Source organism: Balaenoptera musculus, chromosome 1 (genome assembly GCF_009873245.2).
Source record: "Balaenoptera musculus isolate JJ_BM4_2016_0621 chromosome 1, mBalMus1.pri.v3, whole genome shotgun sequence".
Classification (NCBI taxonomy): Eukaryota; Metazoa; Chordata; class Mammalia; order Artiodactyla; family Balaenopteridae; genus Balaenoptera; species Balaenoptera musculus.
In genome coordinates this window covers 19,250,229-19,394,407 of record NC_045785.1, presented here as the reverse complement: position 1 = coordinate 19,394,407, position 144,179 = coordinate 19,250,229, and the positions used below count along the sequence as shown (strand labels likewise).

Here is a 144,179-nt window from a genome sequence, read left to right as displayed (position 1 = left end):
GCCTGCGGGCTGCATTGCCCAGCCTCTCCTGCCAGCCGGTTTCCAGTTGGGTGCTGCCCTGTCAAGGCACTGGGGGACCTGGAGGAGGGGGGCGTGAAGAGAGAAGCTGGACTATTCCTCCCCCGTTCAAGTCTGCCCCAGGTGGGGTCACTGGCAGCAGCTGCTTTTCCTCTGTGCTCCACCCAGCAAGGTTCCAGCTGGCACCAGGTAGCCCAGGGTCCTGGGTTCTGCCCACCCCACCGCCTCCCCTGGTCCCTCCACCCCTGGGTGGTGGCAGTTTCCCACAGTGGATGATCTCTGGTTTGACTCATCACCCCTCTGACCTCTCGGCTCTCCTATACACCTGGGTAACCAACTCCCTGTTTTGAGTCCCTCTATCTGAAATACCCAGAGCGTGTCTGTTACTTGATTGGGTCTGAAAGGACCCAAGTCCTTCCTGAAGCCACATGAAGAGCCTCGTCCTGACAAGTCATGGATAGAGGCTGATCCGGGAGGTCCTCTGTAAGCCTGCGACTCTCACCCAGGAGTCCATAGCCCCCTGCCCATCCCAGTGCCCACTTCCCTCTGACGGGGCATTGAACAGGCTGGCTCCACCCAGAGAGGTCCTAGAGCAGAAACTGAACCACCTCCAAACCATCAGAAAAGTCCAGTAGCCTTTCATTGTCGCCAGAGCAGAGAGAGTCCTTTCGGACAGCAGGGAAGAACTGCAGGGCGCTGGAGAAGAGTGCTTGCCACGTTTCGTGGACTGACATCCGGTGCAAGCCAAGAAAGGCTGCCAGTGCCCTCTGGCCAGCATCCTCTTTTGAGGTAGAGGAAACAGGCTCAGAGAGGGGAAGTGACTCTCTAAGAGCCCAGGCCTCCTGACTCCTGGCCCAGGACTCTTACCCCTCCTGCGTCGTCCTGTTCCCAGCCACCTCCCAGGAATCAGGGTCTCAGGTCTGCTGGCACCCTGATTGTGACCGGCGATGCTGTGGTCTGGCCAGTCCACCCTTGGGAAGGTTTCCTACGCCAGCCTAAGCGTATCAGTGCAGTGGGGTCACTGAAGCCTTGTTTAAAAGTGGAAAGCTAAAGATAAGCTAAGTGACATCAGTAGGAGGTCGGTCACAGAGCATGGCACGCCCACACCCTTAGCCCCCCCCGGGGTAGTCGTTAGACCAAATGCAGTATGACCTGCCCTCCCCTGTATGTTTGGGGGTTCAGAGCACTCATAGCAGGGGTCAGTGTGGGGGATGGGACTGAAGATTACTCATTTTTCACAGTAAACCTTTTATGCTGTTTACGTGGCTGCCTCAGGCACAGCATTGTTCTAAGAACAGTTAATAAAGTTGTTTTTCATATTTCGTTTAAAAAATAAAAAAGAGTGAGGTTGCGCTCTATGTGCCGACATGGAAACCTGTCCCTGATAAATGAATGATCACTATGTGTAGTGCTACCTTTGGGAGGAAAAAAGATTTTCCATGTGGAAAGAAAAATGCCTTGAAGGAGACTCACCAATCTGCTGACAGAGGTTAAGATCTGGGGAGAGAGAGAACAATGAAAAAGGGCTTTGCTTTTTACTCTATACACTTTGGAATTGCTTCGCATTTTTACAGTGAGCTTGTTTCATTTTTGTCATTTAAAGATGAGAGGAAGGACTTTCCTGGTGGCACAGTGGTTAAGAATCCGCCTGCCAATGCAGGGGACACGGGTTCGAGCCCTGGTCCGGGAAGATCCCACATGCCGCGGAGCAACTAAGCCTGTGCACCACAACTACCGAGGCTGCGCTCTAGAGCCCGCGAGCCACAACTGCTGAACCCACGTGCCACAATTACCGAAGCCCGCGCGCCTAGAGCCCGTGGTCCGCAACAAGAGAAGCCACTGCAATGAGAAGCCCGCGTACCACAACGAAGAGTAGCCCCCGCTCGCCGCAACTAGAGAAAGCTCACGCAGCAACGAAGACCCAACGCGGCCAAAAATAAATAAATTAATAAAAAGTAAAAAAATAAAGATGAGAGGAAGAAAACGTGTTTCCAGTTAAAAATGACGGTGGTTTGCCAGGGTCTCCTCTGGTCTCTGGGCTCAAGGCTGGCTCAGCCTGACCCTCCTCGGGCTAAGACCTCCACGCCTTAGACAGCTGCGCCTGTGCTTTTAGGACACCCAGAGAAAGAAAAGGATGAGAGCGAGAGAGAGCTGGCAAAGGTCATGATGTCAGGTAAGCCCACCCCATATGAGGAGGATGCTGGAGGCCCCTGTATTTCTCTGCATTCTGCAGCCAGAGTCTTGTGCTCAGCCCTGCATGGAAGAAGGATCTGGACAAACGAGAAGGGTGGGAGGTGGGAGATAAGAAGAGTGGGGGGCCTGGAGCATCCTGATGGAGAATGGCTGGGGGGACCAGAGAGTAGACCCAGATAACTGTAGCTCGTATGTGGATTAGACGTGCGATGCGCTCCACGTGGTCCCGAGAGAAAGGACTGGAACCCCTGGGAGGAGACCCCCCCGGATACAGAGCTGGGCTCCACGTCAGGAAGAACCGCCAACAGACCTGCCTAAGGTGGAATACACTACCTGGAGGGGTGGGGAGTGAGCGTCCTGTCATCAGAGGAGATCAAGCTGAGGTTGACACTGCCCAGCAGGACACCACAGAAGTGATCAATTACAGGATGGAGGGGTGGATTCTTCGACCTTCCTTCCACCCTGAGAGCCCGGGATCCTGTGACTGGAGGACCCAGGGCCGGGACAGCACCCTTTGCTGCTTCCTCACTTTGGCCCAAGTGCCAAGCAGCGGGCTGTGCAAACACTAGTGCCTCCAGCCTCACAGCAAAGCTGCGGGTAGAATGCTACCGCTCTCCTGTCTTCCAGACGAGGAAACGGCTCAGGGAGCCAGAGTGACACTGGCAGACTCCACCCCCGCAGGGCAGTGGATGGCACTAACCGCCTTCCTGAGATGTCCCACGGGCACCCCTAAGCAAACCAATTGCCCTGGGGAGAAAATGACATTTCTGGAAAGATCCATCTTGCTAAGGATCATGATCAGTGGCTGGGCATTAGACGTCTGGGGCTTTTTGAGGATGTGGGACTCCAGTGACCAGTCCAAACCCCTGCCTCTGCCCAGGGCACCTGGAAACCTGCCTTGGAGATGTGTTCCAGAGCCTCCCTGGGCACCCCCCAGACCCCCTCTGGACCGCCTTGGGCTCCGCTCTCTGGGCTCCCCTCTGGGCCTGTGCACATCTCCCCGCATCTGGGGGCATCAGGCTCCTCTTGTGCCTTGATCCCCCCCTGCTTTGCTCCCAGGCCCCATTTCTGACATTTAATCCTGCCTGGCCTCTCATCTTCCCACCGGAGCCTCTCCAGGGGACCAGGGGCTCTGGGCAGGGGTCTCCTCCTCCCGCCTCCCCAGTGGCCCTGCCCAGGTCTCATGTTTTCTCCCCTGTCTGAGTGGGGAAGCCTCTCTCGGCTTCAAGGAAAGGACACATGTCCTCAGACACGTGCCCGCCTCCTGAGATGTGTACACAGACCCCACCCGACGGGCCCCTGGCTGGGCGGGGGTGGGGGGTAGGAGTCACGTGCACAGCCCAGGGAAAGCCACCTACTGTCTTCAGGAGTCCTTCCGACTCCTTCCCTGCTCTCGCCGCCCTGGCCTTCCTCACCCCTCAGCCACGCCAGCGCTTCCCTTCCTCGGGGCTGTCCCTCTGCCCAGGGCACTTCCCCTAAAGAGCGTGACACACTGACCTCCCACGTCTTGGCCGCTGTCAGATGTCACCTCCCCAGAGAGGCCTTCACCAGCCACCCGCGCAGGGCCCAGCCTCTGAGGCGGCTCCATCCCACCAGCACCAGCCCTCCGCCCCCCTCCGCGTCACCACCCATGAATCCTCTCACTGGTTTCCCGGTTGATTGTCTGGCTCCAGCCCTGTGGGCCACCTTGGGGGACCAGGACCTCGTCTGTCATGAGAAGGGCCTGCCTGGCATGAAAGCAGGTGCATTATAAATGCTCTTTTCGGGAATGAATAAGCAGCACTTTACAGTTTACACGGTGTTGTCATGTCCACAATACGCTCAATCCACAAGAGCCTGGCAGGTAGGTGGTTTCTCACCCCCTTTCGAAGATGAGCAAACTGAGGCCCCAAGAGGTGAAGGGACTTGCCTGAGGTCACAAAGCCAGGAAGGGGCAGAGCTTGGACACAAGCATGTCCTTCTGATGCCAAAACCCTTGCTCTTCAACACGATGTCATAAATTCTGTCCCTGGTAACACGTTCTTCGGGCTGTTTCTCCCCCTGTGTGAGGAGGCCGCTCTGAATCCTGTCCTACCGAGCCAGTTGCCCAGTGGCTGTTGTGATCAATATCTATAAGGGACTAATAATCTCCCACAGGGGTCAGCTGTGCTTGGGGTCAGAATCGGCCTCAGCCTTTCCTGGCTGTGTGAGCCTGGGCCAGTCACCCACTCCTCTGGGCTTCATTTTCCTCATCTGTAAAATGGGCATCTTAATGATCCTCACAGCCTGCTATAGAGCCAGAGTTCAATAAGTGGAGACTATTATTGTTATTTATTCATATACAAATATATTAAAATATTTTCAATACAAAAGTAGAACCTCAGTACATTTCTGTTACAAAAATATTAAAACATTGCAAATAAAGCTAAAGAGTTCCTAGCAACCGCTGTTGGTTTGGTGAGAAATTTCCAGGCATTTTTCTCCTCATCTGGAGAGATGAGGGGGGGGCGGGCAGTTGAAATAATGAACATCACCATCCTGCGTGACTCAGCCTGAACTTGATTTTCCCATCAGCACTTCGTCTCAGAGATGTCCTCATGCTTCATCTTTCATGGAGTGTTTCCCTCCTGCCTTCTACCTTGAACTTCACAGGCCTGTGATGGGAGCTGGGCAGGCAATATCCCCATCTTGCAGATGGAAAAACTGAAGTTCCAAAAAGTAAATGACAATTGCCCCAGGTCACACAGGAGGAAGGAGTGGGGCCACATCTCAAAGCAGGAAGGCTGAACAGGTGCCTCCTGAGATGAACCACCCAGGCGGGGACAGACTGCTCAGCACATCTTCATTCACTCATTCATTCACTCACTCATTCATTCATTCAGCCTTTACCAAGGGCCTGTCACAAGCCAGGCCTCCCGCTGGGGTAAGGATTCCAACAGGGACCTCGAGCAATTTCCACTCCAAATGATGGATGAGAAATCCATAGCCGCTCCAGAGGCAGTGCAGGCGAGTCAGACAAGAAGAGGCGAGGACCTTCGTGTCTGTGCCGTTTACAGCCTTAAAGACAAACACACATTTCTTTCGTTACTTAAAAAGAAAAAAAAAAAAGCAAGCACAAAGTGGGCGGAAGTCATGACAGAGGTTCAGCAGGTAAAGCCGGGTGAGAAACGGGTGACTGGAGGACTCCGCGAGGCGCCCCAAAGCGCCGGGCTCCCGGCAAAGCCTTAGGTGCTGAGCAGGTAAAGCCGGGAAGCGTGGAGCTGTCAGCGGGAGCTCAGGCCCCATTAAAAAGGCCCCCAGACCCGAAGGTCATTTCCTCCTGTGCAGTAGATGTGTTTATTTTATGGATCTGGCCAAACGCAGGGGAGAAACCGGCCTGAGAGAGAGGGAGGGGGGAAAAGAAAACATCGTGTTTTACAAGCGGCATTAAATCCCCTCACACGATGAAGCACGCAGCCGCTAACAAGGACGACTCCGGAAAGTCTAGGGGACGGAGGAGTCGGGGGAGATGCAGGGAGTCGGGGGAGATGCAGGAAATCGGATCACGGTGAATACAAATGCACATGTGCCACACACACACACACACATATCCGCTCCGAGAAAAAAGGGGTTGGGGAGAAAACACACCTGCAAGGTTAGAACTCTGGAACCATCCCAGCAGAGTCCCTTTGTTAGAACCCTCCAGGGTCATGGTCACCTGCGTGGAGCACAGGGTCTCACTTTATTGTCCTGCTGCCCCTCCCATAGGGCGTAGGTGTTGGGCCTGGCCGAAGACACATCTCTCCTTCTCACTCACACACTCATTTACACACACACCACTTTCATTTCTTTTCCTCTTAGGGGAAACATCTTGACCAACCATCAAAACCATCAAAAGGTCCTCCATAAGGGTGGGAGTGGGGCAAAATTGCCAACGCACCCCCCCTCCCCCCCACCCCAGGCTGCAGGAAGAGACAGTTTTTCCCCACGTGGGGTTGGGTGAATGCCCGATGAGGCATGGAAGCACTTAGCACAGGGCTACGTACAGTCTTGGTAAATGGGAGGTATTATTTTTCATGTCATGTTATTATCATTAGCAGGGACCTTGGGAGAGCCTGTGCCGGGGGTCGGGAGCGAGGGGGAGAGAAGAAGAGGACCAAGGAAGCTGGAGCAGCAGTGGTCAGGGAGGGACTGCCGAGCAGCGACCCGCCAGAGAACAGGCCTGTCCCGAGGGCCCGAGCTAGGATCTGCAGTAGGATTAGGGAGCTGGTGTGAGGCCAGAGTCACTGAAGGTCGCCCAGACTGGCAGTCAGAAAGGAAAACTGGATGTGGATGAGAGCAGGGACAAACCGGGTCCCCTGAGGATGGGGTCTGAGCATCTACCACTGAGTGTGGGAGGGGGGAGGGGGGAATATGGGCTCTGTCACCAGGAGGAGGGACCAGGGGTGGCCTGGAAAGATGCCTGGTGTCCACTCAGTTGTACATAGAAGCTTTGCCTCAAACTGTGTGACCCTGGGCTCACCCCTGACCGCTCCGAGCCTCAGTTTCCTCTCTGGGAATCTCAGGATCCCGCCTCCTCACAGATTTATGGCTCAGTCTGACGCTGCCCGCTGGCCCCACCAAGAGTGTTCCCTGCAACCCCCGCCTCGCCCTGAGCCTCCGTAGCTCACGCAACAGCCAGGAAATTCTACTAATTGCCTCTCCCTCCAAAACAAACCAGAAGGAGTCACGATCCAAGTGTACTTTTGGTCTGCTGCTGGTCTTCTTGAAGCCCTGCCTGATTTCTTTGAGGCCCAGTTATACCAAACGCTACTTTATCTGACAATTGAGAAAGAAAACTGGGTTCTGCTGTTTGTTGTGGACAGCAGGGAATCCGGCAAGTCGTAGACTGGTGAGCGCAGAATTGAAATTATTCAAGGCCACACCCCAGCCCTCCTAAGCACATACCCAAACTGTGGAGGCCCTGTAGTGAATTCGTCAAAGTTAACAACGGGTTCTGCCAGGAGGGAGTGCCTGTCAGAACCCGCAGCCCCAGGAGCCAGCTTCTGGGCAGGTGGGTGCTAAATTGTCCATCGTCTGAAGGACGGCCTGGGGGTGGCACCAGCGCCGGAGACCTCAGCACCGGCCCCGCCTCCATGCTCTCCTGCTCCTTTAGGAGGTGTGAGCTCGAGGCTTCAGGAAGCCCTCCCATCAGCCCCCACAGCCCCACCAGGGCTCCCCAGGCCCCGGCTGTGGTCATGGCCAGGGTTAGGGAAGCCAGCAACATCACCCTGTTTCTGGGGGATCCCAGGGCAAGTCATGTTCCCCAGTCCATTGCTATCGACCAGGGTTCTTGGCCTCCTTAATCAATAGAAACTGATCAGAGGCCAGACAAGAAATTCGGGCAAGGCTTTATTGGCGCCTCTGCTGCAGCAGGGGGGAGAGAGAACAAACAACAGGTTCCCTTGGTTGCTGGCTCCCCGACGGGAGGGGGGGGGCAAGCTTGTTCCTTATATGGGGTGAGAGTAGGGGTCTGGCCAGAGGGGTAGCTTAGGGGGTTTGCCCACCCGTTTAGTGGTGGTGTGTGCAGGGGGCATCAGTAGTAGTACCCTGCGTTTGCTCCTGACCCCCTGCTTTTTGCTCCAGGCTCTTCAAAAGTTGCAGTTGGGTTTTTTGGTCTCTTTGTATGTTTTGTCCAGAATTTGCCCCAACTGCGCATGCACGCAGTTATTTTTAGTCCCATGCAGTTTCTTTGTATTCTGTTGCTGGAGGAGAGGTGCGTTCAGGTGCAGGCACTGAAGCAAAGGGTTCCAGGTTCCAGCTTGTCTCACCATCAGGGGCTGCTTAGCTGGCAGGGTCGCCAGGACAGCTGGGTGCCTTTGTGGGTCACACCCAACCTTGCCTCCTTCCTGCCAATCCTGCCCCATGTCTGATGCGCCAGGGAGGGGGAGTGACACGACTGGGGCCCGTTGTGGCTGCAGTCACAGAATTCCCAGTGCCTCCTGATGTTCTTTGCACCTCCAAGTGGCGGGACTTCTGCCTTGGGGACTTACAGGTCAGCAAACAGCCATCAGCAGTGGCCAAGAGAGGGCTGGGGCCCTGGAGTTCCAGATGCTCTTGCCACCCAGTGCTTCCTAACGGCTGTGGGGTGAGTGACACATCAGGAACCAGGATCCCCCAGGGTGGCTGGGGGGACTCATTTGAAATCTGACTGCTCAGACCCCACTGCAGATCTACTAAACGAAACCCCTGATGCCCTGGCCCTGAATGGGGCTCCTGGGCCCGCTGACAATGCCCTGTGGGGCACAGTTCTTAAGGTACAGTCCCAAGAGCCAACAGACTCAGGGCAGAGCCCTGATTCAGCCCCTTATGAGCAGTGCAGCCTTGAGCAAATAACTGAACCTCTCTGAGCCTGTGTTCTCATCCCTAAAGTGAGGGTGCTACTGGCACCAATCTCACCTGGTCGTGAATAAAACACAAGAGAATTCAAGACAGCGCTCAGGGCAGGGCTCAGCACAGAGTGACGCTCACTGAACGCCACTGCTGTCATTGCTATTGCTGGGTGACAGGGAGCCCACTGTTAACCACTACCTTGCTCGCTTTCAGGCTGGAATCTCTCTCTGCCCTGCCTTGCTGACCAAACTGCCCCTCCCGGTCAGGGCTGCCACATGTGGTTGCCTAGTCTGTGCACTGCACAAAGTGCTGTCATTGGCATTGGGGCTGAAATCCAACCTGACTCCACTAAGCCAGGCGCACTGGCATGTGAGCTGTGCCCACAAGGGGTGCGTTTTCTAATCTGCCCAGAAGTACCCCACGGGCAGTGAGGAGTTTTACGGAGCCCTGGCCACTGCCCGTCAACGGACCAGGATCAGCGTTTGTCAAGGACTGTCATCCAGCCCCAGCTCACTGGAGCCTGGTTTGTAAAACTATGTATATATATATGGAGGACAACTTGGGAAATTTGAAAATCCATTTATTATCAGGTGATATTAGGAAATACTTGTTAATTTTCGTAAGTGTTGGGCCTAAGAAATTATTGAGTTATTTAGGAGAGATGTGTCATGAAGTTTACAACTTACTTTGAAATGTTCTAGCCAAAATATAGGACTAGAGATAGAGAGAGAGATATCATATAAATGGGTAAAACATACGTGGCCAAATGTCAACAGCCATTACATCTAATGGTACGTATATACCTATACGTTGGACTAGTCTTGCATCTTTTCATTGAAATTTTTTATAATAAAAATATTTAATAAAAATAATTTTTAAAAAGGCAATGGTGAGAAAGGGGCTTCAGGGTCATCTGAGTCCCCATTGTCCTGTCTCCAAGGTGCACTGCTATCTTCACCTCCAGGAGGGACCCTCCTGGGCAGACCCCCGCTTCCTTCAGGGCTATCTAGGGGGTCCTCCCAGGGTGACACGGTAGAGCCACTCAGAACCCTCACCATCTCTGACTCGACCCTCCCAGGGTAGCGACAATACTCCTTGCTGTATTTGCATAATCAAAAAAAAATGGAAATAACCTAACTGTCCCTCACGGGGAGTTGGAGGTATACATTTAACAGTCATATATCTGCACCTTGTGACAAGAAAGTATGTCCATGATATTCTGAGTGAAAAAGCAAGTTGCAGAACAATATGTATGGTATCATGCTTTTAAGAGAAAACACTCCCTATATATGCTCATCATGTATTTCTAGAGAAAGATCTGGAAGATGGCCCACTGAACTATTCTCAGTGGTTACTTCTGGAGTGTGAGAATAGGTGACAGAGGAGAAACTCACTTTTCATGTCAATCACATTTACATTTTTGGAAACTGCTTACAATTCTGCATAGCCCACATCTCAGAGCACTTACTACCTTCTGGACAGTATAATAATACCACTACCCACATAGCACTTACCATGTGCCAAGGATGTCATGCAGCTTAACTCATTTAATCCACATACAATTTAATCCACACATTATTATCTTCATCTTTCCCAGTTTAGAGATGACTGAGGCACAGAGCTTTAAGGAACTTGCCTAAGGTCACACAGCCAGTTAGTGGCAGAGCTGGGATTTGACCCTGCACAGTCCCTTTTCACCGGTGGTGCCGTAACAACTCTATTATATCTGCACAGAGGCCTGTACACGTATTGTTTCATTTCCTCCTCACGAAGCTCTCAGAGGGGCTCCTTGCCCGACTCGAGACTCCCAAGGAGCCTGATCCAAGATGGCCCAGGTACTACCACGATCTGAAGCTGGGGGAGGCTCATTCTCTCCTAAGAAGGAGAAGGTGAGGGCATCAGAGAAATAAAGAAGACATGCGTGTGTACAGGCTACATAGACATCTCTGGGGCCGCACAGTGTTAATCCTGCAAATCGAGGCCCAGATGCTCATTTGACAGATGAGGAAACTGAGGTCCAGAGACAGGAAATGCCCAAGCCTGGATGAGTTTGGTCAGGGCCTTGAGGGGAAAGGGGAAGAACGAAGGCAGTCCTTCCCGCTGCAGGGTTCCTGGTCTTGCTCTGTAGACAGTGAGGACAAGTCTTGAAGTCCTATCTGCTTCCCACATGCAGCAAAAGGTGCGGTCGCCTGGGGACCCCATCACAGCTGGGACCCGACGGCTCCAGCACGCACCCCATCCGAGGCATCACTGGGGCATGGACAGAGGTGTCCACTGGCCCAGAGCCACACCTTAGAATTCTGAAAATAAGAAGTGGCCCAGAGATAGCCTCATCCACCAGAGGGCAGACAGCAGAAACAAGAAGAACTACAATCCTGCAGTCTGTGGAACAAAAACCACATTCACAGAAAGATAGACAACATGAACAGGCAGAGGTCTATGTACCAGATGAAGGAACAAGATAAAACCCCAGAAAAACAACTAAATGAAGTGGAGATAGGCAACCTTCCAGAAAAAGAATTCAGAATAATGATAGTGAAGATGATCCAGGACCTCGGAAAAAGAATGGAGGCAAAGATCAAAAAGATGCAAGAAATGTTTAACAAAGACCTAGAAGAATTAAAGAACAAACAAACAGAGATGACCAATACAATAACTGAAATGAAAACTACACTAGAAGGAATCAATAGCAGAATAACTGAGGCAGAAGAACAGATAAGTGACCTGGAAGACAGAATGGTGGAATTCACTGCTATGGAACAGAATAAAGAAAAAAGAATGAAAAGAAATGAAGACAGCCTAAGAGACGTCTGGGACAACATTAAACGCAACAACATTCGCATTATAAGGGTCCCAGAAGGAGAAGAGAGAGAGAAAGGACCCGAGAAAATATTGGAAGAGATTATAGTTGAAAACTTCCCTAACATGGGAAAGGAAATAGCCACCCAAGTCCAGGAAGCGCAGAGAGTCCCATACAGGATAAACCCAAGGAGAAACACGCTGAGACACATAGTAATCAAATTGGCAAAAATTAAAGACAAAGAAAAATTATTGAAAGCAGCAAGGGAAAAACGACAAATAACATACAAGGGAACTCCCATAAGGTTAACAGCTGATTTCTCAGCAGAAACTCTACAAGCCAGAAGGGAGTGGCATGATATACTTAAAGTGATGAAAGGGAAGAACTTACAACCAAGATTACTCTACCCGGCAAGGATCTCATTCAGATTCGATGGAGAAATCAAAAGCTTTACAGACAAGCAAAAACTAAGAGAACTCAGCACCACCAAACCAGCTCTACAACAAATGCTAAAGGAACTTCTCTAAGTGGGAAACACAAGAGAAGAAAAGGACCTACAAAAACAAACCCAAAACAATTAAGAAAATGGTCATAGGAACATACATATCGATAATTACCTTAAAGGTGAATGGATTAAATGCTCCAACCAAAAGACACAGGCTGGCTGAATGGATACAAAAACAAGATCCATATATATGCTGTCTACAAGAGACCCATTTCAGACCTAGGGACACATACAGACTGAAAGTGAGGGGATGGAAAAAGATATTCCATGCAAATGGAAATCAAAAGAAAGCTGGAGTAGCTATACTCATATCAGATAAAATAGACTTTAAAATAAAGAATGTTACAAGAGACAAGGAAGGACACTACATAATGATCAAGGGATCAATCCAAGAAGAAGATATAACAATTATAAATATATATGCACCCAACATCGGAGCACCTCAATACATAAGGCAACTGCTACCAGCTATAAAAGAGGAAATCGACAGTAACACAATAATAGTGGGGGACTTTAACACCTCCCTTACACCAATGGACAGATCATCCAAACAGAAAATTAATAAGGAAACAGAAGCTTTAAATGACACAATAGACCAGATAGATTTAATTGATATTTACAGAACATTCCATCCAAAAACAGCAGATTACACTTTCTTCTCAAGTGCGCACAGAACATTCTCCAGGATAGATCACATCTTGGGTCACAAATCAAGCCTCAGTAAATTTAAGAAAATTGAAATCATATCAAGCATCCTTTCTGACCACAACGCTATGAGATTAGAAATCAATTACAGGGAAAAAACCATAAAAAACACAAACAAATGGAGGCTAAACAATACGTTACTAAATAAGCAAGAGATCACTGAAGAAATCAAAGAGGAAATCAAATAATACCTAGAGACAAATGACAGTGAAACCATGATGATCCAAAACCTATGGGATGCAGCAAAAGCAGTTCTAAGAGGGAAGTTTAGAGCTATACAAGCCTACCTCAAGAAACAAGAAAAATCTCAAATAAACAATCTAACCCTACACCTAAAGGAAGTAGAGAAAGAAGAACAAACAAAACCCAACGTTAGTAGAAGGAAAGAAATCATAAAGATCAGACCAGAAATAAATGAAATAGAAACAAAGAAAACAATAACAAAGATCAATAAAACTAAAAGCTGGTTCTTTGAGAAGATAAACAAAAATGATAAACCATTAGCCAGACTCATCAAGAAAAAGAGGGAGAGGACTCAAATCAATAAAATTAGAAATGAAAAAGGAGAAGTTACAACAGGCACCGCAGAAATACAAAGCATCCTAAGAGACTACTACAAGTAACTCTATGCCAATAAAATGGACAACCTGGAAGAAATGGACAAATTCTTAGAAAGATATAACCTTCCAAGACTGAACCAGGAAGAAATAGAAAATATGAACAGACCAATCACAAGTAATGAAATTGAAACTGTGATTAAAAATCTTCCAACAAACAAAAGCCCAGGACCAGATGGCTCCACAGGTGAATTCTATCAAACATTTAGTGAAGAACTAACACCCATCCTTCTCAAACTCTTCAAAAAATTGCAGAGGAAGGAACACTCCCAAACTCATTCTATGAGGCCACCAACGCCCTGATGCCAAAACCAGACAAAGATACTACAAAAAAAGAAAATTACAGACCAATATCACTGATGAATATAGGTGCAAAAATCCTCAACAAAATACTAGCAAACAGAATCCAACAACACATTAAAAGGATCATACACCATGATCAAGTGGGATTTATCCCAGGGATGCAAGGATTCTTCATTATACGCAAATCAATCAATGTAATACACCATATTAACAAATAGAAGAATAAAAACTGGGGCTTCCCTGGTGGTGCAGTGGTTGAGAGTCTGCCTGCCAATGCAGGGGACATGGGTTCGAGCCCTGGTCTGGGAAGATCCCACATGCCGCAGAGCAACTAGGCCCGTGAGCCACAATTACTGAGCCTGCGTGTCTGAGGCGTGTGCTCTGCAACAAGAGAGGCCGCAATAGTGAGAGGCCCGCACACCGCAATGAAGAGTGGCCCCAGCTCGCTGCAACTGGAGAAAGCCCTCGCACAGAAACGAAGACCCAACACAGCCAAAAATAAATTAATTAATTAATTAATTTTTAAAAAAAAGAATAAAAACCATATGATCATCTCAATAGAAGCAGAAAAAGCTTTTGACAAAATTCAACACCCATTTATGATTTTAAAAACTCTCCAAAAAGTGGGCATAGAGGGAACCTAACTCAATATAATAAAGGTCGTATACGACCAACCCAGAGCAAACATCATTCTCAATGGTGAAAAACTGAAAGCATTTCCTCTAAGATCAGGAACAAGACAAGGATGTCCACTCTCGCCACTATTATTCAACATAGTTTTGGAAGTCCTAGCCACGGCAATCAGAGAAGAAAAAGAAATAAAAGGAATACAAATAGGAAAAGAAGAAGAAAAAGTGTCACTGTTTGCAGATGACATGATACTATACATAATGAATCCTAAAGATGCCACCAGAAAACTACTAGAGCTAATCAATGAATTTGGTAAAGTTGCAGGATACAAAATTAATGCACGGAAATCTCTTGCATTCCTACACACAAATGATGAAATATCTGAAAGAGAAATTAAGGAAACACTCCCATTTACCATTGCAACTAAAAGAATAAAATACCTAGGAATAAACCTACCTAGGGAGACAAAAGACCTGTATGCAGAAAACTATAAGACACTGATGAAAGAAATTAAAGATGATACAAATAGATGGAGAGATATACCATGTTCTTGGATTGGAAGAATCAACATTGTGAAAATAACTATACTACCCACAGCAATCTACAGATTCAATGCAATCCCTATCAAATTACCAATGGCATTTTTTACAGAACTAGAACAAAAAATCTTAAAATGTGTATGGAGACACAAAAGACCCCGAATAGCCAAAACAGTCTTGAGGGAAAAAAACAGAGCTGGAGGAATCAGACTCCCTAACTTCAGACTCTACTACAAAGCTACAGTAATCAAGACAATATGGTACTGGCACAAAAACAGAAATATAGATCAATGGAACAGGATAGAAAGCCCAGAGATAAACCCACACACCTATGGTCAACTAATCTATGACAAAGGAGGCAAGGCTATACAATGGAGAAAAGACAGTCTCTTCAATAAGTGGTGCTGGGAAAACTGGACAGCTACATGTAAAAGAATGAAATTAGAACACTCCCTAACACCATACACAAAAATAAACTCAAAATGGATTAGAGACCTAAATGTAAGACTGGACACTATAAAACTCTTAGAGGAAAACATAGGAAGAACACTCTTTGACATAAATCACAGCAAGATCTTTTTTGATCCACCTCCTAGAGTAATGGAAATAAAAACAAAAATAAACAAATGGGACCCAGTGAAACTTCAAAGCTTTTGCAAAGCAAAGGAAACTACAAACAAGACAAAAAGACAACCCTCAGAATGGGAGAAAATATTTGCAAACGAATCAACGGACAAAGGATTAATCTCCAAAATATATAAACAGCTCATGCAACTCAATATTAAAAAAACAAACAACCCAATCAAAAAATGGGCAGAAGACCTAAATAGACATTTCTCCAAAGAAGACATACAGATGGCCAAGAAGCACATGAAAAGCTGCTCAACATCACTAATTATTAGAGAAATGCAAATCAAAACTACAATGAGGTATCACCTCACACCAGTTAGAATGGGCATCATCAGAAAATCTACAAACAACAAATGCTGGAGAGGGTGTGGAGAAAAGGGAACCCTCTTGCACTGTTGGTGGGAATGTAAATTGATACAGCCACTATGGAGAACAGTATGGAGTTTCCTTAAAAAACTAAAAGTAGAATTACCACACGACCCAGCAATCCCACTACTCGGCATATACTCAGAGAAAACCATAATTCAAAAAGACACATGCACCCCAATGTTCATTGCAGCACTATTTACAACAGCCAGGTCATAGAAGCAACCTCAATGTCCACTGACAGATGAATGGATAAAGAAGATGTGGTACATATATACAATGGAATATTACTCAGCCATAAAAAGGAACAAAATTGGCTCATTTGTAGAGATGTGGATGGATCTAGAGACTATCATACAGAGTGAAGTAAGTCAGAAAGAGAAAAACAAATATTGTATATTAACGCATATATGTGGAACCTAGAAAAATGGTACAGATGAACTGGTTTGCAGGGCAGAAATTGAGACACAGATGTAGAGAACGAACGTATGGACACCAAGGGGGGAAAGCGGCAGGGGGTGGTGGTGGTGGTGTGATGAATTGGGAGATTGGGATTGACATATATACACGAATATGTATAAAATGGATAACTAATAAGAACCTGCTGTATAAAAAAAATAAAATAGGGCTTCCCTGGTGGCGCAGTGGTTGGGAATCCACCTGCCAATGCAGGGGACATGGGTTCGTGCCCCGGTACTGGAAGATCCCACATGCCGCGGAGCGGCTAGGCCCGTGAGCCACAACTACTGAGCCTGCACGTCTGGAGCCTGTGCTCCGCAAAGGGAGAGGCCGCGACAGTGAGAGGCCCACGCACCGCGATGAAGAGTGGCCCCAGCTCGCCGCAGCTGGAGAAAGCCCTTGCACAGAAACGAAGACCCAACACAGCCAAAAATAAATAAAATAAATAAATAAATTTTTAAAAATAAATAAATAAATTTTAAAAAATAAAATAAAATAATTGGCATTGGAAAAAAATGTTATAATAAAAATGCATAATAAATTAATGCCAAAATTAGCTTACTCCACCTGTAATACAGGCTAACTTAGTGCTATGTATTTCCATGTTGGCACTTTTATCTTTATATATTAATTTCAAAAAGTGGCTTTATATACTTGAAATAGTCACTTTCTAGTATTATTACTATTATTTAGACAAGAATGAAGATTCTTGCCTTCCTAAAATAAGGCCGGTAGAAAAATTTTGTGAAAAAAAAATAAATTAAATTTTAAAAAAAAAAGTGGCCCAACATCCCTGAGGACACACCCAGATGTTAGTGGCAGATCTGGGGCGTGAAATTGCAGGTAATTTTTATTTCCTTCTTTGTACTTTCCCACAGTTTCCAAGTTTTTATTCGATGAACACACATCACTGTTATAATTAGAAAAGAATTACTATTCTTCTTTTTTTCCCTCCAGGAGAAACTAAGGACATATCACACGAAGTATTTCAGCCAGTGAGGGTAAAACGTGTGATCCTCGTTAAACCAAGAAGAGGAAATAGGAGCAGGAGAGAGGGGGTGACCCATATTTGTTGGGTGCCTAGTATGTTGCAAGCACGGTGCTAGGAACATCTCCTCCATGATCTCTTCAATCCTCACACCGACCCTGGGAGTTTGGTGACATGATCCCCATTTTACAGATGGGGACGCTGAGAGTGAAAGCAACTTGCTCTTTCCACTCACCATGCTGCCTCTCCACGAGGTAGCAGAAAATGCAATTTCAAAACCAGGGGGCTTCTTAGAAAAGAGTCACCAGTTCTTCACGATACAGCTGCCCCTCCAGGCATCACAGTATTGTATCCCAGAACAGTGACTGGTGTCTATTGTTTGCCATTTTCTTGATGACAGAGTGTCTTTTTATGTTCCATGTACAATGTTTTGTCTGGTGGTGTTAATGCCTAATGTAGATAAAGCTGCAGTGGACTCCGTCTACCATTTGGTTGCCGGTAGCACTGAAAATAGGTACAATCATTTTGGAAGCTATAAGTGACAGTAGAGCAAGAGTCATAAACAGGTTGAGATCTTTTGACTCAGGAATTCCATTCCCAGGGATGTATTTCTAAGAACTACTTCAGCAGAAAAAATAGAAAGCGAGTGACATGCATAAATATGTTCGTGTCAATATTAACTACAACAGCAAATAACTTATAATACAACAATGTGATGGGAGATGCTATAAAAAGTGACCTTTTACAATGGATAGTTTATCCGTGTGTAGTAGTCAGCTTCCAAAGAGCCCTTCATGATCCTCACTTCCTGGTAGTCATGCCTTGGTGAAGTTCCCCTCTCAATGCTAAATAGAGCTGACTTGGTAACCTGTAGGGTCGGGTGGAAGTGATCATGTATGACTTCCAAGGAGATGTCCTAGAAGATGTTGCAGCTTCTGCCTTGGTCTCTTGATCATCACTCTGGGGGAAGGCAGCCACCATGTCATAAAGAAACCCAAGCCCCGGAGAGGCACTGAGGCCTCTGGCCAACAGCCATGCAAGTGCACCATCTTGGGAACGGATGTCCAGCCCTGGTCAAGGCTTCAGATGACTGCAGCCCTACCCAATGTCTCAAGGGCAACCTCATGACAGATCCTGAGCCTGTACTGCCCAGCTAAGCTGCTCCTGATATTCTTAACCCATAGAAACTATGAGAGATAATAAATGTCATTGTTTTAAGTCACTAGGTTTTGGAGTAATTTGTTCCAAAGCAATAGACAATCAACGTCCCACACAATGGAATACCATGCAGCAGTGGAAGTGAAAAGTGAATGAACTACTGCTACACACACAATATGGGTGAATTTCACAAACATGATGTTAAGCAAAAGAAGCCAGATACCAAAGAGGATATTCTCTGTGATTTTATTAGCACAGAGATCCAAAACACTCAAAGTTAATCTATGATATCCGAATAGAGTTCTCTTTGGGAGGCAACTGGCGATGGGGACCAGTCTGGAGGGGGCCTCCAGGTGCTGATAATGTTCTACTTCTCGATCTGGGAGCTGTATAGTTTAGATCATGGGTGTGTTTTGTTTGCAAAACTTCATCAAGCTGTACATTTATGATTTGTGCTCTAGTCTGTATGCACACTATATTTCAATACGAAATGTCTTAAATGATCATTTTATGGGCACTGTTTGAAATCTAGACACCTATGATCGGGTTCTGGTCCACAAAAAGGGCAGAACCTCAGGAGAGCCTGTACAATGATTTGCAGCCCTGTAAAATGCATACACACGGAAGGCAGGATGGGAAAAAAACAAAATGTTTGTGTTGGGAGGCAGGGATTCTGGGTAACTTAAACATCTTTTAAGTATTTCATTTAGGAATGGGTTATACTGTCTTGATGAAGAGAATGGATAAAGGGCCAAGAGGTATAATACATTTTCACAGGGTGTCTAACCAGAAACTAAAACACGGTCTTCTAAGGAGTAAGCTTTTTATTTACCAAAAATTCGGCCACCCAGAATAACTCCTTCCCAGAAATTTTACAAATTGTTCAAGTGCAGTTTCTCTAGCAGAATCGGGTTATTGAAACTGCCGTTTTCTTTAAGCAGAAGAGTGGAGGCCTGCTCTCAAGGTTCGTGGTCCAGCCGGGCTGAGAGGGAAGCCACGCCAAGCAGAGAGGGCATGTCAGCGACGTGGTGGGCAAACAGAGCAGTAGGTATTAACTTGCTGGGAAGTAAGGAAATTTGTGGGCCTGGAGGAGCCCTCTCAATGCTGATAGTAACAGTATCAGAGCAGAAACTTCACCCTCAAATCCCCAAACAGCTACAGATTCAGAAGACAGTGGAGAAAATTCTCAGGTTTCACTGAGCTATAAACTTTGGATTTCCCATAACAGCTTTCCAGAATAGGTTCCACATTGTTCTCGGTAGAAATCACACATTCCAATATTCAGGTAGCATCTTGAAGACACAGACTCTGTTTGGCAAACTACTCCCATATGCCGTCTCCAAAACAGTCAGTGGATCCCCAAAACAAAAACAGTCAGTGGATCAAAACAGTCAGTGGATCCCCCACCTGTAACCCCAAGCCCAGCCTTAAAAGGTGTCCCTGATCTGGCCTCCAGTGACAAAGACGACCCATGCACCCAAGACTGTGTCACCTCTGGCCACCTGGCCAAGGGCCCACTGTATCCATCACCTGGGAACTCCCTTCACCAACTGATCTTTACATGGGGAAGGGCTTTCTAAGCTTCAAAGCCGTGGAAGAAACCACAAAGGAAATGCTTGATAGTCCCACACTACATTAAAACAAAAAATTCCGGTGTGATTAAAAAATTCAAGCAAAATTAAAAGACAAACAACTGGGGGAAAATGTTTGCAGCAAATACCACAGACAGATGGTTAGAACACTTACTTTATAAAGAACCAACATAAATCAATTAAAAAAAACACACATACAAAGATGCTCACAGATAAAAGGGCAAAGGACGTAATAAAAAACAAATATAAGTGGCCAATAAACATTTGGGGGGAAAAAAGAACGCTCAATCTCTCTAAAGGTCAAAGAAATGAAAATAGAAATAAGATTAAGTTATCAAAGACACTGCTCCCTGCTAGCTGAAGCACAGAGGGATGGCATTCATGCACAGGCGCTGGGGGCGTGTAAATTCATGAGATATTTCTGGCAAGCCACTTAGTGATTATCAAAAGCCTGGAAAATGTTCCTACCTTTGGTTCACTTTTTTTTTTACCATTTCTTTAGAAACTTTTCAGCAAATAATTTGGTGATATTTATCAATCTTCTTAAGATGTTTGTACTTTTGACTCACATTTCTGATTATTTTCTCCAAAACCTAAAAGTTGAAATTCGGCCGAAGATGTATGTACGTAAAGAGATGTTTTCTGCAATGTGAACGTGTAATAATGAAAAGCTGGAAAGAACCTAAATGCCCTACAGTCCAGGAGCTGTTGAGTCAATTACCGTGTGTCCATATGACTGAAAGCATTGGGTAAAGAGCCATGTAATATTCAAGGGTTCCAGATGACGTGGGGAAATGCTTATGATGTAATAGGTTTGCAATGGGAAGCAAGCTCTAAACTTCCTAAAGAAAAAAATTTTAGCCAATAGACTGGAAAATACGCCACCTCTGGGTGGTGAATTTGGGGGAAATTTGTATATGTGCTTCTTTACCCTTTTCTGTACTTTCCAAAATTTCTACAATGTGCAGAATTACTTTGATAATCACTTAAGCAGTTAAAAACCTGTAAGAAAAAATTATTCTTGATACACTCTCGATTTTCCTAGTGAAAAGCAATTGTTCCCTTTATGAATCGGCATAAGGTAGGCTCAATAAACATTCGTGAGTGAATGAATGAATAGTGCTTTTAAGTCTCTTGTGAATTGTTTCTCACCTTCTGCTTTTATTGCCTGGTTATTTATGTTTATGTCTTTCTCCCTTATGATGCTGGAAGTTCCCAGAAGGCAGAAATCACGTGTCTCCATTCATTCACATCTAGCCAGTGCCTTACATCCAGGAGGAACTCAAAGTGTTATTTTTTAATGAATGTAGCATCTCATAAGTTAAGTGTGTTTTAACATGAGATAAAGATTCTGGATGCCAAAGACTATGTTAAACCCATGTCTTATGAAGTAAGGAAACTCACTGAAAGCCATGGACAAGGGGATCAAGAAGGGGTTCTAGTGGCAACTCTGCCCCTACCTGGTAGCCATCATGTGTTTATGACAAATCCGCTGTCTAGTCCTGAGAGCACTGTCCTAGGAGTCCCCATGCTGCAATTAACTACCTATGGGGTCTTGGGCAAGTCACTCATCCTTAGTTCATTCAGTGATGAACCAAAGGTGCTGGAGTATTTCTAGCACTGCTGTCACTATGATTTCTAAAAAGCATCTGATAATGAAAGTTGGTTTGGAATAGCAAGGTGAAAGGTATCTTTAGAACATGGCAAAATTCTTCTTAAAAAGAAACCAATAACCTCTATTGATAATCAAGTCAATAATGTGCACCCAAGAGCTGGGCGCCACTTCATTTACATTTTGTCTTTATCTTCGATTTTTAAAATAATTAAATAAGGCAACCTTAAGGTTCTGGTAAGGTCCATGGGATTCCTGGAGCATCTGTAGAGATGAGGAACAATTCCTCTACAGTAAACGATTTCAGAGAATGAGATCACATCACTGAAGTGCCAGTGAAGGCAGGGAATGGAGAGGGCCCTGGGCTTTTCTTCTCCTGCCCCTTCCTCGTTGGGGAGACCTCCGTTCATCCACAGCAGGGTGGTTTCGCTGGCTTACAGTGACCTCTGCAGACAGCAGGGAGTTGCTGCACGTCTGTCTCTGAGCCAAGGAGGTGGAGAGCCCCTTCTGCTCTCCCTGGCTTCCCAGAGTCCCCCCTCACCAAGCAGGACCATCCCTATTACACAGAAATGGAGCGCCGGTCCCTGCGCTTGGTACGTGGTATTAGAGCCCTTAGCTCTGCTTGCCTCGTCCCCACTTCCCTGTGCGCTTGGGAGGCTGGAGCTGGGCATGGTGCAGCCTTCCTACTAGACAAGTCTGCTTGGGGAGCTCCGGGCTGCTTCCACCGCCGGGCCAAGAAATCAGCCTTCCTGAGTCCCCAACTTGAGCCCCTCCCAGCACAGGAGAGGGGACAGCACGGAATCCAGCGCCCTGATGGTTAAGCTCTGGAGCCAGACGGCCTCCATCCATTCCTGGCTGCGTGAGCTTGGGCAAATTACTGAACCTGTGGATGCTTAAAGTTCCTTATCTTTAAAATGGGGTTAATAATCATCTCTACCCCAAGAGACTATTGACAAGATTAAAAGACTTGAAACAGTTATATATTTTTAAAACATATTTATACCTATATGTATATAAACTCAGCACGATAACTGGCGCATAGTGTTTAAGGGAAATCATTTATTCTTACTTGATTGAGGAAATCGGAGAACGAGGGAACACTGGAAAAAACGGAAGTATATTCATTTCTTATAAGAAATGGGATCAGAAACGAGTCACTGGCTTTCCCTTTTTTTTCCCCCAAAGACAGCTCGCCTCCCTTGAGGCCACTCCTCCCTCCAGGGCCGTCTGCAGAAGGGACCCCCCTCCTAGCTGTCACGTTCAGCTCTCGGCGCAGGGCCCCTCTCGGGGAGGCGTGCGGGCGTGTCTCTTCCGCAGGCGGCAGGGCTCTCGCCGGTGGCGGTCAGCTGGGCGCCGCGCGGGGCGCCTTCGGGAGCTGGACCCGCGGCCCCGCACCTGGCGCGGTAGCGGCACGCGGCCGGCTGTGGCGCGGGCGAGGCGGGGAGGAGCCCCGGGACTCACCGCGGCAGCACCTCTTCCCCCCTCGTGCCAACTGCCACCAGACCTGTTAGTTTTGCTTCGGAGGCGCTTTCTCCAGCCGCCCCCCGGGGCGGCGAGAGCCGAGCGCGTGCACAAGTGCGAAAGGGCTGCGAGAAACGGGCGCGCGCGGCCCCGGCCGGTTGGGAGGGAAGCCAGAGCTCCCGGCGACCTGACCTCAAAGCAGAGTCCCGCCCCCGAAAAAGGTGCGAGGGGGGCCGGCCCGGCCTCCGGCGGGCTGCAGGCGCCGGGGTGTAGATTAGCGGCTTCGGGGGGAGCGTCCGTTCACCACAGGAAGGAGGGAAGAGGCCGGAGGTGCCTTCACAGCGCGGCAGCCCTGACAGATCTGATAAAGAGGAAGGAAGCCCTCGAAGCGGCTGAAACGAGCTGCCGGCTCCCCAAACGGACGAGGTCCTGCAGCTGTCACAGCCCTGCTTGCAGCCGCGGGGCAGAAAGGAGGGGAGCCTGCGCCCCCTGCCGGTCGTTTTAGAACGACCATCTCGGGCAAGGAAAGCCGGCAGGGCTTGGGGAAGCGGGCGCGGCCACTGCCTCCTGGGCAGGAGGTGGTAAAGCCCTTGGGATGGTAAGTCCCCAGGGGAATGCGGGGCTTGTCGGCCTGGATCCTCTACCTTCGCAAGACACCTGCCCCACAGAAGAAACACAAGAATAGGTTTGCTCCAGCTGGACTCTGCTTACCTGGCAACCCAAGTTCACCCTAATGAGAAAAGTATCAATAAAAGCACTTCTCAAGATTGCAGAGCACGATCTGTACAGTGCTACATTTCTTGGGCTCTAATTTTGCTGTCACTCACTAGCTGTGTGACCTTGAGCAAGTTTCTTAACCTCCCTGTGCCTCAGTTTCCTCATCTATAAAGTGGGAATCATAGTCTAGATCTCACAGGATTGTTAGGAAGACGGAGTTAATATATGTAAAGTGCTTAGAATAGTTCCTGGCTTACCGAACATATGTCTGTTAAATTAAAATGTTTAAATTTCACTGTAGGGTGTAGGCTTGTTGCACTTGCTGTAACTGGTTCCTTATTCTGGGGATTTTCTTGCTGTCTTTCAATCAAACTGATTTCTAGTTCAATTCCACTACAATCAGAGAACATACTTTGTATGATGTCACTCCTTTGAAATTTGTCGAGGCTTGCTTTATGGGCCAGCGAATGGACTACTTTGCTAAAAGCTCCATGTGCACTTGAAAAGAATGTGCATTCTACAGTTATTGGATGTAGTGTTACAATGTCAATTAAGTCAAATTACTTAATTGAGTTATTCCTTACTGTGTGTGTGGGGGGGTGGGGGGGTGTGGTTTATTTCCTGCTCATTCTGTCAGTGAGAGCTATGTTAAAACTCTCCAGTTATGATGGTGTATTTGTCTCTTCCTCCTTTCAGCGTCATTAACTTTTGCTGTATGTATCCAAGGCTGTGTTATCAGATGCATATAAATTTAGGACTGTTGTATCTTCCTAATGAATAAAACTTTCATCATTATAAAAGTACATTATACATGGCTGTATTATAAAATGTCCTTTGTCTCTAGTAATACTTCTTGCCTCAAAGCCTGCATTTTATGATTAATAGTTACATCTGCTCTCTTGTGTTTGCAGTGTCAATGAATTAAATCCTTTAATTTCAACCTTTCTGTGTCCTTATAAAGTTTGTTTCTTGTGAATGTCACATATTGGGTTTTGATTATTTTAAATAGTTTCATACTCCCTTTTAACTGGATTGTTTAGCACACTTATATTGAATATAATTAATGGTGTAGGGTTTATAGCTAACCTTTTGTTGTTTTTCCAAGTTGTCCTGTCCTTTGTTCCTTTAGTCGTTTTGTCCTTTCGTTTTTTTTAATTAATTAATTTATTTATTTATTTATTTTTGGCTGCATTGGGTCTTCATTGCTGCGTGCGGGCTTTCTCTAGTTGCAGCGAGCGGAGGCTACTCTTCGTTTCTGTGCACGGTCTTCTCATTGCGGTGGCTTCTCTTGTTGCAGAGCACGAGCTCTAGGCACGTGGGCTTCAGTAGTTGTGGCTCGCAGGCTCTAGAGTGCAGGCTCAGTAGTTGTGGCGCACGGGCTTAGTTGCTCCGCGGCATGTGGGATCTTCCCAGACCAGGGCTCGAACCCATACCCCCTGCATTGGCAGGTGGATTCTTAACCACTGCGCCACCAGGGAAGTCCCTGTCCTTTCTTCTGGATTCATTCTTTTGTTTTGTTTTTAATTCCATTTTCCCCTTGAATCTTAGATTTTTAAGTTATTCTCATAATTATCTTAATAATACCTAAGTTTCCCTAGAGATTACAGTATTTATCTACAATTTATTACAGTTTTCTTAAATTAGTACTTTTACCGCTTGCCAAATAATGAAAGGATCATACAAGTACATACACTTAAACCTTTCTTCCACCCTTCCATGGTGTTATATATGTATAATATATAGCCACTGTTATGTATTCCACATTATATAATTTTTAACAGTATATGTCTTCAAGACATTACTGCTGCTTAAGTAGTCAATACTCTTTCGTATTTGCCTATATATTTACCCTTTCCATTGCTCTTCATTCTTCCTTCTGGTTCTATACTACCATCTGGGGTCATTTTCCTTTGGGCTGAAGAACTTCCTTAAGTATTTTTGTAGCAGAGGTCTGCTGGTGCTTAATTCTTTCAGCTTTTGTCTGTCTGAAAATGCCTTTATTTTGCCTTCCCTTTAGAGAATATTTTCACTAAGTTGGCAGATCTTTTTCAGCGCTTTAAAGATTCTGGCTTCCAAAGTTTCTGCTGAAAAGTCAGCCAACGCTCCTTCAAAGGTTACATGATATTTCTCTCTGGCCATCTTTAGAATTTTCTGTCTTTGGTTTCCAGCAGTTTGACTATGATATTCTTAGGTGTGGGTTTTTTTTGTTTGGTTTGGTTTGGTTTTATTCCATAATGAGTTTGCTGAGATTTATGAATCTGTGGGTTGATGTTTGTCGACGGTTTTGGAAAATTCTCAGCCATTATTTCATGAAATATTGCTTCTGCCCCATTCCCTTTTATGTCTGGGACCTCAGTTACATGCTTCTTATGCTCTTTTGTTTGTTTTGTTTGTGCATTCTTCTTACTCTCTGCTTGAATTTTTTCTATTGGCCTATCTTCAAGCACTAATCCTGTCTTCTGCTGTGTGCGCTCTGCTGTTAAACCCACACGATGAATTCTTAATTTCAGATTTAAGCTTTTATTTCTTTTTTTTTCCAAACAGCTTTACTGAGGTATAATTTACAAACTGTAGAATTCACCCATTTTAGATGAACAAAATTAAATGATTTTTAGCAAATTTATAAATTTGAGCAGCCATTAGCACAATTTTTTTTTCCTGTTTCCTCTTTAAGAATATATTTTGGATGACATTTAAATTGAACTTTGATTCAAATACAAGGGAAATCGACATCACTAACTTTGCCAATCAACCTGTGTATACACTGATTATCCAAAAGTTTTAAGCAGGTAGAATTGCCCCGGTTGTAATTTTTTTAAATTGAGGTATAATTTATATACCGCAAAGTTTACCCTTTTAAAGTATACAATTCAGTGGGTTTTAGTATATTCACAAAGTTGTGCAATCATCACTATTGGCTAATTCCAGAACATTTTCATCACTCCAAAAAGAAACCTGTACTCACTAGCAGTCACTCCCCATTCTCTCCTCCTCCAGCTCTTGGCAACCACTAATCTACTGTCTGTCGCTATAGATTTGTCTATGCTGGCCATTTCATATAAGTGGAACCATAAAATATGTAGCCTTCTGTGTCTGGCTTCACTGAGCATAATGTTTTCAAGGTTCATGTTGTAGCTTGTATCAGTACTTTTTTAATGGCCATTATATCGGTATGTTTATCCAGTCACTGGGTGATGGACATTTAGGTTGTTTCCATTTTTGGCTACTATGAAGAATGATGCCATGAACATCTATGTACAATGATGTAGTTTTCAACTCTCCTGGTTATAAACCTAGGAGTGGAATTGCTGGATCATAGGGAAGCTCTATGCTTAACTTTTTGAGGAACTGCCAAACTGCTTTCCAAAGTGGCTGCATAATTTTACATTCCCGCTAGCAATGTATGAGAGTTCTAATTTCTCCACATCACTGCACTTATAATTCTGTCTTAATTATAGCCATCCTAGAGGGTGTTTTTTGTGGTTTTTGATTTACACTTCCCTAATGACTAATAATGTTAAGCTTCTATGTATTTATTGGTCATCTGTATATCTTATTTGGAAACATGTATATTTAAATCCTTGCTCATTTTTTAATTAGGTTGTCTTTTTATTACTGAGTTGTAAGAATTCTTTATGTTCTGGATACTAGAACCTTATCTACAATCCATATTTAAAACAGACCGCTCATGTCCATTTGTGGTCAATTCCCTCTCCCACCCCCAGTGACTGGCAACCACTAAGCTGCAGCTGCTTTCTGTGTGTTTCAGGTAAGCCTTCCCCCTAATGAAATTTTGTCTCCTAAGTATTGTGTCATCGTGGGAGATTTCACTCTGCCTCTTGGAGGCCCTGGGCTTAGCTTCTAGCATGGCATGTAGAGCTCTGGAATTCAGCAAATGTCCTGTGAGAAAACCAGTCACATATTTAAGATGTCTCCAGTTTCCAGTATGCCCTATCACCAAGAGCCTTATGATTTTCTTTTACCCAATAGAGCCCTCTCCATGGGCCAAACCCAATCCTCACTTCCAGGCCCAGAATCAGGAAATGCCCCCAAAGGAAAAAATGGCCAGACCATCAGTTCACCTCAGAAAGGCTTCCTCCTCTGAAATCCAATTCATTTAGTCCTTATTGCTTCCACAGTTTTCTGATGTTTAAAAATAGTATTTTGGTGTTTTAAACCAGTTTTTTCTGGTAGTTGCAGCAGAGGTGTTGTGTTTGTGTGACTTACTATATCCTACCCAGCAATCACTATAAGCTTTTAAGACTTTATATCTTGTCAGGCAAGTTTCCTTTCTTTCCCTCCCCCTTCCAGATATATGTTGGCTATTTGGGGGCCACACTTCTTCCATATGAATGTTTTAAATCCATTTATCTGTGTTCCCAAAAAATCCTCTTGGGATTTTGTTGGGAAAATATACTGCATTTATAAATTACTTAAGACAGAATTGAAATTCTTATACTTTTACATTCTCCATCCATGAACATGGTACACCTATCCACTGAGCAGGTTTCTACTAGGTCCTTTGATAATATTTTGTACTTTTCTCCATAAAGGAATTGCACATTCTTTATTAGATTTGATCCTAAATATTTAGAGGTTATCTTTTAAAGCACTTCTAATTTTTTAGAATAGGTAATATATTTATGGTACAAATTTCTAAAAGCTCAAAAAAGTATACACTGACAATTTCCCATCCATTTTTCTCAGTCACCCAGTTTTCTTCCAGAAGAAACCAATGTTACTAGTTTATTTTTAATGTAGTTAATATTAGTATATAGTAATTATATTGATTTTTGTTCCTCAATCTTGTATCTAGTAAGCATCTGAATTTTATTATTATTATTATTTTGGCTGCCCTGGGTCTTCGTTGCTGCGTGCAGGCTTTCTCTAGTTGCGGAAAGCAAGGGCTACTCTTCGTTGTGGTGCACGGGCTTCTCACTGCAGTGGCTTCTCTTGTTGCAGAGCACGGGCTCTAGCCACACAGGCTTCATTAGTTGCAGCAAACAGGCCCTAGAGCACACGGGCTTCGGTAGTTGTGGCTTGTGGGCTCTAGAGCACAGGCTCAGTAGTCGTGGCGCACAGGCTTAGCTGCTCTGCAGCATGTGGGATCTTCCCGGATCAGGGATCAAACCCATGTCCCCTGCATTGGCAGGCGGATTCTTAACCACTGTGTCACTAGGGAAGTCCCTGAATTTTATTATTTCTAATAGTAGGTTATTTTGAATTTCTTTTTTATATGCATCATTTGCAAAGAAGTCATTTGGTCTATTCTTTTCCATTCCTTATTCTTTTTACTGATTTTACTGCATTGGTGTAGGATTCCTCTAATAAAGCAGCTATGGAAAATAGCTGAATAATAGCTGTGATAGAAGGCAATTCTGTTTTATTTCTGACTTTAATGAGAGGGTTTCTGTTTCATATTTATATATGAAATTTGCTGTAGGTTCTTGGCAGATGTCTTTACTGGGTTAAAAAAAGTTAATCTCTGGTCCTATTTCACTAAGAATGGATAGCATGAAAGTTTTTATAAATTATTTTATGCACCTATTGAGATGATCATATGGGTTTTCTCCTTTAATCTACTAAATGTGCTGAATCGCCAGTCATGAAAAAAAGTAGTCTCAAGTAAAACACTTTTACCCCAAATTGTTATTTATTTTCATGAGGGGGTAAAAAAGAACCTTTTATGATAGTGAAAATATACTTTATTTTTTAATACAATAGCTGCCAGCAATATACTGGTTCCAGAGAGAGAAAAGAAAATATAAGCATTCTATAATAAGCTTTCATTTTCCTTTTCAACTAATTTAAAGAAAATACTCGAATTCCATTCAACATTATGATTTGGGGGAGTTGAAATTTTTTTCCATGATAAAAATATAATTTTGACAGCCTCAGCCTTAGTAATTTGTAAAGGATGGAATAAAAAAGACCATATAGTATAACAATAATGAATGCTTCCCTCTCTTTGAATCAAATACTGATTATAACCAGTGTACGAAATTGGTTAATCAATAAACTTGATGAAATTGTGTATCAAAATGTTCATGAAAAAATACATTTCTATTTCTTCTCGTTTTTACCATGTAGATATTTTCTAAATGGATATTTTAAATGCACAGAAATAAAAGCTATCTACATGCAACTCTGGAGAGATTCAAAACAACAGAAGTAAATATGCCTAAATTCTAAAGTCAATCAACTGAGTGTAAGAATAAATGTCAGAAACCTCTTCATTGTATACAGATTGCTCAAGGGTTTAAAGATAGTTGTATTAAAAAATAATAATAATAAAGGTACTTGTATAAACCAAAGTTACCAAGAAATAAAATCTTACATGAATTTTATCACTAAAGTCAACAATCCTAGTAAAAGAAAATAACAGAACTGTATAGAAAATCTGCACCTACATTTTTTAAAAAGGGAAGTTACATCAGCTGAAATAGTAGACAGCTTTCCAAATGTTGAACACAAAAATTTCTCAGAATCCCTTGGAAATTAGTAAGATCTTCCATTCAGACTCTAATCTCCTTGTTTAAATGGAACAAAAGGGGTTTAAATGAAGGGGGAAATGATTCAGTAGTGGTAGAAATAATAACAGATGATTTCTACTGTGTCAACCCATATACTACATGAACTGCCATGAAAACTTTCATGTCCCAAATCTCCCAAGACATGAAGCTATGATCTTTCCACAAATGTAAGATGGGGTAAAAAGCATATTCTAGGATCATCTTTCTTACTAGCTTTTGTCCATCTGCCAATCTCAACCTCATCTAACTTCCCTGATAAAGTAATAAGATCTGTCTTTCAACAGAAAAATAATTCTGCCTTCATCAAAATTATAACAGATAGACCCTGCCTTCCTTGGACATCCAGAGAGACAGCCAAGTACAATCATGGGATAAATTTTTAAAAAGGAGAAGAAGAAGAAGAAGAGAATAAATATCCAAAGTGGAAAACACTTCACAACTGAGTTTCAGAATGTGTTTTTTCATCCGTTTGGAGGACTGTAGCTCTTTGCTCATTAGCCTTCTACTCTGCACCACTTAGTCCACTGTTCACTTGAAATAGACACCCCCACTTCTCTTGAATCTTTTCCATGCTTTAAGCTATGAGGCAAGATTCAATATCACCTGATGCCAAGTTACCACTATTGTAAAAGTAAGTGAAAAGTGAAGATGGCTGTCTGTGTATTGGTGCAGAGGTGACATATTCACCCACGGAAGCTACTGCTATAGAATTTCTCAATATATAACCTGATAATGCTTCTTCCTGGAACAAGATAAATCATCATCCAACATTTTATTACAAAAAGGTGGGTACCCAAACTTTTGATCAGCAATAAGGAGTTCTAAGAAAGGTAAAGCAAAGAAATCTCCCTGAGCCAAATGGATACAATATGGAGTTTTTCTTATCTTTCTATACCAAGCTAATCACTGATAAGTTTAAAAAATGCAGAATGCTTATTAAAAAATCAAGCTGCTTCCATAGAGCCAGTGCTTACTAAATGTTAGCATATCATAGGAAGAAAACACTGCCATTTTAAAGCAATATACTTAAAATTTCCAAAAGCAGCCTATGAGAAATAGCATTTCTTAAACAAGTTAGGTATAAAAATTACCAAAACATTATTATAGTCACAATCACAGTCTTTGGAGTATTACATAGAAAGTCTTTTTTTTTTTAATGAATAAATACATAGCAAACTTTTGTTTTATTTTCACCAAGTTCATCCTCCCTTGTTACAACACAAATAATTCCTGGTTTAGGACTTCAATTTAAGAAACAAACAAACATGAAGACTGCTATTCCTCAATGTGGCTGTAGGAAAATTTAATTGAAGGAAGTGCAATGATTGAGATTAGGCAAAACTGCAGTCAATATGTAGTCACCATGACAACTATAATTTAGTCCAAAAGAAGTGAACCATCCTCTACCCAAAGTCTAACAATAAATGGGTAATCTATGTGTTTTATCTTGTTTTTAATATAGGATGGATAATGCATTCTTTAGATTATCCACATTAAATGTGCTTTAGAAACAAAATTCTACTTGATATTTTGACAAACCCACACTACATTCCTTAGGTTAATTTTTACATTACTAATCATTGTACTGCTAGAGCTAAATCAACTAAATATCAGTTTACGTAGTGTTGCTCAAACGATCTACAAACAGCAAGGCCGATGCTTACCTAAAAAAGGAGCATTTTTAAAATAAAGGAAGAAAGTAATAATGTTCCAAATGAATGGCACTGGGCAAAATATATATAACCAGTAACATATTTAGACAGAGAGTATCAGGTGCCCATTGGTTTCTCTCATATGCATAAAAGGCTTGAAGAAGATCTTGCAAGTATTGTTCCTCCCTCTAGACTTTTAGCTTCTACATAGTGTCAGATATTATAATTGATATGAAGGATAAATGCGTTTAGGAAAAAGTAAAAATCCACATACAAAGTAAAATAGCAAAATCTGTAGTGACTTTCTGTAGAAGGCTCTCTCCTCTGGTGGTAACATCCTTTAGTACATATCCAGGATAGACTAAATTGAAACAGAATATTTTGATACAGTAGCAATCCTTTCATATACTCTTACTAAATATTATAAAATTCCAAAAATACATAAATATTCCTTGTACCGTGCATTATGCACCAGTTTGGGCCTGATGAGGTTGTGATTACTATTTTAACAGTTAAACAGTGCACCTCAAAAGTTCTGCCATCTATACACAGTGAATGGAGACAGTGGTGAGGGCTCTAGAGAGATGGCAAACTGCCTTTAAAGTGAAAAGTTTTTATGGAGTGTCTCCAAATTAGAGAGGAGGATACAGGGTAGGGGAGGTAGGCAGGGTAAAAGAATTTTAAAATAATACTGCTTAGGAGTATATATTTAAAGATAGCTACTATACCTTGTCTATCCTTTATCCTAATCTGGAATAACTGCATGTTTGTGCAAAATAAAGTTTCTACTTTATAGGAAGAGGAGCAGTCTGTTAGGAAAAGCATGTTCTTAGTCAGGGGAAGATGTGAAGACATCTCTCTCATAAGTGCTACTTTATTTGGTAAGTCTTTTGGCTACATCACTATATGCTATTTCAACCTCCTTATCACTGGGGCAGGTATTGGTGAACTCATCCCTACTATATGCGTTAGTTAAGTATCTCCAGATGCCGGTCATTCCTTTTGGAATATCAAAGTTGCGATATTTTTTGGCCACCACCTGAAATACAAAGAGATCAAAAGTTAACATTTATATGCCATGTCTTATAAACCAGACATATATCTGATTTCAGGGCAAATTCTGTGAATCTCTGAAAACTGCTTCTACCTAAAGTCTGTCACCTTCATTCTAACTAGACTTTTAAATAATGATAAGGACTGCACACTACACCAGAGATCCAGAAGTGTGATGGTCATTGCAAATGCCTGCCTCAACTCTGGATGAGTTGGCCACCCAGAGAAACAGTCAAGTATAATCACTGGATAAATACTTTAAACACACACACACTAGTTTAGATCTCTGTTTTTCTTCATCTTGATCTTTACTGCACAACCATCCTATATAGCATAGTGTTTCACACAATAAATGCTCAATAAATATTTTCTGCCTTGAAAAGAAAAAGCCAGGTGATCAGAGAACAAAGTTTGATGCTATAAGTCAGTGTAGCCACCACTTCAAAGTTATCTGTTACATCTTTGAATTTTTATGCAGTCACAGAAAAAAAAAATCCTATTTCTCATATGCCTTGATTTTAAGACATAATTTTCCATTTAATCAACCCTAGGGTGTTTCAACTATTGCCTGAACAACATTAAGTTACACTATTTGGGGGGTGCTAAATAGTGTGTGTCAGAAGATCAGCAAAGTTTTACACAGAGGAAGTGCTGTCTTAGTAAACAGATACTAGGTGTAATAGTGCCCCACATCCTGCAGGCCTACCTTGACAATGTGCAGTTTGGGCAGCAGGTTGCAATCAGCTAGTGTCATTTCATTGCCATCCAGAAATTTACGTGTGGAAAACTTAATGTCCTCCATACTATTCTCATCAATTTCATCAGGGAGGGGAGAATTCAGATATTCATCCAGTTTCTGCAGTGTTTTCAAGAGACCCCTCTCCAAGGCTGAAAGAAAGATGGAAATACTCTAAGGAAAACCACCCAAGCCCCAAGTAGAAGCATTACTCCTTCAGTCAATAACTATTTGTCAAATGTTTCTCTGACACTGGAGAACAAAACAGACAAGGTTCCTGCTCTCATGGAGCTTATTTACTTGGGGGAGAGAGATAAGAAAAACAAATTTATAGATAAAATTATAGATAAATATAAAAACAAGCATGATAACTTCAGATAGTGGTATCTATAAAAATATGTTAATAACTAAATGCCCCATATACAAACACATCATGGCCCAACACAGTTGATATTTAAACTGGGGAAAAAAATGGGTGAGAAAATGCAAACCTATTATTTCAAATCTAGGAAAGAAAATCTTGCCAAGACAGATTCTTGCCCTCAATTTTAAGTCCCGTTCCCGTAAAAATATTTGGATTTATATCCATGAACTGTATTAAGAAACTCCAATCCAAGCACTCCAAGCAGAGAAGCCTGAAGTTTTTGCACTGCCTTAATATACATAAGAAGCCAAAAATAGCACTATCTTATAATAACATGAAAAAGAGGTCAGATTAGAAAGTTCAATTTACAATCTGAATTGGAGGCCTCATTAGCAAAATAGATGAAGATACTATATGTTATAATTCAGAGAGAAGTGGGATGCAGCCACCCTGTATATCTAGAAAGTCAAGGTTAGTGACCCTTAGCAAAGAGGGGATGGGAACATCATTGGAAAGGAATATGAAATAACAAAAGACAGATCCTCCCTTATCCCTTTTTGTCTTTTATCCTCTCAACTCACCTTCACCTCCCACTCCCAGAATAGATGAGTTCACACTGATGAGTACAGTACTTGGCCATAAAAGAAAGTTAAAATCATGAGGTGACACTCCATATTAGTTATGTTTGATAAAGTTGGATCCATCACAGAAAAAGGCAAAGTTTTACATGTTGTATATTAGATATTTCACCAGCAACATAAATGTCCTAACCCTATACCTCTTCTTCCAAACTGCTCCCACTGACTCATCCCTTGATCCCTTCAAAGTAGTCCAGACAATAGATGGTAGTCTTAGCTAGGTAGGAGCTGTAGGCATTACAAGGATTTTAGAAGTACTTAGGAGATAAAAACCTACCGAGCTTGGAAACCAAACTGAATATGGAAAAAGGGGGATAGAAGTATTCAACAAAATACAAATGGAGGCCCTACTACACGCCAAGTTTTGTTCCAAGCATCGTTAAATTCACTACTGAATAAAACATAAAAGGTTCCTACTCTCAGTTTATATTTTGGGGAATGAAAGTAGTATAGAGAAGCTGATCAACAAAAGATTCCCAGGGTGAATGCTGGTACCATTGCTGAGACATGTACCTTCCTAGAGGAGAAGCAGATTCAGGGAATGTGGAGATGAGTTCAGTATATGCTGACTTTGAGATGTCTGTAAGACATCTGAGCAGCGATGTCCACAGACAGTTGAGTTCTAGTCTGGAACAGACTAGGCTGGGGCAATATATTTGTAAGTCCTGAAAGCACAAATGAACGCTGAAGCCATGGAAATGAAGGAGAAGCAGAGGGCCTAGGACAGAACCCTAAGGAACATCACTGATGGTGTTGTGTGAGGCAGATAATACATTTTTGTCATTATTCGGCATTTCATTATATGATTATAGAATAAATATATATCCATTCTACTGTTAATGACATTTGTGTTGTTTACAGTTGGGGATTATGACTAACGGTGTAACAAACATTCTTGTGCAAATCTCTTGGTGTGCATCTATTCATATTCCGATCAAAAATGGAATTGTGGATGAGATATCTCATACCTGTTAGAATGGTCATAATCAAAAAGACAAGAAATAACAAGTGTCGGCGAGGATGTGGAGAAAAGGGAACCCTTAGGCACTGTTGATGGGAGTGTAAATTGGTGCAGCCACTGTGGAGAACAGTATGGAGGTTCCTCAAAAAATTAAAAACAGAACTACCATGTAATCCAGCAATATCAATTCTGGGTATGTATCCAATATGGAAACAACCTAAGTGCCCACTGACAAATGAATGGATAAAGAAAATGTGGTGTATATATATACACACACACACACACACACACATACATCACATGCATACAATGGAATATTATTAAGCTACAAAAAAGAATGAAATCTTACCATATGCAACAACACAGATGAAACTTGAGGGCATTATGCTAAGTAAAGTAAGTCAAACAGAGAAAGACAAATACTATATGATCTCACTTATATGTAGACTCTTAAAAGACAGACAAACAAACAAGCTCATAGATATAGAGAACAGATTTGTGGTTGCCACAGGCAGGGGGTGGGCAAAATGGATGGAGTGAAAATGATGTAATGTATAGCATGGCGACTACAGTTAATAATACTGTACTGCATATTTGAAAGTTGCTAAGAGTTGTAAATCTTAAAAGTTCTCATCACAAGGAAAAGAATTTGTATCTACATGTGGTGATTGATGCTAACTAGATTTATTGTGGTCATCATTTCACATAGTATACAAATATCAAACCATGTAGTACATCTGAAACTAATATAATATATGTCAATGATACCTCAATAAAAATTTTTTTTTCAATTTTTTAAAATGGAGATGTAGGTTATAGGGTATGTGTGTGTTCAGGTTTAGTAGAAACTGTGATCAGTTTTCCAAGTTCGGCACAGCAAGCAGCAGTGTATGGATGTTCCAGTTACTTCACATCTTCAACAACATTTGGTATTGTTGGTCTCTTTAATTTTAACCATTCTTGGGTATGACAAATTCGGTTTAACGTATTTTCATATTTATGGACTCTTTGGATATCCTCTTTTTGTAAAGTGCTGTTTGCTCATTTTTCTCTTGGACTGTCTGTTGTACTGACTTGCAGTCTTTATATATGCAGATGCAAATCCTTTCTGGTTATATGTATTATGCATACCTTCTCCCTTTTCACTTGCTTAATGGTGACTTTTGATGAACTTAAGTTACTAAACCTAATGTAGTCCAATTTATTTTTTTCTTTTATGATCAGTACTTTGTGTTCAGCTTAAGAAACCTTACCTACTCCCAAATTATGAAGCTATTCTCCATTATCTTCTAGAAGATATATTATTTACCATTCATATTTATATCTACAATCCACTTAGAATTGATTGTGTATGGTGTGAGATAGGGATATTTTCTTGACTCTATATTCTGTTCCACTGTTCTATTTGCCTACCCTTCTGTTAATACTACACTGTTTTAACTATTGTACCTTTATAACAAGTCTTGATATCAGGTAGTGGAAGTTTTCAAACACATCTTTCTTCAAGATCATCTTGGCTATTCTTGGCTCCTTACACTTCCCTAATAAACTGTACAATTAGCATGTTAATCTACACACACACACACACACACACACACACACACACGTGCTGTTGGACTTTTGAATAATCTATAGATTCAACACAACCCCAACTTGCAAACTGGCATCTTTATAATTTTGAGTCTCCCAATCTATGAATATCATTTCTTGTAAAATTTTTTTATTTTATGAAATTGAAAGAAATTTCAATTTCTTTTGTTTTCTATGTAGAGGCCTTGCCCATTTTTGTTAAATTTATTCCTAAATATTTGACATTTTTTATTGTATAAATATTTTTATCACATTTTCTATTGTTTCTTGCTAACATGCACAAATACAATTGATTTTTATAATAGCCTCATATGCAACCACCCTGCTAATTCACTTTTTTTTATTCTTATGGTTTATCAGTAGATTATTTTAGATTTTCTACATGTACAATTATATTAAGAATATGACAAATTTATCCCTTCTTTTATAAGTCTCATACCTTTCATTACTTTTTCTTGCCTATTATACTGGCCAAGACCTCCAGTACAATGCTAAATAGAAGTGGTGACAGTAAGCATCCTTCTTCAATTCTCAATTTCAAGAGGAAATCTTTCACTACTCCCCTATTATGATGCTTGCTGTAACTTTTCTGCAGATTTTCTGTCAGATTAAGGAAATTCCTTGCTATATCTTTTTTGCAAATTTTTAAAAAATAAACATCTTAATCATAAGTATTAAATTTTATCAAGTACTTTTTCTGCATCAATTGAAATGATCACATAACTTTTCTTTTATTCTATTATTGTAATAATTCAAATAGATTTTTGAATGTCCAAACAATCTTCCATTCCTGAATTAAACTCAACTTGGTTATGTGCATTATCTTTTTTCATATTGCTGGATTTGGCATATTTTGTTTTAGGCTTTTACATCTATGTTTGAGAGAGACTGGCCTGAAAGTTATTTTCTTTTGATGTTTTTGTGTGGTTTGACCTCAAAAAGCAAGTTGGAAAGTATTTCCTCTTTTCTGTTTCCTGGAAGAGTATATGCAAGACTGATGTTACATCTTTCCCAAATGCTTAGAAGAGTCCATCATTGAAGCCATCTTTGTGAAATGGTTTTTAATTATAGATATAAGATGATTCACATCTTGAATCCGTTCTCGCAACAATTTTCTTACACTGTACTTTCTGTAAATTTATGCAATAGTGTTTTCAAATTTATAAGCATAGGGCTTCCCTGGTGGCACAGGGGTTAAGAATCCGCCTGCCAATGCAGGGGACATGGGTTCGATCCCTGGTCCGGGAAGATCCCACATGCTGCGGAGCAACTAAGCCTGTGCGCCACAACTACTGAACCTGTGTTCTAGAGCCCACAAGCCGCAACTACTGAGCCCGCATGCCTAGAGCCCGTGCTCTGCAACAAGAGAAGCCACTGCAATGAGAAGTCCGCACACTGCAATGAAGACTGACCCCCGCTCACTGCAACTAAAGAAAGCCCACGCGCAGCAACAAAGACCCAACGCAGCCAAATATAAAAATAAATTAAATAATTTTTTTAAAAAATTTATAAACATTGTCATAATATCCAAAAATCATTTAAATGCAAGATCTGTAGTAATCCCTTTATTCCTAATATTGGTTATTGCTGCCTTCTCTCACTTTTCTTAATTTTTCTTGTCAAGGATTTTATCAATTTTCTTATTAGACTTTTCAAAGAACTAACCTTTAGCTTTCCAAATCCTGTCACATTTGTTTTCTATTTCATAAAATTCTACTCTTTTAGTATCTCATTCCTTCTACCTTCTTGATTTGCTGATCTAACTAAACTCCTGAGGTGGATACTTTAAGGTTACCAATTTTTAGCTCTTCTTTTTTGTCATTCATTCATTATTTGGCTGCACCAGGTCTTAGTTGCAGCATGCAGGATCTTTAGTTGCGGCACACAGAATCCTTTAGCTGCGGCATGCGGGATCTAGTTCCCTGACCAGGAATTGAACCCAGGCCCCCTGCATTGGGAGCACAGAGTCTTAACCACTGGACCGCCAGGGAAGTCCCTTCTTTTTTCTAATATATGCATTTAGAGCTATAAATTTTCCTCTGAACACAGCTTTAGTGGTGGTAGCATATAAATTTAGACATGCTATATTTTCATCATGTTATTCTTCAACCCATGGGTTATTGAGAAATGCACTGCTTAATTTTCAAACATGTAGAAATTTTCTAGCTGTACTTTTGTTACTGATATCTAGCTTTTCTTTGTGGTCAGGGAAAATATTCTATACGATTTCAATTTCCATTTTTTAGAAAATTTTTCAGATTTGCTTTATGGCTCAGCTTTACAGTCAATTTTGTGTTCCATGTGCATTTGAAAAACAAGGGTATATTCTGCAGTTGTGGGGCACAGTGAGATTAAATTTATATATCAATGAGATTAAATTTGTTCATTGTATTATTCAATTCTTCTGTATTCTCACTGAATTTTTCTTTTTGGCAGATTCTAACAGTTACTAAGGGAGTAAGCTAAAATCTCCCACCGAGATTGTGGATTAGTTTATTTCTCTTTTAGCTCTGTCAATCTGGTTTATATATTTTGAGGGTAGTTATTTGGTTACACAAATTTAGAATTATTTTATTTTCCTGGTAGGTTAATCTTTTTAAATCAGTCTGAAACATGTTTCATTATCTCTTGCAATACTTCTTTCCTCAAAGTCTACTGTGTGCAATGTCAGCATAGTTTTGCCAACTTTCTTTTGGTTAGTATTTACACCATTTTACATTCAACTTTCCTGGGTCAGTCAGCCTATAGGTCTGTCTATTTATCTATTGGTGTCTATTTCAAATGTAGGAGGGAGGGAGGGAGAAAGAGAGAATTCCTTCTTGTACATAAGCAACACATTTTTAATGCAGTTAGCAAACTCTGTGTTCTACTTGGAGTATTTGAATCATTTACATTTAACGTAATGACTACAAACTGGTTTAGAACTGCCATCATACGTTTGTTTTCTATTTGCCCTCCTGCTCTGTGTTCTCTTCTTCTTTCTTGCCTTCTTTTGGATTAAGTTTTTTTAAAATTATTATTCATTTCCCCCTCTACCTGTGTATCATGCATTCTTTTTTTTTATAGTTTTTGAATTTTATTTATTTTTTTATACAGCAGGTTCTTATTAGTCATCAATTTTATACACATCAGTGCATACATGTCAATCCCAATCGCCCAATTCATCACACCACCATCCCCAGCCCCCGTGGCTTTCCCCCCTTGGTGTCCATACGTTTGTTCTCTACATCTGTGTCTCAATTTCTGCCCTGCAAACCGGTTGATCTGTACCATTTTTCTAGGTTCCACATATATGCGTTAATATATATTTGTTTTTCTCTTTCTTACTTCAATCTGTATGACAGTCTCTAGATCTATCCATGTCTCAAATGACCCAATTTCGTTCCTTTTTATGGCTGAGTAATATTCCATTTTATATATGTACCACATCTTCTTTATCCATTCATCTGTCGATGGGCATTTAGGTTGCTTCCATGACCTGGCTATTGTAAATAGTGCTGCAATGAACATTGGGGTGCATGTGTCTTTTTGAATTGTGGTTTTCTCTGGGTATATGCCCAGTAGTGGGATTGCTGGATCATAGTATCACACATTCTTTTGCTAGACTTTGTTTCCTTGACTTAACTAAAGCTTAATTATAACTTTTACCACTTCCAGGATAATGCAAGGACCTTAGAACACTCTAACTGTATTTAATTTCCCTCCTGTCTCACACACTACTATTATTTTGTGTATTAATTTGACTTTTTTTTTTTTGGACTGCGTTGGGTCTTCATTGCTGTGCATGGACTTTGTCTAGGCACGCGGGCTTCAGTAGTTGCAGCACGCGAGCCCTACACGGGCTCAGTACTTGTGGCTTGTGGGCTCTAGAGTGCAGGCTCAGTAGTTGTGGTGCACGGGCTTAGTTGCTCTGCGGCATGTGATATCTTCCCAGAGCAGGGATTGAACCCATGCCCCCTGCACTGGCAGGTAGATTCTTAACCACTGCACCACCAGGGAAGTCCCTTGACATATATTTTAAATCCCAGAAGACACTACTGTTCTATACAGACAGTATTCATTTATATTTTATAATATATTTATACTACTCTTTGCTTTCCCTTCCTTCCTGCATCTCTGGGTGTTCATCTGAAATCATTTTCCTTCTGCCTGAAAAACTACTTTTAGTATTTTGTTTAGTGTGAGTCTGCTGAGATGAATGTTCAGTTTTTGTTTATTTGAAAATGTCTACTTTGCTTTTACCATTTAAAATTCATAAATAAAAAACTAATATATTAATCATTACATTCTTATAGTATTTTTCAGTTGAAAAACTTGGTGAACATATGTTAAGAGAACTGATTCTCAGAGCAGCCATGGGACATAGGATGGGTAGATATTATCCTATCTTATAGATACTGAAATAAAGAGACTTTGCCTTTTCTCAAAATCAAAGAAAGGAGATCTGACATCTTGGAATTTGACTTGTTATGACTACCTGAAATTATAAATTGAACTGTGAATTTTAGAGGCTCACAGAAGAGGCAGTAATAAAAAGCTGACTGGTCAGCAAGTATATGGATCCAGGGCTGTAAACATAAATGTCACATCCTGAGGCAAAAATAAAATATTTGGATGTGTTTGCTTTCACTTTTGGAGGGTATGTCACGGCTTACAGAATTCTAATTCGTTTTCTTTTAACTCTTTGAAGATCTCATAACACTGTCTTCTGGATTCCACTGTTTCTGTTAAGAATCAGTGCTCAGTCTTATTGCTTTTACCTTGAAGAGCTTTCTCTCTGTCACTTTTAAGATTCTATCTCTGGTATTCAGCAATTTGACTATGATGTATACAGGTATAGTTTTATTTGTCCTGCTTGGGTTTTGTAATGCTTGACTCCATGGCTTGTTATCTCTCATCAGTTTGGAAAATTCTTGGCAATTATCTAACCATAGCTTCAACTCCATTTTTTCCTCTTATTCTGGGATTCCAGTTATACACATGTTAAACTTTTTTTATTGTGCCCCACATGTCTTACACTCTTTTCTGTGGTTTGTTTTTTTGTTGGTTTTGTCTTTTTATCTCTCTGTGCTTCCATTAGCTATTTCCTTCTGCCGTATCTTCATGTTCACTAACACTTTCTCATCATTGTCTACTCTGTTAAATTCATCTATTGAGTTCATAATTTCAGATATTACATTTTTAAATTCTAGAACTTCCATTTGATTCTTTTTTACAATGTCCAGTTCTTTGCTGCAATTTTCACCTTGTTCTTTTACTTTTGAATATATATAAGTTATTTTAAAGTATCTGATAACTGAATACCTTGTAGTTTTTAAATGGTTTCATAAAATGTATTAGTTGTATTCAGTCCTTGATATGGGTACTTTCTATTACTATTAGATTTTTAAAGCTGGTAAATTTTTAAACTCAGGGCTGGTTTATATTAAAATGATAGTCTACTAAATCATGAACTTCTTTCTTCATATTCTTGTTAAAATTAATGCATCATTCTTGCTCCCCAACTGTACTATATGTTCTTTGAAGGTAAAGTCTGTGTCTTACACTTCTTCTTCGGCATATCCCCTTAAATTCACGGCACTTTACCTCAGCATATGGTGGACATTTGGTCTATGTCTGGACAAGACCGAGAAAGGCCAATAGTTAAGTATAAGAGTTTTGAGTTTCATAAATGTATGAAGGAAGTTCAAAAGGCAATTAGGTGAAAATGTAGAATAGACACTTTTAAAGTCAGATGATTGAAGATATTTATACTTGACTTTTATATCTTCGTGGGAAGCTGAGAATAAGGTAGGTACTACATATTGCTATAGAGCACGTAGCCATTTAAAAAATGTAAAAAAGAACTGGTAATATTTTTTACCTAGGTAAATATCAAACAAATTGGAATGTGTTATGTCAAGTGATAGACAACAAGATTAAGATCAAAGAACTACCTGTTTTATTAATAGAAAGTCACTCTAGCCATAGCCAGGATCAAGCTAGTTTATTTCTTAGAGAAAATAGTTAAGAAACAGGCCAATAGAACCCAGTAAAATAAAGTTGAGGAGTTAGGGGAGCTTAACTGCAACTGGGGAAGTGACAGGGAATCAAGCCATTTAAAGATAAAAGATCAAAAATACAAAGGCAATAAATATAACCTTTTATTACTTACATACAAGCTGTTAATAATGCACGCAGTCAGCTGAAATGTAAAGTTTATAAATTAACAAGAAAATGCAATGTGAAAAACAGCTACATTAGTAAGGAGTCCAGGGCATGATGGAAAATTTTCATGGTTGCACTTAAAAAGAAAAAAAGGAGATAGTAGAATCTCAGGACTGTAAAAGAACAAACTTTTAAAGATTCAATATGCTTCCTGTCAAAAGCAGTGAATACAGAATAAATACATATTAGATATAAGGACTTGTTCTTTGATCAGATTACAATCAACAGGATCATGACCTATAAGGAAGATAATACTGAATTCAAACACTGAAATAATGTCTCAAACGGCACTTGAGTGGTATAACAAGTGCAAGCAAGTTTATGATCTCTGATCTACTCTAAATTAATCCTTTTCCTGAATTAACTCTCAAAAGTATCCAATAGAGAAATAAAATATCCTAAATTTCCAAGGTTTATAACATACAACGCTTATGATCCTACCTGTAAGGCATGGACTAAAATTCAGAAGCTAGCAGAACATTACAATTACTGCTCTATAATTTTGGAAGTAGCAAAGTACCTGCAATGAAGTTGAACTGCTGTACTCGACCAGTGTTAGTGATTTTTCATAGTTAAGAATGTCAGAGTAAAGGGTATATTAATGAAAACAAAGAATGCTGAATTAGTTTGATACAATTTTTATGTATCAAACTAATGAATGGACAACAAAACAAAGAAAAACGAGGTAAAAAGACAATAAAGTTTTAAAGACAAACCATCACAAAGGAATGTGAAATTGGTTAAGATAAAGAAAATGTCAAGATTAACCACTAGAAGGCAGTAGCAGTCCATCAAAAAGTAGCTCCTGACTAGGCCCGTGAGCCACAACTACTGAGCCTGCACGTCTGGAGCCCGTGCTCCGCAACAAGAGAGGCCGCTACAGTGAGAGGCCCGCGCACTGTGATGAAGAGTGGCCCTCACTTGCCACAACTAGAGAAAGCCCTCGCACAGAAACGAAGACCCAACACAGCCAAAAAAAAAAAAAAATTAATTAAAAAAAAAAATGTAGCTCTTTTTTTTTTTTTAAGCTCCTTGTCTTTTGTAATTAAAAAGTAGCACTATTATTCTCTAATACCCCTACTATAGTAATGCCATATCTCTAAGGAGGTATTTCAAAAGTTCTCAAAAAAATTACTAAGTACCACAGAGGCCATACAATCAGTTTTTAAATTAATTGTGAAAATCAAAATATTAACACATACTCTCTCTCTCATACACAGACACACACAAACACACCAGGGTCAGAAGTGTGGGGAAATGAATACTTTCACATTAGTGGGAATATAAACTATTATAGACTTTGGAGAACAAAACCTTTTGACCTATTTGAAATCTAGCACAAGGACATTCACTGGCAGCACAGTTTGTCATAATAAAAAACTTGAGGCAATCTAAATGTCTATCAGTAAGGAAATAGTTAACTAAAAATCCATATTATGGAATATTAAGCAGCATTTCTAAAAAATGAGGTAGATCTACATTTTGATATGGAAGTATTTCTACCATATAATACATGATAAAGATAACTGCAGAATGTATACATATATATATAAATACACATTTAAGTACAATGTGTGCATAGAAAAAAAGAAGGATACATACTAACTGCTGGGGAAGAGTTTATATGATGTGACTAAGAAGGGGCACTGAAATTTTATTAATTTCTGTACTATTTTAACTTCTTCAATAAGCATGCGTTATTCTACTACTTGTATAATTTGAATGAGTAAGGGCAAGGCAAAAAGCATTAAATGTAACAAGACAGTTACTGTTGTAGAAAAACAATATAATTTACAGTGAAGAAAAGAATTATGAGCACTTACATGGACAAAACTACTGCTAGTTTTTAAAGCTACTGCTAGTTTTAATAAAAGGGTAATCTTACACAAGCAATTTTTAAATGCCAGGTAACACATCAGTGGAAAACAGGGAGAGGTAATAAGTATGTAAACATGATTAAATACCCAATGCAGTTTCATTGCTACAATGATAAACAACCATCCTCTGATTCCACACACTTTTCCAGAGGGAGAGAGAGAGAGAGAAAGAGAGAGAGGGATGGAGAGAGGGAGGCAAGTAGGGAGGGAGAATAAATCTTGAATAAAAGGGAACTAATCAGAATCTAAAGATTCCTTGCCTCCATTTAAAAATGGGAATTGGGACATTATGAAATATGCCTCGGAGGCTATAATGGTAGATTTCATCACTGCTAAATTCACTGATCTCTTAAGAATATTATAAACATCAACAGACTAATAAATTATCTATTAGTTACATTTGGGAGCTTAATAAATAATATAAATGAATGAAATCACAGAACTGAAAAACACTTAGGAGATCTGGGACAGGTCATAATGAACCCATCCCATAAAAGGAATTACCCATTAATTTCTCTTTTAATGTTTCAAAAAAAACACAAACTGTTACTCCCAATCACCTTGGACATGTTACCAAAAGAATTATATGTTTTATCTATCTATCTATCTATCTATCTATGTTTCCTTTTATTTATTTTATTCTTTAAATCATATTTGCTTACTTTGTACCCCAATATAAGCATTGGCCCTTCTCTTTCACTTTCACTAGCCCAATTGCTGTAGCATCTAGGCATCTAATCCCTTACTTAGAATTAGCTCTTAAAAGGTCTTAAAATTGTCCAAACACATTGGATTTTGTAAAACATTTAATAGGTTTTTAAAACTAATCAAGGGCTTGCCTACTCTGATTTACCATGTAAAATGACAAATCCATCTACATGTAAGTTGTTTATTGTTTCGGGGAATTAGAAGGTGGATGACTAAGACTTATTTAAGGCATTTAATTGCACGAAACAGACAGATAAGAGACCTGCAACAAATATACATAAGGGAGACCCGTTAAGCTCCAAAGTGATTTGGAATACTGTTTTCTAAAGTCTCATGGCAGTGACAGGCCACTGTGGGGGGAAGTTGCTTGGTAACTGGAATTCTTATTTACCAATAGGTAATTTAATGTAAAAAGCCTTCTAAGTTCTGCACTGTGTAATCCATTATGTTGTTTGTTCTTATTGGTTACAGCATTCTAAGAACAGTAAGTGTAGGTGGCTACTTAAGACAGTAACAAATTGATAGGAAAAAATAGAATACAAAGTTATACTTAAATGAGTCACTTTCTCCCCTATTCTCTACCCCCATCCCATCCCTCAAAGCAATTGGTTTTTTTTTTTTTTTAAGCAAACACATTTTATTTCCCTCTCCTCCCCACCAAGTGTCAAAATAAATTCAACCACCCTCTAGTTTCCAAAAGCCACACAGAGAAATAAAAACATTATGACTTTAACTAAGAGAGTTCAAAGAACTATGCAGCAAGAGCATCTGGGTGTAAAAAGAACAGTCACCTGCAGGAAGGAGGGTAGAACAGAAAAGATACTGTCTGTGGATAGGAGGGGCTCCAGTATAACTGTTTACCGAGTATATAAAATTCTCAGACAGAAACAGTAGTCAGAAAAAAAAGCCAATTACTAAGGAAAATTGCTCCCAAACTAAGGCAGCTACTGAAACACATTTAATAAGGCAGGCCTGAGCACTAACGTTTTCCCTTTTTTCCCTTCACTATAGAAAAAATAAAAGCCTGAATAGCTTGGAAATCTACCCACTGAAATAACATAAGGAAATCAGCAAATGTTTCAATTTTTTAAAATATGTTTATTCTTGCTTAACCAGCACTGATATTTTTTCCCCTTTGGTATTCTTGCTCATTTGCTGCCATAAACTCTACCCAAAGAAACCCACCCAAGCTACCAAAGAGTCTAAAATTATGATGGATTATAGTGTCTTCAGGAGTTGGCTCTTTGGTTATTATTGTTACTTTTAATTAAACACTAATGCTCTCTCTATATAGTTTTCCCCAGGAAGAACAATGCTTAACACCCCAAAGAGAAGAAAAGGGGAAATGACTGAATGGTGTCGTTAAGACAAGGTTCATTAAATGGGACCTCTTTCTAAGAGGCTTCCCTTTACTATATGTAAGTTTGGTAAATGAAATAATAAGAGAGTGTCTTTTAATAAATAAAAGAAGGAAGTTGCATCTGTACTACCGAAACAATTCTCACCATGAAAATATGACTTGAAACTAAAATCTTAATTTTAGGATACGGAGAAATTTGGAAGGCTGGTGAGTCCAAATCTCTCTTAGAGCAACTCCAAAAACTGCTCTTAAGGGTAATTAGCACAAAAATCCACCCAGGCTGACTTCAGGTTGCTGGTACGGATAATAAACAAAGATTTGGGAACAGTTTAAGTTATGCTGTATCCATTTATTCCAACAACCACAACCACCCAGTCCACTGTTTCTGAGGCACCGCAGTTTTCTGTATAGCTCCCTTCGTGGTAACTTCTCAGAAGAATATGAGAACAAATTTATTCAATAAACATTTTATCACACATCTACTTTATGCTAGGCACGGTCCCACTAGCAAGAAACAGAGAAAAAAGCAATTTAAGGACTTACCCTGCTTTATCCTCAAATCTCTGATCAACTCTGAAAGCCAGTTTTTGATACTTATGGGAATGTCTGGCCTCCAAAGTAATCATTTATAATCACTGTCATAATAGGGGTTTTTGGTCTTTGTTCCTGTTTTTGTTTTGTTTTGGGGTATTTTTGCGGGGCGGGGAGGAATGGTTCTACAGTGTTAATTCAATCATTTGGTTTTTTTACCTTCATTAGCCTCTGGCCTTGAATTCTTGATATATGCAGAGAATTTGGCAAAGATGTCCATTCCAGCGGTATTTGATTCTGGGTGTTTTGGTGAAAGCTTTAAGTACCTAAATGAAAAATGTAATAACGGATTATAGATCCTCCAAAGATACATTAGCATAAATTCTCTCAATCAAACCATTGTGCTAGCAGTTACTAGACATCTTTTAACAGTTATTACTCTAAGAAATGCTATCATCTGTTTTCCATGATATTTTTAAGATGTGTTTTTTCCTTAGGAAACAAAGTTCTACACAGTGTTTTTGTTCACATATTAATATTCTTGGCAACTAAAGCTCATCCACACTCCACCTCCATTTTATAAATTAGAATGCTGGGGAAACAGTCTACTTGTTCAGAGACTTGTGCCAAGCCCATGGGCGTCTTAGAAAGAGAACTCTAGAGCAGAGCTGTCCAAGAGAACGTTCTGTGATGATGGAAATATTATATATTTGAATTGTCCAAGATGGTAGCCATTAGTGACTTGTGGTTATCTGAATACGAATTTAAATTAATCATAATACAGTTAAAATTCATTTCCTCAGTTACACTAGCCACATTTCAACTGTAGAGCTTTCTCAAATAGGAATGCCAAACAGACAGATCTTTGGTATGCCACACACTGAGCCAGCCATGGACAGCAGTACCACAGAACCCTGACAGTAGGAAAAGAGTCTAAGCTGTGCAAGCTTAGGTTAAGGACAAAAACAGCAGGAGGCCGATCATTCACTTTCCTACACTCAGGATTTTCCAAAACCTCCCATATATTAAATATTGTAAGGGTGACAATGAACAACAGAAAAATAAGACATCAGGAATTTTGCTAACAAGTGCTCTGTTGTGTTGTTACAAAGTCTTTCTACTCTGAGAAAAGACATTCACGACACAACAGCTTTAAAAAAAAAAAACACACAAATGTGTATTTCTTATACTTAAATTTTCAAACACACATACCCAATGTTTATTTCTTTCTCAAATTGGAAAATACACGTGAAAAAGCCCAATTCTTTACTTCTCCCTTCAGCAGAGCTTGTATCAGCTCCAAGGAGTCAGGACTAGAGAAGTTCAGACTCTGAGCACCATTTTAGGGAAGACTGATCAGCTTAAAAGCCCTGCAAAACGGGCTAGGGGCCGGTAAGACTATGGAAAAAATCTTACATTGAACTAGTTTAGATTTATTCATATATTTTAAGATGCTGTCTTACTACTTTTCTTTAAATTAAAAATGAAAGTGAGGTATTTTTAGAAAAAAATTTGTTCAGTTGTAAGCTGTAGTTTCAGGTTAGTTTTTATATTCATATCTTTTACGTTTACCATTTTAAATTCAAGAAAAGATATATCTTCTAAATTAGACATAGTACTACATTGGTAAGGAGAATATAAAATATCTATTGAATACCAACATGCTCAAGTTATTTTTCTGTTTAATATCTATTTTTAAGCTTAAAGAGTTCTTCTTAATTAGAAATGAAACTAATTATATAATGAGCTTATCAGTGAATGATTATAGTAAATAAATTTCACCTGTGTGTGAAAATTATACACCTGTGTGTGTATATTATATATATGTGTATGTGTGTATATATATAATATGTATTTTTTTTCCTGCTAACTATAGAAAACTTTACCTTCTCTTTTTTTTTTCCCCTGCCTGAGCTGAAACAGTTAATTCCAGCTTCAACATTCCTGGATTTCCCTTGACTATGAAAACAACCAGCCTCTAATTTAAATGTTTCCACCGCTTATAATACAGTACCTTCATTGACTCATTCCAAACAAAAAATAGTGCAAGGAACAAAATATATTGAAGTGCCTCTTCAATATATCTATGACTTCCTCTAGCCAAGTCCAAATTTACTCTTCTTTTCCCCAACCAATATTTAGTAGTACCAACTTTTTCTAATGAAGTAAACTTCATAATTCTCATAATAACTTATAGACAGGTAGGCTTGAATTACAGATTATTTATATATTCATTATTCATGCATATATTCATTTATTCTAATTATTAAGTATCTACTATGTGTCAGGAATTGTACTAAGTACTGGGGTTGTAATGATCAACACATAAAAGCATGCTTACTAGAGATCTGTTTTAATGAACAGGTAAAAATTAAAAGACCTGCAATCAGCATATATCCTTTATTCATATGGAAATAGATGCTATTACAATTCTTAAGAAAAACAGTGTTCTCTAAAGCAGGTTAAACATGTCCTATTCTTCTCCTCCAAGACAATTAAATTTGTACTATTAATTTAATGCATACAATACTATAGTTACAAGAGACCACTCACCTCAATCTCTCATTTTGCCTAAAAGGAAATTATATTCCAGAAAGCTTACATACTTGGCCCCAAAATCACTGGACTAGCTAAAAGTATTGTCAAACTGAAACTCACATCTCCTGTCCCCAGGTCCAGTGTTGTTTTGTTTTTGTTTTATTAAAGATCAAGTCCTAAAAGATAAATCAAATGCTAAACTGGTAGGTCCAAAATCAGCTGTCAACTTTTTTTTGCATTCCCCCCGAACACTGGATTTTAATAATTCATTATTAGTTTTAGCAAACTGCTTGATAAAGCAATACTTTTCAGTTATTATGAGCATTCACTTAAACATTTAACAAAAGGAAGGCAAATAATTAATAAAAGGCTATGTGTCAACAACAGAATAGACATGCACGTCCAGGGTATTTAGACTTTCAGATCAGTCCTTTATCACATCCTGTATTACATCACTGACTGTTATTAATGGTAGACTAGCTAAGAATACTTCCATCCTTTAAGAAAGATCTCAAACATTTTCTCCTTTCTTGTGTTAATGTAAGAATAAAGTGTGGTTATACAGTCTATTAAAATATCCCTGTAAACTCAAGTTTCGTTGTATTTCTCTTTTAAAAAAAAAAAAAAGGCTTAACAACAGTTTATAGAACTCTTCTCCAAAATTATCTAGCTTCCTCTATCCTTCTATCCTTTTATCAGTAAGTTAGCCAAGTATACAAGCCTGCTTCAGTTAAAAACCCAAATTTCAAAGTTTTTTTGAAAGCTTTTTTTGGGCAAAGTAGTTCCTTCTTTCAAGCAAGGGGAACTGAAAAAAATATCCCCAGAAGAGAAGAAAGATAGTTTCTTCTTTAAAACCTATAGTTACCTAGACCAGCAAAAGCTCCTTGATTTTATCTTTTCATTAGTCTCTAAACTCTAAACAACTCTAGAATAGACAGTTGCCTGTATTTGTATTTGTCATGATTAAATCAGAAATGCTCACATAAAAACACCTCTGTTCTCAGTATCATCAAATGCCAAAAACATGTTATTAGAAATCCTAGATTCGAGTCCACCAGCTTGTACAACTCTTCTGCCTTTTGTCCTCATCCTATCTGGAAACAAAAAGGCTTACAATCAGTGTGAGTAGGATCAGCTAAGGACCTGAAGACCTCCTTATCCTACCGAGAAAAGGCAGACAGCCCCTGGCTGCCCTAGAACAGAAGAAAGGAAGAAGAATGTATGTGATGGTCCCAGAAAGGCTTCCTCCTCTCATCCTCTAGAAGCAATTCCGCATGACAGAGAATATGCTGTTTGATCCGCATTTCACATTATGTGTTACAGAGCTCACTAAGGGCAAGGTACTCCCAATCCAAACATGCTGTTCCAATGCATATAAATAAAACCTCATCAGAAGTTAAACCTCACCTACTTTTTAAAAAGGATTCATTAAATTAAGTTTGAAAACCACCTTCAGTCCCATTTGGTCATCACAGTAAAACAAACTACCTTTGCTTTCTATCTTACCCTTCCTCTAAACTCGAGCTAGCCTTCAATTTTGTACTCACTAAAGCACAATTCCAATTAAAGACTCACATTTTACCTTTTATAAAAGTCAAGCATAGGTTTTTGTTTTTACTTGGCTTTGAAAGTAAGTATGCCAGCTCTGCCACCATGAACTGTGAAATCCTGGACAAATTATTTGGATTACTCATCTTCAGTTTTTTCATAAAGTCTTTGAGAGGATTAATTGAGATAATCCACAAAATAATCCACAATGCACAGTGCATGGCACATAATTAGCACTTCAATGTTAGTTAATAATAGCAGAGGCATTAGTAACATCAAAAATATTCCCTTCTATATAAAGTAAAATTTTAAACTTTATTTAGAAACTCTCTTCAGAATATAAACTTCAACATAAAAACAAGGAAAATTAACCATAGCGAGAATTTAGTGGATTATGAACCCTTTATAACAGAAAGATCTCCAAGTTTTAAATTAAATTATTTAAACCGAAAGAAAAGATCATTTCTGGTTAGAGTATCTCTATGAATATGCCCAAATGAAATGAAGCTAAATTTTCTATATATGAAAAGCAAAATGAGGGAATTCCCTGGCGGTCCAGTGGTTAGGACGCCGCGCTCTCAATGCCAAGGGCCCGGGTTCAGTCCCTGGCTGGGAAACTAAGATCCCACAAGCCACGTGGCACAGCCCAAAAAAAAAAAAAAAAAAAGCTACGGTGTCTTACAGAGTACTGGATGCCAAAAAAATTGAATATTTTGATATTAGCTCTACTATTTCTGTTAATATTTATTCCCTCTGAGAAAAATAAGAAAGAATAATGAAAATTATTTTTGTTGTTGTTATTGCTGCTATTGTTGAAGAAGAAGGCTAGAAGAGAATATGAGAAAATGCCCATTTTACTGAAATGGTATATAATGTTATCAGCATACTGATTTCAAAAACGTAAATATCCTTGGAAGGATTTACACAACAAACATTTTAGACAATGCTTTAAAACAACATACAGCTTCCTTCACAGAGAATGAATGTCATTCAAACTGTTTCTCTATTTATAATTTAATGTTGATACAATGATCTACAGTTATGAGAGGAAGATCACTTTCATTAGTGTCTGAGGATAAGATGGCAAATATGGAGCTTTCCTCAGAGCTGACAGACTTTAAGAATAAAAAGGGTAAAATATACATACATACATAAAAAGAGTAAAAGAGATCCAGTATGTTCTATGATGCAAAACAATATCTGAAAAGTTATTTCTACTAAGCTGAATGCATGTTCATAATAGTTCCTTACTTATGTGTATACAGCTTCAATTTATATTTTTACAAGGATCCCAGTTTTGATTTATCAGTATTCTAACTATATACATGGCCTGGAGGAAAAGTCAAATATAGTTTTATTAATGTTGGTCTAGAGAAACTTTACTAGGGATGGAAGGAAGGTTAGGACTCCTGGAAAGCAGAGATAAAAAAGTTTTGAGGCTTACATATGGCTGAGTCACTTCACTGTACAGCAGAAACTAGCACAACATTGTGAAGCAACTATACCCCAAAAAATAAAAATTAAAAAAAAAAAAGAAGTTTGAGGGTCTTAGAAAGACAGGAAGGAAGGCAGAGAATACGCTTTAGAATACACGATTAAGAAAATGAATTTTAAGCTTAGTATAAGATTGCTAAACAGAGGGCAATTCTGTTCACAATTGAAGATGGGCTAGTTGTAGACAGAGGCGTCATTATTCATATGTCTCCTGGCAGCCTTCCTGCCTACCATCCCCAACCCTGCATGCTATGCTCCAGCCACAGCTTTAGGTCCCCCAAAGAAACACTATTTATCCAAAATTATTTTTCTGCTTGGAACGTCTGTCATCCCTTCATTCACCTGCGAAAGGTCATTTTTTTTTTTTCAATTAAAGCTCAGTTCAAGTGTTATCTCTTTCTATAAAGTCTTTTCTGCTTCTACTCACCCTCCCACAGCACCACTATCTCTTCATACATATTTGACTGCACTTCTTGAGAGCAGGAACTATCTTATTAACTATTATATCCATAGGGCTTTGTTGCCCAGTAACTGTTTGCAGGATAAACTAATAAATGAAGGAATGAATACTGAGTAACTATTATTTTAGAACTCTCTGACCCATTAATCCCAATTCAGGGTAATTTATCTGTATATATGGAGGGTGAAAGACAACTAACAAGAAAAGGTTTGGGCCAGAAGAAACATTCCAGTTTTCAGGATAATGAAACTGGAAAAGCCTAAAAGAAACCAATGATGCTTTGAACCTATGCCAAGATTACATTATGATGCATAGTTGCAATTTAGGTAACTGTCATTACAGTACACCTATTCCTCAACTACACCTCACAATATAGTAAATAGTTGAGTACTTTAAAATCATTAACCATGTGGGCTAATATGCAAGACTGGGGGATCCAGAACCCCTCAAAGAAATAGCTAAATAAAACTGGAATCCCAGGGACACAATCTAAAAAGTTAATTCCCTTGCATGGTAGCTTCAGAAAGTTACCTTTAAAATGGCCTGATAGGGCTTCCCTGGTGGCGCAGTGGTTGAGAATCTGCCTGCTAATGCAGGGGACACGGGTTCGAGCCCTGGTCTGGGAAGATCCCACATGCCACGAAGCAACTGGGCCCGTGAGCCACAACTACTGAGCCTGCGCGTCTGGAGCCGGTGCTCCGCAACAAGAGAGGCCGCGATAGTGAGAGGCCCGCGCACCGCGATGAAGAGTGGCCCCCGCTTGCCGCAACTAGAGAAAGCCCTCGCACAGAAACGAAGACCCAACACAACCAAAAATAAAATAAATAAATTAATAAAATGGCCTGATAGGAAATCTCCCAGCAACCTGTACCACACTCCTGCTTAGATATTCTGGCTGGGTTCAGTTTGAACCTTTCCTTCCCCATCTTTTCTTCTCCCTAAACTTCTCTCTCATTTTGGGACCTCAAATAACCAGTCTTTCCTGACCTATCTCATGTGTCCCAAACCTACTTTCACCAGGTACTCTATAGCTTAATCAGATTCCTATCTTTCTTAGTGTGGCTTACTGGCTTAGCTGGCAGCCAATTCTGACATTTGTGTAGCATTATAATGTATGAAGAAAAGTGCTAGTCATTCCAACTTAATGCTGAGACAATTTAACTCAAGTACAATCAGGAGAAATGTCTCTAAGGGCCAGATAAGACAAACTTTAAAGAGATGGCAATATTTCCATGCATATTTTCTTCAATACTCACTTGGGGGGGCATAAGACTTCTTCAAGAAATTCTTCAATCTTATTTACATCCGTTTTGACCTCATTGTTGAAAGTTATAAATGGTGGGTGGGTCCCCGGAGCCAAGTTCTGCAGGTCTGCAGGCTTCCTGTTAGGCAAAATAGTGGTCAAAATCAGGTCATTTTTTACTCTAACTGAGAAGCAACAATACTTAACATTCTCAGAGTGATTCTAAATTTTAAAATATATAAAAATGAATAAGAAATAGTATTTTTTCCACTAAGTATAACAGCCACAATAGTACTCTAGTAAGAAGCAAACATCCACAAAGCACATAATTTAGGATAAAAAAATTAAAAGTCTTTGATTTTAACCAAAGACAAAGTTCTTCATTCTCATTCCAAATGTAACTGAGGTACTTATTAGAAATGGAGGTGGAATGAGGGGAAGAAGACTTGGGAAAGTCAGTCTCTAGTCTCAACTCTGGCACCAACTCACTGTGTAAAGATGGGCAAACTATAACTTCTCTACTTCTCTAGGCCTTCCTTTTCTTTTCTTTTTTTTAATAAGGAAGAAGAGCAGCTGATTCCTACAGTCCTTTTCCATAACATTTCAAACTCAAATGCTACTTCTCCATTTTCCTATAAGTCCAGACTTAACAATGAAAAAGATCATGAGATTTGACTATCTAATACCAAAATTACTTCAATATATAAAAAATAGCATAAACAAAGGTAAGAAGCAACATAGAATGGAAAAAATAGTATAGTAAATAAGAAGGATTTTGTCCAAATTCATCAAAAATTCAAGTAGGTATGGGTCAAAATAAATTGATAAGCAATAGATAAGTGAACGCATGGAAAAGTGTCCAAGAACCCAATCATCAAAGAAATTCAAAATTAAATAATGAAGACATTTTCCTCCTATGAATTAGGAGAAACTGAAAATACACAGAACACTGATAAAAATGGTGAAACTCGTATGCTACCCTATTAAAAAGCAAAATGGCTCACCTAAGCCTACCAATGAATCCTAGAGTCAATAACATGACAGATATGGTGTGCATCCTAATGATAAAATATGAGGTATACATCACCACCTATGAAATATTCTTACCAAATAAGTCAAACCTGACTCTAAAACTAGGTCTCCTTGGGCAGCTGTCTCTAAAATTGTGATCTAGGGGACCCTTTCATCAGATGGTCCATGAGGTCAAAACCATTCGCATAATACTGACATCATTTACCTTTTTCACTCTCATTCTCTCATGCCTGTATAGTGGAGTTTTCCATAGGCTACTTGGTGTGTGTCATCACAAGGTAATATATACAGAAGCAGATATGAGAATCTGTCTTCTGTTAAGGCAGACATTAGATAGGTACAAAAATATAAAACAATGCCATTCTTCTCTCTAATTTTGTTTTGGCAAATACAGATATTTTTAATTCTTAAAAAATTTTGTGATAACAATGAGTTCATGATTGTTTTACTTAAATGAATTAGTAAATATTTTAAATTTCTCAGTTTTAATTTCTAATATAGTAAAATCAATAATAACTGAAAGCTCTTTGAGGTCCTCAATAATTTAAGAGTATAAAGGGGTCCTGGCGGGAATAAAGACACAGACCTACTAGAGAATGGACTTGAGGATATGGGAAGGGGGAAGGGTAAGCTGTGACAAAGTGAGAGTGGCATGGACATATATACACTACCAAACGTAAAATAGATAGCTAGTGGGAAGCAACCGCATAGCACAGGGAGATCAGCTCAGTGCTTTGTGACCACCTAGAGGGGTGGGATAGGGAGGGTGGGAGGGAGGGAGATGCAAGAGGGAAGAGATATGGGAACATATGTATATGTATAACTGATTCACTTTGTTATAAAGCAGAAACTAACACACCATTTATAGCAATTATACTCCAATAAAGATGTTAAAAAAAAAAAAAAAAGATAAAGGGGTGCTGGGACCAAAAAGTTCATTTACAGGAAACACAAGGAGTTACAGAACAAAATTAAATGATACCACAAGGAAGCAATCAGCCAAATCCAGAATTTGGGGCAATCTACAGTTCAACTAATTAGATTTCTACCAGTCAATGGCATGGGGACAAAAAGCCACAAATGGGAGTTTGAAGGGATTGTTGTGGATTAAGAAAAATTTAAGAGACATAACAACCAAATACGAGTAGAATTTGTTTGAATCCTAATTTGAACAAACCAGCCAAAGATATGATATTTTGGAGACAACTGGGCAAACTGGATTGTATACTGGGAACTAGATGTTATAATGGCATTGTGGTTAGTTAAGGACATGTCATTATTGTTTGGAGATGTACACTGAAATGAGTAGAGGTGAAATGACAGGATTCCTGGGATGTGCTTTAAAATATTTCAGGGGAAAAAAAAAAAAAGAAAAAGAAAAAGAAGCAAAAAGGGGACAAAGCAACTGGAAGCGAAATCTTAACAGAATTGAAGTTATGGGGAAGTTTACTCTTTCTGTGTATATGTTTGAATACTTTCATAATTAAAAAGATGAACTTTAAAAACTTAAACTTAAAAAAATATTATAATATATTGCTTCAAAGAACTTTTCCACCTACTATAGACCTTCCTTCCTTCCATCCTTACCACAAATGCATGGAATTTGAATAAATAAAGGATATCTCTAAGTGTATCATGAAGGTGAAATACTTTGTCATTAAAAAGAATTTTTAAAATAGAGTGTACCCTAAAATCTATACTCAGCCCAGCTTTTCAATTATGGTCTTATTCATATCAATTATCTCTCTTTCTCCCTTTCTTTCCCTCCCATTGCCCTGCACACACACCCTTGTCTCTCTCTCAATTTAGGTTTGGAAAGTGCCTCATCTATTACTACATTGTAATCAAATATATAAAGGCTTATTAATTATCCAATTAGTCCAAATGTTCTGACTCAGAGCCTCCCTCTACTCAAGTTCTAGAGCCTATCTCCTTCCCAAGCCAAAGAAAAATAAGACTATCTATCAACTGCTACAGAAACCTAAGCTCCGAAAGAGAACTTTTTTTTAAAAATTTATTTATTTATATTTTTGGCTGTGTTGGGTCTTCGTTTCTATGCGAGGGCTTTCTCTAGTTGCGGCAAGCGGGGGCCACTCTTCATCGCGGTGCACGGGCCTCTCACTGTCGCGGCCTCTCTTGTTGCGGAGCACAGGCTCCAGACACGCAGGCTCAGCAGTTGTGGCTCACGGGCCCAGCCGCTCCGCGGCACGTGGGATCCTTCCAGACCAGGGCTCGAACCCGTGTCCCCTGCATTGGCAGGCAGACTCTCAACCACTGCACCACCAGGGAAGCCCCCGAAAGAGAACTTTTTAAAGTCAAAATCTGATTTGATTTTCAACTCTTGATTATTTTACTGAGCATTCCTTGGTTGGACAAGGTAAAGTTGAGCACAAAATGATTGGAATACGTGAAACTTGAGTAAGTCTTCCAGATGCACATTTATTTAAATAGTGAGGTATGCCTATAAGGTTTCAGTAACTTTTATAAGTACTCAGCTCCAAGTCAGAACTAATCCTGTTCTGTTTTTCATTTCACTGTTTTTCTCTCCCCGCCTCTGGCCATACCACGCGGCTTGCAGGATCTTAGTTCCCTGACCAGGGACTGAACCTGGGCCCCATGGGCATGGCAAGGAAAGTGCACAGTTCTAACCACTGGACTGCCAGGGAATTCCACATTTCACTGGTTTCTTTTTGTTATTCCTTCTTACTCATCATCTTAACCACCTGTTCTTTGATCACTAAAGGGTCCAGCATGTCCAAGACCACAGTCATCTCTAATCTTCAAGTCACCCACTCATGTTCTCAGTCAGACTCACATTTGTTCCCACTTATAATTTACTTCCTACTCAACTCAGGAAGACCTTGTACATAATCAAGAGTCTAGAAATCCTAACAGTTTAGGGTTTATATATTTATTTTCAAATCCTAACACTTTAAAGTTTAAAAAGGTAGCACAAAGGTAAGCAAGAACAACAGTATCTCACCACAGCAAGTAGGGCTAATAAAACTGTATAAAGTACACAAGAAAAAGAGAATACACACATTTCCCATCGATGCCAGTGACGAATAAGAATGTTCTTTAATCTCATCATACACAAACTGTGATCACCTGGAAGCCACTTTTCTCATTCCAAAGTTATAAAACATATCCACCAACATTTTTATGACTAACAAACAGTCCATTAATGCCTAAATATAAGGTAATAATTTTTTTATGAACAGGGTGGATTTAGGTAAGGGAGAAGAAAGAAATCAATGCTTTAAAATAACCCATAAGGGAGGGCGGCAAAATAAATAGCAGCTATTACTTCTATAATAAATTATGACAGCTTTCAAGATCTCAAAATTTATTAGAGGAGGGATAAAGTTAGCATGGTAGAGAAGAAAGAACCAAAGACCGAATAAAAAGGACCTGGTTAAAGTCCCAAATTGAACAGTTCTACCATTCACCAGCTATGTGACTAAGTAAATCACAACCTCTTTGGGTCTAGATTTCCTCATTTGTACTATGGATATAAGATTGGCTCTGCCCGTAAAGATCAAATCAAATAATGGGTGTGACAGTGAACTAAACTTTATACAAGTGATGAAATTGGCAGTTTTAAACTCTGAGTCTGATGGTTCAAAACTGGTTATCTAGCATTAACTGGTAATAAGAAATCTGATTAATATAGAAGTGTGTATGTAAAGTGAAACCAGGCATATGTTTACCAATTTTCCTTAACATTAATGACTAGCAAATAGTCCTTCTTGTTTCTGCTAAAAGGCTATAAAGATTTTTTTTTAAAGATGATAAAACTATTTTCAGGATTAACTGTTGAGATAAAGCACAATCATGTTAGGTCCTTACTCCAAGTGAAAGTAAATTTGAGAAGAAACTTTAATGCCCCTAACAGATCAGTAGACGCCAAATAAATGGACAAGTTGTACGCATTGAAGTGACTCACTTAGAGGTTGTTATCAAGTCAGCAAACAGATAGAATCTAAGATTCTTCAACTTCAAGTCCTCACTGGCACTCTAAGGTCTCGGGTGTTTCATTTGACCCACAAAGGCTCATTTTTACAGATGCTTCGCAGAAACTTAACATTTCAAGAACTGCAGTGTGAGAAAAATGAAACTGAATAAGCAATGGCTAAAATTTTCAGGGCATCTTTGGTTTTTTTCATAAAAGGTCTTCAATAAATATTCAAGAATTCATTCAAATTCATTCAAATGTTTCCCTTAAGTGATATCTAGGAAAAGCAAAATGCATAGAATTCATGCCTTGAGATGAGAGCGTGAATATTCTCCAATATCTTGGGGGCTTTTTATTTTCACCATTACTTACCAGAGTAAGTTTGTTTCTAGATGAAGAAAAGGAAATATATAAAGAGAAAAAACTAGGGGGGACCTTCAAGATGGCGGAGGAGTGAGACCTGGAGATCACCTTCCTCCCCACAAATACATCAAAAAGACTTCTACAAGTGGAACAACTCCTAAAGAACACCTACTGAACACTGGCAGAAGACCTCAGACTTCCCAAAAGGCAAGAAACTCCCCCACGTACCTGGGTAGGGCAAAAGAAAAAAGAAAAAACAGAGACAAAAGACTAGGGATGGGACCTGCACCTCTGGGACGGAGCTGTGAAGGAGGAAAACTCTCCACACACTAGGAAGCCCCTTCACTGGTGGAAACAAGGGGTAGGCAGGGGGGAAGCTTTGAAGCCACGGAGGAGAGCGCAGCAACAGGGGTGCAGAGGGCAAAGCGGAGAGATTCCCGCACAGAGATCGGTGCCAACCAGCTCTCACCAGCCTGAGAGGCTTGTCTGCTCACCCGCCGGGGCGGGCGGGGGCTGGGAGCTGAGGCTCGGGCTTTGGAGGTCAGATCCCAGGGAGAGGACTGGGGTTGGCTGCGTGAACACAGCCTGAGGGGGCTAGTGCACCACAGCTAGTCGGGAGGGAGTCCGGGAAAAAGTCTGGACCTGCCAAAGAGGCAAGAGACCATTGTTTCAGGGCGCACGAGGAGAAGGGATTCCTTTCCCGTGTGCCCACAGTAGGCAGAGCACCGCCTAAGAGAGCTCCAGAGACAGGCACGAGCCATGGCTATCAGCTCGGACCCCAGAGACGGGCATGAAACGCTAAGGCTGCTGCCACTGCCACCAAGAATCCTGTGTGCAAGCACAGGTCACTCTCCACACCACAGCCCCCGGAGGCTGTGCAGCCCACCACTGCCAGGGTCCCGTGATCCAGGCACAACTTCCCTGGGAGAACACACGGCGCCTCAGGCTGTTGCAATGTCACGCTGGCCTCTGCCGCCACAGGCTCGCCCTGTATTCCAATTATGACTACCGTACCCCTCCCTCTCCCTGGCATGAGTGAGCCAGAGCCCCCTAATCAGCCGCTGATTTAACCCTCTCCTGTCTGGGCAGGGAACAGATGCCTGAGGGCAACCTACAAGCAGAGGCAGGGCCAAAACCAAAGCTGAACCCCAGGAGCTGGGCAAACAAAGAGGAGAAAGGGAAATTTCTCCATGCAGCCTCAGGAACCGCGGATTAAATCCCCACAGTCAACTTGAAGTACCCTGCATCTGTGGAATACCTGAATGGACAACGAATCGTCCCAAAATTGAGGTGGTGGACTTTAGGAGCAACTGTAGACTTGGGGTTTGCTGTCTGTGACTGATTTGTTTCTGATATTTATGTTTATCTTAGTTTAGTTTTTAGCACTTGTTATCATTGGTGTACTTGTTTACTGGTTTGTTCGCTCTCTTTTTTTTAATTATTATTATTTTTTATGTTAATAATTTATTTTTCTTTCTTTTTTTCTCCCTTTTCTTCTGAGCTGTGTGGCTGACAGGGTCTTGGTGCTCCGGCCTGGTGTCAGGCCTGAGCCTCTGAGGTGTGAGAGCTGACTTCAGGAAACTGGACCAACAGAAACCTCCTGGCCCCACGTAATATCAATCAGCGAGAGCTCTCCCAGAGATCTCCATCTCAACGCTAAGACCCAGCTCCACCCAACGGCCAGCAAGCCACTGAAACAACCTCACCCACTGGGGGCAGACACCAAAAACAACGGGAACTATGAACCTGCAGCCTGCGAAAAGGAGACCCCAAACAGAGTAAGTTAAACAAAATGAGAAGACAGAGAAATATGCAGCAGATGAAGGAGCAAGGTAAACACCCACCAGACCAAACAAATGAAGAGGAAATAGGCGGTCTACTTGAAAAAGAATTCAGAGTAATGATAGTAAAGATCCAAAATCTTGGAAATAGAATGGAGAAAATACAAGAAACGTTTAACAAGAACTTAGAGGAACTAAAGAGCAAACAAACAATGATGAACAACACAATAAATGAAATTAAAATATCTCTAGAAGGAATCAATAGCAGAATAACTGAGGCAGAAGAACAGTAAGTGACGTGGAAGGTAAAATAGTGGAAATAACTATCACAGAGCAGAATAAAGAAAAAAGAATGAAAAGAATTGAGGACAGTCTCAGAGACCTCTGGGATAACATTAAACGCACCAACATTCGAATTATAGGGGTCCCAGAAGAAGAAAAGAAAAAGAAAGGGACTGAGAAAATATTTGAAGAGATTATAGTTGAAAACTTTCTTAATATGGGAAAATAAATAGTCAGTCAAGTCCAGGAAGCACAGAGAGTCCCATACAGGATATATCCAAAGAGAAACATGCGAAGACACATATAAATCAAACTATCAAAGATTAAATGCAAAGAAAAAATATTAAAAGCAGCAAGGGAAAAGCAACAAATAACATACAAGGGAATCCCCATAAGGTTAACACATGATCTTTCAGCAGAAACTCTATAAGCCAGAAGGGAGTGGCAGGACATATTTAAAGTGATGAAAGGGAAAAACCTACAACCAAGATTACTCTACCCAGAAAGTATCTCATTCAGATTTAACAGAGAAATTAAAACCTTTACAGACAAGCAAAATTTAAGAGAATTCAACATCACCAAACTAGCTTTACAACAAATGCTAAAGGAACTTCTCTAGGCAGGAAACACAAGAGAAGGAAAAGACCTCCAAAAACAAACCCAAAACAATTAAGAAAATGGTAATAGGAACATACATATCGATAATTACCTTAAATGTAAATGGATTAAATGCTCCAACCAAAAGACATAGACTGGCTGAATGGATACAAAAACAAGACCTGTATATATGCTGTCTACAAGAGACCCACTTCAGACCTAGGGACACATACAGACTGAAAGTGAGGGGATGGAAAAAAATATTCCATGCAAATGGAAATCAAAAGAAAGCTGGAGTAGCAATTCTTGTATCAGACAAAATAGACTTTAAAATAAAGACTACTATAAGGGATCCATCCAAGAAGAAGGTTGTAAATATTTATGCACCCAACATATAGGAGCACCTCAATACATAAGGAAAATGCTAACAGCCATAAAAGGGGAAATCAACAGCAACACAATAATAGTAGGGGACTTTAACACCCCACTTTCACCAATGGACAGATCATCCAAAATGAAAATAAATAAGGAAACACAAGCTTTAAATGACACATTAGACAAGATGGACTTAATTGATATTTATAGGACATTCCATCCAAAAACAACAGAATACACTTTCTTCTCAAGTGCTCATGGAACATTCTCCAGAATAGATCATATCTTGGGTCACAAATCAAGCCTTGGTAAATTTAACAAAGTTGAAATCGTATCAAGTATCTTTTCCGACCACAACGCTATGAGACTAGGTATCAGTTACAGGAAAAAACCTGTAAAAAATGCAAACACATGGAGGCTAAACAATACACTACTAAATAATCAGGAGATCACTGAAGAAATCAAAGAGGAAATCAAAAAATACCTAGAAACAAATGACAATGAAAACATGATGACCCAAAACCTATGGGATGCAGCAAAAGCAGTTCTAAGAGGGACGTTTATAGCAATACAATCCTACCTCAAAAAACAAGAAACATCTCAAATAAACAACCTAACCTTACACCGAAAGCAATTAGAAAAAGAAGGACAAAAAAAACCCCAAAGTTAGCAGAAGGAAAGAAATCATAAAGATCAAATCAGAAATAAATGAAAAAGAAATGAAGGAAACAACATCAAAGATCAATAAAACTAAAAGCTGGTTCTTTGAGAAGATAAACAAAATTGATAAACCATTAGCCAGACTCATCCAGAAAAAAAGGGAGAAGACTCAAATGAACAGAATTAGAAATTAAAAAGAAGTAACAGCTGACACTGCAGAAATACAAAGGATCATGAGAGATTACTACAAGCAGCTATATGCCAATAAAATGGACAACCTGGAAGAAATGGACAACTTCTTAGAAAAGCACAAGCTTCTGAGACTGAACCAGGAAGAAACAGAAAATATAAACAGACCAATCACAAGCAGTGAAATTGAAACTGTGATTAAAAATCTTCCAACAAACAAAAGCCCAGGACCAGATGGCTTCACAGGCAAATTCTATCAAACATTTAGAGAAGCGTTAACACCTATCCTTCTCAAACTCTTCCAAAATATATAGCAGAGGGAGGAACACTCCCAAACTCATTCTATGAGGCCACCATCACCCTGATACCAAAACCAGACAAAGAGGTCACAAAAAAAGAAAACTACAGGCCAATATCGCTGATGAACATAGATGCAAAAATCCTCAACAAAATACTAGCAAACAGAATCCAACAGCACATTAAAAGGATCATACACCACGATCAAGTGGGGTTTAATCCCAGGAATGCAAGGACGCTTCAATATACACAAATCAATCAATATGATACACCATATTAACAAATTGAAGGATAAAAACCATATGATAATCTCAATAGATGCAGAAAAAGCTTTCAGCAAAATTCAACACCCATTTATGATAAAAACTCTCTAGAAAGTAGTCACAGAGGGAAGTTACCTCAACATAATATAGGCCATATATGACAAACCCACAGCCAACATCGTTCTCAATGGTGAAAAACTGAAACCATTTCCGCTAAGATTAGGAACAAGACAAGGTTGCCCACTCTCACCACTATTATTCAACATAGTTTTGGAAGTTTTAGCCACAGCAGTCAGAGAAGAAAAAGAAATAAAAGGAAACCAAATCAGAAAAGAAGAATTAAAACTGTCACTGTTTGCAGATGACATGATACTATACATAGAGAATCCTAAAGATGCTACCAGAAAACTACTAGAGCTAATCAATGAATATGGTAAAGTAGCAGGATACAAAATTAATGCACAGAAATCTCTTGCTTTCCTATACACTAATGACGAAAAATCTGAAAGAGAAATTAAGGAAACACTCCCATTTACCACTGCAACAAAAAGAATAAAATACCTAGGGATAAACCTACCTAAGGAGACAAAAGACCTGTATGCAGAAAACTATAAGACAATGATGAAAGAAATTAAAGATGATACAAACAGATGGAGAGATATACCATGTTCTTGGGTTGGAAGAATCAACATTGTGAAAATGACTATACTACGAAAAGCAATCTACAGAGTCAATGCAATCCCTATCAAACTACCAATGGCATTTTTCACAGAACTAGGACAAAAAATTTCACAATTTGTATGGAAATACAAAAGACCCCGAATAGCTAAAGCAATCTTGAGAAAGAAAAACGGAGCTGGAGGCATCAGGCTCCCTGACTTCAGACTATACTACAAAGCTACAGTAATCAAGACAATATGGTGCTGACACAAAAACAGAAATACAGATCAATGGAACAGGATAGAAAGCCCAGAGATAAACACACACACATATGGTCACCTTACCTTTGATAAAGGAGGCAAGACTATACAATGGAGAAAAGACAGCCTCTTCAATAAGTGGTGTTGGGAAAACTGGACAGCTACATGTGAAAGAATGAAATTAGAACACTCCCTAACACCATACACAAAAATAAACTCAAAATGGATTAAAGACCTAAATGTAAGGCCAGACACTATCAAACTCTTAGAGGAAAACATAGGCAGAACACTCTATGACATAAATCACAGCAAGATCCTTTTTGACCCACCTCCTAGAGAAATGGAAATAAAAACAAAAATAAACAAATGGGACCTAATGAAACTTAAAAGCTTTTGCCCAGCAAAGGAAACCATAAACAAGACGAAAATAGGAGAAAATATTTGCAAACGAAGCAACTGACGAAGGATTAATCTCCAAAATATATAAGCAGCTCATGCAGCTCAATTTCAAAAAAACAAACAACCCAATCCAAAAATGGGCAGAAGACCTAAACAGACATTTCTCTGAAGAAGATATACAGATTGCCAACAAACACATGAAAGGATGCTCAACATCACTAATCATTAGAGAAATGCAAATCAAAACTGCAATGAGGTTTCACCTCACACTGGACAGAATGGCCATCATCAAAAAATCTACAAACAATAAATGCTGGAGAGGGTGTGGAGAAAAGAGAACCCTCTTGCACTGCTGGTGGGAATGTAAATTGACACAGCCTCTATGGAGAACAGTATGGAGGTTCCTTAAAAAACTAAAAATAGAACTACCATATGACCCAGCAATCCCACTACTGGGCATATACCCTGAGAAAACCATAATTCAAAAAGAGTCATGTACCACAATGTTCACTGCAGCACTATGTACAATAGCCAGGACATGGAAGCAACCTAAGTGTCCATCAAGAGATGAATGGATGGGGCTTCCCTAGTGGCGCAGTGGTTGAGAATCTGCCTGCCAATAATGCAGGGGACACGGGTTCGAGCCCTGGTCTGGGAAGATCCCACATGCCGCGGAGCAACTGGGCCCGTGAGCCACAATTACTGAGCCTGCGCTTCTGGAGCCTGTGCTCCGCAACAAGAGAGGCCGCGATAGTGAGAGGCCCGCGCACCGCGATGAAGAGTGGCCCCCGCTTGCCACAACTAGAGAAAGCCCTCGCACAGAAACGAAGACCCAACACAGCCATAAATAAATAAATAAACAAATACTTAAAAAAAAAAAAACATGGCTCCCATGTATCCATATTAAAAAAAAAAAAAAAAGAGAGATGAATGGATAAAGAAGATGTGGCACATATATACAATGGAATATTACTCAGCCATAAAAAGAAACAAAATTGAGTTATTTGTAGTGAGGTGGTTGGACCTAGAGTCTGTCATACAGAGTGAAGTAAGTCAGAAAGGGAAAAACAAATACCATATGCTAACACATATATAGGGAATCTAAAAAAAAAAAAAAAGGTTCTGATGAACCTAGGGGCAGGACAGGAATAAAGACACAGATGTAGAGAATGGACTTGAGGACATGGGGAGGGGGAAGGGTAAGCTGGGATGAAGTGAGAGAGTAGCATTGACATATATACACTACCAAATGTAAAATAGATAGCTAGTAGGAAGCAGATGCATAGCACAGGGAGATCAGCTCCGTGCTTTGTGACCACCTAGAGGGGTGGGATAGGGAGGGTGCGAGGGAGACGCAAGAGGGAGGGGATATGGGGATGCATGTATACATATAGCTGATTCACTGTTATACAGCAGAAACTAACACAACATTGTAAAGCAACTATACTCCAATGAAGATGTTTAAAAATCTTTTTTAATTTTAAAAAAATTTAAAAACTGGATCATGAATACTCATAAAAAAAAAGAAAAAACCAAAATAAGAAACAGAAAGAAAGGGAAAGATAGGAATGAAAAGGAGACACCTTATAGGAGCTAATACTTTAAGCAACTTAAGTGGCTTAATTGCAATTAAAATTTAATTCACCACAAAAAACTGGAGGCCCTCGGGCTGGTGGCCCGGTTCCAGCTGCTTGGTATAAAATGAGTACAGCACAGCCACAGGACACTGGAGCTGGTCCTTAAAAATGACCTACTGTAACTAGTTGACTCACTAAAAGGAGAGAAAAAAATACTAAGTATGTAGACTTACACGTTAATTGAGTTCCCTTTTAAAACTTTAAAGGTGTTGATTTTCAAGGCATAGAATTATTTCATACAAATCACGAGAATTCTGGACACCAGATGGCAAATAAGCAAAAAAAGGTAACAACACAAATCTTTTGTTTCAGATCACTTTACTCCTATTAATTATCCTTCATTAGATTTGCTATATTCTGACTAATACTAAAGTCACTAACTGAATGACTGAATTGTGAACATCAAACCACACACACCAAGATCCCAGTTACTAAGTATTTTGTCTGTGTGTCCCATTCAACCTGTTAAAGGATTTTATTTATTGTGATTAAATGTGGTATACTGCTGATCTCTGTCTACTTTAATGTCAACTTGTGGAGCAATCATTTTAGAACAAAATAGCACCCATGAAAAGGTATCAAATTCAGCTTTTATAATGCTCAACAGATTTTATCTATAGTTTATAAGCAGAGTTTATACTGACAACAGGTTTAGAAAACCTTTCACTAACAATCCATTTTCTATTTCAGCTCTTAGTGGCCTCAACAGGATTTTTCATCTTTGAAATTACCTTGAAAAAGAACATAAAGACATGTGGCCGTGGCAGTGGCAGTGAAATTCTGTCTGTCTCTGTCTCTAACTCTCTCTGTCTCTATCTCTCTCTGTCTCACACACACACACAGGGTATGTATACATGTGATTCAGAATGCATTCATGAGACCCATATGGTGAATTGTAGGACCATTCTAACAAGGGCTTCACGTAGCCCAAGTCAACTTTACGAAGGGGAAGAACAGTCTGTACTTTCCTGACTGACCAGCAGCAGGAAATGAATGATTTCTCTAAAAGGCTGGCCTGTTCCACTCCACTTAGTCTCTCTGTATGTGTTATTCATGCTGCTGTGTACTGAAGATGTACCTGGAACTCAAAATGATCTCTCAACTTGCTGAAGACTATTTTCAGAAGGGTAGAACCACAGAGACATGATAATGAAAGCAAATTACCTGAAGAATCTATTTGGAAATCAGATTTTGTTCTGAGTTTATAACTCCTTTTAAGATATACAGAACTAACAGTTTTACAGTTCTGCTGTAACATTTTAAACTATAACAAAATTGTTAAACTATCATAATAATAATCCAAAACCTTATGCCATGATCATGGCAATTTACTTGTGGGTCTGACTCATACAATGTTACAAATGGTATGCTGACTTCTGAAGCAGAAGGAACTGGTGACACCACAAAGGATGAGATAGTTTCAATGTTTAAGGTGGGAATGGGAAAAATGAAAACAAATATTTCCCAGACTTTTAAAGTGGTCTTCTCCAATTTATCTATTTTCTCAGAGAATATCATGGAGGAGGAATTTTATTCACTGGTAATATAGCAGATATCACTGCTTTTACAATAAAAAGTTAATTTCTTAAAGTTATCATTTCCACTCTCTTTTCCCAAAACCAGAAGAGTTTACCCTAACAACTATATGGCCACACTCAGCTATATCCAAGTCAGTGTCTCAGTGTGTGTATGTATGTGTGTGTCTCTCTCTCTTATTATTGTTCTCACGCTTTCTTCTTTCTCTTCCCCCAGCCTACCTCTCAGGGTTATCTGTGCTCTAATGATGCTGATCTCTGATTTAAGAACTTCTGAGCATAATGAAGACAGTGGAAGTCTTCAAATAAAGATCTTGATCACTGCCATGAACCTGTCAGCCACAAAGGCCCTGTAACACCAGTGTGATAAAAATAATAAATTCTATTCAATAATAGGTCTGAAAATGGTCTGATAACAGTAGTAAAAAAGTACCCTGAACAGTGTTTAGCACATAATAGACAATGAAGAAATGTTAGTTTATTTCTCCCTTCTTTCTTACTGAAATGAAAAATGAGGTAACTGACCTCCAAGAAGATGAGACAGCTTGCCCAAGGTCCCAGCTAAATCAGAGCTAGGGCTCTCTCCGCACAGAACCAGGTCTCTACCCCTAACACTTTCTGCTATGCCATGGTTGCTCCCCTTTTGATGACATGTGATAACATCCTGAAATGTGTCCCATATTTTAATATTTTCACTTATATTTACCTGAAGCTTTTGTTCAAATGGCAGTTGATATAAACCTAAATTCCTAAAGCCTGGGAACTTTTTCTTTTAATCTGAAAGTTCTGTAATACGACTGCAGCGTAAACAGAAAATTAGGTTTAGAAATTACTCCCCCAAAAGTATGAAGGCAGCACTGGCAGGAAGCAATGGGAGGTTGTTCCAAGCCTCACAAGGGCATATGAGTACCACCAGCATAGTCACTAACACCGACTGAGCTTCAAAGAGAACGTGTTACACAGTGCCAGAACTAGAAACTGGCTTGTTCTTATGGATGAAATGTCATTTAACAATAATTTTTTCAGAGCAGAGAGTGGGCTTCTAAAAAGCTCTCAGTAGAGTTCTGTTGCTCTCCGCCAGTTCGTTCTGGGATCAGTACATTTCACCAAGAAATTAGGCAATTATCAGGAAAAGCAGGAAAATAAGCACTATAGGCACCGAATCTTTCTCCCCCACAGCTTTCTAAAAACAATCATATTTAAAGTTTTAAAGTTAAGAATATATTATGAAAGGTACTTTTTACTACAGCATGTTTTAGTCCTCTGTGACAACTTTATTTTATTTACACTGGTTTTTTTTTTTGAGCCAACGTTCACTCTCTTGGGGTACCTTCTCTTTGAAATCTTACTTAAGACTATATATAAGCATGTAAACTCATAGAAAAGGTCTGGAAGGATGATAAAGACCAAACCTAAATGCAATTATCTCTGTGAAGGGGAACCTGATGACCAAGGTTAGGGATGAAGGGGACTCATTATCATGTACTACTTGCACACTTTTAACTGACCTTAAGAAGGATTTTTTTATATGTACTGTAGATCTAAGACTTTTAAAGAAAGCTAAAGAATACAGGCTCCAGTATTAAGTGCTCTCCGTAGATTTTACACAAAGCTCTAGGAAATAAACACACGTCTTCTTTGAGTAGCAAATTTTCTAATTAGGAGGCCCTGAATCTTTCATCCTACTTCCCATGTGTCACTTTTTACATGTAGGGTACATTACTCCTAAACATATACAAATCCCCAAATATCAATCAACTTCCAAGAATAATGCCGTCAAAACTTTGTAAATGAAAAATGAAACAGATGACTTAGAAACAGCCGTTATGAGTTCACTTCCTTTTCTGAACCAGATTCCCATCGTTTATGGTTCTATTACTGGTGTGCACCACAATCAAACACTGTATTGAGCTGTTCAAAGAAGGCTTTTTCAAAGCATGTTAGTCAACTCACTTGCTCCAAGCCAAAAATGGAATAGGAGAAATCCATGTATTTTAAGACACACTAAGGGTGTGTGCTTGGCGGCATGGTCTATTTTTAGGAGTTATATTGGGAAACTCCCTTTGTGAATGCATGTAGGAAAAAAACAGTAATAGAAGGGTAACTATATAAATTATTTCATTCTTACAATAGCTCTGTCCAATATGAGCTAGGTATGTCTTCAAATGAGCCTGTTGTTCTTACAATTCCCAAAGGCTTATTTCTACATTCATATATATAACCAAAGGGGTTCCTGGAAGACTTTATGGCTTATTTTCAATAAATAGATTTTAAGTCTGCAAAATCTCAATTAAGTGAAGTAAAAATAAATCTTAAGGAACTGACAGGGGTCCCAGAGAATGCTAACCTAGAACAGGGAATGGGATTACAGCTGTCAGGTAATTCTCACATTGTGATGCCCAGAAGGAGAATGTTCATGAATTCTGCTACCCATCAAGTGATAGCCTGTCATTATTTTTTTCTTGGATACTGCTCATGTCTAATATGCTTAAAAAATAAGTAGCAAAGCATTTTTTGCTTTGTGGCATTTGTGTCAAGAGGAATACATTTCCACTGCCAAATCCCAGATTTTCTCTTGGTAAAAATGTTCTCAACCCTTGGTTTAAATCTTTTTTTTTTTTTTTTTAAGTATGAATGTTCTTCGCCTCAGACCTGTTTGCTAAGGGAGAATAGAAGTTACTGAGTAAAAAAAGCTTACTGCTTATGAGGGCTCTTCTCAGCCCTCTCCACTTTGGTCTGTAGAGAGAAAGTCAGAAACAACCCTTCACCTAGCAAGAACAATCACAGGGCCATAGATAACTGCTCTTATTCTATAACTGTATTTAACCAAATATGGTTAAAATCATATTATAGAAAACTCCTATTATGCTTTGAAAAGTAGATGAAATGAAAAAGACCACAGCAGTAATCAGCCTCCAAAAATCCCACTCTTGGCTTTAAAGATCCAGATTATATAGGCCATGTGTCTACGAGCACATTTGAGAAGTCGTCTGCTTAGAAAGTTCTGCATAGTTACATGTTTATCTGTAAAGTCAAAGATTTCACTGCTTCTACACTAAAACAGCTCCCGGTGCTGCTCTTGATATTATAAGGTAAACATACAGTAAGTTCCTAAAAAGACTGAGAGGCCACAAGCAATATACTTACATTGTGAATTATCCATAATACTTATACAAGTTAAATGTGCCCATAAATCAGCTGAACTTTAATACATTTCTTTATAGAACATATGCAAGCAAAGTGAGGGATGAGGAGAGGATCAAACTGAAAACAGCAAGTTGATCCCCAACTACAACCAAATCTTACCTTTTCAGGTCAACAGTTGTGACACTAAACACAACTCCTTTGAGCCAAAGAATCATGAAGAGCCTCTGGGAAAAGGGGCAGTTTCCTATGCTTTCACCATCACTGCCAGCCTGGGAAACAGAAATAAACATTAAAAATCAAGGCCAAAGTGATGATACACAAAACAATAGACCTTTTCCTGAATTTTAGTCAAGGGTACTAGGAGACAGGAAAAGTTGCACTGTGGAAGGAAGAAATTCAGGTCTTTCATTTGCCTCTTTCTCTTTTTTTTGTTTTGGCCACACTGCGCGGCTTGCAGGATCTTAGTTCCCTGACCAGGGATTGAACCCAAGCCCTTGGGAGTGAAAGCACAGAGTCCTAACCACTGGACCACCAGGGAATTCCCGCCTCATTTTCTTAAAAATGGCCAGTCTAATATAGCACTGTCCAAGAGAGCTGTCTGCAATGATAGAAATTATCTGAATTACCACTGTCCAATACAGTAGTTATTTGTGATATGTGGCTAATGAGTACTTAAAATGTGGCTAGTTCAAATGAACTGAATTTTATTTACTTTTAATTAATTTATATTTAAACAGCCACACGTGGCTAATGGCTACCTTATTGGACAGCACAGGTCCAATCAATCCCTAGGGGGTACATATATCCTTGCGCCAGGGCAAAGACTATCATAGGTTTTATGAAACGTAAGTCATTTCTTGTTCTATGAGACAGTATTCTTTACAGGGCAACATAAAAAGGGAAACGTGTGCCTGTCTCCAAAGGGTAAAATAACTGCCAACCTCCCCCACATTAAACAAAATTATTCATGGGACTTCCCTGGTGGTCCAGTGGTTAAGACTCCACACTCCCAATGCAGGGGGCCCGGCTTCTATCCCTGGTCAGGGAACTAGATCCCACACGCTGCACTAAGAGCCCGCATGCCGCAACTAAAATATCCCGCATGTCGCAACTAAGACACGGCGCAGCCAAACAAATAAATAAATAATTTTTAAAAAATTATTCATTATAAAAATCCCATACCCAGTTTACACATTCCTTCAGGGAACAAGAAAATAACAAAAGATATCTTTATAATAAGTTATTTGTAATCCTACTTAATAAATGAAGCAGCTGAATTCCCTGAGCTCTACGATAACACAATTTTCCTAAAAATTAGAGTGGGACAAATCTTGAATTCCATCAACTATGCCCCCCAAGTTTAAAAAGGAGGGAGGGGGGAGCAGGAAATGAAAGAGTGAGCAAGCAGGCTGGAAGAGGACATTCTGACACTCACTAGCAGCCAACACAGCCCTCTTCACCATAAAGTCTATGAATAGAGCCAGAAACTAACTTTCAACAAGTCACTCAAAGATGCTGGTAGAAGTACTGTTTATTAACCTAAAGCAAGTCTCAAAAACTTCAGAAGCCATTTCAGTAAAATGCTACATTAGTAAAGTCATTAATTCCTAAACTAATGGGGAAATGGAGGGGAGTTAAAAAAAATAAAAGCAGTTACCTGATTAAATATAATACAGGGTAATCCCCTGGTGGCGCAGAGGTTGGGAATCCGCCTACCAATGCAGGGGACACAGGTTCAAGCCCTGGTCCAGGAAGATCCCATATGCCGCGGAGCAACTAAGCCCGTGTGCCACAACTACTGAGCCCACGTGCCACAACTACTGAAGCCCACGTGCCCTAGAGCCCGTGCTCCACAACAAGAGAAGCCACCGAAATGAGAAGGCTGCACACTGCAACGAAGAGTAACCCCTGCTCGCCACAACTAGAGAAAGCCCATGTGCAGTAACAAAGACCCAACGCAGCCAAAAATAAATAAATTAAATAAATAAATAAATAAATAAATAAAAAGCATAGCATGTGCACTCTTCAGGATAAATCTGGAAAACGCCTTTGTATTAACTGCTCTCCTAAAACTCATGACAATTCAAATAAGAAGTATTGCCATGAGTAAGTTTTTCCAAAGTCATAAGAGCACTAGAAAATTGGCAGCTACTAGCCAGACGATGTTTTCATAAAGTAGAGTGAAACTGTGGAAAAACTCGGAGGTCCAGTAGTCATAAATCAAAAACTAACTCCTTTAATCCAAGCTGTACTAATAAAATTCCATTTCAACAAAGTTAAAGGATCGAGAATCACAACTAGCTGCTGGACAATCATCGACAGGAAGACACTGGGACTCACCAAAAAAGATACCCCACATCCAAAGACAAAGGAGAAGCCACAATGAGACGGTAGGAGGGGCGCAATCAGAGTAAAATCAAATCCCATAACTGGTGGGTGGGTGACTCACAGACTGGCGAACACTTATACCACAGAAGTCCACCCACTGGAGTGAAGGTTCTGAGCCCCACGTCAGGCTTCCCAACCTGGGGATCCAGCAACGGGAGGAGGAATTCATAGAGAATCAGACTTTGAAGCCTAGAGGGAATTGATTGCAGGACTTCGACAGGACTGGGGGAAACAGAGACTCCACTCTTGGAGGGCGCACACAAAATTGTGTGCGCATCGGGACCCAGGGGAAGGAGCAGTGACCCCGGGGGAGAGTGAACCAGACCTACCTGCTAGTGTTGGAAGGTCTCCTGCAGAGGCGGGGGGTGGCTCTGTTTCACCATGGGGACAAGGACACTGGCAGCAGAAGTTCTGGGAAGTACTCCTTGGCGTGAGCCCTCCCAGAGTCTGTCATTAGCCCCACCAAAGAGCCCAGGTAGGCTCCAGTGTTGGGTTGCCTCAGGCAAAACAACCAACAGGGAGAGAACCCAGCCCCACCCATCAACAGTCAAGTGGATTAAAGTTTTAATGAGCTCTGACCACCACAGCAACAGTCAGCTCTACCCACCACCAGAGCCTCCCATCAAGCCTCTTAGATAGCCTCAACCACCAGAGGGCAGACAGCAGAAGCAAGAAAAACTACAATCCTGCAGCCTGTGGAACAAAAACCACATTCACAGAAAGATAGACAAAATGAAAAGGCAGAGGGCTATATACCAGATGAAGGAACAAGATAAAACCCCAGAAAAACAACTAAATGAAGTGGAGATAGGCAACCTTCCAGAAAAAGAATTCAGAATAATGATAGTGAAGATGATCCAGGACCTCGGAATAAGAATGGAGGCAAAGATCGAGAAGATGCAAGAAATATTTAACAAAGACCTAGAAGAATTAAAGAACAAACAAACAGAGATGAACAATACACTAACTGAAATGAAAACTACAGTAGAAGGAATCAATAGCAATATAACTCAGGCAGAAGAACAGATAAGTGATCTGGAAGACAGAATGGTGGAATTCACTGCTGCGGAACAGACTAAAAAAAAAAGAATGAAAAGAAATGAAGACAGCCTAAGAGACCTCTGGGACAACATTAAACGCAACAACATTTGCATTATAGGGGTCCCAGAAGGAGAAGAGAGAGAGAAAGGACCAGAGAAAATATTTGAAGAGATTATAGTCGAAAACTTCCCTAACATGGGAAAGGAAATAGCCACCCAAGTCCAGGAAGCGCAGAGAGTCCCATACAGGATAAACCCAAGGAGAAACACGCCAAGACACATAGTAATCAAATTAGCAAAAATTAAAGACAAAGAAAAATTATTGAAAGCAGCAAGGGAAAAACAACAAATAACATACAAGGGAACTCCCATAAGGTTAACAGCTGATTTCTCAGCAGAAACTCTACAAGCCAGAAGGGAGTGGCAGGACATATTTAAAGTGATGAAAGGGAAGAACCTACAAGCAAGATTATTCTACCTGGCAAGGATCTCATTTTGATTTGATGGAGAAATCAAAAGCTTTACAGATAAGCAAAAGCTAACAGAATTCAGCACCACCAAACCAGCTCGACAACAAATGCTAAAGGAACTTCTCTAAGTGGGAAACACAAGAGAAGAAAAGGACCTACAAAAAACAAACCCAAAACAATTAAGAAAATGGTACTAGGAACATACATATCGATAATTACCTTAAATGTGAATGGATTAAATGCTCCAACCAAAAGACACAGGCTTGCTGAATGGATACAAAAACAAGACCTATATATATGCTGTCTACAAGAGACCCACTTCAGACCTAGGGACACATACAGACTGAAAGTGAGGGGATGGAAAAAGATATTCCACGCAAATCAAAATCAAAAGAAAGCTGGAGTAGCTATACTCATATCAGATAACATAGACTTTAAAATAAAGAATGTTACAAGAGACAAGGAAGGACACTACATAATGATCAAGGGATCAATCCAAGAAGAAGATATAACAATTATAAATATATATGCACCCAACAAAGGAGCACCTCAATACATAAGGCAACTGCTAATAGCTATAAAAGAGGAAATCAACAGTAACACAATAATAGTGGGGGACTTTAACACCTCACTTACACCAATGGACAGATCATCCAAAATGAAAATAAATAAGGAAACAGAAGCTTTAAATGACACAATAGACCAGATAGATTTGATTGATATTTATAGAACATTCCATCCAAAAACAGCAGATTACACTTTCTTCTCAAGTGCGCACAGAACATTCTCCAGGATAGATCACATCTTGGGTCACAAATCAAGCCTCAGTAAATTTAAGAAAATTGAAAAAAAAATGAAAAAAAAAAAAAGAAAATTGAAATCATCAAACATCTTTTCTGATCAGAACGTTATGAGATTAGAAGTGAATTACAGGGAAACAAACGTAAAAAACACAAACACATGGAGGCTAAACAATACGTTACTAAATAAGCAAGAGATCACTGAAGAAATCAAAGAGGAAATCAAAAAATACCTAGAGACAAATGACAGTGAAAACACGACGATCCAAAACCTATGGGATGCAGCAAAAGCAGTTCTAAGAGGGAAGTTAATAGCTATACAAGCCTACCTAAAGAAACAAGAAAAATCTCAAGTAAACAATCTAACCTTACACCTAAAGGAAGTAGAGAAAGAAGAACAAACAAAACCCAAAGTTAGCAGAAGGAAAGAAATCATAAAGATCAGACCAGAAATAAATGAAATAGAAACAAAACAATAGCAAAGATCATTAAAACTAAAAGCTGGTTCTTTGAGAAGATACACAAAATTGATAAGCCATTAGGCAGACTCATCAAGAAAAAGAGGGAGAGGACTCAAATCAATAAAACTAGAAATGAAAAAGGAGAAGTTACAACAGACACCACAGAAATACAAAGCATCCTAAGAGATTACTACAAGCAACTCTATGCCAATAAAATGGACAACCTGGAAGAAATGGACAAATTCTTAAAAAGGTATAACCTTCCAAGACTGAACCAGGAAGAAACAGAAAATATGAACAGACCAATCACAAGTAATGAAATTGAAACTGTGATTAAAAATCTTCCAACAAACAAAAGCCCAGGACCAGATGGCTTCACAGCTGAATTCTATCAAACATTTAGAGAAGAGCTAACACCCATGCTTCTCAAACTCTTCCAAAAAATTGCGGAGGAAGGAACACTCCCAAACTCATTCTATGAGGCCACTGTCACCCTGATACCAAAACCAGACAAAGATACTACAAAAAAAGAAAATTACAGACCAATATCACTGATGAATATAGATGCAAAAATCCTCAACAAAATACTAGCAAACAGAATCCAACAACACATTAAAAGGATCATACACCACGATCAAGTGGGATTTATCCCAGGGATGCAAGGATTCTTCAATATATGCAAATCAATCATGATATATGGTGATACACCATATTAACAATTGAAGAATAAAAACCATATGATCATCTCAATAGATGCAGAAAAAGCTTTTGACAAAATTCAACACCAATTTATGATAAAAACTCTCCAGAAAGTGGGCATAGAGGGAGCCTACCTGAACATAATAAAGGCCATATACGACAAACCCACAGCAAACATCATTCTCAATGGGGAAAAACTGAAAGCATTTCCTCTAAGATCAGGAACAAGACAAGGATGTCCACTCTCATCACTATTATTCAACATAGTTTTGGAAGTCCTAGCCACGGCAATCAGAGAAGAAAAAGAAATAAAAGGAAACAAATTGGAAAAGAAGAAGTAAAACTGTCACTGTTTGCAGATGACATGATACTATACATAGAGAATCCTAAAAATGCCACCAGAAAACTACTAGAGCTAATCAATGAATTTGGTAAAGTTGCAGGATACAAAATTAATGCACAGAAATCTCTTGCATTCTTATACACTAATGATGATAAATCTGAAAGAGAAATTATGGAAACACTCCCATTTACCATTGCAACAAAAAGAATAAAATACCTAGGAATAAACCTACCTAGGGAGACAAAAGACCTGTATGCAGAAAACTATAAGACACTGATGAAAGAAATTAAAGATGATACCAACAGATGGAGAGATATACCATGTTCTTGGATTGGAAGAATCAATATTGTGAAAATGACTATACTACGAAAAGCAATCTACAGATTCAATGCAATCCCTATCAAATTACCAATGGCATTTTTTAAGGAACTAGAACAAATCATCTTAAAATTTGTATGGAGACACAAAAGACCCTGAATAGCCAAACCAGTCTTGAGGGAAAAAAACGGAGCTGGAGGAATCAGACTCCCTGACTTCAGACTCTACTACAAAGCTACAGTAATCAAGACAATATGGTACTGGCACAAAAACAGAAACATAGATCAATGGAACAAGAGAGAAAGCCCAGAGATAAACCCACGCACCTATGGTCAACTAATCTATGACAAAGGAGGCAAAGATATACAATGGAGAAAAGACAGTCTCTTCAATAAGTGGTGCTGGGAAAACTGGACAGCTACGTGTAAAAGAATGAAATTAGAACACTCCCTAACACCATGCACAAAAATAAACTCAAAATGGATTCAAGACCTAAATGTAAGACTGGACACTATAAAACTCTTAGAAGAAAACATAGGAAGAACACTCTTTGACATAAATCACAGCAAGATCCTTTCTGACCCAACTCCTAGAGTAATGGAAATAAAAACAAAAATAAACAAATGGGACCTAATGAAACTTCAAAGCTTTTGCACAGCAAAGGAAACCATAAACAAGATGAAAAGACAACCCTCAGAATGGGAGAAAATATTTGCAAACGAATCAACGGACAAAGGATTAATCTCCAAAATATATAAACAGCTCATTCAGCTCAATATTAAAGAAACAAACAACTCAATCCAAAAATGGGCAGAAGACCTAAATAGACATTTCTCCAAAGAAGACATACAGATGGCCAAGAAGCACATGAAAAGCTGCTCAACATCACTAATTATTAGAGAAATGCAAATCAAAACTACAATGAGGTATCACCTCACACCTGTTAGAATGGGCATCATCAGAAAATCTACAAACAACAAATGCTGGAGAGGGTGTGGAGAAAAGGGAACCCTCTTGCACTGTTGGTGGGAATGTAAATTGATACAGCCACTATGGAGAACAGTATGGAGGTTCCTTAAAAAAATAAAAGTAGAATTACCACACGACCCAGCAATCCCACTACTCGGCATATACTCAGAGAAAACCATAATTCAAAAAGACACATGCACCCCAATGTTCATTGCAGCACTATTTACAATAGCCAGGTCATAGAAGCAACCTAAATGCCCATCAACAGACGAATGGATAAAGAAGATGTGGTATATATATACAATGGAATATTACTCAGCCATAAAAAGGAACGAAATTGAGTCATTTGTTGAGACGTGGATGGATCTAGAGACTGTCACACAGAGTGAAGTAAGTCAGAAAGAGAAAAACAAATATCGTATATTAACGCATGTATGTGGAACCTAGAAAAATGGTACAGATGAACTGGTTTGCAGGTGAAGTTGAGACACAGATGTAGAGAACAAACGTATGGATACCAAGGGGGGAAAACTGCGGTGGGGTGGGGATGGTGGTGTGCTGAATTGGGCGATTGGGATTGACATGTATACAGTGATGTGTATAAAACTGATGACTGATTAAAAAAAAAAAAAACAAAGTTAAAGGATCAAAATTACTCTCTTCAGTATGAATTACAATAAATACAACCTATTGGTACAACTGACTGAGGAGGTGAGGAGGATATTATGGTATAATGGAAAGCATACTACACTGGGAATCAGGGTATCTTATTCTGCACCCAGTTTTTATTAATGTTAAAAATGAACACATAGCATCTAAAAAAAGTATGCTTTTTTTTTTTATTGCTTCTAACAGTAACATATACACTCATTTTAAATTTTTTTTATTAAATGAAAGATTCTTTAAATTCTATACTGCTTTAAAATTTTCAAAAATTTCACACACATGATTTCATATAATCCCAAAATAACCCTTTTATACTCCTACCCCTCTATTGCCCCTCCCCCCCACTAGTAACCACTAGTTCGTGCTCTATATCTGTGAGTCTGCTTCTTCTGTTTTATTCACTAGTTTGTTACATTTTTTAGATTCCATATATAAGTGATATCATACAGTATTTGTCTTTCTCTGACTTATTTCACTTAGCATAATGCCCTCCACGTCCATCCATGTTGCTGCAAATGGCAAAATTTCATTCTTTTTTATGGCTGAGTAGTATTCCATTGTATACATACACCACATCTTCTTTATCCATTCATCTGTTGATGGACACTTAGGTTATTTCCATACCATCACAATTGTAAATAATGCTGCTATGAACACTGAGGTGAGTGTATCTTCTTGAATTATTGTTTTTGTTTTTTTCAGATATACATCCAGGAGTGGGACTCCTGGGTCATATAGCAGTCCAATTTTTAGTTTTTGGGGAAACCTCCATATTGCTTTCCACAGTGGCTGCACCAATTTACATTCCCACCAATAGTGTCCAAGGGTTCCCTTTTCTCCACATCCTTGCCAACATCTGCAATTTGCATTCTTTTTGATGATCGCCATTCTGACTGGTGTAAGGTGATATCTCATTGTGGTTTTCATTTGCATTTCCCTGATTATTAGTGATGTTGAGCATCTTTTCATGTGCCTGTTGGCCATCTGCATTTCCTCTTTGGAAAAATGTCTATTCAGTTCTTCAGCCCATTTTTTAATCTGGTTGTTTGTTTTTTTAATGTTGAGTTGTATGAGCTGTTTATATATTTTGGATATTAATGGGTATTAACCCCTTATCAGTCATATCATTTGCAAATGTCTTCTTCCATTCAGTAGGTTGTGTTTTCATTTTGTCATTGGTTTCCTTCACTATGCAAAAGCTTTTAAGTTTCATTGGGTCCCATTTGTTTATTTTTGCTTTTGTTTCCTTTGCTTTAGTAGACGGATCCAAACAAATATTGCTGCAATTTATGGCAAAGAGTGTTCTATGTGACTTTTAAGTTAATCTATATCAAAGGAAGCCATTTTATAAATTTAGACAGCTAATTTAGATAGAATCTATGCTAAAGGTAAAACTTTAAAACCTCACTTATCTATGTTTTCCTCTAGGAGTTTTATAGTATCTGGTCTTACATTTAGGTTTTTAATCAATTTGAGTTTATTTTTGTGTATGGTATTAGAGAATGTTCTAATTTCATTCTTTTACATGTGGCTCCAGTTTTCTCAACACTATTTATTGAAGAGACTGTCTTTTCTCCATCGTATATTCTTGCCTCCTCTGTCGTAGATTAATTGACCATAGATGCGTGGGTTTATTTCTGGGATTTCTATCCTGTTCCATTGAACTATAAGTTTGTCTTTGTGCCAATACCATACAGTTTTGATTACTATAGCTTTGTAGTATAGTCTAAGGTCAGGGAGCATGATTTCTCCCCCTCTGTTCTTCTCTCCAAGATTGTTTTGGCTACTTGGGGTCTTCTGTGTTTTCATACAATTTTTTAAATTATTTGTTCTAGTTCTGTGGAAAATGCCATTGGTATTTTGATAGGGATTGCACTGATCTGTAGATTGCCTTGGGTGTTATGGTCATTTTAACAATATTAATTCTTCCAGTCCAAGAACATGGTATATCTTTCCATCTGTTTCTGTTGTCTTCAATGTCTTTCATCAGTGTTTTATAGTTTTCTGAGTATAAGTCTTTTACCTCTATTATTTTTAAAATAAAAACTGAAACACTACAGAAAGTCAGAGTTCCCCTACCCTTGAACCATTCACTAGTTATTCTTCTAGATTTTTATTTTCTATGTACACACTACTTTTTTCTTTTAAACATGTGATCACACTATACAGCTTTTTAAAATATTTTATTCCCAAACTAATATAATCAACCCTCTGGAGGCTGTAATGCCCCCACCAGGATGGTATCAGAGAAGGCCAAAGAGGGAGCCAGGCTTTAAACCCTGCCAGCCAGTAATGAGAAACCCCCCTTTTTTCTTGGTTGGAAGAGAGGGAAGCAGAGGGGTGTCAGAGGAGGAGGCCTAGTAGATAGTAGTCAGGATTTTCAACATCAACCAGCTGTAATGAGGCCACCTCGACTGGGGTGTCAGTGGAGACCACATGGGGAGCTGGAACCCTCACCCCTGCCCAACAATAATGAGGAGCCTCCCCACCTTGGGTATCAATGGAGGCCGAGTGGGGCACCTGGACTTCTATCTCCACTTGGATGTCTATGTCCATCTGGCTTCTCATTCCCACTGCCGTTCTTCTCTCCCACCCCCCTCCAGAGCAATGTCAGAGGAGTCTTATTTGAGTGTCAGAGAAGTTTAAACAGAAGGTTTAAACAAGATCCAGAGTTTCACAACATAATAAGAAAATGTTCAGGTTTCAATTGAAAATCCCTTGTCATACCAAGAACCATATCAAACTGAATGAAAAAAAGCAATCAAAAGATGTCAACATCAAGATGACATAAATGTTAGAATTAGCTGACAAAGATTTTAAAGCAGCCATGATAAAAATGCTTCAATGAGCAATTATGAACAGCTTAAAATAAACATAAAAATAGCCTCAGCAAGGAAATTCAAGACACAAAGAAGAACCAGAAATTTAAGAACTGAAAAATACAATAACTGAAATAAAAAGCTCAGAGGATGGGCTCAACAGCCAATGCAGAGGACAGAGGAAAGAATTGGTGAACTGAAAAACAGAATAATAAAAATTACCCAATCTGAACAACAGAAAGAAGATAGATAGAAAATTTAATACTTCTTATATATTTCCATATTTTAATGTCATCTAATGGTCATTTTTGAAGGCTTCACTGTATGCTATTGACCCAACAATTTCATATCTAGAAATTTATTCTATAGAAACACTTATACAGATGTCCAAGGGTACAAGAGGAAGGAAAAATGAAGTGTTGTTTATAATAGCAAAACACTGGGGATCTCCCAATGCCCATCAGTAAAGGATTTGTTAAATGATATCACACCACCAGAGGGTGGAAGTCAGGGCTAACCCATTCGGCCTTCGCTGGCATGGGTGGAAAACAGGATCATAGATTTTTCCTGTGATGTTTGGAATAGAGCAGCTATTGTCTGAAAGTTTTCTGTCCTGCTTAGGTTGCCCCTTTCCTGGTTTTTTGGCTAGAGAGAGCAGCTTTTTGTCAGAGTTTTTGTTGTTGTTTTTGTCTACAACTGTTGGAGTTTCCAGGTTGCTGCGTTCTATAGCGCCAAGTCTGGGATGTATGAACCAAAAACCCAGGAAACTCACCACCACCATCCAATTCATCTTCCCAAAAGTGGAGGTTTCTCAGATATATTAAATTTAAAAAGCAAAATTAATACAATGGATTATTACTAAGCCATAAAAAAGAATGAAATAATGCCATTTGCAGCAACATGGATAGACCTAGAGATTATCATGATAAGCAAAATAAGTCAGAAAGAGAAAGACAAATACCATATGATATCGCTTATATGTAAAATCTAAAACACAACACAAATGAACATATCTAAGAAACAGAAACAGGCTCACATAGAGAACAGACTTCTGGTTGCCAAGGTGGGGTGGGGGGGGAGGGAAGGAGTGGGAGTTTGGAATTAGCAGACACAAACTGTTATATATAGGATGGATAAACAACAAGGTCCTACTATATAGCACAGGGAACTATATTCAATATCCTGTGATAAACCATAATGGAAAAGAACATGAAAAAGAATATATATATGTATAACAATCATTTTGCTGTACAGCAGAAATTAACATAACATTGCAAATCAACTATATTTCAATAAAATTTACAAAAATTAAAAAACAAAATTAAAAATATATGAAAGGTGATATATATATACATAAAATGGAATATTATTTGATAATAAAAAGCAATACATTACTGATACATGTTATAACTTGGATGAACTTCGAAAAATTATGCTAAATAAAAGGAACCAGTCACAAAAGACCACATATTATATGATTCCGTTTATATGAAATGTCCAAACTAGGCAAATCCACAGAGACAGAAAGTAGATTAGCAGTTGCCTAGGGCTGGTAGAGGGGAGGAAAGAAAGGGGAGTTGGGAATGACTGCTAATGGGTAAAAGGTTTCTTTTCGGAGTGATAAAAATGTTCTAAAATTAGACTGTGGTGCTGGTTGCATAACTTTGTGAATATACCAAAAAAACACTGAATTGTACACTTTAAATGGGTGAACTGAATAATATCTGAATTATATCTCAGTAAAGCTGTTTTTAAAATACATAGACTCAGGACTTCCCTGATGGCACAGAATCTGCCCACCAACGCAGGGGACACGGGTTCAAGCCCTGGTCCGGAAAGATCCCACATGCCACGCAGCAACTAAGCCCGTGCGCCACGACTACTGAGCCTGTGCTCTAGAGACCGTGAGCCACAACTACTGAGCCCGTGTGCCACAACTACTGAGACCACATGCCACAACTACTGAAGCCCGTGCATCAGCCTGTGCTCCGCGACAAGAGAAGCGACCGCAACGAGAAGCCCGCGCACTGCAACGAAGAGCAGCCCTCGCTCGCCGTAACTAGAGAAAGCCCGCGCAGCAACGAAGACCCAATGCAGCCAAAAATAAATAAATATATATATATATAAAATTTTTTAAATCTTATAAAAAAATAAATAAAATACATAGACACAGATTACAAGTATAAATCTCACATACTGGACAAAATTTTAATTTGCAATACATAAATAGTTTTTAAACTATAACTTCATATTACAGAAAACATACATGTCTATATTTCTTAAAAATTAGAAAATCCAAATAATCAAAGCAAAAACATGAACAATACCACTGACAGAAATAACCACCAATTCCAGACAAATAATGAATCATAGCATTCATTTAGGTTTTGTTCTTACAAAAGGAGTAGTTTTGTTTAATTTGCTATCTAGGGTTCTTCTCATACACTCACTGTTCCGCACCATTCCCCCGCCCCACCTCTGTTGTAATTCTTGAATTGCCTAATACCAGTATTTATTCAGAAACTACTGGATTAACTCCTACATTGCAGAAGAGGGGTCAGTGGTAGGTGCCTAAATATTTTAATGTTTTACTAATTCAAGGTTAAGGAACTGCTCACTTAGAAAACCCAGTTTAATCAGTTTTCAGAATAGTCAGATTTTAAAACACCCTAGAGGGGCTTTCCTGGTGGCGCAGTGGTGTAAGAATCCATCTGCCAATGCAGGGAACATGGGTTCGAGCCCTGGTCCCGGAAGATCCCACATGCTGCGGAGCAACTAAGCCTGTGCGCCACAACTACTGAGGCTGCGTTCTACAGCCCGCAAGCCACAACTACTGAAGCCCACGCGCCTAGAGCCCGTGCTCCGCAACAAGAGAAGCCGCCGCAATGAGAAGCCCAGGCACCGCAACTAGAGAAAGCCCAAGCGCAGCAACGAAGACCCTACACAGCCAAAATAAATAACTAAATTAAAAAAAAAAAAAAAAACACCCTAGAAAGAGAGCTTTAACTTGGTTCCTCTTTATTTCTTTGTGTTTAAGGGACTGGGGGTGAGGGATGACTACGTCTAGGGGAAGAGAAAGAGAAGCTGGGACCTGAAGGTAAGAATGGGCTCCTGACCACTAACTTACCAATATTTTCCTTGACATATTTTCAAGGAAATGTATGAGAACAGTGTGTAGCTGAAAGAATGAACTTTAAAACTTTAAGAGCTCACTTACCTTTAATGTGGTTTCTATGTAAATTAGCTGTCTAAAAATTCACAAAATGGCTTCCTTTGATTTAGATTAACTTAGAAGTCACAAAACAACACAATAAATGGGCAAAGTCACCTGGCTTCTATTATCTATTCAGAGTTTTTGCTAAACATGCTGGAACCAAGGTTTAGAGTCTACAGGTTTAATAAGCTGTTATCCTTCTACAGGGTCTGCAGAGTATGGAGGAAATAACAATGTTTAGATTAAGACATATCTGGATTTGAATCCTGACTTCACTAAGTATTAGCTGTGTGACCTTCCGTGAAATACTTAACATTGTGAAACTTACGTGATATTATAAGGATCAAATCAGTTAAGGTACACACAGTTCCTGGCACATGGTAAGAGTTCAGTAAATGTTACCTGACATTAAAGATACTTCATGCACAGAACTCAAGGCCTAACAACAGGTTCTTCAGTTCTAGCACTGTCATTAGAATCCCTAGGTTACATCATTTAGAAAATAAGAGAGGGGACTGAATCTAAGTATTTTCTACGTTAAGTTCTTCCAAATGACATATATTATGCCCTAATGCTTTAAGAAATATGGTCTATATAAAGTTTAAATAGTCCACTAAATGGAGTGAAGCAAAGATATCCTTTATTTGAGAAGATGTCAAAAATCTCTGGCCATGCAAAGAATGTATCACTGTTTCCTGGCCATAACCATATCATAGAAATAATTCTATAAATAAAGTCAAAGGATATGTAATGGAAGAATTACCGTATCCCAAGCTCTGCCTGGGATGTATTTTATGTAAATAAAAATACAGACAGCCAATGACAGGACACTGAAAGGACCTCAGTTGCTACCATTTTCTTGTTCAGTATCACCAATTCATGAAGTCTACTCTCCAGAAGAGAGCCCGTGCAATTTAGAGAACTGATTAGTTCGAAATTACATAAGGATTAGATACCAGGCTTAGATGAAACTCCAGGGTAGGCTGTTAGAGTTCATATGAAACATTTACCATGTTGAAGACAAACTCTATACTCTCCCAAAACAAGCTCTTCACATGTGTTAATCTAGTTAATCCTTATATCCTCTCACTCAGCAGAGGATGGTGGTTAAGAGTTAAGAGCCAGGGGCTTCCCTGGTGGCGCAGTGGTTGAGAATCCGCCTGCCAATGCAGGGGACACGGGTTCGAGCCCTGGTCTGGGAAGATCCCACATGCCACGGAGCAACTAGGCCCGTGAGCCACAATTACTGAGCCTGCGCGTCTGGAGCCTGTGCTCCACAACAAGAGAGGCCGCGATAATGAGAGGCCCGCGCACCGCGATGAAGAGTGGCCCCCACTAGCCACAACTAGAGAAAGCCCTCGCACAGAAACGAAGACCCAACACAGCCATAAATAAATAAATAAATAAATAAATAAAATAAATAAACCCAAAAGTTAAAAAAAAAAAAAAAAAAAAAAAGCTGAAATATAAAAAAAAAAAAAAAAAAAAAAGAGTTAAGAGCCAGACTCCCAGACAACTCCAGCACTTCCTAACTGTGTGACTTTGAAAAAGTGATTTAACCTCTCTGGGCCTGTTTTTGTCTTCTATAAAATGGGAACAGTAACATGACCTACCTCACTGGATTGTTTGGAAGAACTGAATGAATTACTATATTAAAGGGCTTAGAACAGCACAATGCTCTAAAACAGGGGAACGGGGAGGGAATTGTTCATTGTATACACTTTCATACTTTTTGATATTTGTACCATGCACATGAATCTTTCATTTAACAACAAAAAAGCAAGCAATCAAAAACCTTCCCACCCTAAACATATGAAAATTAAGTAAAACACAAGTTATAGAATGAATGTGGAAAAGCCCTGAAAACGAAAGATACCTACATAGGAGCAGGATTCTAGAACTCTTAGGATACATAAAAATCCATAAGGAAATGGGTTTAAAACACAGATTACCAGGTCTCACCTCCAGACACTGATTCAGTATGTCTGTGGTAGGGTTCAGGAATCTGCAATTTTTAACAAGCACTCCAAACAATTCTAATTCTGATGCATTTGGTAGGCAGGCCATATTTTGGTAAACACTGACATGGAGGAAAAACATGCCAAAAAATTTTTAAAAAAAAGACTGGAAGGATGTTTACTCTATGGTTAAACTGTGAATTCCTCATGATGCCTTCTGGACTCTGCTCTTTGTAAGCCAGCAACCTCGTCACCATTTGCTGGGGTCAGATTTGATAAATAACAGCCTCCTCTCGTACTCTGAAGTAATGCCACGCTATGCTATCTTGCCTCACACTTGGCAAGAGCCAAGTTACTTAAACCAAACTAGCCTAGAGCCCCTTAAAACCTAGACACTCAAATTCAAGAACACTCTCATTCCACAAAAACTAAGAAGCAGAGGCAAGTACCTTTTAGTGCAAAACAATATAACATTAATGTTTCTTAAAGCTTATCTTAAGACCAAATACAATGTCAAGGACAATTATGATGACCCAGAGTCCTTTATAGATCAAGTCCTTTATGCTTGTTGCAGGATGGTTATATCTGGTTTTAGAAGAACAATTATAAATTTTAATTAGTATATTATACTATTCAATGATTTGACTTGTCAAGAGAAAAAAAGAAAAGATACTGCTGTGACTTAGGGATGAGAACCAATACCTGACTTGCAAAATAGGCTGGATTTTCCACTGAGAAACTATATAACCATGGGTAAATCACTTAATCTCTTTGGGTCTTAGTTTCCTATTCTGGAAAGGGGAGGTTGGGGGGTATGGTGGAGACTGATTTACAGAGTTGATAACTGTTATGCTGTAATACAAGATATATCCCTACTCTTAGGGAATGCACACTGAAGTATTTAGGGGTAAAGGGCTACAGTGTACACAACTTACAAGAGAAAGAGTAAACAACAAAGCAAATGGGGTAAAATGTTAACAATAGGTAAACCTGGGTAAAAGGTGTCTTTGTACTGTTCTTATTCTTATAACTTGTCTGTAAGTTTGAAATTATTTCCAAATAAAGTTGTTTTCAATTGTTAATCTAGTTTCCACTTCCATTCTAAATAGTTTCTAACTATATTATAACTCACTTTTATTATGTCATTTATGTATTATCTCCAAGGACAGATAAAAGTCTTTTTTAATTAAAATTTTTATTTTTTAATCATTCATCAACCAAGTGAGGACCTACACTAAACACTGAAAATCCAGTGATAAACAAGAGAAGACATGGTTCCTGCCTTTGTATCACCTGTGGTCTACAAAGTTTAATCTGAATAATTAAAAAATTTGAGAATACACAAAGTAAAAATGTCACTATAGGATACAGTGAAACTCAAAATATACCCCCCCCCAAAAAAAAATATATATACCCCCCCAACTTTATCACAACTGTAATAATACTTGTTTAGCATTTTCTCATAAACATCCCCCAATAAATCATGATTTTGTGAGTTTTAGTCTTAAGGGCTTGCCATGGCTCCTCCTCTGAGTTGGTGATTCATCTTATAACAGGAGACTTGATGTTCTCTTGCTTTAGTCTAAATCACTGTGAATTGAGAAATCATTTAAAACTATACAAAGATGTCTCTTCACTTTATTCTTAAATTTTAAAAAAGGAGGGAACAATTAAAGCACAGCCAAAGTTTATCATGCTTACCTATCTGAAATAACCCACTAAAATCTATAGTTATTACTAAAGTCATCAAGATTCAAAGTTACTTGAATGCTGTTGGAAGAAATAGCTAAGATACACAATTTAGCCAATTGTTTTAGCTAAATGTCAAGGTTTAGTGAAAAAGCTCTCCCACAACTATCCACAGTTAAACCTGTCAAGTGGGAGTGACAATTCAATTCCAGTAGTTTCGAAGGTTGCCTGTTTCTGTTTCCTTCAGTTAGTGATCAAATTATGATTCAACTAATATAGCTAATAATTTAATTTTTTTTAAACTTGTAAACATGTACAATAGTCTTTAAAAATGAGGTCTTGAAAAAGGTCTCTCTCCTCCTTTCCTATTGCCTTTCCCACCAGTATCCTTGAGGATCCATACTACTATTCCATTATCCCCTCCCATTCATCCTGTACAATAGTCAACATAAATCTGGACACTTTCGTGACTAAAATCACATTATCCTCCATCTGAAATGCCCCTGCTGCACCTGCCCTTCTGGTCAAGCTCAAGCCTCTCCCCCAAGAGAACTTTCTAAATCACTCTAGCCCAAACCAATTACCTGTCCAATTACCCACCCAGCTTTTCAAACCCTGATGTCAACACAAATCAGCAGAGGATCTTGTTAAAATGCAGATTCTTATTCAGTAGATCCAGGGTGAGGCCCAAGATTCTGCATCTCTTACAAACGCCCAGGGAACAGCAACTCTATGTTAGTTTTTAAAAATTAATCATGACTTGCCTTGTGATCTCTTAAATCACTACTGTAAATTATTACTCTAATATTCATATCTCTGCACTGTATCTCTGAACTAGACTACAAACTTATTGACACCCCGTACTTTTTTTTTCTTTCTATAGGACTTCATCTACTGCAGATGCCTTACTATTTATTAGCTTTCTGTTGATTACTAACAATGAAAGCCTTTGAGTTACAAAAAAAGGTTATCAGTATAGAAAAAACTTACTAAGTCAAATCTTTCTGATTTAATAAGTCTTCTCAAAAAATTTAATTAGGTCTCCAAATCACCTTGGGATAGAGCTAACAAACCACAGAAGCCACACAGCAAAATCTGATAGTTGCCTGCCCAAGATCCATTCTCCCCTTTCTTTTGCTGATAGAACTTGAAATTTTTTTTTATCAGGAATCCATTTCTCCCTCCCCCAAGTGACACAGGAGATGATACCCCAACCCCCAGTTCTAGGGGTAAATCCTGACTGATTCTAAGCCAGTCATGAGAGTTCCAGTCCCCTTGCCAGGGACTGACCTACTGTAATCATATGACTCAGTTCTAATCAACACAACAGTCCCCTGAGAAAAGTTTCTCACTCTTAAGACAAAGACAGCAGAAGAAGAAACCCTTCGATGAGAAACCTGTGTCTGATGTGGCCAACTTGATACTGCCTGAGGCTGCAACCAACACCAAAAGAGGACAGACCCAAAAGAATCACAAGGGAGCCAGTCTTCCTATTAGACTTCTTTCTTAGATACGCTGCCTTAGTGGTTCAAGACAACTTGGGGCAAAGTTTTCTGTTACTTACAATCATAAGTATCCAAACCAATATCGCTATTTGTCTCCAGTTAAGACTAGCAGGAAGAATGAAAATATGTAAGTGTGGTAAGGAATGAAAAAAGAAAACTCTCAATATAAGTGAAAGGAGATATAATAACCAGGGCTCTGGTTTGTTTACAATTAATTCTATTTTCATAGGCTGCCATTTAGACTTCACTCTAGGATTTCAGTAGTCTGTGTAGTACTTGCCACTGAAGTTCAAGCTATGGGCTGTATTTCCTCATTCACAGAACACCTTTTATACACCTCCTTGCCTAGGATCCAGATATATTTATTCAACATTCAATACATATTTACTGAGGACCTACTATCCTCCCAAGCTCTGGAAGTTGGCACTGGAGAAACAACTGTGAATGAGACAGATAAGACCTGACTTCATGAAACCTTCATTTTTATGGAAGAAACAGATAATAAATATATCAAGTTAAAAACTTTAAACTGCAATAAGTGCCTAAAGGGAAACAAAGTACTAAGAGAGAGGACAAGGAGCACCTACTTTAGATAAGATGGTCATAAAAGATCTCTTAGACCTAAAGAATGAGACGAAGCCAGCCCCGCAAAGAGCCAGTATGACTAGATTGCTGTAAGTACTAGAGAAAGTGGTATTGGGAGGGGCCAGATCATGAAAGACTTTCTAGACCAAATTAAGGAGTTCAAACTTACGTTCACAGAGGGAATAATTTTTCATTCATTTAACAAATGTTTACGAAGTACCTACTATGTAGAAAGAAATCATTTAACACAATGGTTAACAGCAAGGATTCTGAAGGCTGAGAGCTTGGGCTGATATATGGGTTCTTCTTCTTAACCACCTGTATAATATTGGGCACTTAACCTCTCTGGAACTCAGTTTCCTTGTATGTAAAATGGGAATAATACCTACTTCACAGAATTATTATGAGATTAAATGAGCTAATATATGAAAATCTCTTATAATATTGCTCAGCATGTGGTAAGTGCTTGGTAACAAAGTATGTGCCAAGTAGAGAATATATTCCTTACTTCACAGAGCATGCACGTGCGTGTGTGTGTGTGTGTGTGTGTGTGTGTGTGTGTGTGTGTGTGTGTGCTGGGAGGGGAGAATATGCCACAGAATGGGATAATGGGATACCCCTGAAGGGTTTTAGTGGGCGGAGGTATATGAAGGTAAAATCAGATTTCAATTTTAAGACAATAAATAACACTTGCTACCATATGGAAAACAGGTTGGGGGCATGGAGCTGATGAATTATGGAAGCTGGGAGGCCTACTATAATAGTCCCAGTGGAATGTGGCTTGGATTAGGTAGAGGCAATGAAGATGGAAAGAAATGCATGGATTAAATTGAACTGGGAAGGGTATAATCCTAAAGAGTTGTGGATGGTTTGGATGTGGTAAGTGAGGGAAAGAAAGAAATCAAGTACCTCCTAGATTTCTGGTTTGAGCAACTAGGTAGAGAAAAGCCTCAAGATGGAGGTGAGGGTTTGCCTGCCTATACTTTGCTGAAGGATAGAAAGAGAAATCCCTTCAAGAGATAACCACAGAGCTATAATCTTGGCTTGAAAATATTTCTCAGGTGTGTGAGGCTACAAACCAAAATTAACATTGTTTATATCTCAGAAGAGACTTCGGGAAAGGTAGAAACAGGGGTATTAACTTTATAGACCTCTGTACTGTTTTGGTTTTTTTTTAGATTTAAGGAAGTTTTTAAAGAAAATGTTCCAAATGTTTATACATGATAATCTTATTCCTGCCCCAATCACTGTCAAAATATTAAGCTGTTTAAATACGATAGCATTTTTTTCAAGCACTATGAAGAATTCAAAAGAAATTCTGAATACAAAGCTGTTACTCAAAAACTACTACTGGAAATAACATAGGGAATTAATGACAGTTGAAAAAGATTCTACTGAGTACTACTTTTGTTCTCTGTTACATATTTGAACTGTATGCTGAAAATGAAAACAAAAGCTCTAATCCATACTAAAATCAAATCTGAAATGTCTCAGCCGGAATCGTTTGTTAAAACTAAGTGCCAGGGCTTCCCTGATGGCGCAGTGGTTAAAAATCTGCCTGCCAATGCAGGGGACATGGGTTCAAGCCCTGTTCCGGGAAGATCCCACATGCCGCGGAGCAACTAAGCCCGTGCGCCACAACTACTGAGCCAGCGCTCTGGAGCCCACATGCCACAACTACTGAAGCCCATGCGCCTGGAGACCATGCTCTGCAACAGGAGAGGCCACCGCAATGAGAAGCCCGCGTGCCACAACGGAGAGTGGCCCCTGCTCGCTGCGACTGGAGAGAGCCTGTGCGCAGCAACGAAGACCCAAAGCAGCCAAAAATGAATAAATAAAATAACTTAAAAAAAAAAAAAACCCACTAAGTGCCAGATATACAATGACCAGACTTTCCATCTAAGCACAACAGAACCATAATGGAAAAAACAAGCTCTGCTGGAATGTTTACATTCACTCATCAAAAGCCTAAAATAGGAGGAACAAAGTCTATTATCTCTTCAGAACAAATTATAACCCATGTAACTAAAAATACTGCACGATAAGAAAAGAAAAAAAAGAGAGCCAAAGGTATAACCCTTTTTCTTGTCTGGATCGACCTTGAATCTACTCCCTATAAGAATCAACTACAATAAATGAAAATGCTGCCAAAATTGCCTGCAAACAAGTTAATAGCCACTGTTTAATTTAGCAGTTGATTTCTCACTCAACATGCACTATTTGAAAGTGCTTTATATAGATACATTAATCCTCACAATACCCATATGAAGTTAGGTATTGTTTTCCTCATATTTCAAACAAGGAAACTGAGATTTAGAGAAACTGAGTAACCTGCCATAGGTCACACAACTGAGGAGTGGTAAAACTGAAGTCTGAACTCTAAGTCCATGCTATTAACCACTTTTACAGTTTCTAACACCAAGATAAGAAGGAAATGCTGGAATTGTACCTGCTTAGTCTCATGATTTGTGTGGTACAACCACCAACTCACACAGATGGACATGACTATTATCAAGTAAGATAAGTTACCTGAACCACAACCATTACAATGTGATCCAGAATTGTTATTTAAATTTTCTAGCAGCCATATTTTAAAAAGAAAAAAAAGTGAAATTAATTTAAATATTTTATTTTATTCAATATATCTAAAATATTATCATTTGAACATATAATCAACATAAAGTTATTACATTCTTTTCTTTGTACTAAATCTTTGAAATCTGGTGTATGTTTTATACTTAGAGTACATCTCAATTCACACAAGCACTTAATAGCCACATATGGCTAGCCACATATCATACTAGACAGCACATGGCTAGAGAAAAAGCCTCTGAGCAACAAACACTAACGTATGTCACCTAGACCATGTACTAAGGGTCATGTACCTGACTCATCAACTCAACATTCAAACCCTCAGAAATTATTTACTCTTATTTCAAACAAACTTTAACAAGTTTGTTTATCTGGCTTACCCAAACCACAAAAGATTACAATAGAAAATTAAAGGAAATGGGCTGCATCAATAGAGACCAGTTGACAAAGGAAGAAATAGAAAACACACACAAACACACACGCACCCATGCAGGCACACACACAGGAGATTCAAAAAGCACAACAGCTGAGGCCATTTAGCAGAAAGGCAAAAATACTCTTACATACCTCAATAGATCCTTAGGCCATCATGGCATTACTGAATTTGTATTCAGAATGCTGATATTGACAGTTAAATTCAGCATTTTAAGAAGTCAAGGAAATATTAGTATATTTTAGAAATATTTTCACTTAAAATCAATTCGAGAACTCTATACTATTTTTGCAAATATTCTATAAATCTAAAACTATTCCAAAATTATAAAGTTAATTTTAAAAATCAATTTGAAGCTTTTAGTATGGCCAAGTAGTTCCCATAAGATCAACCCTTTGCCCCCATAACAATGATAACATCTAGACAAAAAAAAACCACTTGGGGTGAACTACACTGGAGAATGAACAAAAGCAAGCAGATGCTGGATGGGAGTTGATACCTGCAAGGGAAATACAATGGACAAGTTTCCCCAATTTTTATCTTTTAACCTTGTGCCATGCAGGGCAGCTAAAATTCCAATGAACGATTCACAGTCCTGCTGGCGTGAAGAACCAAAGGACAGAGTTTAAAGAAACCATCACCCCCAGAAAATAATGTCGAACACCACAAAAAAGAGAACCAGAGAGGGGGAGCCCTAAAATCTGCACAAAACTCTGTCCAGATGTCTGGCTGATCCCTGGCCTACATATGCACAGGGCAGATTCCAAGTAGGCCAGCTAAAAGAACTGAACTGAAATTTGAGCTGCCACCCACCAGAGGAGAGAGAGTTTTTCAGTTTGAGTTGGGAGGGGGAGGGGGAAGGGGAGGGGGAAGGGGAGGGGGAGAGGGAGAGGGAGAGAAAGAAAGAGAAAGAAAGAAAAAGAAAGAAAGAAGGAAAGAAAGGAAGGAAGGAAGAAAAGAAAGATAAAGAAAGAAAGGAAGGAAGGAAGGAAGAAAGAAAGGAAGAAAGGAAGGGGAAGAAAAAGAAAGAAAGAAAGAAAGGGAAAGAGAAGGAAGGAAGGAAGGGAGGGAGGGAGGGAAGAAAAAGAAAAGGGAGAGAGAGAAAGATAGATCAATACTCTTCAGAAGAACATAACAAAATCCAAAGTTTCTATTGATACAACTTATCATTCACAATATCAGAATACAATCCAAATGATTCCCCATAAAAACAGGAAAACATGACCCATTCTCAAGAGAAAAAATAATCAAGGAGATACACGCTAAACAGACCTAGATGCCACATTTTGCAGACAAGGATTTTTAAAGCAGTTATTATAACTATGTTCAAAGACACAAAGGAAAATAAGCTCATGATAAAGAAAGATAGGAAATCTCAGTAGAGAGAGACCACAAAAAAGAATAAAATGTAAAATTCTAGAACTAAAAAATGCAATATCTGAAAATTTTTAAAAACCACAAGATGAGCTTAACAGTAGAATAGAGAAAAGAGTCTATGAATGTGAAGACAGATGCAAGAAACTACTCAATCTGAAGAAGAGAAAAAAACAAACAAGTGAAAAAAATCGACAGAGCCTCAAAGACCTATGAAAATATCAAAAGGTCTATATATTTAAATAGAGTCTCAGAAGGAGAGGAGAGAATGAGGCAAAAAAATTTCAAGAAATAACAGCTGAACTTTTCCTAAATTAAGACAAATTTACAGATTCAAGAAGTTTCATTAACATCAAGTAGGAATAATATAAAGAAAGTCACACCTAGGTATATCATAATTAAAATGCTTAAAAAGCAAAAAGAGACAATGCTAAAAGTAACTAGAAAAAAAAACTACACTGCATACAAAGGAATAATGATTCGAATGACAGCTGAATTATCATCAGAAATAATGGAGGCCAGAAAACATGGAACTACATTTTTAAAATACTGAAATAAAAACAACAACAAAAATCACCCCAAAATCTTACATCCCACAAAAATATCTTTAAAGAATGGAAGTGAAATCAAGACATTTTCAGATAAAACTATGTAGAATTTGAATGTTTGACATTTAAATGAGTTAATTTCAGGAACACAGAAAACTAATTAATGTTTATTATATTAAGGCATGATTATATTATTTTAAAAAAGAAACAGGTCCCCTTTACAATTACATATTCTCACTTTGGTCACATACAAAAAAATGTATCTCAAACTTTTTCAATGGCTAAGCCTCATTCTTTTAACATCTTCTAACCAAAGATAAATTCACTAACTGCCAGTGTTCCCTTGCTTATCAGCTGAAGACAAATATGTTAGAGCGGTGAGTGAAATTCTTACGCAAGTCAAAATCCAGCAGCCCACCTCCCCTAAGGGCAAGTTAAAAATATACATGCTGTAGTATAAACTAAATTCAGAAAGAGTCCTGGGAGAGAAAGAAAACAATTAAGTGTTCAAAAAATACTCCTCCTGGGCTTCCCTGGTGGCGCAGTCATTGAGAATCTGCCTGCCAATGCAGGGGACACGGGTTCGAGCCCTGGTCTGGGAGGATCCCACATACCGCGGAGCAGCTAGGCCCGTGTGCCACAACTACTGAGCTTGCGCGTCTGGAGCCTGTGCTCCGCAACAAGAGAGGCCGTGACAGTGAGAGGCTCGCGCACCGCGATGAAGAGTGGCCCCCGCTCGCAGCAACTGGAGAAAGCCCTCGCACAGAAACGAAGACCCAACACAGCCAAAAATAAATAAATAAATTTATAAAAAAAAAAAAAAAAAAAAAAAAATACTCCTCCTCCCCAATCTGTGCTTACAGCAACTACCTAACTTTAGCACGTAAGAGCTATTTCTCTTTATCAACAAGTTCCCAGACCAAGCAATTTTAACTAGAAATTCCATCAAGAGTTCAGCAGTAGAGTCAAAAATTTCTCCCTTTGTAAAGAATCTAGATTCTCCAGAAAGTTTTTAAAGAGATTACACTTTAGGTAAATAAAAGGAAAATGAAGAATTCATAGGATAAATGAGATTTGTGAGGGACTTTAAAAACAATTACATGGGGACTTCCCTGTTGGTCCAGTGGTGGAGAGTCTGTCTTCCAATGCAGGGGACGTGGGTTCGATCCCTGGTCGGGGAACCAAGATCCCACATGCCGCAGGGCAAGTAAGCCAGTGTGCCTCAACTAGAGAGCCCGCATGCTGCAAACTACAGAGCCCACGCACCCTGGAGCCCGCGCACCACAACTAGAGAGAGAAAACCCACAAGCCACAACTAGAGAGAAGCCCACACGCCCCAACAAAAGATCCCGCATGCCTCAACAAAGACCCTGCGTGCCTCAACGAAGATCCCGCATGCCTCAATGAAGACCTGATGCAGCCAAAAAAAAACAATTGCATGATATGGTTATGCACAGAAAATTGGCTATAAAGATACACATTACAGCACTGGGGGTTTTTTTCTTAAGCTATTTATTTATTTATTTATTTTTGCAGTTTTTTTTTTTTAAATTGAAGTACAGCTAATTTACAATATTGTGTTAGTTTCAGGTGTACAGCAAAGTGGTTCAGTTATATATATATATCAATATTTCAGATTATTTTCCATTATAGAATATTACAAGATATTGAATATAGTTCCCTGTGCTATACAGTAAATCCTTGTTGCTTATCTATTTTATATATAGTAGTGTACATACGTTAATCCCATACTCCACCCCTCCCTTTCTCCTTTGGTAACTATAGATTTGTTTTCTATGTCTACAAGTCTGTTTCTGTTTTGTAATATATAGATTCATTTGTACTATTTTTTAGATTTCACATAAAGTGATAGCATATAATATTTGTCTTTCTCTGTCTGACTTACTTCACTTAGTATGATAATCTCTAGGTCCATCCATGTTGCTGCAAATGGCAGTATTTCATTCTCTTTTATGGCTGAGTAATATTCCACTGTGTGTGTGTGTGTGTGTGTGTGTGTGTGTGTGTATACCACATCTTTGTAAACCAATCGTCTGTTGATGAGCACTTGGGTTGTTTCCATGTCCTGGCTGTTGTAAATAGTGCTGCTATGAACACTGGGATGCACGTATCTTTCCAAATTAGAGTTTTCACCTTTTTCAGTTACATGCCCAAGAGTGGGTGGGATTGCTGGATCATATGGTAGCTCTATTCTTAGTTTTGTTTTTTTTTTTTAATAAATTTATTTATTTATTTATATTTATTTTTGGCTGTGTTGGGTCTTCGTTTCTGTGCAAGGGCTTTCTCTAGTTGTGACGAGCGGGGGCCACTCTTCGTCGCGGTGCGCGGGCCTCTCACTGTCGCGGCCTCTCCTGTTGCTGAGCACAGGCTCCAGACACGCAGGCTCAGTAGTTGTGGCTCACGGGCTCAGTTGCTCCGCGGCATGTGGGATCTTCCCAGACCAGGGCTCGAACCCGTGTCTCCTGAATTGGCAGGCGGATTCTCAACCACTGCGCCACCAGGGAAGCCCTATTCTTAGTTTTTTAAGGAACCTCATACTGTTTTCCATAGTGGCTGCACCAATTTACATTCCCACCAACAGTGTAGGAGGGTTCCCTTTTCTCCACACTCTCCAGCATTTATTATTTGTAGACTTTTTGATGATAGTCATTCTTACTGGTTTGAGGTGATACCTCATTGTAGTTTTGACTTGCATTTCTCTAATAATTAGCAATGTTGAGCATCTTTTCATGTGCTCATTACACTACAGTATTATGTTTTTTAATTTAATTTTTATTTTATATTGGAGTATAGTTGATTTACAGTGTTGTGTTAGTTTCAGAGGTAAGCAAAGTGATTCAGTTACACATATACATATATCCATTCTTTTTCAGATTCTTTTCTCATATAGGTTATTACAGAATATTGAATAGAGTTCCCTGTGCTAAACAGTAGGTCCTTGTTGATTATTTTATATACAGTAGTGTGTATCTGTTAATCCCAAACGCCTAATTTACCCCTCCCCCCTACCTTTCCCTTTTGGTAATCATAAATTTGTTTACAAAGCTGGTGAGTCTGTTTCTGTTTTGTAAATAAGTTCATTTGTATCATTTTTTTAGATTCCACATATAAGTTATGTCATATGATATTTGTCTTTCTCTGACTTACTTCATTTAGTATGATAATCTCTAGGCCCATCCATCCATAATGCAAAGGACATTATTTCATTCCTTTATATGGCTGAGTAATATTCCATTGTATATATGTACCACATCTTCTTTATCCATTCCTCTGTTGATGGACATTTAGGATGCTTCCATGTCTTGGCTATTGTAAATAGTGCTGCAATGAACACTGGGGTGCATGTATCTTCTCGAATGATGGTTTTCTCCAGATATATGCCCAGGAGTGGGATTGCTGGATCATATGGTAACTCTATTTTTAGCTTTTTAAGGAACCTTCATACTGTTCTCCATAGTGATTGTACCAATTTACATTCCTACCCTATAGTGTAGGAGGGTTCCCTTTTCCTCACACCCTCTCCAGCATTTATTATTTGTAGACTTTTTATTTTTTTATTTTTTTTGGCCACACCACGCAGCATTGAGGATCTTAGTTCCCCGACCAGAGATCGAACCCATGCCCCCTGCAGTGGAAGCACAGAGTCTTAACCACTGGACTCCGCCAGGGAAGTCCCTATTTGTAGACTTTTTGATGATAGCCATTCTAACCAGTTTGAAGTGATACCTCATTGTAGTTTTGATTTGCATTTCTCTAATAACTAGCGATGTTGAGCATCTTTTCATGTGCTCATTACACTACAGTATTATTTAATAGCTAAATTTTGGACCTCTAAATGACTAAGAACAAAGGATTAATAACAACAATAAGCAATGCAAAACTGAAGTCATAAAAATGCTATAGAATATTTTAATATAAAATACTCACACACAATAAACATATGAATGAATGATTCTTTGGTATTTTATTTTGGAGTATCTATGTTTAACTTTTCATTAGGGCTTCCCTGGTGGCGCAGTGGTTGAGAGTCTGCCTGCCAATGCAGGGGACACAGGTTCGAGCCCTGGTCTGGGAAGATCCCACATGCCGCGGAGCGACTAGGCCCATGAGCCACAATTGCTGAGCCTGCGCGTCTGGAGCCTGTGCTCCGCAACAAGAGAGGCCGCGATAGTGAGAGGCCCACGCACCGCGATGAAGAGTGGCCCCCACTTGCCGCAACTAGAGAAAGCCCTCGCACAGAAACTAAGACCCAACACAGCCATAAATAAATAAATACATAAATAAATAAATAAAATTTTTTAAAAAACTTTCATTAAAACATATTACAAAATAAGTTTCTTTTAAAACTATATACTCAACAACATATTGCAGCTGTGAAAAGTTACTTACCATTTCAATGCACAGGTGTCTTAAATATGATAAAGGCAAATTTTAACTTAAAACAGTGCTTTATTTGTTTTATTTTAGACATAAAATATTTATCTTTCAGGTAGTTCATCTGGAAATACAATATCTTTCTGGTAAAATAATTTGCTCTTGAAAAATTTTTAATTTCTCTGGCAAACTGCTCCCATTATCACTGATAAATTTCATTGACTCCATTTATATTTTTTTCTAATAAACTACTTCCAATTATGAAAATTTAATTATCTGGACCTGATTTTGAAATCTCTATTTCTTTTGTGCTCTCACAAAAAAGAAAAAGAAGAAAGAAAAAGAAAAAGAAGACAAAACAAAGAAATAAAAAACAAGAAAAACACTATTGATAATAATGGACTCTCAGCTTTAGCTACAGTCCAGAAAGAGCTGCTGAGGCAGATGTTCTAAGATGGCAGAGTCCAATCTGGGGCCTAAACACCCAAGACTCAGGCTACTTTGGGTACATAAAATAAATCCGGACTAGAGTGTTCATCACTTCTAAGAAACACACCCACTTTACAGATGAGAACAACAACTTAAACCTGATCTTTCAGTTATATAATTTGAAGATTCTTGACCTCTAAACCAATCTGTTATTAAGTTTAGATCAATGGCTATCTATCTAGTGAGCAGCTTAGTCATAAAACCTAAATTACAAGTCTCAAATTCAATAACTGAACACTATTTTTATTTCTGGTATTTTACTATGAGTTAATATAGAACACAATACCAGAAACAGACTTAATACTCTCTTACTCGCTTCTATTCCCAGACTACACATACCAATTTGTCCCAAAACGTTAATAGATACTTACTGAATTGATGAGTTATCTCTTATATGACAAGATTTGTGTTAGGTGAGAAATAAAAGATGAAGAAAATAATCCCTGACCCTGATCTCCTGGAATTCACATTCTAACTGGAACAATGATATGAAGAAAAATGATTCAGATGAGTGGCAGAACATGCAACTGCACAACGTGCTCCAGACAGAGGGTAGGAAGGGTTAGCTCTGCTGAGGAAGCACAAAGATCAGAGGAGGATTCAGAAGATAGCTGAACTAAACCTTGGAGGGCATTTGGTTTCATGAACTAAAACCCTTGAAATATGTTAAGATAAACTTTTTACAGAGTTAGTTGTATTTTAAAATATTCCTAATAAAGATATGCTATAAAGGTAGATCATTCTTCTCTTCAGCAGCACAGTACATTGCTAAGTGCCTGAATGTTTTGGCATGCCTGCAAAGGGCTCTGAGAAGGAGCACAAGAGCTGCAAACATTTATTGTGGGTAAGAATGCTTTGGGGGGACTTTTAAAAGTCCTTATTGAGAACGACCTGTGCTTCTGGCCAGAAACGGGAGATTTCTTCATTCTGTTCTACTACGATACCTGTACTAACCAACCAATCAGAAGAATCCTATTACTACCTGGCCACACTGAGATCTGACTTAATGGTTAAACACCAAATAAACCAAGAAGATACTAAGTAAAACAGATGACAGCAAGACAACAAGAGTCTAGCCTCACAGTAAAAATATGTGTGAAAAAGACTTAAGGGTAAAACGAACTAAACAAACAAACAAACAAAAGATAGAGATAGGAAAATAACAAGAGAGTCAAGAAACTAAAATATTTATTACACCCCCTCAAAAAGAGGCTTAAGGGGCTTCCCTGGTGGCGCAGTGGTTGAGAATCTGCCTGCCAAGGCAGGGAACACGGGTTCGAGCCCTGGTCTGGGAAGATCCCACATGCCGCGTAGCAACTGGGCCCGTGAGCCACAATTACTGAGCCTGCGCGTCTGGAGCCTGTGCTCCGCAACAAGAGAGGCCGCGATGGTGAGAGGCCCGCGCACCACGATGAAGAGTGGCCCCTGCTCGCCGCAACTAGAGAAAGCCCTCGCACAGAAACGAAGGCCCAACACAGCCATAAATAAATAAAAAAAATTAAAAAAAAAAAAAAAAAAAAGAGGCTTAAGCGGGAGTTCCCTGGTGGCCTAGTGGTTAGGATTCCAGGCTTTCACTACCATGGCTGGGATTCAATCCCTGGTCACGGAACAGAGATCCGCAAGACCCGCAGCACAGCCAAAAAAAAAAAGAGGCATAAGTAAGTAACTATTCCTTACACACAAAGCAGAATATTTTAAATTTATGTTTGCTTAAAGGAAGATTCCTTATAAAAAAAAATTTTTAAGGGACATGGAAGGCAGACCATAGGACTAATCAGTTTGGTAACCTTTTAGTGAGCCAAAAGTTAAAAAAAAAAAACAAAACAAAAAAATTAAAGAAAAAAACCCAGATCCAAAAGCACTGGCTGATCTCATTAGCTCTGCTTAAGAAACTTTATAGATGTGACTTCACTCCTGGAATACACATCTATATTTAGTTTATACCTAATATGGATAAAGTCCTGAACTAACAGCCATTTCCTCTCTCCACAAAAAGAAACTTCCTTGCTTTTTTTCTGTCAACAATGCAAAGATTAGTGTAGGCTCCTCTGAAGGGAGAGGTTAAAAAAAAAAAAAAAAGAACAGGAAAACTAAAACTAACAATTTAATACATGATTTTTGTTAAACTTGGGACTGTTTGACACTTCTAAATTGGAAAACAATCCTAAAATCAAATATGTGATGTTCAAGTCAAGTCCCTCAACAAGTTTATAAATAAACCCTTAAAGTACTTTTAAAAATACTAATTAACCAGGCCCCCAAAATGCAAAGAGATGAGGTAATGGAAAGTTTACAGTTTCCTTTCAAATTTAACCAAGAGAACTGGAAGCACCAAAGTCATTTAACAACTAGGCTCACTGGTTGTTAGTGTTTTCGAAATATTCTTAAACATTCTCTGAATTCTTTCTTTTTCATTTTTCAGGGTGACTGAAAACAGCAAATAGTGAAAATAAAACTCTGTTCTGTAAAAATTCAAGTTTCAAACAGAGAAAAAGAATATAAACAAATAAAAACGCTCTTAGTGGTTAAGAGTCAGTCTCTCTGAATCACAAAGACCTTGGTACGAATCCCAGTACTGCTATGTACCAGCCCTGTGAGCACACACAAGAAATGACCTAAACCTCATGTGCAAAACAGTACTGATAGTTCCTATTTCTGAGTTTATATGAGGATTAAATTACATAACATATGTAAAGGGCTTGGCACACTGTGCCTGAACCACAGTAAGCACTCGATGCTACCTATTATCTTACGACTATTACTCTGACTTTAATAGGAAAACAAAAACCTACTGCTCATTTTTATACACCAGTGTACTCTATCTTATATAGGAATAAATTAAGTAGTTTCAAAAAGCTTATAACATTATAAAATGAAGGATTTTAAAGTCACTTTATGATCCTTACATCATCTATCAATTACAGCCATGCCAAAGTTTACCATAAAAATCAAGGAACAGTGAAATGTAGTAGCACAGGGAGCTAAGTGAAACCTATATATATGCCAAGATCCATAAGTCAAAAGTACTTCTGCAGAACCACTAGATCCTATATGTTTTAGATTATCCCTCTTTATTTTTTTTATGCTCTCACAAAAAAGAAAAAGAAGAAAGAAAGAAAAAGAAAAGAAGACAAAACAAAGAAGTAAAAAACAAGAAAAACACTCTTGATAATAATGGACTCTCAGCTTTAGCTACAAGTCCAGAAAGAGCTGCTGAGGCAGATGTTCTAAGATGGCAGAGTCCAATCTGACTGTCCTTTAGTTACCTAACAAGTGTCAACAGGATCATGGTTCACTGAAGTTAATTCAGGAATAAGTTCAGGTCTAATCTTGGACTTTTTTTTGTACTAAACCTGCTCTTCTGATAAACAATGGAAAGTTCCCCACCTATTTGTAATGGCAGCCTGGCAGATGCTTCTCACAGTAACATCCTGGAGGTTGAAAGCATATATGTTAAACATACAAACTATCCATGGGCAGTCTTAACTCAGCATTCCCAAAGGTCCATGGGATAACAAGCAAACAATGCTTACTGTGTCAGCCACCAAGTGCTTTTCTTATATTAACTCTTTTAATTTTCACAAAAACCCAAGAAGTAAATACTATTACCCCAGTGGAGACACTAAGGCACAAAGGGAGAACTAGGGTTGAAACAGTCTACATTGCTCCAGAACCTATGCTCTTAACCACTACCCTACAGCAACAATGTAACACAAAGATCCAGTCTTCCAAATGACACCTCAATTGCCTACTTGAAGTATTAATTCTAATTATCTTCAATTCTGAAATAGACTATTTCAGTGCCTACATAAGGAATACAAATGATACTTCAAGTCTACAATCATCCTCTAGGTCTGACTTTGGGATCTCGAATCTCAAATATTACACAGGACAGAAAGAACCTTTACAAGCAACACTGAGGCAACACCATAATCTAGCACACGGGTCCCTGATGAGTCATCAGGAGAATGACAGCAACTCTTGGGGCTTGTGGACTGTCAAACCACAAACTTAGGGCCAGAACACAGCTGTGGAATCTCCCTTCAATCTTCTTTATTTTGCAAGGAAAAAAAGGTAACTGTTCATTTCAATCTAAAGTAACAATGATTTTGAGGCTCTAAATCAAAACTGCAAATATGAACTGAGCCCAGTGATTGGCATTCTACTCCCAGCTTATTTCTCTGGCTTCTCTATATGAAGATTTCTGTGAATTTAACAGGCATCTGCTTTTCCCCAATAATGTGATCTTTTATTTCTTCTTTTCCCCCCAGTCTCCTCTGGAATCAACCCTGTTCAAGGGAAGAGGACAAAAAAAAAGCTTCTGTATATTCCTTCAGCAAATATTTTCTGGAAGAACAATCAAATGAGTTAATACATGTAATGCAGTAAACAGTGCCTGGCACATAGAAAGCACCTTGTAAATATTTATATTAGTTCAATTAAGTATGAAATACTCTTCTATATTTCTAACTCATGTATTTGGAAAATGCAACAGAAAAAAAGTCAGTGAGATTAAGCGTCTATTCTAAATGTACACAAACCAGATCTTCCTTGCAGTAAAAAGTCCTCCCAGTCAGTGAATTATGATGATTCTCATGGGAAATATTTTCCCCTTAAAGATGATGGTGTAAGTGTTCCTTCCTACATTATAGCTCTTACAGCTGATACTTTTTTTTTTCTTAAAGTCTTCCCTTGACATGTATCCCCTTCTACCTACCAACCTGTCTCTTTTACACACCCAAGTTTCTTGTTAGAATTTGGCTTTACTCATTGACCCCACTCTCTTACTTCCTCTTCACTCTTCCACCCACTTTATTATGGCTTCCCCACCACCACGCCACCAAAGCTGTTACTACTAAGGTTACCGATGACTTCCAGGCTGATAAAGCAAATACACACTCATCTGACTTGACACAACTGGTCGCTTCCTCCTTACAAACTTCTCCTAGTTTCCTTGGCACCTTGCTCTCATAGTTTTCCTCTTCCCACTACTGCTTGATTGCAACTCCTCCTAGTTCTCCTTTTCCAGATTCTCTATTATACAACCCCTTAGTGTTGTGAGTTCCTCAGAACTTGGTCCTGGGCATTCTCCCTATTCTTCACTCCTCCACAGAATGATCTCACACACTTTAAATACCACATAAACAAACAAACAAATCAAATATGTCTACACACACACTCACACACACACACGCACTCAAGTCCCAAATCTCCCTACTCTGCCTAGACTTCTTTCTGAGCATCAGGTCTGTACATCCAGCTTGCTACTAGACATCTCCACTTGACATCTCGGTCATCTCACACTCATTAAGTCAAAAACAACACTGTCTGCTCCTCCTCCATCTCAATAAAAGGCACCTCTATCAACCAGTGATTCTACTAAAATACCCAAGTCATTTTTCACACTTCTCTCTTTCTCAGAACTCCTTTTTCAGTATCTTCCTATGTACTCCACTTCCAAAATTCATCTCAAATCCATTCTCTTCTCTCCATCACCATCCTAATCCAAACCACCACCATCATCTTTCTCCATCACAACAGCCTGCAAGTAGTGTTCCTTGTTTCCACTCTTGCCTCTCTTCATTTTCCACAGAACGGCTGGACTACTCATCCTAAAATGCAGATCAAATCATGACACTCCCTTTGAGAACTGCCTTTTTACTAAGGATAAAACTCACATGACGGGACTTCCCTGGTGACGCAGTGGTTAAGAATCCACTTGCCAATGCAAGGCACATGGGTTCGATCCCTGGTCCAGGAAGATCCCACACGCCGCGCAGCAACTAAGCCCATGCGCCACAACTACTGAGCCTGTGCTCTACAGCCTGCAAGCCACAACTACTGAGCCTATGCACCACAACTACTGAAGCCCGCGTGCCTAGAGCCTGTGCTCTGCAACAAGAGAAGCCACTGCAATGAGAAGCCCGCATACCGCAACATAGAGTAGCCCCTGCTCGCCGCAACTAGAGAAAGCCCGTGCGCAGCAATGAAGACCCAACGCAGCCAAAAATAAATAAATAAAATAAATTTATATTAAAAAAACCTCACATGACACACAAGAACCTCCATGATGTAGCCTGTCTATTCCTCACTCTACACCTCAGTCTTGTTCTCTCTATTCCAGCCAAGCTCTCAATTTGTTGAATACTTCCAGCCTTTACATATGCCAATTCCTCCAGCCTGGAATGCTCTTCCTCTCATTCTTCCCCTAATTACTATTCATCCTACAAGTCATTTTCTCAAAGAAGTCCCCATTAAGCTTCCATCTAAATTGAACTTCCTGTCATTCTTTCTCAAGACACCCTGTTCTTGTCCTTAATGTAATTATATACTATATTTGTGTATTTTTTTAACATATGCCTCTCTCACTAGACAACAGGTTCCATGAGGTCTTAAAATATTCAAATTTAACACATCACAAACTAAACTCCTGATCTCTCCATCAGAACTAGCCCTTCCCAAAGGCTTCCCCATCTCAGTTAATGGCAACTCCATCATTCTAGTTGTTCAGAACAAAAATCTCAGAATCATCTTTGACTTCTCCTTCTTTCACGTTCCACATCCAATCCATCAGGAAATCCTGTGATCTCCATCTTAGAAATATATCCAGAATTAGACTACTTCTCACCTCAGTCCAAGCCACCATCATTTCTTGCCTGAATTACTAAGCAGCCTCCTATTTAGTCTCCCTGATTCTGCCCTCACCTCCCTGTGCTACTTTCTGCAAGGCTACAGACTCAACAGAATGTCCTGTTAAATCGAAAAGAGCACACCCCCCTATCATTCTCTATACTCCTTACCCTATTTCATTTTTCTTCATAGCACTTTTCACTAGTAGACATACGTTTATTTTTTGCCTTCCCCAACTGAATATGAATGCCATAATGTTCTTTGATGTATCCAAGTCCCTAGAAACAGTGCTTCAATAGTTGTTAAACAATTGAATGAAAAAAGAACGAATACTATTCTGGCAGGCAGAAATTGAAGGTAGGGGGAGAGGCTGGCAAAGCCAAAGATATTTCAAATGAAAGAAACAAGAGCAAAAATCTTCCATGAAGGCAGAGTAGTACAGGGCATGTTGAAGACCAATCTGCCTAGAACATGAGGTATATCTGCAGCTGCAGTGGGGGAAAAGACTGAAAACACAAGTCAGGATCATGATCTGAAAGACTATGAATATGAATGCTAGATCATGGAGTTTGTATCTAATTCAATAAACAACTAGAGAAAGTAGGATCCATTTAAGATTTATGGCAAGAAGTATCACAGTTTTATTTTAGACAAAATTACAGACTATAACACAACTAATTATTGAGGGAAAGGATAAAAGTTTCTTCAAACTGATAATATACAATACTTGGTAGATTCAGTAATACTAACTACCCTTCATCTGTTAGAATACAACATAAACATTTCACTCATCTCTAAGTCAATTATGTCACGTAGGTTGCCACATAAATCATTTCTTAAGGTCTTAATTCAACTGGACTTTAAAAAGCACATGAGACAAAAAGTCACTGTATTACATGGGAAAAAGCCATCATCAACCATGGCTCATTTACTCATCCTCTGTCCATTAAGCTGTTCTGTGAGCTCCTTGAAGACAAGGGAACCTGTTCTTATTTCTTTCCCTCTCCAGCACTTAGTGCATGGAAAGTATTCAATATTTGCTTCTATAATGATCCCTATACTGTACTCGACTGTTCCTAGACAAAGATTGCATCTTATATCCTCCAACTATAAAATGGGCATACCTCACCTACTAGACAGTTATTGAAGGGGAAAATTAATGCTAAAAAATATTTTGACTTTTCAAAACAGATTTCTCCTAAAGAGCACAAAGGAGGGCTTACCTTCAAACCATTTAATCAATATCTATACTATGAGCAATTCTAGGTGTTGGCAGATTTCACAACATAAAAGCTTCCCTTCTTCAAGCAAAGATCAAACAGGGTAAATGTTCTTTTAGTGCCATTAGGAAGGTAAATCCAATCTGAGTTTCTCTGATAAAATCCAATCTGAGTTTCTCTGATAAAACCTAAATAAAGTAAATTTTCTTTAAACCAACTCACTTAACCCAATACATGTTACATACTAGATTGGGCTTCACTGTGCATTCTTCCAAGAATTCTGCTGTCATGAAGAACATTAAAATATTATACATAAAATGTCATCAATAATTCATGCAAGTTTATGAATAAGATTAGGACGCATAACAAAATAGCAACAGCAGTCATTTCAAGAAAAAGGGAATATACATAATTTTTATTTTATGGTGCTTTTCTGTGTTCTAAGTTGTCTACGGTAAACAAGTGTTGCTTTTATAACTGGAAAAAAACCACTTTTTTAAAGCACAATACATACAAATGAATATACTAGGAAGCAGAAGGAAAATGACATTACTTTTCAAATTTAGGGCCAATATTTAAACTAAAACAGACTAAGGTTAGATACTATTTATTCTGAGTCACTTTTTTAGGTACATTTGCAGTCAAGGGTCCTGCTGACAATTACAAAATGTAAGTAAAGTCCATGTTATTGATGGCTAGTAACAGTTTTTACTTGATTTAATGAAGAATCAAAAAGCCCTCAACATTTTTAAATCAAAAATTCAGATTCCTGTGTTAACTAAAATATTCTGTAACTTAGAAGATCAAATAATACAAAACTTCACACTCTTCATAAGTTTATGTCTCTGCAAATTTTTCAGTTAAGTCTTGCGCATATGTATATTCAAGGCCAAAATTTCATTTAAGTCTAACCATCTTCTTTTCTCTCGATTAGTCTATGTAGTCTGGTCTCACCACTCTTCCATTTCCCTATGTAGCACAACGGCCTGATTCGGTTGTCTTTAGCTTTTAATGAACTTTCACTCTAGCAATCTACCACCTGGTCTCCACCTCCATAATAAAGCAACTGGTTGTTAGCTGAGGAAAACATGCATAGAACTCATATATTCTTTAAAAAGTTCTTAATTACTTCAGCTTTCATCTAATTGTTTGTCTTTGTATTCTCCAATGTTTGTTCAGATTCTCCTTTTTCCTTCTCTCACACATACAAATAAATACCTATGCTGCATGATGGCAAAATTCAGTACTTAAATTATTACAGACGATTGACATTTTTACTATTCTATTATAATGAAAACTTAATCATTTTCACAAAAATGAATTAGTTCACCTGTAAAGTTGGAAGTAATAATTTTATTACCAAAAAAATGTAAAAAACCTGTTACACCTTTGCTTAGAGTCACACTGTATTTCAGCTGTAAGCAAAGCAAAAAAAAAAAAAATCTACAGAACAAAATCTATGCTCTGAGGGTCAATACATGGCCCTGGTTCTAATATTGTTACTTCTTCAAAATATTTTTTTTAATTTATTTGTTTTATTTATTCATTTTTGGCTGCATTGGATCTTCGTTGTGGTACACGGGCTTCTCATTGCAGTGGCTTCTCTTGTTGCAGAGCACGGGCTGTAGGCACACGGGCTTCAGTAGTTGTGGCACACGGGCTTCAGTAGTTGTGGCTCGCGGGCTCTAGAGCACAGGCTCAGTAGTTGTGGCGCACGGGCTTAGTTGCTCCGCGGCATGTGGAATCTTCCCGGACCAGGGCTCAAACCCATGTCCCCTGCATTGGCAGGCGGATTCTTAACCGCTGCACCACCAGGGAAGCCCTCTTCAAAATATTGATATTAAAATATAAAAGACTCCTAGGTCATCTTTGGCACAACTTTCAAATATAGTCTCATTTATCTACATAAGTTGTTATTTTCATAAATTTAGACTACTACAGTCTCCTGGTTTTATATTTTAAATAAAGGAAAATAACAGAAACCAAAACAAGGCTAACTGATATTCCTTATACCATTTCTTGGTACTGAGCACTGACGGATAAAAGTCAGGTCTCCAAAAAGACAAAAGGATTAAAACTTCCAGAGAATTCACAAACTGATGCCCTGAATTAAGTTTAGATTTCTGTTAAATCATACTTGGACAGTTTGTAATCACGACCTTAATGTTACTTTCCTTCAAAAACTCCCTTTCCATTTTCTACAGGAACCTATACAATGGGCAAACCTATCCTAACTTACTCCCCTACTTAATCAAAATCTTAATTCATGCCTTAATCACACTTCCCATCCTGGCTAACAAATTTCCCTTTAATAGACTCACTAATTCCCTATTCAGGAGACATTAGAACACTGAGGCTCCACAGTGCCAATGAAACAGGAAGTGGGAAAGTCTTGCTCACCATCCTTTTCCCAGCTTCCAGGCATCTCTGTAAGCATCCTTCCAAACCAGCTCAGATTTTTAGTGACAGCCAGGTCCTCCGCATTGCCTCTTTCCTATTATTATTCCTACCGTTAGGTTTTTTTATTTTTTTTTAATCGATGTATAGTTGATTTACAATGTCGTGTTAGTTTCAGGTGTACAGCACAGTAATTCAGTTTTGTACACACACACACATTCTTTTTCAGATTCTTTTCCTTTATAGGTTATTACGAAATATGGAGTATAGTTCCCTGTGCTATACAGCAGGTCCTTGTTGGTTATCTCCTTTATATATAGTCGTGTGTATATGTTAATCCCAACCTCCTAATTTATCCCTCCCACCCACCCGCCCCTTACCGTTAGACTTTTCATGTGTTCAGTCACCTTGTCTCAGAATCCTCCCACCTCTTACCCATTTTGGGCCCCTTTCTCTCAGAATTTTACATTTAACCAAAATTATCACCTTGGCCTTTGCTCAGAGGGGCACTGTTACGTCTTCAAGAACAGCTCAGACAAAACATAATAACAATAGAGTTCCCATTAACTTCACATTTTTACATTCATTTCTATCTCCTGAATTTTCCCCTATGGAAACCTCAAATGAATGTCAAACCAATTCATCCAAGGTAACACTGTCTTGACGTTGAGTTAGTTTTTGTTCAATTATTAAAACAAAGTTCTCAGCATCATTGCCTATAGAAAATTTATTTCATCTGTCTGTGTTTAAAAAAAAAAAAAAAAAAAAACCTGCCCTCAGAACAAAATATAAAGAACTCCCAGGCTTCCCTGGTGCTGCAGTGGTTAAGAATCCGCCTGCAAGTGCAGGGCACACGGGTTCAAGCCCTGGGCTGGGAAGATCCCACATGCTGCGGAGCAACTATGCCCGTGCACCACAGCTTCCGAGCCTGCGCTCTAGAGCCCGCAAGCCACAACTACTGAGCCCACGCGCGACAACTACTGAAGTCCACGCGCCTAGAGCCTGTGCTCTGAAACAAGAGAAGCCACCGCAATGAGAAGCCCGCGCACCTCAACAAAGAGTAGCCCCCACTCGCCGCAACTAGAGAAAGCCCGTGTGCAGCAATGAAGACCCAACGCAGCCAAAACTAAATAAATAAATAAAATTAATTTTTAAAAAAAAAGAACTCCCATTTTATACTGTAAAAAAACAGCTGAGAGTTTGCCCATCTGTACAATCCATTTGCACCTTCCCAAATGCTGCTGGGAAGTTGCTGAATAGACAGCAATCCAAAAAGTAGGGAAGTGTTGGGAGAACAAACAAGACTAAAAGTTAGGTTTTAAAAGTCTCATTCTCAACTTTTAAATAACTTCTCTCCCTGGCACTATGGGTTTGAATCATTGCTGGGTCCTTCTTCTTCAAAAGTATCATCTGTCTACTGTTTCCTGGCATAACGAGTTTACGAATGATGTCAAAACTAATATTCCCATTCTTGGCTATTCCCAATTCACTTATTCCAGCCACTTTTTCAAGGTCAAGTTAAAGCTTACTTCCATCTTTCCCCACATGTCCTGGCCCAACTTAATGTGAACCACACTTGACTCATTAAGCATGTACCATCCTGTATTGTTTTCTTTCCAATAAAATTTATAAACCTAAAGGTAGAAAATGTTTAATAATTTTTTATATCTCCCATAGTACCTAACTCAGTATTAGGCACTTCCTTCATGCCAACAAATGCTTTAAATCACAGATAATAAGATGGAAGTGACTTTAACGATCATGTAGCCCAAACCTTTCTTCTATACCTTGCCTGTATGAATTACGCTCGACACTCAGAATGCCACCATTTAGAACAATGGTTCCTAATCCCCCAAAAAGAGACTCATATAGAATTTTAAATGTAATTTCAATGATTTACAGAATCCCCTGAATTCTATTAATGAAGCCCACATTTAAGAATAATATACTATTGGAGGGGGGACTTCCCTAGTGGTCCAGTGGTTAAGAATCCGCCTTCCAATGCAGGGGATGTGGGTTTGATCTCTGGTCAGGGAACTAGGATCCCACATGCCGCGGGGCAACTAAGCCCGCACGCAGCAACTACTGAGCCCTCGGGCCACAACTAGAAAGCCCTCATGCCGCAACTACAGAGCCCATGCACCACAACTAGAGAGAAGCCTGCACGCCGCAAGGAAGAGCCCACGTGCTGCAATTAAGACCCGACGCAGCCAAATAAATAAATAAATAAATAATTTTTTTAAAAAAAGAATAATACACTTTTGGGAATTCCCTGGAAGTCCAGTGGTTAGGACTCTGCATTTTCACTGCCAAGGGCCTGGGTTCAATCCCTGGTCAGGGAACTAAGATCCTGCAAAGCCACACTGTATGGCGGAAAAAAAAGAATATACTATCATCAACAACAAAAATAGGTGTCTACTGTGTGCCAAGCACTATTCCTAATACTTACGTAGAGTGATATATGGTTAGATCACATTTCCCAGCACTCCTTGCAGTTAGACAAAACCATGTGATTAAAGTTCTCCCCATTGGAGTATGAAAGGAAGTGACAGGTAGAAGTTCTGGGCTGGGGGCCTTGACATGAGCCTCCTCCATACTCTTCACCTCCCACTGCTGCAACCAGGACTTCTCAGCAACCAGCTTTGCCAACTGTGAGGAGGGCAATGCTATGGGGGTTGGTGGAAAAAGAAGCTGGAAAGACTCTGGTCCCTAAATGACTCTAAGGAGAAAAGCCACCAACATCTAGAACACCCTCCCTGGGTTGCTAAGTGAGAAAGGAAATAAGCTTCCATTTTGTCTGAACCACTGTTTGGGGCACATTACAGTATTTCTTACAGAAGCTTAGACTACCCTAATAAATACACATAGATCACCAGTTAATCCCCTCGGCAACCCTATAAAATTGTGTTATTATTATTATCCTGATATTAGAGGTCAAGAAACTGAGGTACTGAGAACTTAAGAAACTTCCCTGACACACTACTAGAAGCCAGATTCAAGCCAAGAAGTCTGGCTCCAGGGTCCACACACATTAAAAATCCTGCCAAATATCTCAAAAGAAGCATTCTTATGTGTTAAGCCACTCTGCACCAGATTAACTTTTTACACCACCCCAATTCTAACAGTTTAGAGATGACTGCCAACAGTGAGTGTCCCAATGCAAAATGGCATGCCAACAACTTTAAATTCCAACCAATAAAACTAAACTCTGCAAAGGGACTCCTCCTAAACCAAAATCAGAAATACCATCACATCATACCAAAGATTCTAGTGGGGGCTGGGGGGAAGGCAGCAGTGTCAATAGGAGTTAGGCATATACAAGGAAAGGAAAAATCCAAAAATTCAGTCTCTTCTCAACTTCTCTCATTTTGTTGTTCAACACAATATTTACTTCTACCCAATACAGAATCTTGGCTTCCAAATTCTGAACGTAATCATGAAGAAATATTGGTGGAAAATACACGGCAGATACATGAAAAGATCAGAAGTACCAAAAAAATGGAGGGGAAAAAAGACAGATAAAACCACACAGAGTCTTGGAGGCTGGAGGCTAGGCAAAGTTGAACAAATGAAGGACCAAGGTTTGAGACTCAGACTACCAGGCTCTAATAAGTAAGTAGCTCTCAATTCCGAAGCATGCCAGACACATATATTAACACCAAAATGCTCAGAAAGAAGGAAACAATCTCATTTCAACTATCTGGTACCCTCTTTGGTACCGACTCAGAACAATATTCAGACCTTAACCTCAAGGAACTTACTGCCTATCTAGCAGGGGAGATGTGCATACAAATAAGTATATACAAAATGACACACAACTAGCATTTATTTACTTACTGTGTACTAGACACTGTTCTAAGCTTATTATCACCACATATATTAACTAATTTAATCCCATGAGGTTGGTCTATTAATATCCCACCTATGCAGATGAGGCAGAGAGGTTTATGTGTCCTGGGACACACAATTAGTAAGTGGACAAATTGGATTAGAAACCCGGCAGCAGATAAGAGACCTTATGACCTTGCTAAAGGGTTTGAACTTCACCCTATTAATCAGTGGTCCCCAAGTGGGGCTGGTGTATCAAAATATATACATCTACTAGGCCTCTCAGGGTAGGGAAAGAGGGCATTCTAACTCTTGAGGATGACTGCCTTTGTAAGCCTCTTTTACTATTGGGAGGGTACCCTATCCTATAGGTGTTGGGGTAAACAAACAAAAATGGAGCACTGCTGTTATACAAGTAACGAGGATCCACTGGGCTCATGGACAGACAACTCCAAAAACAATACTCACAAGGAAAGAAATGTAGCTGTGAGTCCAGTCACACTAGTTGGGAAGGTCCTAGCCTATTTCTGTTCAATTTAATGCTACCTAAACAGGTAGCACTTTTACACTCATTTCCTTTAAGTGTAGATAATAGTTTTCTGCTACAAACTCAGATATCTCTTAGCAGAATAATTAACACTGTTTAACACACCACACTGGACAACCACAGCCTCTGCCCTTTCAGTGCTTTCAAAATAATTGTATTTACTAGGGGATTTTCCCCCATTTGCATTTCCCACACATAGATTTTGGAAATCAAGAACACTCTTTACTACAATTTACCTGGCCCCTTTTTCCCCTTTGAAACAGTTATCCTGATTTACATCAGTATAAAGTTTTACCTATGCCAAACCACAGGACAGCAGAAAGCATTTCATCTCTTACTCCACAAAGGAGGAAAACAAGTCTCAGAGAGGGAAAACAACTTGCCCAGGTTAAACCAGCCAGTGAGTGCAGAACTGTGACTTGAACCTGGTTCTCTGCCAACAAGCCCAGTGACAAAGGCTTACAACTAGTGATAAGCAGGATGCTTTTAGGTGGCTCACAAACACTTTTTCTTTTAATAGTTATGCACACACACACACACAATAGTTATGTACATAAGAAATATAGTCACCACACCTAATCCACAGTTTCACATGTATTGCTTAGGGCAATGTGTTTATGTTTTTTAAAAAACGGGCTGAATTTAGTAAATAATAATACCAATTCAACACATATATGGAAAACTAAGAAGGGGTATGCAAGTGACTCAAGTTTGGGAAACACCTCTCTCCTTCTAACAAAAGTTAAATTAATAGTAAGTAGGGCATTAAGCATTGATCTCCTCGTCTCTAATTCATATACTTTATTTCTTTTTCTTGTCTTATTGTATTGGCTAGACCTCCAGTACAATGCTGAAAAGAAGCCATTACTGATAGTACCCTTATCTGACACTAAACTTAATGATACTTCTAAAGTAACATGTTTAAGTAACATGTTTTTTAGGTGTTTAGTAGATACACTGTTTTTGAATTTATGGAAATTCATTCCTATTCCTGGCTCAGTGAAATTTTTTGAACATTTATCTCTGACCCACTCTTCTCCCTTCTCCACGCTGTCTCCCACTCCTCTTCCTTTTTCTTATTTCAGGTTTCTTCCTACATTCCCTGCATCTCAAAGTACTATATCTGCCGCTCGAAGCAACTGAGAGACTCGTTGAAGATATTCTGGGGTTCTATACCTGTCTGTTGTTTCAGTTCCCTGAATCAAAATGTTTCTAAAACTGATAACTGAAAGAAAATCCTAAAACAAACACTGTTTCCATCACTTGCAGATCATTTCTTCTTTCCATGTCTCAAACACACCCTTCAGTGTCTCCCGTTCTTTAAAATAAAAACTCAGGAAAAAAACAACAAAATTGTTCTGGATTTCTGTTAAACTCTCCAATTCAGAGCCTGGTTCTGAAAGAGCCTGCTTAAGTAAGTGACTAAGAAAGAAAATCTCGAGGATTTTAAAGAAGTCTTGAGGGAGGCAGTTGAATCCAGATGTTCATAACTTCTATCTTTCTCCTTTGCTAAAACGAAAAATATTAAAGAAAAAAGGAAAGGGCTAGAGGTAGTACTTGTCTACAAATATGGTAGTTTCAGGATATATAAACTGAAAAGACCAGAAGGGAAAAATCAACCCTTTAAAGCCCAAGCAAGTGAGGAGTTCTTTCCCTCATCAGTTTTTCTTTCAAAACAAAAGGGCACACACAATGTTTCCCGAGGCAGCAACACCGAGGGGAGCAGCCAAAATGTTGCATCATACAAAACACTCGCGCTTGAGAAACAAGAAAATCAGATGGTGGTAAAATAACTAAGGCAGAAAAACCCAAGTTGGGAATCTCGGTCTTTTCCTGAGGCCCAGGAATGTCTGCTCTTTTTAAAAAATTGTTTCAGATGGAATCGAAAATTAAAGTTAGTTTCCTACCAGCCGGGAGCGAAACGCTCAGAAAGCGTTCAAAGAAGTTCAGCTCATCAGCTCACGACGGGCTCGAGGCTTCGCCTCCCGGGCTGGGGGTGAACTTGGGAGAGCCGAGGGCTGGGGTGGGGTGAGGTGAGGTCGGGCGTCCGGGCGGTGGCGGGGGAGAGGGGGTGACAGGACCCACCCCTGCCCGGGTCCCAGGGGCACCCGGGGGGAGGGGGGCAGCTCGTCCCACCCGGACGCGGGACGACGGTGCGGCGTCCGCCGAGGCCAGGGCGGCGGGAGGCGGTGCCCCCCCGTCCAGCAGTGCCGTCTTTGTGGGGTCCCGGTCCCACCCCGGCTCCCTCGACGGGCCTCGGCGGCGGGAAGGCGCGGGTGGCCGAAGACAATGGCCCGGGGGCGCGGGAGCAGCGCTCCCCCTCGGCCCGGGCGCGGGGCGCCGCGCGGGGGCGCTGCGGCTGAGGAGCGCCCAGGGACGCCGCCCCCCGCGGCCGGGCGAGCGCCGGGGGTTCGGCGGGGTGGGACGGCGGCGAGCGCTCACCTTGACGAAGAGCTCGATGATGGGTTCTTTGTCCTCCTCCTTCAACCCGTTCAGCGGCATCGACAACGCCATGGCCGGTTCGGCTGGGCTCCGCGGACGGCGGCGGCTGCTTCTGCTCCGGGGCTGCTCTAGCTACGGGCTCCTGCCGCGTTGCGCCTCCCTGGACAGTCCCGGCGTCTAACTCGCCTCAGCCTCGGCGCCTCAGGGTCCGTTCCTCAGCACCGCCCCACGCCCAGCTCACCACTCTTGAGTGAGCCGCAGCCCCAGCCGTTTCAAGTCGCTGGGCGGGGTACCGGGGGCGGGGCCTCGTTTGGGGGCGGGGCCAAAGCTCGGCGTCTCCGGACTCCCGGGAGGAAAGAGGACAGCCGGGGCTCGGGGGCGTGGCCTCGGGTGAGGGAGGTGGGCGGACCGCTCTGGCTCCTTGAGGCAGCTAAGGCGGCTTGACTTAGGCTCGGGGAGTGGCCTTGGTAGGGACCGAAAGAAGGCAAGGCTTGGGCGGGCGGTGGGCGGGACTCTGAGCCTCGCCTCCAGAGGAGACGGAAGGGAAAGTCCCCCGGGGACCAGCGCCTGACACCGCCTCCCGCCGAAGCGCGGGCGCGTCCTCGCAGCTGCTGCTGGCGCTGTGCCAGGTGACCTCAGCTTTCCGTCGTCTGGAGAGGCGAGAAGGCGCCTCCCGCCCTCTCCCCCGCTGCAGCCCCCAGGACTCATCGCCCTTTCCCGCAGCAGTCGCCTCCCCAACGCCCTGTGTTAGGCGGAGCTCCCTTTTCCCTTTTGGGAAAGTTTTCATCCCCTTAGAAACACCGTTTTTTCCCTCCTCTGACTTCTTCATTTTCCCGTTTGACTCTCCCGTTACTTCTGTCTTGGGAGCCAGCGTATTCACAAATATTTATGAGGCCCTACAGTGTTCCAGGCCCCCGGTGATAAATGGCACGGACGCGATCGCTCTCCTCTGAGAGCCTACAGTCTTGAACGGCAAGCCCAGTCCCTGAAGGCTACAACGAACTGCCAAGCCGTTGTCCATACGGTTCCCCTTTCCTGGCGTGATTTCTTTCCCCATTCACCTGGCAAACCTGAGTGTGCATCAGAATCACCTGGGTGCTACACCCAGACCTGCTTTACCCAATTCTCTGATTCTCCTCCAGTGGGGAAGGGAGAAATTCACATTTTAACAAGCACCAGGACTTTTTTTTTTCACTATTACTTGGTACTGTTGCTCTAAATCTACCTACACTTTCAATCTTAGTCAATGAATACATTTGGCTGATTAACAACAGAGTCTACTGTTTGCTAAAGATAGCACCAGGAAGTTTTTGATGTAGGTGGTCCTCAAACTGGAAAAACTGTACTGGGGTTTGAAGCCACTGAGGACAGGGGCTGTGATACTTTGAGCCAGGCACCGGGTAGGGTTTGCTACTGTTGATTGCCTGGGGCAAATGTCACCCCCTCTGGAAACAGTTACTTGTCCCTTCTTCTGACTTTCGGTAATACATGACTCAGCTACTCCTCCTCGCCTTCCAGTTTAAGTTGGAGGCTGAGTCCTGAGAGGGCCAGCCCTAGGTTTGTCTTTCCACATCCTCAGTGCATAGCACATATCAGAACGTTTGAACAAACTGAAGGTATGCGTGAAAATACAGTGAAACCTGCAGTTTCTCCCTCTCCCAGTCTATGGCAAGTTGCTCAAATATTCTTGCAGGGACTCTGTTAAAGAAGCATCCTACCCCAGAGCACATGATCTGGAGTCAGACTAAGTCCTGAAACTGCAAGATCCTGAAATCCCTAAGCCTCAGTTTCATTCTCTAGATGGGCGGGTGGGACTGTTACTGGTCCGTGCCTTACCACACGTCCTGCTCAGTCAGTGATAGCTGTTATCACTGCACTGGGCCTTGTACTGTCCCTGTCCAACCCTGTAGGCTAGGATGGCATCATATTCAACTGTCTCCAAGACCAGCTTGTTTGTTGGAAAGAAGTAAACGCCAAGAGGCTGTCCCCTAGATGGGGACTTGAACCAAAAAACAAAACAAACAAACAAAAACAAAACTGAAGTGTCTGGCTGGACTCTGAACTAAATCCAGTGTTAGTTTTTCATGGAATCAGGAAAGTGAACCGAAGTTCCCTTCCAGTCTCTCCCTGCCTGAAAAGAAACCAAAATAGTGAACCAGTTCAAAGCAGATTCAGGTCTAAAACGATCAAATGGAACCTCAGAGATGGCCTCAGACTGGCCCTGAGGCAAAGGAATATTTCAAGGTGGTCCTGTTTTCGGACGTGTGCCCGAGGTTTATCAAATTCAGTTTGAATCAGCGAATATTACCTGCAGTGTCTGTTGATGGCCCCATGCTGGCCTCACAGCACCAGGATATGGAGATGACCAAGGCCTGGAAGGATGAGCAAGCCAAGGTTTTTTAGGCCTTACTGACTCAGATCCTGACTGAGAGAAAGCCAGTGACATTCTCCTTCACAGAGCCTTGAGGTAGAGATGATCGCCGAGGCTCAGACCCAGAGCCTGTGCTTTGAAACCTGATCACAACCACTCATACCTATGTTTCCCAATTTCCAACCCCATGTGGCTCACATGGATGGGCAGTGCCAGTCTGGGGAGAGAGAGAGAGGGAGAGAAACAGGGTGTGTATGTGGGGGAGGGTCCACAAGCATATTGCATTCAAGTCTCATATTCCAATTTTGAAATGCAAGCATATTTTGCATTCTATACTCGTTTGTTTTTATAACACACACACAGATCTTGAAGATGGGTAGAGATGTGTTCTCCTCCCTCGTCCACCCCCACCGCATTCTGACCTCATCTCTTATTTCTCTCCCCTTTGCTCTCCATCCCAGCCACACCTGCCTCTTTGCTATTCCTTGAATGTGCCAAATGCACTCTTGCCTCAGGGCCTTTGCACTTGCTCTTCTCCCTCTGTGGAATAATCTTCCCCCGGAATTCCTGCAACTCACATTCCTTTGCCTCCTTCAGGTCTTTGCTCAAATACCACTTTCTCAGAGAAATCTCCCTAAATATCATCCTACTCAACATTGCAAGTAGTTGGATCTTATTCTACCCTCCACTTTATTTCTCTCCATAACACTTATCACCCTCTGAAATATATCTTACTTATTATTTGCACGTTGTCTGTCTCCTGCACAAACACAAACTCCATGAGGGCAGGGATTTTTGTTTAATTTTGCTTATGGCTAATATTCCCAGCTCATAGAACAGCTCATGGTACACAATAAGAATTTATGGAATGGGTGTATGTGCCATGTTTAAGCTGAGGTTTCCTGTACCCGTGACATACCATTTGGAAAGTCTTGCTCACCCCATCTGAGAAGCCAGGTCGTTTGTGTTTGTTTATGATTGCCACTAAATAAGAAGTCAGGTTTTCCAAAGGACAAGATGGCACCTCCAGAAAGCCTCCCCTGGTGACACACTTTCCTCTTCCCACTCCTGATTCTATGGTGCTGCTGGCTGACTGTCTCAACCCCACTCTCTGCAATTTAGGCAGTAAAGTGCTATGTATGTGGACTCTGGGCCAGACTGCCTGGGTTCCAGTCCTGCCACTGTCATTTGCTAGCTCAGGATAACTTATTTAACCTCGCTGTGTTCACCTTTCTCCTCTGTAAAAATGGGTCTAAAAATAGTACCTAATAATAGTTATGATTGTTCATAAGCAGAAAGGATTGTTGATAAATAAGTCCATATTGAATGCTTAGAATGGTGCCTGGCCCATGGAAAGTGCTCTGTAGGGACTAGCTGTTGGTCTTATACCCATCTGTCCATAATCTCAACTATTGAGCTCCCATGCTGCATGCCAGATACCTAGCTGAGTGTTTTTATATCCAATCACATTTATTCCTCATGGCATTTCAGATGAATATTTTTCAATGTCCGCATTTAACAGTTAAGGAAACTGGGGAATGGAGGAGATAAACACAAGTAATTCAGCTGGGAAGATGGCAGAGCTGAGATTTCAACCCACAACTGTCTCTTCACCACACTGTATACTTAGTGGGTATGGGAAAAGGTAAGCTCCTAACCATCCTTCAAGGCCCAACTCAAATATCCCCCTGCTCCAAGGAGCTTCCTTCCACCAGTGCATTAGTCTGGATTCTACATCACCCATCAAGGAGGTCAGGTGGTGTTGCAGGTACCAGTGTGAGCTTCCCTAGCAAACTGCCTGATTTTTTTTTTTTTAAGTTTAAATCCTTTTATTTTTTTTTTAACATCTTTATTGGAGTATAATTGCTTTACAATGGTGTGTTAGTTTCTGCTTTAGAACAAAGTGAATCAGTTATACATATACATATGTTCCCATATCTCTTCCCTCTTGCGTCTCCCTCCCTCCCACCCTCCCTATCCCACCCCTCTAGGTGGTCACAAAGCACCGAGCTGATCTCCCTGTGCTATGCGGCTGCTTCCGACTAGCTATCTATTTTACATTTGGTAGTGTATATATGTCCATGCCACTCGCTCACCCTGTCACATCTTACCCCTTCCCCTCCCCATATCCTCAAGTCCATTCTCTAGTAGGTCTGTGTCTTTATTCCTGTCTTGCCACTAGGTTCTTCATGACTTTTTTTTTTTTTTCTTAGATTCCATATACATGTGTTAGCATACGGTATTTGTTTTTCTCTTTCTGACTTACTTCATTCTGTATGACAGACTCTAGGTCCAACCACCTCACTACAAATAACTCCATTTCATTTTTTTTATGGCTGAGTAATATTCCATTGTATATATGTGCCACATCTTCTTTATCCATTCATCTGATGATGGACACTTAGGTTGCTTCCATGTCCTGGCTATTGTAAATAGAGCTGCAATGAACATTTTGGTACATGACTCTTTTTGAATTATGGTTTTCTCAGGGTGTATGCCCAGTAGTGGGATTGCTGGGTTGTATGGTAGTTCTATTTTTAGTTTTTTAAGGAACCTCCATACTGTTCTCCATAGTGGCTGTATCAATTTACATTCCCACCAACAGTGCAAGAGGGTTCCCTTTTCTCCACACCCTCTCCAGCATTTATTGTTTCTAGATTTTTTGATGATGGCCATTCTGACCGGTGTGAGATGATATCTCATTGTCATTTTGATTTGCATTTCTCTAATGATTAATGATGTTGAGCATTCTTTCATGTGTCTGTTGGCCATCTGTATATCTTCTTTGGAGAAATGTCTATTTAGGTCTTCTGCCCATTTTTGGATTGGGTTGTTTGCTTTTTTGTTATTGAGCTGCATGAGCTGCTTGTAAATCTTGGAGATTAATCCTTTGTCAGTTGCTTCATTTGCAAATATTTTCTCCCATTCTGAGGGTTGTCTTTTGGTCTTGTTTATGGTTTCCTTTGCTGTGCAAAAGCTTTGAAGTTTCATTAGGTCCCATTTGTTTATTTTTGTTTTTATTTCCATTTCTCTAGGAGTTGGGTCAAAAAGGATCTTGCTGTGATTTATGTCATAGAGTGTTCTGCCTATGTTTTCCTCTAAGAGTTTGACAGTGTCTGGACTTACATTTATGTCTTTAATCCATTTTGAGTTTATTTTTGTGTATGGTGTTAGGGAGTGTTCTAATTTCATACTTTTACATGTACCAGTCCAGTTTTCCCAGCACCACTTATTGAAGAGGCTGTCTTTTCTCCACTGTATATGCTTGCCTCCTTTATCAAAGATAAGGTGACCATATGTGTGTGGGTTTATCTCTGGGCTTTCTATCCTGTTCCATTGATCTATATTTCTGTTTTTGTGCCAGTACCAAACTGTCTTGATTACTGTAGCTTTGTAATATAGTCTGAAGTCAGGGAGCCTGATTCCTCCAGCTCCATTTTTCATTCTCAAGATTGCTTTGGCTATTCGGGGTCTTTTGTGTTTCCATACAAATTGTGAAATTTTTTGTTCTAGTTCTGTGAAAAATGCCAGTGGTAGTTTGATAGGGATTGCATTGAATCTGTAGATTGCTTTGGGTAGTAGAGTCATTTTCACAATGTTGATTCTTCCAATCCAAAAACATGGTATATCTCTCCATCTATTTGTATCATCTTTAATTTCTTTCATCAGTGTCTTATAATTTTCTGCATACAGGTCTTTTGTCTCCTTAGGTAGGTTTATTCCTAGATATTTTATTCTTTTTGTTGCAATGGTAAACGGGAGTGTTTTCTTAATTTCACTTTCAGATTTTTCATCATTAGTGTATAGGAATGCAAGAGATTTCTGTGCATTAATTTTGTATCCTGCTACTTTACCAAATTCATTGATTATCTCTAGTAGTTTTCTGGTAGCATCTTTAGGATTCTCTATGTATAGTATCATGTCATCTGCAAACAGTGACAGCGTTACTTCTTCTTTTCCGATTTGGATTCCTTTTATTTCTTTTTCTTCTCTGATTGCTGTGGCTAACACTTCCAAAACTATGTTGAATAATAGTGGTGAGAGTGGGCAACCTTGTCTTGTTCTTAAACTGCCTGATTTTGAATTCCAGTTGGATCAGTTACTTAACTCAAGCAAGTTTCCTCACCACTACAACAATTAGGTTCTACAATAGAACCTAACAAAGTCACTTTGAGGATTAAATGAGATAATACATGTAAAGCATTTAATTATAAGCATTTAATAAATGTTAGCTATTATTACTATTCATATCAATGTCTTCTTCCTTGGTATACTGTGAGATTCTTGGAGTAAAAGGAACCTATATCCATCTTTAGTTGAGCAAAATATTTAATTTCCCATCTGTGTGATTTTGAGCAATCCTCTCTATAGCTTGATTCTTCATATAAAATGATGATAATTACAATATCTTCCTCATAGGGTTGTTATGGAGATTAAACAGGTAATTAATGTAAAGCACTTAACACACTGCCTGGCATATACTAAGTGCTCAGTGAACATTAGAGGCAGACTTTGGAGATGTGAGTTCGGTTCCAGACCACTGCAATAAAGTGAATATCTTTTTTTTTTTTTAATACATTTATTTATTTATTTATTTTTGGCTGCTTTGGGTCTTCATTGCTGGGCGCAGGCTTTCTCTAGTTGCAGCGAGCAGGGCCTACTCTTCATTGCGGTGTGCGGGCTTCTCATTGTGGTGGCTTCTCTTGTTGCGGAGCACGGACTCTAGGCGTGCAGGCTTCATTAGTTGTGGTACGCGGGCTCAGCAGTTGTGGCTCAATGGGCTCTAGAGCACAGGCTCAGTAGTTGCGGCACACAGGCTTAGTTGCTACGTGGCATGTGGGATCTTCCCAGGCCAAGGCTCAAACCCGTGTCCACTGCATTGGCAGGTGGATTCTTAACCACTGCACCACCAGGGAAGCCCTAAAGTGAAAATCTTAATAAAGCAAGTCACACAAATTTTTTGGTTTCCCTGTGCATATAAAAGTTATGTTTGCTCTATACTGTAGTGTATTAAGTGTGCAATAGCATTATGCCTGAAAAAATAATGTACATACCTTAATTTAAAAATAATGCTTTTAGGGACTTCCCTGGTGGCTCAGTGGTTAAGAATCTGCCTGCCAATGCAGGGGACATGGGTTCGATCCCTGGGCTGGGAAGATCCCACATGCCACAGAGCAATTGAGTCCGTGCGCCACAACTACTGAGCCTGTGCTCTTGAGCCCGCGAGTCACAACTACTAAGCCCGCATGCCACAACTACTGAAGCCCATACGCCTAGAGCCCGTGCTCTGCAACAAGAGAAGCCACCGCAATGATAAGCCCACACACCACAACAAAGAATAGCCCCTGCTCGCCGCAACTAGAGAAAGCCCGCACGCAGCAATGAAGACCCAACACAACCAAAAACAAATAAAATAAATAAATTTATTTTTTTTAAAAGCTCTTTAAATAAATAAATAAATAATGCTGTTAAGGATTTCCCGGTGGTCCAGTGGTTAGGACTCTGTGCTTTCACTGCCGAGGGTGCAGGTTTGATCCCTGGTTGGGGAACTAAGATCCCGCAAGCCACGCGGGCACAGCCAAAAAAAGTTAAAATATTTGCAGATGACACAACCAGCAAGGGATTAGTCTCCAAAATTTACAAACAGCTCATGAGACTTAATATTATCAAAACAAACAACCCAATCAAAAAATGGGCAGAAGACCTAAATAGACATTTCTCCAAAGAAGACATACAGATGGCCAAGAGGCACATGAAAAGATGTCCAACATCGCTAATTATTAGAGAAATGCAAATCAAAACTACAATGAGATATCACCTCACACCAGTCAAAATGGCTATCATCAAAAAATCCACAAACAATAAATGCGGGAGAGGGTGTGGAGAGAAGGAAACCCGCCTACACTGTTGGTGGGAATGTAAACTGGTGCAGCCACTATGGAGAACAGTATGAGTTCCTCAAAAAACTAAAAATAGAGCTACCATATGACCCTGCAATCCCACTCCTTGGCATATATCCGGAGAAAAGCATGGTCCAAAAGGATACATGCACCCCAGTGTTCATTGCAGCACTGTTTACAATAGCCAAGACATGGAAGCAACCTAAATGTCCGTCAACAGAGAAGTGGATAAAGAAGATGTGGTACATATATACAATGGAACATTACTCAGCCATTAAAAAGAATGAAATAATGCCATTTGCAGCAACATGGATGGACCTAGAGATTGTCATACTGAGTGAAGTAAGTCAGACAGAGAAAGAGAAATATTGTATGATACCCCTTATTGTGGAATCTAAAAGGAAATGATACAAATGAACTTATTTACAAAACAGAAACAGAGTCACAGACTTAGAGAACAAACTTATGGTTATGGTTATGAGGGTCAGGGGGAAGGGTGGGGGAAAGGGATAGTTAGGGAGTTTGGGATGTACACACTGCTATATTTAAAATGGATAACCAACAGGGACCTACTGTATAGCACAGGGAACTCTGCTCAATATTATCTGGCAGCCCAGGTGGGAGGGGAGCTTGGGGGAGAATGGATACATGTATATGTATGGTTGAGTGCACTTCGCTGTGCACCTGAAACTATCACAACACTGTTAATCGCCTATACTCCAATATAAAATAAAAAGTTTAAAAACATTTTTTAATTAAAAATTAAATTTAAAAAATTTTTAATTTTTAAAATAAATTAAAAATTAATTACTTTAAAATAAAAAATAAAAATAATGCTGTTGGTACACTAGACCTGGGTCTCAAATACTTTTTCTTTGCTAGCTAAGTGACAATGGGAAAAATAGCAAATTAGTCTCTAAGCCTCAGTTTCTTTATTTATGAGATAGGGATGATAATAATGCTAATTTCACAGGGTAATTGTAAGGATTAAGTGAGATAATACATGTAAAGGATTTAGCAGAGTACTTGGCACATTATAGGTGTGAGATACATTTTAAAAATACATAAATAAATTAAAATAATGGTGTTGGGAAATGGTGCCAATAGACTTTCTCTATGCAGGGTTGCCAAAACCCTTCAGTTTGTAACAAATGCAATATCTGCAAAGCACAATAAAGTACGATAAGATCATGTATGCCTATAGTCATTATTTATGCTCTCCTATGCCTAACTCAGTGCCTGGGGCATAATAAACTAATAATAATCTTGATAAGATTGAGTGAAAGAATAAATAAAATTTAAACATTGTCTTTTAACTTCCCATGTGCTAAGTTTCACATCATTGTTTCTCTCACTACGCCTATAATAGGTGCTTAATTAATCTCTAGTGATGTCAGTCAACCCAGTTATGGAAAATTCCAATGCAGCTTTGAACTTCAAATGTGTCCCAAAGATATGAATTAGGTCCTATAAAATCCTGCTAATTGTGACTTAGCCATCGTTTTGGCTAAAGTTTAACCTGAATGCTGTGTCCACAGAAGCACCAACTTTCCAGCCTCCCTGTAGATATGGGCTCCCCTGGAGGAAGCAAAGTCACTCAACAAACATAGGAGCTGGAGACACATTTCAGTTCAGCTTTTCTAGGTTCTAGAAATGGAGTTCCAGTGTGTGGGTCCAAGAACTGAGGTGTTCTTCCTGGCCACAGGCTCTACTACACAGACCTTTATTGAAAGGAGGACCATTCAGGTACCATTTGTAACAAGGATACAGCAGAGAGGCTGAGGCTCAGAGACTCAAGCAGTGTGCCTAGGGTCACACAGCTGGAAAAGCAGCAGAGCCAATAATCAAACCCAGATCTCTTTGTCCTTGTGCCCAGGCCCTGGCCAGCCATCTGCTCATAATACCGGCCTCCAAGAGTTCTTAGGAGCATTCAGAAAGATGGTACATAAAGTTTTTGGCACAAGGTAGGCATTCAAAATATGTCACCTCTGCTTCTTCTGCACAAACCCCTCTCTAACCCCTTCTCTCTTTCGTTTCATCGTCCTAAGATCAAAAATTTTGCATAACAGGCCTCAGTTCAAATTCCAACTCTGCCACTCACCAGCTAAGGCAAATCATTTCACCTTGCCAAGCCTCAGTTTCTTCTGTCAAGTGTGGGAGTAATGTCTATAACAGAGGCTTATGTTGAGTCAGGGAGAGAAGGGGAAGTTTACACAGATGTAAGAGGTCACCATTCACATCAAAAAGAGTTTATTAACAAAGCATCCATGGGTGCAGGATCTACTGGGCTGACTGTCTTCAACATTAGTTCCAAAGAAAAACAACTGGAAATCTATTACCAACAATAAACAACCTGCTGAATGTGATAAGATATCAAGTTAATATTTTTTTAGAAAGCAGTGCCTTCCTATATTCAAAGCCCCACTAGTTAGAAATTTGGAAGAAAATGTCTCAATTATTAAAGCAACCAAAAACATAAAACTATCTGGGAAATAGGAAATCATCTCAATAATATGTGAAGTTCTATTCGAAAAAATGTTAATGCTTTTGAGAAACATATATATGTGAGACAATATATATATTCACCAAAAAAACCTTGAAAATGCTTGGATAAATGGAGAAGCATAATCTATTCTTGGATAGGAAGACTCAAAATCATTGTGACAGTAGGTCTTTCTATCGATATATTAGTTAAAAATTTAATGTGATACTCGTATATCATCTTTGCATGCCTGTATATCACATTCTCATACCATACTCATCTTTTCATAACTATATATCACATGTGCATTTCTCTCTGGAAGGATACACAAGGAATTGGGCACAAGTGTTTATCCCCAGAAAGGAGAACTAGGTCACTGAGGACAGAGGTGTAGTTTTGTTTAGTATATACTGTTTTTTACATAAATTTAAAATTTTGTCCTTTGGGTGTGTATTACCTCTCCCAAAAATTGGCTTAAAAAAGGAAAAAAAAAAAAAAAAACAGTTGAAAGACCATTCTGAGTGAGTGCAATTAAGCCTAAACTTGTAGACAGTCAACTTTCCAGCTCTGCAGTAGGGAGCTATGTGACTCGGGGCACGGCTCACCCTGCCTGCCTTCTTGGTTTCTTGCCCTGTCACACAGCTGGGTGGGAGCAGAGCTGAGAACCCGTGTCCCCTTGCTTTGCATCTGATGCCTTTCCACTGCATCCAGCTGTTTTTCTGTGAGCACTGGTTTTGAGGATGGTGACCAGCTTTTGTGCCTGGCACACACAAACACACACATACAATATTAGAACCATGTGGGTGCAATGCAGATCTATTCCCCTGGGAGCAGAAACCCTACCCTGAGCCCCTTTCTGCCCTGCTCGCCTGGAGACTGTCTCGTCTTGGGAAAGTTACAGGTTTCATTTTGTTACTTGAAAGCTGCTGCAGCCAGGAAGGGAACCCGAGTTGACTTGGAGCCAGGGCCTTAATTGGATTGGATCCCCATGGAGGCCATTAGCCTCTCACTCCAGCTTGGCAGGGAGGAAATACTGCCTCCCCGACCCCAGTCCCCACTCACATACACCCCAGCCAAGATCTTCAATGGCCTACCACCCAAATAAGGTACTGTATTAAGTTTCCAATTATTTTTATTCTCCCTTCCATTTGAACAGCTCTTTACTGTTTCCAGACACTAGCACATACTGTAAGTATTGTGAGTAGTCACATTTGATCTCTTTATTTACTCGTGGCACAAATTTTTATTGAGGGCCTTCTATATGCCAGGCATTGTTCCAGGCCCAGGACAGACAACATCTTGGCTTTCACAAACACTACATTCTATTTAGGAAGACAGATAACAAACCAATACCCAGGCCAATATGCCTATGTCAGGAGGTAATAAGAGTTGTGAAGAAGAATAAATCAGAGGAAGATGATGGAGAGAGGTGCTGTGCGTCAGGGGTAGGAACAGCTTCTCCAATAAGATGACATTTAAGTAAAGAGCTGAAGGAAGGGAAGGCAATACCTAGGCAAACAGTGCTTTAGGCAGAGGGAACAACAAGTGCAAAGGCACTGAGGCAAGAATTTCCTTGGTGTGTTGGAGGAACACTAAATAGGCCGATGAGAAATAAAAGGTCTGACTTGTTTGCTGAGACCTCCTACCAATTCAGTGGCTCTTGTCCATTTCTTTGCCTAGTGAACACTGAAGAGTAACAGAGGGTTTAGAAAAACTTTAGGGAATTCCCTGGCGGTCCAGTGGTTAGGACTCTGTGCTTTCACTGCCGAGGCCTGGGTTCAATCCCTGGTCGGGGAACTAAGATCTCATGACCCACAGGGCGCAGCCAAAAAAAGAGAAAAACTTCTTTAGCTGAATAACAAAAATCATTCCATGATGATAAATAACCCAACCCCAAAAGAAAAAGTTGATATTTTTGGAGGCTATCCATGGCTATATTACCCATAAGGGCAAAAAACAATTATATATTAATAATTATGTTTTTATTATGTTATATATAATATATTTTATAACATAGATATGTATATATATTATATATAGATATGTATATATTATAATATAGATGTTATATACATACATATATAGATATGCATATATAAATATTTATATGTATGCATATCTATACCTATATCTATAGCTGTATAACCACTAATCATTAAAAGAGAGAACTAATGTTTGTAGGCGGAACACTGTGCTTATAACACTCTACATTGAGCCTCTGTATAGGAGGAAGCTATGGCTCAGGGAAGACACGAGACTTGTTTAAGATCACACAGCTGGGGTTTAAATTCAGGTCCACTTGTATGCTTGTCACCCCCTCTAGACCCTAAGCTCGTGAGGACAGATCCATGTCTATCTGCTTTACCCTTGTATGACCGGCACATACACAGGGCCTGGCCCAAAGCTGATGCTCAAAAAATGTTGACTAGGGCTTCCCTGGTGGCGCAGTGGTTGAGAATCTGCCTGCCAATGCAGGGGACACGGGTTCGAGCCCTGGTCTGGGAAGATCCCACATGCCGCGGAGCGAATAGGCCCGTAAGCCACAACTACTGAGCCTGCGCATCTGGAGCCTGTGCTCCGCAACAAGAGAGGCCGCGATAGTGAGAGGCCCGCGCACCGCGATGAAGAGGCCCCCGCTCGCCACAACTAGAGGAAGCCCTCCCACAGAAACGAAGACCCAACACAGCCATAAATAAATAAATTAAAAAAAAAAAAATGTTGACTAAACAGTTGAAGATCTCTATCTTCAAAGCCCGTTCAGATTCTAATACACCACTTTGCTTCCCTGTCAAAATACGATCCAACAAATCATTGGAATATTCGGCAACTGTTAAAAATTACTCAAATAAAACATAGTTTAAAAAAAAAAAACTATAGTTCATCTATATAATGGAATAATACACAGTCACTTAAAATGATGTTTAAGGTTGCTGAGAATGGCGCGGCTGATGGGGGTAGGAACTAGTGGAGCTGGCCACCAGGATGATGGCATTCTGTGCCTGGTGGCCTCAGTTCAGTGCCACTCACTGCTCCCTCAGCCCACATCCCCGATTCTACCTCCACCCCAGCTCCAACCTCCTAGCCAAGCCGAACATAGCCTGGAGGCTCAGAAATAATAATGATGACCACCATCATCATCACTATTATTATTATTAGAGTTTACACTATTATTAGAGATGCATTGAGCACTTAATATGTGCCTGCATATACAATCTCATTTAATACCTACAACCCAAGTCCAGTATTATTATTGAACCCCATTTGCCAGAGGAGGAAACTGAGGCTTAGAGAAATTCAATCACTTGCCCAAGTCAAATAGCTGGTAAGTAAGAGGCAGAGCTGGGATTTGAATCCAAGTCTATTCAGACTCCAGACAGTGCACTTTATTACGCTGCTGCCTCCCATCGCCCACAGACACCCTGTGGGCAGTGCCCTGCATTCAACAGTCTTCCTACAGGTGCCTGCTCTGCCCTTTACCCCTTGACCTAAGACCATGGACACGACTTTCAACATAGAGAAATAGTTATCACCGCTAGATCTGGTGGCCTTGACTCAGATGAGGTGCCCATTTCCTACTGCCTAAAGGTGCAGGGACAGCCAGCTGTCGCCCCAGGAGAATGTCAGGGGTGGGTCTCCACCACCCAGCTGCTTCCCTGCAACATCAGACCAAAAATCGACAATCCTTTCCAGCCATAAAGTTTGATTTGAATAAGGACATTTCTTCTCCATCCTTGGGTAGCCACAGTTCATTTATTAGAGTGGTACTTTGGTACTTTGAGGCCTGAACAGTCAGTTCTTTAGATCACAACTAGGTAGCAGAGGGGGACGTTAAACTATTTGAAATTCAAGCAGGCAAGTGTATTTTTTCAAAGCTGAGAAGTGTTCTTCACGCTTCAAAAGAATAAACACATCCCCAGCTCTGAGCTGTGCTGAATCTCAGCAGCCAGAGGAGACCCGCAAGCGGGGGAACGGGAAATGCAGAGGGTCTGTGTTTTCCCAGCTGCATCCCATGCCCCGTGGTCCAGTTCCCTCACTTGTTGGTGGCTTGGTGATACTTGGAGGTGCAGACTTGGTTGGTTGATTTGTTTGTTTCCCATATAAAACAACTGCTAATCTCTTCAAATAGTGCTACACTTCCTATTGCAATGTCCATATTTGGACCAGGACCACCAGTGTTTGTGTACACACAGGGGACAGTCCCTAACAGGAGGACAACAGCCTTTCCTGAGCTGATCACAGACATGGCCAGGGTCCTGAAGGTTGAGCCCAACACTTATTTTCTTTCCCATCAGGTTCGCCTCTTCGTTTTCAAGTGAGGCTCTAAAAGGAGTCCTTTCTTCCCCGGAACATGCCCATATCCTTCAGCTGCTGGATCTACCCTGTCAAGGCAGAGACCAGAGTCCCTGGATTCAACCAGCAGGGCTCCCAAGTGGGGTAAACATGTCCAAGCCCCACATAATGCTGAAATAGTATCCTAGGAGGGGCCACATCCCAGTTCCACAGTGAGGAGGATGACCGGGACGAGACGGTAAAAGGGGACTGGGCACCTCTTCCTGCTGAGCAGAAATAAACACTACAAGAATCTGCAGGAACAGGATATTTACATGACCTTAAAGTATCCCCTTGCTTTTTCCTGGCAAGGGGGGAAATTGTAACTTATACAGTGGAGAAACCAGACCACCTCTTAACGGGGTGATCAAAATGAGTACCCTCTCCAGACAGACAGACATTGGGGGCTTCTGGAAGTGATACCCTGACAAACACACAGTATCACTTTGGTAATATACCAGCTGAGATTGCATAACCCGAATCTAATCATGAGGAGACATCAGATACACCCAAATCGAGCAACAGTCTATAAAATAACTGCTCTGTATTCTTCAAGATTTCAATGTCACGAAGGCAAAGAAAGGCAGGGTGCTGTTCCAGATTAGAGGAGAGTAAAAAGATGTGACAGCCAAATGCAGCACACAACCTGGCCTGGAGCTCGTACTAGAGTGAAAAGAATACCATAAAGAGCATTACTGCGTCAATTGACAGGATTGCAACATGGATAGTAATTAAAGTATTATATCAATGTTAAATTTCCTGAATTTCATTGTCGTACTGTGGCTATGTCAGAGAATATCCTTGTTTTTTGGAAATACGTACTGAAGTGTTAATGGGTACAGGGATGTGATGTCTGCAATCTACTCTCAAATGGTTCAGAAACCATAGTATGTATCCTAGAATTATATGTGTCTATCTATTTATCTATCTACCTACCTATATCTAATATCTATCATCTATCTATCTCTACCTATCTATCTATCTATCTATAGAGAGAGAAAATAAACATGGCAAAATGCAAAAAATTTATGATTCCTGGTGAAAGATATTTAATAGCTTTTGTATTATTCTTGCAACTTTACTGTTAGTTTGAAATTATTTTAAATTAAAATAAACATCATAGTAGTCCAGAGGGAGGAAAAGCTGGATCCCTAACTGAAATCCAGGGAATTTTTTCCCCTCATCTTGGAGTGACTGAACTGGCAGAACTCATTCTATGACTTCTCTCTTTCGGAAGACTTTTTTGTGGGTTGGTTGGTTTCCCTTTTGTTAATAGCCAGGAAGACACTCCAGCCTCTTAGATCGTCACCACTTGGGGCCACCCCGACTCTGGCTGTAGGGGCTGGGCGGTCGGCTCACCCACTGGCCTTTCCAGGAATTTGGAGCCTCTGGGCCCCAAGCTGGAGAGTGAGGGGGAAGAAGCACTGTTATGCCCTTTCCAAAAAGCCCTTCATGACTCCTCTCTCCGCAGAGACTGGTCCAGCACCCCACCCCCTATTGTCTTGAGTGGGCCAGGAATCAGCAGAACCGGAACTGGGAACCACCTTTTTGTTTCCTGCTTGTCAGACATTCAAAAGACACTTGTCAAGTGCTCCCCACTCAGTTTGTGGCATAAATGACTGTTGTCTTTTCTGAAGAGGCAATGTGCATAGTGGTTAAGGATCCCAATGCTAAATTCAGACTGCCTGAGCCAGGCACTGCTAGCACGTGACTCACTCGTCACTTTACCTGCAGCAAGCCTCTTCACCTCCAGGAGCCTCAGTTTTCCTCCTCTGTAAAATGGGGACAACGTGCTACCTCATAGGCTCCTTGAAACTACTGAATGGGATAGATACTTCATGGAAAGAGCTGGCCCATGCTAAATGCTCAACAAATGTTCGTTGTTATTGTTATTATTAACCACAGGTCCTGCCCTCCCAGAGTCTGCAGCTGGCCAAGAAAACCACAAATTTAAGAAGAAATATCAGCAAAGCCTGATAACTGCTGGATTAGGGGAAGTACACATAATTTCCAGGTGCTATGAAAGCACAGAGTGGGGGCATCTATCTTAGTCTGGGGTGGAAGACAGTCAACAAAGTTTTTTCAAGAGGGAATAGTGTTTAACACAGACATAAATTGAGCATCTGCTCTGCGCCAGACACTGTGCTAGGTCCTGTGAACACCGCAAAATAGAACACAAAATAGAGTCTCTGATCTCACAGAACTGTCATTCTAGGGGGAAGGCAGGTTCCTCACAAACAGATGAATAAACACGTAATATGTCAGGAGGTGATGTGCTATGATAAAAAAATGGAACAGGTTAAGGGGACAGAATGTTTGCCCATCTATGAAATGGGAATACTACAAGTACCTAACTTAAACCCCTGTGACAATGATCAAATGAAATATTGCATAGAAGGTACTTAGTAGCCCAGTGTCTGATAAGGAGTATTAGGTACTGTACATGATTTGCAAGTGCTCAAGAAATATTTATTAATCTGAATGGATTATTTCATTTATTTAACAAGAATTTTTCAAGAATGTTTTAATATGTACCAGACCCTGAGTGAACATTAGGACATGACCCAGCCACAGTCGTGAAGCTCATAATAGCCTAGTGGGGGTGACAGATAAACAAACCATTCCAAACATCGTGTGATAAGAACTAAGAGTTATTCAGAGTTTACTACGTACCAGGCACTATTTTGAACACTTTATCTGCATTAAGTCATATAATCTTTACAACAACTCTAAGTGCTATTTTACAAATGAGGAAACAGGCCCAGAGAGGTTAGGTCATTAGCCCTGAGTTACACAGTCAGTGTAAAAGTGGCACAGCTAGAATTCTGCACTAGGGAATCCCAGTGTGGAAGAGGGCCCGCCCCTGACAGGATGGATCAAGGAGGGCTTCCTGGAGGAGGTCCCATCTAAGATGAGGTTTGCAAGATCGGTCGCTATTAGCTGTGCAGATGGGGGAGAGGGACTGTTCAGGTGGAGGGAACAGCCTGTGCATGGGCCTGAAGTGAGAGAAGGTGCCCTTTTGGCACCAGCCATCAGTCTGAGATCAGAGAGTGGAGAGGATGAAGCTGAACAGAGGGTAGGGTCAATCAGGGAGGGCCTTGTACTGCCCTAAGAAATGTGCCCTTTCTCCATGGTGTGGAGGTTTCAGTGAGGAGCTCCAGGTTTGAGAGGGGGAAGAAACCTCATGAATTCAAACACTTTGAGGGGGAAGGAGTGCAAAGTGGGGCAGGCATGGGGGTGGGGCATCTTTGCAGTTCTGCTCCCCGAGCTGTCTGGCACACACTTCAGAGGAATCAGCGACTTGGCTGGGAGACAAGGCAAGTCAGCCTTCCAGTCTGACCCAGGGTCTCTCCCAAAGGGATGTCTCTTAAAGAACCAGAACACAGAAGTGGAGGGGGGAGCCCAGAGATGGATCCCAAGTATGGCAACCACGGGGCCCAGTGGGAATTTGGGGCTTGGGTCTGGTTCTTCTTCTTGACTGAAAAAAAAGATCACAAAACTTTTTTGAGAGGTTATGCAAGCATATGGTAAGATAAATAAATAATAATTCAAGCAGCCCAGGGAGCCTACAGCCCAAGGGCAGCCCCTCCCCCCCAGTCTCTCATTTCCCCTTCCTCAGGCTGCACACAATCATTTTCCTGGGTTTCCTTCCAAAGATATTCTATGCACATGTGCATAGGTTTATGTAGATGCAGCCAATAGAGGAATTTTAAAAATGAATTTTAATGTTCTTCTTTGTTGGGGGGGAATCCATTAAAAAGTAAAATATATTCATTGTAGGGAAGGTTGGAAAAAAACAAAACTAAACTAAAAAAGAAAAGCAGAACAAAGAACTAAGCTGCAAAGGCAATCACTGCTAAAATTGCCAACCCAGGATCTCTGCTTTAATAAGAAAAACAAATAACATTTGAATGGCATGGTAAAAAGCAGCTTTGTATTCTTTACCAAGTTCCACCTGCCTCATAATGGCATGATATTTGAAATAATGAGAATTATTATTATTTCAAAAGAGAGAACGGAGACCTGGAGAACTCAAGTCCTAGGAAGGAAGGTCTCCTGGCTCTAGAGCCTCTTTCACATCAGTTCCCCCACCTTCTCCCTGTCTCCCAGGCCTCAGGAGGGGGGCCAGCTCCCTGCCCACTGGAGACAAAACCTTCTTGAACCTTTGTCTGCCAGATGCAGGTCCCCCTGCTGCAGCCACCACCAGCTGCAGTGACTCACAGAATGACGCATTGGCCTGCTGGAACTTCTCTCTCTCCACTGCTGCTCTCCTCCTGCTGGGATGGTGACCAGCGAGGAAGGTACAGGGCATGTTGAAAGCACAGGGTTTGGGGTCAGACTGCTTGGATTTGAAGCCCAGGTCTGCCGTGGCCAGCTGTGTGATCTTAGGCAAATTACTTATCACTCTGTGTCTCATTTTCCCCATCTGTAAAATGGGATAGTAATAGTACTTCCTCCTAGAGCTGTCATGAGGATTAAATGCCCAGAAAGTACACACACACAGCAAGTTCTCAGTAATGTTACTGTTATTCTGGTCCTCTCAGCCTATAGGTGAGGTGGGGAAGAGTGAGTTCTGTGCCCTGAGGGCCCCGTCTCACATTCCACCTCCCTGCCCCAGGCTACTCTGCCTACAAGCCCCAGCTTCCCCAAGCCCACAGATCTTTGCTCATGCTGTACCCTCTGACCCTCTTCCCAGGCTTTCCAGGCCGAGGAAATCTTTCTCATATTTCAGGATTCAGAGGCGAAGCCTCCAGGGATCCTCCCAGAAACACACCCTCCACCCTCAGTCCAAATAAACCTCTTCCTCCTCTGGATCCAGCACCACCGGACACTGGGTGAGCACACTGTATTGAAATTATTTGTGTAACCCAGGGGTCCCCCAGGTCCTCAGCTAACTAGGGTCACTAGTTCTTTAAAGTTGCATCCACATCCCCCTTATACCTTCCCAACAGAGTCCTCTTCCTGCCACCCTCCCTATTCTGGGAAAGCTTGCCCCAATTTCAGCTCCAGGGGTGGAGACAGAGGAGGCTAATCCAATCAGCTCCTGGCATTGTTTTGGTGCTGTTATTGGTCCAGGGATGACCACATGACACAGCTTGCCCAATCAGACTGAAGGGAAGGCCTTAACTGTCTGGTTTAGGGACACAGCCTCTTTCTCTTGCTCGGGAAGAGTGAGGATACAGGATGCTCCAGGTGTTGCTGGCAGCCACCTTGCCATCAAGAGGGTAGCTTGGATTGAAGCCAATGTGCAGAGCAGGAGACAGAAAGCTTCTAGGTCCTTATGCCATCATTGAACCACTGAGGTTCAACTCCTGAGGCCAGGAATGCCCAGGGACTTCCTGTTGGTGAAATAACAAATTCCCTTAATGTTTACGCCAACTGAGTCAGGTGTTCACATCTTCACTGATCCCAGCGCAAGAGCTCACGTCTAATTTATTGAGCACTTACTATGTGCCAGGAACTGTTCCAAGAGATTTACATGCATAAATCCATTAAACACAGCTACCTTAATAGGTAGATGTGATCTGTGTCATAGTTAATAGTACATTTTCTGGAGTGAGACCTCCTGGGTTTTCACATCTCTGCTACTTATTATATAAACTTAACCTTCCTATGCCTCACTTTCCTCATCTGAAAATAGAACCTATTTCATAGGGTTGCAGTAAGAATTAAAATAGGGTAATCCACATAAGGTATACTAATATCAGTGCCTAGCACATAGTAGGTGCTGAAAAATATTAGTCTTTGTGTTATTATTCCCATTTTACAGATGAAACCAAGGCTCAGGGAGTGTATGACAGGACCTAAGTTTACACATGTAGTTAAGTGTATCAAACTTGCATAACTTAGCTTTAAAGTTTGCAGTCTTAACCACATGGCTCAAACCCCCAGGGCCTGCCTGGTAAGAAGCCCAGGAGATGTGCAGGTTATAGGCAGCCCATCTCACCAGCCTCCCAGGGCTGCATTTACTGAGTTCTCAGTCTCCAGATGACTCTAGTGTCCCGTGTGTGCTGTGCACACCCCCAGTCCCACTCCTGGAACGCGGCTCCATCCCTCCCACCCTCACAATTTACCCCACGAGGCTGGGGTATGGCAGATGGTCTGGAAGGTTGGTGGTGACCGTGGGGAGAGCCACCACTAAAAGATAAAATTTGAATATTAAATATCCATCTTCTTAAAAGTCCAGCAAACATTTCCATCCTAGGAACTTTCAGACTCTAGACAGGTTGCTTCTTTCTTCCAGCTGCATTTCTCTGCTCTCATTCCCTCCTCCTGCTTTCAGGCCTCAGGTCTCCCCTTATTTTCTTGCCCAAGGCCTCCCTCCACCCTCCAGGCCTCCAGGCTGTGGTCAGCGAGAGGGCAGTGCCCAAGGTGGCCATTACTGTATTTGGCCATGCAGAGACCCTCATCTTCCTGGAGGGGTGCTGTGCCCAGGTTTTAATCGAACATGTGTTTCCTCCCCCCGTGGTCTGGGAGCATCTTGCAGCTCTGGGTTGGGGGGATTCGGGCCTCTGGCTCCAGGGCACAGCCTTATTCCGGTGAGTATCCGAGAAAGGAAGGATGAATTTAATGCACTCCTCGCCCTTTCCTACTGGCTGCTTGCCCCACCTCCTGGTGAGTCAGCACCGAAGCCAGGCCTCTCAACCTTTCCTGTTCTCTCCTCGGGCTCCGGAAGAACAGCAGGATATGAGCTACTCCCAGGCTGCTTTTTGACTTGACAGAGTGGCAGGTGTTGGCAGGCTGTCCCCCAGAGGCTGGACCCATTGCTCAGTTCTCCACATCTCACGGCCAATCCCCGCCTCTTACCCCAAGGATGGGAGAATCTGTGCACTTCAGCTCCTGAACAGAGGGGACAGGATCAGAGAAGGTCGGAAACTGAATCTGGAGCCAGAGGGTGTGAATCCCGAGTACACTAACTCCCTGCCTCAGTTGCCTCATTTGTGAAAAAATGGGATAAGAGTCCTTTCCTCCAAGACTGCAAAGAGTGAATGCATTTATATCTGTAAAGACCTCAGAAGAGTGCCTGGAACATAAAAAGCACTAAGTCAGTGTTTGTTTCATAGAAAAACATAAATTCAGTAAACATTTAGTGAGGGTCCACCATGTGCCAGGTCCAGGCCAGGCTCTGGGGACACAGCGGTGAGCAAAGCAAGAACAAGAAGGCCACAGCAGCTCCCTTGAAGAAAGGACATCTGGCCTCTCTCCCAGAGTGAGTGATTCAGTAGGGTGGGCTGGAACCCGTAATCTCTTAGGAAATGGTCCTGATAGCCAAGTCTAAGGCTTGGGGAGGGGCAGGTTGTTGCCCGAAGTCTTATAGCTGGAGAATAATAAAAACAAGTGCATCCTTAATGTGCCAGACATATAGTTGCTTTATTATTGTCTTGTCATTGTCCTTGATTCACACGAGAGGAACTGAGCACAGAGAGGTTGAGTCACTTGCTCAAGGTCACACTGCTAGGAAATGGTAGAGCCAGGACTGAGCCCCAGACAGCCCGGCTGAGGAAACAGCAAAATGAGACTAGTAATCAACTGTCTTTCACTGAGTACCCACGACACATACTGCAAAACACATCATCTTCTTTTACCCTCACACCACCAGATCAAGTAGGTACCATTACTGTCCCCATTTCACAGATGAAGAAACTGAGGCCCAAGGTTATTACATGATCAAGTTCTCACATCCAGGCAGTGGCAGAGCTGGGGTTTCTAGAAACTAGACCAACTGGCCACCCCAGACCTATTAATTCCCAGCAGCTTTTCCTAGCCTGGCTGGAGCCCGTGTTGTCCCCCTCTATCCTTTCTGGGCCCAAAGGAGTGCGTGCAGAGAATACAGAAGCCGTTGAACCAAAATCTGGACAAATGAGCATTATGAGTCGAGTCCTTCTGCCAAGCACAGAAAGCCCTAAAATGTAGCCAGAGCCAAGTGGACGACGTCCTGGGCCAGCCACAGCCCCGCTCCCTCCAGCCTGACCCTGAGGTCCAGGGTTCTCTGGGAAGACTGGACTCTATCAGGCTCAGAACACACTAGTGGGAACAGCAGTGCTCAGCTCTGCTGGATCCTCCACACATTATATGAAGGTTGAACTTCACAACCTTATGAAGAAGGTTCTAGTTTTGTCCCCATTTTGCAAGGGGCAGGACAGTTCTGGAGACAGGCTGTGAGAGTTCCAACTTCAGCTCTGCCACCTCCTAGTCACGGCCTCAGGCAACACTTAACCTCTCTGAGCCTCAGTTGCCTCATTTATTATGAGGATAATACTAGTGCCTACACTCAGAGGGTGGACAAAAAATTAGAGGTGCCAGGACATGTGAAGCACTTAGAACAATGCCCAGCACGTAATAAGCACTATGCGTTTGCCATTTTAAGGAAACTGAGGCTCAAAGAAGTTCTATGACTTGCCCCATATTACACGAGTGCCACGTGGAAGAGCCAGGACTTGGACTCAAGTCTGTTCAATTTCAAAGCAGCCCTCACATCACACATTAAGGGCATCGAGCTCCTTGATGGATGAGCAGGATTTTAGATTGAAGGGAGACATACATTTTAAGTTGAGGAAAGAGCATTCGCACAGAGGTGGGAATGGGCCATAGAGCTGCCTAGTAGTAGTGCCAGAGTCAGGGCCCCATCCCCACCGTACCAACGCCCAGCCGGGGCCTGCCCAGTCTGATGGCAATTCAGATCATTTCACAAGTATTTCCTGAGCCCCTGCTATGTGCCAGGCAGCGGCAGAAGGCATGGAGACAAGGGGGAGATGCAAAAGATGCCTGGCTGGGATGCCCCAGCTGTTACTGGAAGGGCTGTTTCAAGGACCAAGACCACGTCACCCTTTTGCTATGGGCCTGCAGATGCCAGCCAGAGCGTGGGCTGAGGGCCCAGCCTCCCTTCCCCCCCAGAACCCCATGACTAACTCTTTCCCTCCATCTGCTCCCACACTTACTCGTCCCCCCACCCCCAGGCCCCAGGGAATCCGATCTCTGTGGGCCTGGTTGTGGGGCGGTCACCTTAGCATCAGGCGGTAGTGGTGGCAGGGGCTGAGCACCTTCCCTTCTCCCAGCCTTAGCCACCCCTTCCTGAGTTTCTGACCTCCTCCTCCATGCCCCTGGGGCCTGGGACATCACCCCTCGGGCTCCAGAGGGGCCATCTCCTCCCTCTGGTGAAAGGAGCCATTGTGAGACCAGCCTGGGAGCTGGCAGGCGCTGGGCTGACACACGTGGCTCTCCCAGAGGCCCTGGGTCCAGCCGTTCCTGCCTCTGGCTGCTTGGGCCTGCCCGGAGGGGAGGGAGGAGGCGTGAGGAGGCTTGGGCTGCTGTAGGGGCTACTGGGCCTCCGGCAGGTGCGCCCTGAAGATATGCTGCGTTCTGATTTCCACCTGCCTCAGGGCTGAAGGAGGAGGCTGGAGGGCAGAGCACTCTGCTGGAACCTTTAGAACCTTGGAGCAGGAAGCACTTGCCATCTGGCCCTGGCATATTTGGGGCCTTCACCAAACTGAAAGCCATGGTGTGCTAGACAAGGCCAGAGCCTTGTTCCCCAGCAAGCCCAGCCAAGCCTGCTGAGCCCTGGAGGGAGAGGCAGGGCACCGAGGCCATCTAGGAAAGGTTATGAGGTTTGGGGGTGGACGGTGAGGAAGGGAGGAACCTAGGACTTGCAGTTTCACCACAGACTGCCAGAGACCTTCCAGACAGAGCCTGTGATGATGATGTCATAATATTTAGCTACTATTTATTGAGC

General features: G+C 40.5%; 1 protein-coding gene across 1 annotated transcript; it reads right to left on the bottom strand.

Annotated features, from left to right (window-relative positions):
* Positions 1 to 29,490: 29,490 nt before the first annotated feature.
* Positions 29,491 to 119,870, bottom strand: CLIC4 (chloride intracellular channel 4). The gene is made up of 6 exons (XM_036843564.1): positions 119,368 to 119,870; positions 72,708 to 72,817; positions 55,130 to 55,255; positions 48,053 to 48,159; positions 33,568 to 33,749; positions 29,491 to 32,847 (listed from the first exon to the last, which is right to left on the bottom strand). The coding sequence occupies exons 1-6, from the start codon at positions 119,437 to 119,439 to the stop codon at positions 32,683 to 32,685; spliced, it is 762 nt and encodes a 253-aa protein (XP_036699459.1). The 5' UTR covers positions 119,440 to 119,870; the 3' UTR covers positions 29,491 to 32,682.
* Between the last annotated feature and the right edge of the window lie 24,309 nt (positions 119,871 to 144,179).

Excerpts from the sequence above, each read along its gene's own strand:
- CLIC4 (XM_036843564.1), bottom strand. The coding sequence starts at position 119,439 with ATGGCGTTGTCGATGCCGCTGAACGGGTTGAAGGAGGAGGACAAAGAA. Across the intron at positions 48,160-55,129 it reads GAAGTCTTATGCCCCCCCAA|GTACTTAAAGCTTTCACCAA; the intron begins GTGAGTATTGAA and ends TTTTTCATTTAG. Across the intron at positions 32,848-33,567 it reads CCAAACTGCACATTGTCAAG|GTGGTGGCCAAAAAATATCG; the intron begins GTAGGCCTGCAG and ends TTTGTATTTCAG.